Raw genomic sequence first — 143,447 nt, forward strand, 5'->3', positions numbered from 1 at the left:
GTGGTGCAGTGGGTAAAGCAGCGGAGTCAGGGTGACCCGGGTTCAAATCCAGTCTCAGACACTCAATAATGACCTCGCTGTGTGGCCTTGGGCAAATCACTTAACCCCATTTGCCTTGCAAAAAAACCTAAAAAAAAGGGATGGAAGAGGGAGAGGCTGCCCTCCACCTGAACCTCGGGTTGGAACGGTGGATGCAAAGGTCCATTCAGCGTGGACCAGGCCGAAGGGAGACAGAAGCCACGAACCCCCAAGGGCACACAAGGCTTCACTTGGTCGGGCACCTAGTTGGAAACTTTCCCACTCTGCTCAGCTTTCTCCTTGGGGAGAGGATGGGAAATCTGAGGAAAATAAATGACTCAACCATGCCCTGCCCCAGAAGGGATCAGGAGGAAAATGGAATCTGGAGGGCCGGCCCCTGCCTGCTCCCCGAGCGAAGGGTGGCTTTTGGGTGGTGGGCTCAGCCGGAGCCCCAGGGAGTTGTGTATGTGACAGATGGAACTCTGGGCTCCTGACATCCAAAGCTTCCCTTCCATGAATTTCCTTGTTTCTAGTCCAAAAGGGCAAAACTTTTATTAAATGAAATAGCATATTGCTTAGAACCTCTAAGCTTTGGGAATAAGTCACAGATGTGGTTTTGCTCAAAAAACCAAGACTCGATGTCTTAAAAACCATCTTGGCAGGTCTGTTTGACGAAAACTTGGGATTATCCAACCCACACAAGCACCAGCTCTTTGAGCCAAAGCAAACTCCTTTGGCCTTCTCTTGGTTGCCTCAGACAAGGTGGTCAAATAACAAGGCTTTGACTCTCACTGGCCCTGGGGTCCGGACAGGTTATCAGAACAGTCCTTCACCCAGAGGAAGTAACAGAAACAAGTTCACATCTGACTTAGATTCTATTCTGTTGGCCAAAGGGCCTGTTTGAGCCCCAAAATGGCCAAGGAATAGGATTCAGAGAGTTCCCAATGGAACCTCTTCCCTAGGAGGAGCAAAGTGGACCTGTTGTCTGGACCCCTGGCCCTTGGGTGGTGTGCACTCCCTTATTCACTCATCCTTATTCACTGCCTTGGCCATCCTGCTGGCCTTGTACTGTGTCCAAGTCTAGCTGACCTGGATTCCCCAATTTTGGCAACAGTGGCGCTGACCCATAATCTCCTCCCCCAACATTACATAAATCCATCAATAGTATGAGCCCCTCACTCTTTCCCAGCGTTTGCATATTTCTAAATTCCAAAACCAAACTTAAAACTAACTCACCAGAGGAAAGAGATTGTTATGTTTAAGCAAAATGACAAAATTGGCAGGAAGTCAGGCCCTCACCCAGTGAAATAAGAGAATAATAAGCTATCCTGGTGAAGGAACAGAATGTTCTCCCAGATCAAGCCATGGAAATAGAAATTCTTGAGTTCTTCTGCCGGATGGGTTACTGGGCAACTCGGAACCCAAAACGCTCCCTTCGAGCCTTGGCTTTAGCTTAGCTTTAAAACAGGGTCGACATGAGTAATGAGCCTTTTTTGGGTGGTTCGTTTACAGCCGTTTCTGCTGCTATATTAGCAACATGAGGACATACAAGATCTTGCAGTAAACTCATATCTGAATTGCATCCAATTTTAAATTTTTTTAAATGTTTTCAAGTTCTGTTTCTCACCTCCTCTTCCTTTCCCCTCAATGATAGCAAAATAAAAACAAAACCCTTGTAAAAAAATGTGTAGAGTCAAAACAAAGTCTTGTTTGGACTGTGTCCAAAAGTGTGTCGTCCTGCTCCTGGAATCTCTTCACCTCTCCCCTCTTGGGAGGTGGGGAGTAGGCTTCATCAGGAATCCTCAGGAATTTTGGTGGGTCATTGTGTTGATTGAGTTCCAAAGTCTGTCAGGGTAAATTATGTGCACCAGCAAACAATGATTTAAGGACCCACAGTGTTCAATGATACATCAGGGATGACTTGGTTCCAGAAAATCCTCTATGGTCTGAGGAAGGGCTGCAGTTCTATTGTGTCCAACCCTTCCCTTCTCCCCAAACCTCTTCATTAGAAGCAAACTTAGACCTCCATGGAAGTCATAACAGTTTCTCTCCCAACCCAAATGTTACTGTTATTCATTTCAGGTGTATTGGATTCTTCATGACTCCCCTTGGAATTTTCTTGGCAAAGGTACCAGAGTAGTTTGCTTTTTCCTTCTCCAGTTTATTTTACAGAGGAGGAAAGTGAAGCAAACAAGGTGAAGTGACTTGCCTAGGATCACACAGCTACTAAGTGTATGGGGTCTTTTAAACTCGGTCTAACTCCAGGTCAGCACTCTATCTTGGCATCTCTGTAATATCATTTCTGGAGAAAGCTCAGTGATGGTGGATAAAACACTAGACTTTGAGTCAGGGAGACCTGAGTTCAAATCCAACCTGGACACAAACCTGAGCATGGCACTTAACCTCTGCCAGTGGGTTAACACTGGAAAAAGGAAATGGCAAGTCCCCATCTTTGGACAGAGATGGCCTGGTGTGGTCCACAGGATCATGAAGCGTTGAACACAAACAAGCCCTTGGGATTGAGTGGCTCTAACTCGTCCTATACGTGTTGGCAGTGGGGGTCTTGGGGGGCCTATAACAAAAGTGACTATATCAGACATTGAGAACCACACCCCAAGGAGATCAGGACCAGAACAACCAAATGGATTTAGAGCATCATATAGAGAACTCCCACCCCATCTGTCTCTGGACCAGGAGGCAGCCAGTCCCCAGAGAAACTGCCGAGTCTGCTCTGAGACAGGTCGTTTTGTTGGGAAGTCTTGGTGGGCTCCAAGCTCCGGTCTGTCTCTGAAGCCTCTCTGTTGCTCTTGGGCCTTCTGGGCCAAGTCCCTTCCCATGACAGCCCCCCCCCCCAACAAGCTTCATGTACGCCAGGTGCTATGTTGGGTGTTGGGACACTAGAGACGTAAATTAAATAGTACTTGCCTTCAAGGAGCATGAAATGGATGTCACAGAGGACAGGCCGATTGGACTAGATCACTTGGGACACTTGTAAGGGCAGGAGAGTACAAATCTGGGATGGAGGCAGATTGTAGTCTTTCACTACCAAGCAGAGGAGTTGGCATTTTAATCTACAGTGGGAAGGGGCAATGGGGAGCCACTAAAGATTCTTGAGCAGAGGAGTGATGTGGTCAGACATGGTCCCAACCTGGCAGCTGGGGGGTGGGGTTGGGGAATGGAGAAAGGAGAGACCATAAGCAGTTGAGGATGGGGATGATGACTGGTGGTTGGGACACCAAGAGAAGGATGGGGGCAGATGTGAGAAATACTAAGGGGGCAGAACTTGCCAAACTTGCCAATTGATTATGGAAAATGAGTGACAATGAAGGGGGCTCACTCCAAGGTAGGAACCTAGATGAGTGGAAGAATTGTGGTGCCCTTAGAAGAAGCAGGGAAGTTGGGAAGAGGGAAAGATAGGGTGTTCTAACAGACCTTGGGGAAAACGGACCCCAAACTGGTTTCCCAGTCTAGGGGGAAACACCAGGGCAAGGATGCAGACTCCCACTTCTCTGAGTAGAAAAGTGGTCAGTCTCTGGCCCCCACCTCCCCCCCCCCCGGGCTGGAGAAGGGAGCAGTGGGGGAAGAGACTCTTCAAACATGTCTCCAAGTCTTCCTACATCCCAGGGCTAGACAGAGCCAAGTGGTCACTTCTGTCACACTGACATATGGGGCATTGTGTCTCTCCAACTGCCCTCATTATGCCCCTTTTACTGCCCATGAGCACATGCTCCAAAGGGAATCAGAAGAAAGAGTAGACCAGAAACCATCCACACTATCGTTTGATTTGTTGTTGCTGCTGTGCAGTCCTCTCTGACTCTTTGTGACCCACTTGAGGTTTTCTTGGCAAAGATGCTGGAGGGGTTTGCCATGTTCCCCTCCAGCTCATCTGACAGATTGGACAGGAAACTAAGGCAAGCAGGGTGAAGTGACCTGCTCAAGGTCACACAGCTGGTAAGTATCTGAGGCTGGATTTGGACTCAGGACTTCCTGACTCCAGGCCCAGAGCTCTGTCTACTACAGTATCACCCTGCTATCCAACCTTTATCTTTATTTGGAGTGGGAGGGGAATAAGACCTAATTGCTAGTTATCTTCTGAATCAACCCTCAATGTCCTACAAATCATTTACCTCCAGCATGAATCCCTTCTGTGCCCACTTGGTCTTGCCCAGGACTTATCTGTTTGGGTCTGGGAACTCATGGGAAGGGTCCCTTGCACCCCCCACCTCACAGGATTCTGATGAGGAAGGGGCTTTGTAGAACTCAATGTGTAGATGTTGTCCCTGTGGGTTGGGGTGGCAGGTGCCCAGTGCTTAGCACTTATTAAACATTTTATAATTTATTAATTCAGCAGAAAAATACACTGGACTTGGAGTTAGCAGTCCTGAGTTCAAACATTTACATCTGTAAAATGGTGAGAATATCAACTGGCTCCAGGGGCCATGGGGAGGGTTCAGTGATTTGTTATAAACCTTCCAGAGATCTGGATATGGGGCTGTTTTGGTGTTGCTAGAACCTGGTGCCCCTAGCTCCTCTTCATTTCTTTTCTCTCTCTCTGATTGTCTTCTCTTTTCCTCATCTCTCTCTCCCATCTCTTTCTCTCTACCTGCCCCTCCCTCCCTCTCTGTCTCTCTCTCTGTCTCTCTGTCTCTCTCTGTCTCTCTGCCTCCCTCTTCTGCTTCATGGATGCCAGGCAACCTGGCATCATTTACTCAGAAATCTCATTTATTTGCTGCCTGTGTTTTTCTAATGGGTTTGGGTTTGCCCTGCTAGAGGGCAGCTGGTTTGGTTACATCCTGAGGCATTGTTTTCTATAAAGGAGTGGCCCTTGGCCTTTCCCCATTGGGTAAAGGACAAAGAGAACCTCTAGTCATCTGGCCCTGGTCTCCACTCTCAGCCCCTGGGGAAACACTCCTCTCTCTCTCTCTCTCTCTCTCTCTCTCTCGCTCTCGCTCTCGCTCTCGCTCTCGCTCTCTCTCTCGCTCTCGCTCTCGCTCTCGCTCTTGCTCTCTCTCCTGTCTCCTAATCTCTGTCCTCATCTCCTGTCTCCCCATTTCCTGTCTCTGGGTGTTCCTTATGCTCCTTCCTGGGTTTCCTTCCTTTTGTGCCCGTGTTATCTCATATCTATCCTTGTATATAGTTTGTATTTATCTACCTGGGTCTTTGTTGTTTCCCTCTGTAGATAGGGAGTTCCCTATGGCCAGGTTCTCTGGCTCTCTGGTATCTTGCAGAGGGCCAGTGCGGAGGTGATGGTGCTGATGATTGGGAAATTGCCTAGTAATTTTCTGCCATAGATGTCACCATTTTGACTGAGGTGTTGGCCAGTGTCTGTGTCCTGAGGCCATCTCTGGTGGTGCCACTCCACAGAGCATCTTTGGATTTTGGGGGTTTTTGTGGGTTTTTTTAAGAGGCAGTTGTGTAAGTGACTTGCCCAAGGTCACACAATTAGTGAGTGAGGCTGAATTTGAACTTGTGTCCTCCTGACTCCCAGGCTGATGCTCTAATCACTGTTCCACCTAGGTGCCCCGGCTTTTTTGTCTTCGACTGGGAATGATGACACCAGAAAGGTCACAAATCCCCCTGGGGTCTAGGATTGCCATTATAGCCTGGACATCACAGTCCTCTAGCTGGGCAGAATGCTATAAGGCAGGGGGTACAAAGGTCAGGGAACACTGGCACTGGGTCGTAACAATTTCCATGACACCCCAGGATACCAGGGCAGAAATTCAGAGGAATTCACTCTCATGGTCCTAGCCCAAACTGGTCAGAATAGATCTGCCTTCCTTCCCAATGGCTTCTCCTTCTCTGTCCAACAGTTCCTGACCCCTCTTTGCTCCATGGGAGAGTCCCAGAGAGCCTACTGACCAATTCCTTACAGGGTCCCCCAACTACAGCCCTGGCTGGCTGCTGAAGCCCAGCTACGGCTAGCCTGGGAGGGCCCTTGCATGTGCTGAGTCACTGTCCTCAGAGATGGAATGACCACCCATCTCCGGCCAAGAGCTCAGACCAACAGCTGCAGTGGGTGCTGTCCTCATTGCGAAGGGTTCAGCTTCCGTGTCAGCTGTGGGTGGTGGACGGCAGCCTGTCTGCTATCCAGGCCAGGCCCAACCGCCCGGGGAGACTGTCCCTGACCACCGGCTCTTCAAGTCCTGCTTCCCACACTCTGGGACTCACCAAGCCAGTCAAAGTCCGTTCTTCCATTTTCTCGAACACCAAATGAATGTGTGATGGGAGGAAACACAGCCCCCTCCCCCCAGGGCCATTTCAGAGGGGTCAGTCAGCCAAGCAAAACGGGGAAGACTGCCCAGCAGCAATGTGGCATTCTGAAGAGAGCCTGTTCAGGGGGGTGCTTTGTCCAAGTCACTTTTATTCTGAGCCTTCTCTCTTCTGGGACCAGGGGAGAGAGGAGAGGGGAGATATCCTAAGGCCAGGCTGTCCTTCCCTCCCTCCTTCCTCCTTCCCCTGTTACACTAGCCCGGTGCCTGCCATGTAGAAAAAGGCTTGGACAACAATGAAGGTCAAGCCAGTGGCCTTCCTCCAGTCATCTCTGCCTTACTGGTCCCCTATTCTTGTCTGCTGTTGGAAGGGGGTGGAAAATAAGCTGGGGTCCTGCCTTGTTCCCTTTTCAATTAATATTGCAAAATAATATTGAGAATCCTCGAGTCATTTCCTGTCAGAATAAAGAAAACCAGATCAGTTCTTTAACTAGGCAAACCAGTTTTTATTAAGTGCCCACTATGACCAGGAACTGGGCTAAATACTTTTCAAATATTTTATTTGTCGTTACAACCATCCTAGGAGGCAGAACGCTTTTATTTTATTCCCATTTTATAGTTGGGGAAACTGAGGCAGAACAGAGGTGAAGTGATGTGCTCTTGAACTCAGATGTTCCTGACTCCAAACCCAGCACCCATGTCCTGCCCTAAGTCCTTCCCCTCACCTTTAACAAAGAATACTTTCTATGAGCAGACTGGATAGAAGTTTAAAAAGGAGCTAAGCACCTACAAAATGACCTGGCGGGTGCCTTCCTTCCATGGTTTACCTCCAGTTCATCCCTCTCTATCTCTGCCCAGTCACCTGCCTCTTGTTGCCCACCTTGTCTCCTCCCCACATTCCAGAGCATTAGACTGGGAGCCCCCTGAGGGCAGGGACTGTTTTTTTGTCTCTCTCTCTCTGTGTCTATCCCCACAGGGCCTGGGACATTGTCAGCATAAAATAAAATGTTTATTGGCTTGACCCAACTTTAATTAAGGTCATTACTGATCTCCACCCTTGCCCAAGAGGAGCCTCCAGCACTAGCTGCCATTTTGAATGCCAATCTTTCTGTTAGATGAATCAAAATCGTGACCTGAACTTTTTTTTTTTTTTAATTTAAGGCAATGGGGTTAAGTGGCTTCACACAGCTAGGTAATAAGTGTTTGAGGTCGGATTTGAACTCAGGTCCTTCTGACTCCAGGACCAGTGCTCTAACCACTGTGCAACCTAGTCGCGCCCCCCCCACTTTCACTTGATGTTTTATTATTCTGTGGGATGCTGTCTTTGTTGGGGAATACTAAACAAAATCAACAATGTTGTGGAAAGAGGAATTTTCCAAGGTGGGAGGGATTTATGACCCTTTGGACTTGAGATCTCTCAAAGCAGAGATGATATTAGAATTAATTTAATTCTCCAACCAGAGGAAGAAAAACAAAACAAAACAAACCACACAGAAGAAAACCACCCCTTCCGAATCTGATGAACACTTTATTAAAATGATCTCATGGATCTCTTTCCCTTAATCCTAATCCGTCATGCCAAAAATTACTCATTTGTAAATCTGTTTAACAAAACACACATGTAAAATGCTAACCTGACTGTTCCCTACTGAGGGGAGGGGGGTGGGAAGGGAGGGTGGAGGGACATTTTGTACCTTAGAAATATGCATGTACAAATGGATGAAAAGAAATTTTAAAAATTGATTGGGGGCGGCTAGTTGGCACAGTGGATAGAGCACCAGCCCTGGAGTCAGGAGGACCTGAGTTCAAATCTGACCTCAGACACTTAATAATGACCTAGCTGTGTGACCTTGGGCAAGTCATTTAACCCCATTGCCTTGCCAAAAAAAACTAAAAAAAATTGATCAAATTAGCCTCTAGATGGCTCATTTTCTGGCATTTTTCTTCTACAGTGGAGGGAATGTGGACTAAGCAGCTTGGGCAGAGCAGTTACGATTCATTTTCTGGGGCACCCCATGAAAGGGAAACCCCAAAGCTTCAGAAAACAAGGAGCGAGATATTGGTCCCATAGGAGGAGGTAGGGTCAGTGATGACACAGCTCAAAGGGGAGCTAGAGTAAAACCACTCTCCCCAAGAACCCTTCCTAGAGTGATGAAAGAAATGATTCTGCCAAGAGAAACTGAAAAAGAATTGCAAAAGATGACCAAGTCCTGGGCCAGTAACTGAAAACCAGGGACCCGGTTGGCGTTGATTCTTGTCCCTTCATTGCTTCTCGCTGAGTGCAAAGCGTACAGAAGACCTGATGGGGAAGGGAAGAGGTGGGCACTCACCCTCCCAGGGTGGCAATGAGGACAAATGAGATAAAAATTGTAAAATGCTTTATGCCCTGGAGTTTGTCCCTATTTTACAGCCAAGGAAACTTGAGAGAAGAAATTAAATGATTTCCTCAAGGTCATACGGCTAAGAAGTGACTGCGGATGGATTTGAACTCAAGTCTTTCTCCAGAATTACCTCTCTCTCTCTATACACTCTACCCCTCAGCTACCCCATACATGAGGCCTGAAGGTTACAGAATTTTGACTCTGGAACTACAAAGAGCTATGAAGCCAGGCCCTGGCAGGTCCAGTCAAACCAATACAAATCTATTATAACTTACCATTTGCTAGGCTAAGGGGTGGAGATAGAAAATCAAAACCAAATAAAACCTAGTCCCTGCTTGAAGGATGATTGGGGGGAGACAATATACAAACACCCACATACAAACCAAATACATTGAAAATATAGGGGTAGCTAGGCCCTGGAGTCGGGAGGACCTGAGTTCAAATCCAGCCTCAGATACTTAATAATGACCTAGCTGTGTGGCCTTGGGTGAGTCACTCAACCCCATTGCCTTCCAAAAAACCAAAAAACAATGTATTCAGAGTATATGGGAGATAATCAAGAGAAGAAAGGAAGATCAGGAAGGGTTTCATTTATAATATGACAATATCTCTTGAATACACCCCCTTTCTTTTCTCTGTCTCTGCCCCCATCTTGGTTCAGATTCTCATCCCCTCGCACCCAGACCATTGCAATAGGCTGTTGATGAATCTGCCTGCCTCAGTCTCTCCCCACTGCAGCCCATCTTCCACTTGGCAGCCAAAGTGATTTTCCAAAACCACAGGCCTGATCATGTCACTCCCTCCTCAATAAATCCGTGTCCCCCAATACAAAATGATGTCTTATCTTTTCCTTCCTTTCTAGTCCTTTTACCTCTTACTTTGCAATCCAGTGATGCCAGCTTCCTTCTTTTAATTATTATAAATGGAATTGTTGGTATTACCATAATGCCCCCCCCCAACATCTCCATCTCCAGATACTACGCTTTCTCTGCCTGTCCCCCAGGCTGGAACACTTTCTCTACCTGTTTCTGGGTCCTGGCTTCTCTGATCTTCTTGGAGCCCCTAGAGGAATGATGCTAGCCCTGGTAGACTCTGTTTAGAGCTACCTGCATGTATCTTCTCAACTAGTCTCTGGGCATCTTCTGGCCTCTCTTTGGGTCCCCAGTAATTACTCGAGGGTCTACCCCAAAGTAGGTGCTCAATAAAAACTAATCAATTGAACTACTCTTCATTCCACCATGCCAGCAGAGAACTGAAGAGGAGTCTGAGACTACAGCTGCATTGATGGAGAGCGAATGGATGGGGTCCCTGTCTGCTCAGGGGGAGGGGGTCCCCACATTGAAGAGATCTCAGGGCTAGCCAAGCCTCGAAGCACCCAGAAGTCAAGGGTCTTTAAGGCTGCCAAAACCTCCTGATTTATCTCCACACAAATCATGTCTTTCTTCTGGTTTTAGATGTCATTTTGGGACAGGAGATCTAATTATAAGTTGTTTACGATTGCAGAAAAAATCATAATTGAATTTTCCCACAGACAAGGCAGTGGTCCGTGGCTTTTGGCACAATGCCTACAGAAGCAAACCCCAACCAGGAGGAGAATCTGCCTTGTGAAAATGAAAGACACAGAAAGTAAAGTATGAGCACGAGCCTAAGAACAAACCAATATTTCTTGGAAATTGTCCACTACTCATTCCTGTCTCGCCATGAAGAGTGTAGCTTGTTGAGGTGTAAAAAAGGGGAACCCTAGTCTGAAGAGGGGTGCAGAGATAACTTGGACTGTCCAGAAAGAAGCTCCTTCAGTCTTTTCTTCCAAAGAAAAGGAGGTCTCTAATTGGCTTGTGTCTTCTCTACTTTTGACCACATTGCTGGGCATCCAAGAGGCTCAGTATCTCTGTGGAGGTTGTTTCCATTTTGGGATTACGGTCTAGACCAAAAAAGACATGGATACTAGAGGCAGTTACAATGAATGGAGACAGGAGACGTGCTCTCCGATCCTGCCTCTGACACTTGATGTGTGGGTGATTTTGGCTAAGTATAATTATTTCTGGAAATTAGGTACAAATGATAAACCTCACATATAGACTATTATTAGGAAGCTTTTACACACCCTCCCAAACAGACTTCAACTTTTTTTTTTTTTTAGGTTTTTGCAAGGCAGTGGGGCTAAGTGGCCTACCCAAGGTCACACAGGCAATTATTAAGTGTCTGGGGACAGATTTGAACTCAGGTTCTCATGATTTCAACTTTTTAAAGTAAAGGTTTTATTTCTTTTATTTTGTCCAGACTTTGTAAATGGGATATTTCAAATGTAACTTATTCTCCTAAAACCAAAGCCATAAAATAGTCATCAAAAACAGTTCACTTTGTAGAAAGAGATAAAATTAAATAAAAATATTAAAATTAAAAATTAAAAGTTAAATAAAAATAGGTCTAGGCCACACATACACATAAAACTGAAGAAGTGAATTTTGATCGGTGAAAAGCTTAGGCTTTCAAGAACTGGTGATTTGGTGTGGCTAAGTGGTGCAGTGGATAGAGTGCTGGCCCTGGAGTCAGGAGGACCTGAGTTCAAATCCGACCTCAGACACATAATAATGACCTAGCTGTGTGACCTTGGGCAAGTCACTTAATCCCCATTGCCTTGCAAAAAAAAGAGAAAAAGACTGATTTTGCCCCCTTACAATAAGTATATACAATGGCATTGGCTCCTGCCATTTAATCTGTAGTAAATCAATAAAAGTGTCTCAGAGACCTGTGGAAGGGTTCGGAGAGCTGGTGCTCTTGGTCTCAGAGGCAGCAACCACCCCAGCCTTCTTTCTAAGAAGTCAAAAAAAGTCCTCTTCTTGTCATCAGAACTCAGACTTGAAGGGGGCCTCCTCCTTTCAGTGAGTGACTGGAGATACTCTAGTAGATGCCTGCTAAGCTAGAACCCCCAAATGATCTCCTCAGTGGTTTCTGGTCTTGCCAATGACCAGCAGGTTGAGACATTTCTAAAAGTAGTACTGGTCAACAGGGAGTTTATACATTGGCATCATATTGGTAAGGAGAATGGTTCAGGGTATAGAAGTAGCTACAGAAAAAGCTTGTTTGCAGAGCAGTGGGAACTCTCCCAAACTGAGCTATAGTAGAGGGACTCCAAAAAACCAAGGCATTACTAGTGCATCATGGGGAGCAATGATGGCTGTGGCCATGGCTGGTCTTCTCTGAAAGCCTTGGAAGAAACATGCTGATGTAAAGCATCTTTGAGGTACCACCTCACACCTCTCAGACTGGCCAATATGACCAGAAAGGATAATAATCGTTGTTGGAAGGGTTGTGGCAAATCTGGGACACTATTACACTGTTGGTGATGCTGTGAACTCATCCACCTTTCTGGAGAGAAATTTGGAACTACGCCCAAAGGGCAACAAAAATGTGCATACCCTTTGACCCAGCAATACCACTACTGGGTCTATATCCTGAAGAGGTGATGAAAAAGGGTAAAAACATCACTTGTACAAAAATATTCATAGCAGCTCTGTTTGTGGTGGCAAAGAATTGGAAACTAAGTGAGTGTCCTTCAACTGGGGAAATGATTTAGCAAACTATGGTATATATAGGTGATGGAACACTATTGCTCTATTAGAAACCAGGAGGGAGGGGAATTCAGGGAAGCCTGGAAGGATTTGCATGAACTGATGCTGAGATGAGCAGAAGCAGAACACTGTACACCCTAACAGCAACATGGGGGTGATGATCAATCTTGATGGACTCGCTCATTCCATCAGTGCAACCATCAGGGACAACTTGGGGCTGTCTGCAATGGAGAATCCCATTTGTGTCCAGAGAAAGAACGGTGGAGTTTGAAGAAAGACCAAAGACTGTTACCTTTAATTTAGAAAAAAAATCTGCTATCTTATTCTCGGATCTTGCTATCTCTAATACTTTAGGTTTCTTTCTTAAGGATATGATTTCTCTCTCATCACACTCAATTTGGATCAGTGTCTACCATGGAAACAATGGAAAGACTAACAGACTGCCTTCTGTGGGGGGTGGGGGGAGGGAAGCAAGAATGGGGAAAAATTGTAAAACTCAAAATAAATAAATAGAAAAAGAAACACATTGATGGGGTCTCATGGCTTCTGACCCACATGCAGAGTTTGTTTTGAAGCCAGGGTCACATATGAGGGGTGCTCTGGTGTCCACATGGATGCCTGGGACAGACTGAACAGAACAGAGACAAAGGAAAAGAGGATTCCTTTGAGAATCCTCATAGGCTTTTTTTTTTTTAGGTTTTTGCAAGACAATGGGGTTAAGTGGCTTGCCCAAGGCCACACATCTAGGTAATTATTAAGTGTCTGAGGTCGGATTTGAACTCAGGTACTCCTGACCCCAGGGCCGGTGCTCTATCCGCAGTGCCACCTAGCCACCACCCCCCACCCATAGGCTTTTAATGACCTCAGATTTCTTTTCTTTTTTTTTTTTTTTTAAGATTTTTCAAGGCAATGGGGTTAAGTGGTTTGCCCAAGGCCACACAGCTAGGTAATTAGGTGTCTGAGATCGGATTTGAACCCAGGTACTCCTGACTCCAAGGCCGGTGCATACCATTTGACCTAACAATGCCACTATTAGGTCTATATCCTGAAGAGATGATGAAAAAGGGTAAAAACATCACTTGTACAAAAATATCCGTAGCAGCTCTGTTTGTGGTGGCAAAGAATTGGAAATCAAGTGAATGTCCTTCAATTGGGGAATGGCTTAGCAAACTGTGGTAAATGTATGTCATGGAACACTATCATTCTATTAGAAACCAGGAGGGATGGGAGTTCAGGGAAGCCCAAAAGGATTTGCATGAACTGATGCCGAGTGAGATGAGCAGAACCAGAAAAACACTGTACGCCCTAACAGCAACATGGGGGTGACGTTCCACCTTGGACTTGCTCATTCCATCAGTGCAACAACCAGGGACAATTTTGGGCTGTCTGCGATGGAGAATGCCATCTGTGTCCAGAGAAACAACTGTGGAGTTTGAACAAAGACCAAGGACTATTCCCTTCATATCAGAAAAACAAAAAACCTGATATCTTATTCTCAGATCTTGCTATCTCTTCTACTTTGTTTCTTCCTTAAAGATATTTCTCTCTCATCACATCCAATTTGGATCCATGTATGCCATGGAAACAATGGAAAGACTGGCAAATTGCCTTCTGTGGGGGGTTGGGGGAGGGAAGTAAGATAAGGAGGAAAATTGTAAAACTCAAAATAAAATCTTTAAGTGAAAAAAAAAGGCACGGATGCCAATGATGTCATGGAGGTAGCATTGACAAGACTTGGCTTTAAATCTGGTGGTGGATCAGGGTCTGGGGGAGTGGTGGGGAGGTTGGGAGGGGGGGATAGAAATGTTATCATGAAGACCAGAAGAGCTGAGGAGAATCCTCATCCCCTAAGAGAAAGGCAGGTCTAGGACAGAGGCTCAGATAATTCGTTTTTCAGTCAAGGGGCTTGATACTGCACATCCCTGAGTTCAGAGGGCTGGCCCAAGAGATCTTAGTGATGTGACTCTAAACAACTTTGGAACTCTCAACCTCAGATTCCTCATCTGTAAAATGGGGGTGCCTACCCATTTCCTTCATGAGCCAGCACAGTGACTCAATGACCTGCCACCAAGGGGCCTCCTGCCTGGCTGGGGCTGCTGAGAATACCCGGCTCCAATGCTGCTGGTGAAATGGGGGGGCCCTAGGCCTTACCCTCTGTCCTGCATAGACCCCCAGGCACTGTCTTTTGTGCTCCCCTCAAAACTTAGGGGCCACTGAATCTGGTTGCTCTCCTACAGGAGTGAAGCCCTCCAGATCTGCCAATCTTGCCATTTCTACGTGCTTGCCCCTCTGTTCCTCCTGCTGAGAGCTTTGTTGGAACTTGTCCTGGTCAAGCTTGGGGGGCTCCCGAAGGGAAGTCCCTTCCCCAAGGTCACATCATGACCAGGACTCTGTAAGGGTCCCAAGGTCACCTCTAATCAACACATCTGAAGAGGACAAGGGCGTCACCCAAAACTTTGAGAATCTTGATGTTTCCAGGCCTGAGGTCTTCACCTCCAGAGCCCCAGCTGTGCTCAGTCTGAGTCCATGGGGGCTGCCTGCTCTGGGTTTGGGCCAGGAGGCTCCCCAGCCCTGTGGCCAGTCAGAGCAGCCAGGGGCTATCATGGGCCTTGGCCAGTCCCCATCCCGAGTGGGCTCACATCTACATATGTGGAGATGGTTTGAGGAGCTGGGCCGACATGACGCCCTCATTCCTTCCCTTCCCCCAAAATAAAATTACACCATTCACAATCCCTTTCTTATTTGTAATCACCAGCTCCCTGGTATCTGGTGAGTCCCATGGCCCAGTAGAGGCTCCTTCAGAGCAGCCCTCAGATGTAGGCAGGAGATGATGGGTAGGGACCTAGTTTAGGTCCAGCCAAGGACTCCGACCTGGTCTCCCCCGTCAGCTTCCACCCCACCAGTAAAGGCTCTGGTGTCAAGTCTCAGTGCAATGGGGGAGAAGAGATCCTGGAAGACCCCGGCCTTAGGCCTCCAGCCCTATCCTGAAGGGGCTGGCAAAGAAAGGCTGGCAGCCCCTTGGTGAGCTCCTCCTGCCTGGGAAGAGGGCTTGGCCAACCTGCAGAGCAGATGGGACCAGCAGAGTCTACTCCCCCGTTGAGGGCTAGGCTCGAGGTCTTAGAAGAGGAGAAACATGGCCCTGACCAAGGAGCCTGGGCCCAGGTCAACAGTTCATAGACGGAGGACATCCGGTGGGCACCAGTCTGCTGGAAGCACGAACAAATTGCTGCCCTGCTCAGCTTCTCTCTGGGTAAAACAAGGCATTGGACCCACACTTGCCAAGGTCTGTCTGGCTCCAACACTCTAGGCTCTCCCCCCAACATTCTAAGGCCTTGGGCCCCCCAACCCCCTTTAGTGACCTTTCATGCCATCTGTGTGTGTGTGTGTGTGTGTGTGTGTCCCCTCCTAGGGAGACTGAGCAGAGCCCAGAGCCCAGCAGCAGCCTGGAGAGGGGGCCCTCTCCACATCCCCCTGGCCCTGTGCTGGCTCGGCCTCTTCCCCACTGACTGGAGACAGGCTCTGGGGGTGGGGGTGGGGGGTAGGAAAAGCCCAGCAGGAGGTCTGGCTGAGTTTTGTATCCAATGCTGTGTTCATTTATTTCATACTTACAAAAAGAATTGCCCGCCCCTTGTCCCTTCCCAGAAAAACGGTCTCTTTTACAAACATTTAAAAATTAAAAACCAAATGAGGACAGGTTAATTTTGGTACAATTATTGAGCAACATAGCTGTCATAATTCGAGTTGCAATGTCCTATGGGTGACAAGTGTCCACGTGCCCCATAGAGAAATCCTGATTATTGGCCAAGGAAAAGTCCTCTCTCCCTAGTCGGCTGAGGCCCTGGGGGAGGCAGCCTTCCTCTCTCAGGGAGTCTCTGGCTGTGCGCACCTTCTGCCCTCTGCGTGGCCTCCAGGGCTGAGCCGTGGAGCTCATGGGGCCCCGTGGCTGCCCGTGGCTGCAGGCGCCAAGGCCGCTGGGCTCTGGAGGGCTGTGCTTGTTGCCGGGCCGGGAGATGACCGCCTCCCTCCTCCGCCTCCCCAAGTTCATGGCAAGTCCCCCGGAGCACATGGGGAGTCCCCCAGCCCGGGGAGCGGCAGTTCCCTGCAGTCCCGGGCCCGTCTGTGTCTGGAGGTCATACACCCCCCGCCGTGGTCTCCGTGGACAGAGATGACCCCTGGCGCCGGAGGCCCTCCCGTGGCGGCCGTCTGTCCATCAGCAAGCCGTGGCTGTGTCGGCGGGTAGTGCCGAGAAGCGGTAGGCCACGTCCAGAAAGCCAGAGGCTGCTACTTGTCCCTCAGGATGTCCAGCTGCTCCTGGTACTCTGTGAATAGTCGTTGGAAGCGCAGGTTCTGCCCGATGACCGGAAGCAGCTCTTTGAGGAGTTCTCGTTTTCGTAAGCCCTGCAGGCGGAGACAAGAGGGTAGAGGTGGGGTGGGGTGAGGAGGGCCTCTCAAGGCCTCACCTCCTCTCTCCTGGTTGGTTACCCACGGGCTCCCTGTGGGTAACTCCCCAGAGGGAAGTGAGAAAACAGAGACAAGCCAAAAGCCTTTTAGGATGAAGCTGCCGTGCTAAGAGGCATGAGGCCCGGGGGGTGGACGTCTGGTGGACGCCAGCCTATGACTTCTCTGAACCTGTGACGAGCTTGTGCCCATTCATTTCTCTTACTGCTTTGGAAGCCCTCTAGAAGGGAAAGGCCAGGTCCAGTCTGGGCACAGGAGGGGAAGGTTGACCCTGGATCACTGTTGTCTCCTCTAAAGAGAGGTGCTGTCTCTCCCCGTTTCCAGGATCTTTGATATCTGGTTGAGGGTGTGGTCCTTCAGGGTCTCCTAACTCCAATTTATCAATGACAACTAAACACCCACCCTCTTACTTGGGGATCCCTGCTCACCACTTTTGTTCTGATATTGCCAGGGCAAAAGCCCAGGGGGAGGAGCCCCCTGCCCCATTCCAGAAATGAGCCTGGCCCATAGCGGGCGTCTAATCAACACTGTGGACTGACAGGCAATCTCCAGTTTGCTGACATGTTTCCCAGGACTGGACAGGGTAGGTGAGTGGCCCAGGGTGCCCCACTGAGGGTGCACCTGGATTCTCTCCATACAGTCTACAGGAGATTTGTTGTTTTCTTGGCATCTGAACATACTTAAGCTGACTCATAAAGCTTGTGGTCCACTGAGACACTCAACTGTCCCCCCCAACCTCTATTTGTGAAGCCAAGGGACAGACCTGTCCTTTATCCTTTTTCTTGCACCTTGATAGATAAACACATTCTAGGTGACTGGGACTCTTGAATCCCATCAGCTGATGTGGGAGCCAGTGCTCTCAATAACTGGGTTGTCCAAACACCGAGTCCAACCTCCCTTCTTAGCTGGCCCACAGGCCTCTCTGGGCCCTGCCAGGGCTCATCTTCCCCTCCTCCTGGCTGGCTCTGAGTCTCCTGTGAAGTCCAGAACCTACAACCAAGCGGGCAGAGCCCAACTCCAGGCTAGCATTTCGATGGTCCCTGAAGGTTTGCCGAGAACTTTCCAGACTCGCCATAAACCAGGAAACAATCCTTGGGTATGCCTCTGATCCTTGGGCTGTATCTCTCCAAGAGTGGCCGTCTCAGGACCAGCCCAGCTGTCTGTCCGTCTATAGCTGGGTATCTGTGTTCTCTCTCCACCCTGCTGGTTCTAGACCACAGGCTGCAGCTTGGTAGTGCAGGAGATAGAAAACTACTCTTGCTAGCTGTGTGACCCTCTCCTCACCTATAAACTAATATGGGCCATTTCCAGGGGCAGCCCTCCCTAGACCCCCCCCCCGGGTTCTGGTCGAGAGGCCAGAGGGGAAATGGGCCCAGAGAACTCCCCACGCGCAACATCCTGGTCTTATTGGCAATGACTACATCAGGTGGTCTGTTGGGCAGTGTCCTAACTAGGGACCTCTCCTCAGGAATGGGGAGAAGACTCAAGTCCTCTGGCTCCCATCAGCTAGCACTCTGCCAGGGCCTCTTCTTCTGCATCCTTTGGAGGAAAAACAATTTTCCCCCAAACAGAAGTTCTCAGGAACGAAGTGACCCAACCGCCCCCTCCTTTTACAGATGATGAAACTGAGGTGCGGGGAGTGATGGACTTTCTCATAGAAGAGAGGAGTTCTTTGGGGGCCTTGGCAGGATCTTGTGAGCCAGAGGCGCCCCTCCTCTTGCTCCACAGACTTCTTTTCCACCCCTTCACTTCCCCAGTTTCCCCTCCTCCACTTCCTCCAACTCCATGCCCAAGCTGCCCATTGTACCCATAGGGATCTCTCTGAGGGAGCTCCCCAGCAGCAGGGTCTACAAAAGGCTCCCCTCATTAACCATCCTGGTGAAGAACATGGGACCTTACCACCACTGTGGATTCCCACTGACTTCCAGTCGAGTAATGGACTGGCCCCAGCAAATCTTTGCATAATTCTCGTAGCCGATATTCAAACCCTGAGTGTGAAAGGAGGACAACACACTGAAGTGATCCCTGGATATGCAACTGGTTCCCTCCCCCCAGAGGTAGGGATGGGGGCCTGGTGGCTCCAGAAATTCCCCAAAATGGTAGGCAGGAAAGGGAAACTAGAAAGAGCCACCCCTCCCCCAGCTCCAGTGGCTTTCTTAGCAAAGTGCCATGGCCTGGGATCCTGGTGTATTCTCTGCTCATCCCTTGCTCCAGGAGCCAGGGCAGCAGGCCCTAAGGAGGCCCTTGTTTCTCAAAACACAGGTCTAAGAGGCTGCTCATGTTGGGATCAGGCTCCAATTCCCAACTTGGGCTCTCTTCACACTCTGTCCCCAAGTCCAGTCCTCCCAGTGGATGGGGCCCAGCTCACCTTCATTAACTAGGTACCGGGCATAGATGAGGAGCCAGTGGCGATACTCGTGGCTGGACTGCAACGTCAGTGCTGCTGCCATCTGGCTCTCCAGGTAGGCCAAGGTGGTTTCTTGTTGGACCAAATGAGGCACGGAGAACATCCGAGTAGCTTGTCTTCCTGAACTGCAAAGGCAAGATGGGGGGCACGTGATGAACCAGGCCCTGGGCCTGACCCGGCAGTCAAAGAGGACAAAGGGCAGACAGCTGGCTCTCAGACCTGCCCAGGAGGTGAGTGAGGCCTATCACCTGGCACCAAAGCACAAGGAAAGGCAAGGTGGGAAGGGGACACAGATGATTAGAGAGAAGGGCTAGAGTGAGCAGGACACAAGGAATACTGGGGGAAGTGAGGGAAACCCCTCCCTGGCGCCCATCTGCCCACTTGCTCACTCACTCGTTTACTCATTCATTCACTCACACTTGTGTTCATTCATTCAGTCTCTTATTCACTCATTGGTTCATTCACTCACTCATTCCCTTGTTCATTCCCTCACTTACTTGTTCACTTACACCCACATTCACTCACTCTCTTGTTCAGTCACTTGTTCACTCACTCATTCCCTCACTCTTTCATTCACTCACTCACTCACTCCCTCCCGTGGTGGGCATGCCTACTTGGATGTGCGTCCCTGGATTATGGCGAGGGGTCCGGAGCATAGCATGGCCTCCTGGGACGGTAAGCTGCTCCTGTAGTCTGCACACTGGGCTAGGGAATCTTGCTTGTCAGAAACTAGATTCCTGGAGGGGGAAGGAAAAAACCACTGAGTCCTGGATGCCCGAGGACCCACAGGCAGCCAAGACGTTACAGCGATGCACTCGGGCTAATTTTCGTCTTATTATTGAGTTAATTCGTTTTCGTTGGACTTGGGTCAGAACCCCTGTCCTAGGGATAAGAACTGTCCCCGGACACGGCTCTTAGAGAACTGCCAGGCACCAAGTGGTGACAGGATTGCCCAGGTCAGGGGCAACTGCATGGAGGCCGGCCCCATTTCTACCCGCTAGGGCGGTTTCTCTGGTTCCCTGAAAGCCCTTGCCTAGAGCCCTGTTGGAAGCTGTGGCTCGGGTACAAGGTGTAGTCAAGACTCCCTCCTGACAAGAGGCTCCCAACCAGAGAGGGGCCTCTCTTGGCAGGAGGCCCAGCAAGGGGCTGGTGGGGGAGAGGGAAGACGACATCATTCTGTAAACTCCAGTCTTTCTGGCTCTCTAATGCTTCCCAACATCCTTCTTTGCCAGGGAAGCACTGCTGATGGTATCCCATTATGCAGATGAGAAGGAGGTTTCTCTGGCCCTATATCCAACCCTTGTGAAGGAGAACAGGCCAAGTCTGCCATTCATCCATTCCAGCTTTGGGGGCAGGCCAGGTGGATGGCAGCACAGAATCCTCTCCAGACTAGGCGGTGCCTGCTTGGGAAGCCCCTGCACCATTCTGCAGCTAGCTGCCTCTGCTGCTCAGCTGGGGCCTCCTCCATGACCTGCTCTTCTCCTGAGGGGGTTCCCACAGAAGGGGGATGACCAGGTGCCAAGGTCAGGTTGATTGGGGCTCATTATCAGGATCCATGGTCATCCCACTAAAGACATCTCTGGGAGGTGCAGCCACAGATGGGGCCGATCTGTCCCTATGTACGCTCCCTGCGTCAGAGGGTCCTGATGAGCAAGGTGCCTGGTCCCCTGCTATTTAAAGTCACAGGGACCCCACTGCCTGGGAGTTCTCCTGTGAGATGGGTGGGAAGGGGGCCTGAGCCACCTTTCCAAAGACATTTGGCAATGAGCAGGTGGGGGAGCCACAGGTGCCTGCTGGGAATGCATTTGTCTATTGGGGAGAAGGCCCTGCACAGGACTCCTCACACGGGCCATACCAAAAGGGCACCAGAAACCCTGGACCAATGGCTTTGGTATGGCCGTGAAAGGTCCTTGTGGTTGGAATGGAAAGCACTGCCATCAAATGCTGCCCCTTGTCCCAAGTTTCAGAAGGGCAGGGATGACAACCACCCTTTGAGAAATGAGGGAGGAAGCAGTGACCTGCCCAGGAGCAGACGGCTCAGTGACAAAGACATTGGAGACTGGCAGCCAGGCACCTCCTACCCAGTCCTGCCAACACCCCAGCACAGATTCTCAAAGATTATTTTCAGGAAGCAGCTCCCTCTCATCTTCTGGGCACCCCAGAAGTATCTTCCTTACAAGAAGTCCTGGGAGACGGGTGGCATAAATGTTCCAGCCAGCCAGGAGGTGACTTACTCTAGATCCCACAGACCAAAGTCGGTGGCAGAGCAGTCACTGCAGTCACAGGTGCTGACCAGGGACACCTCCCCACCTCCAGTCTCTCCACAGAAAGCAGGAAGGGTTGACCCACAACCACCTGCACAAGTCTGGCCATTGCCCCAGGGCTCAGTTTGCAAGGATTTGACTCCCTGACCCAACTAAGCCTGCTGACGCCTCTCCCTCCAGGCTCACAGGAGTGACAAGGGCAGGACCCAGGTGGGTCTACTCACCATGTGGAGAGGGCGGGGTTGAAGCAGTAGGCCTTCCCATCAGACAGATTCATCACTGGGATGCCATGCTGGGTCAGCAAGATCTGGGAGACAGTCATATCACTTCCTAGAGAGAAGACCAGAAGGACGATGTGTCCATGGCCAAAAGGACCCAGACATGCCCTGAAGACGTTTCTCCAACAGAAGCAGTTGACCAAGTGGTACTTCCCATGGTAGTTCACATTCTGAGTTGATCATGTAGGTATCAATTATTGTGCCCATTTTATAGATGAGGAAGCTGAGGCCAGAGAACGAGGTGATGGATAGAAGATGAGTCCCCCCACCCCCTGAGAAGCTGACTGGTCAAGTATGAAGATCACAGCAGAGAGGACCCCAAGAGGCTGAGGTCAAGGTTTCCCCAGGACTAAGTGAACCAAACTGAATTCTCATGGGCGCTGGGGCCTTCTCTCTTTGAGGCCAACCATACCCACTCCTCCAAGGCCCTCCTCTGGACCCCCTTCTTGTGCCTGTTGTGTCCGGGGCTGAGGAAGGGGGAGGTCAGAGGACAGGCCAGGTGGCCAGAGCCGCCATGACTCAGAGCACGTTTGGAGATTCTGGGAGGCTGATTCCTGGCTGCTCTCATCTGGGGCTACTGTTCAATGCAAAGGCAGCCCCCCCTCCCCCTCAACAGCCATTGCTGGAAGAGGTGGATGAGGCCACCAGCTTTCTTTACCTGATAGAATTGTCTGCAGAGATTCATCTTTGATGACGACCACTTGTTTATGGACATCCCTGTGAAAGGAAATGGGAACAATCAGTTTCTCCAAAGACAAATCTCACCAATGAGAGGTGAGCATTTGGGCCCCTCGACCAGGCCAAGGTGGGGGCCTGGCACAGGACGTAGTACAGCCTTGGCAGAGGAAATGACTTCCCAGTAAACACTGATTCTGTCTGTGCTATCAGCAATCTTTGGCAAGGCCACAGCCAGAGGCCCAGATCCTACCCCAGGAAGGAGGCTCAGAAGAGTCGGTCCCAGGACACGGAGCTAGAAGAGTCCCCAGACCAACCAGTGCCACCTAGAGGGGAAGGCCAGGTTCCAGACCAAAGGAACACATGGGATCTGGATCACCTCCAGGGCCCCCTGCCCCTCAGAATATGCTTACAGGCTGGGGTTCCAGAGGCCCCATGCTCATTTCAAAAACTCCCCAACTCAAGTACTGTACTCATCTGAAAAGAACCCTTACAAGAATTCTCTCTGAAAGGGAAGAAAAACAAACAGAACTCCAAAAGTCATTTCCAAAACTCATCTTATGAAGAAGTGTCTGGTTGGCTAAGGGGGTGCCCCAGTGGGAGGGAGGCTCCCAGATGTCTACAGGGCTGGGGGAGCAGCCTGGCTCCCAAGAGTCTCTCCCACCTTCTCCCAAAGGCCAACTCTGCTTTCCCAGGCCACAAACTCCCTGATGTGCCCTGGAGGAGGAGCTAGGCTCCCAAGGGCCAGGGCTAGGCTCGGGCACTCACCACACAGACAAGGTGGCAGCAGAAGTGAGGGCCATGATGTAGGGCCCGGTGCAATGGAGCGTGGAGACAGGGGAGTGCAGGACGATGGGAGGGAGTAGGCGCCGGCCACAGGCGGAGAATACTGACAGGGTCCTCTTCTCACACGCAGCACAGACCACATCGCTGGAAGGAGCCAAGGGGAAGCAGGCATCAATGGCAGGGACAGCCTAACTGGGCCCAAGCTTGACGCCCCACACTGAGCTAAGGAGGAGAAGCCCATCTTGGGGGGGTGAGGAAGGGGAGGAGAAAAACAGGGAGGGAGGAGGATATGGGAGAAGAGGCAGGGAAGAAGGAAGGAGAGAAACCCGTTTACATCAAGGCCGGTTCTTTCACCAGGCAGCAGCAAAGCTCTTATTTATAACTGGCCTGAAGGTTCATGTGCATCTGGGCAGGTGACTACGGTCGTCACCTCCCTTTTATAACTCAGTCCTTAGATCTGACACCCCAAGAGATGTGGGGCTGGGCCCTGACAGAGCCTGACTGGGGTAGGGGTGGGGTTGAAGTGCATCTGAGAGATTCCAGACCTTTCTCCAGTCTCTCTTGCCCTGGGATAGTCTACGGGTGCTCCAAAGACTCTCAGGTGACCAGAGGCAGTGAAATGGGCAATGACCCTGTCAGCACCAGAGGGAGTGTTGGCCACCAGGCTGTCTGGTCCACTCCCTTCCTTTGGCCGAGGAAGACCCTGGTCTCAGTTTGCTTCCTAACTCCTGCCCAACCAGGAGAAGCCTTTGAGAAGCAGAGGTCTTACTGGGAAGGGAGGTCACGAGTAAAGTAACAAAAAGTGGCCAGCACCAGCCTGCTAGAGAGATCGTCTCTACCAGAATGGACTGTGGTCTACTCCAGGGAACAGGGTCTGCCTGAGAAGCGACCCTGAAAGTTCCCCCACAATGAAGGCAGCAAGAGTTTTTGGTAACCTCACTTTGCAGAGAAGGGAAATGACACTGGAAGCAGAAAGAACCTTGGGGGTCACCTCAAGGATCCAACCACATCATTTGAGCAGGAAGCTCCATTTGTGGAGCAATATATTGTGGTCACTTAAAAAATCTTTCTGTGTTTGGGACCTAGTCCAAGAGGTAAAATGCCAAGGATCTCTGGTCTCCACTGGCCACCTACAGAACCCTGCTCTTCTCTTGAATAGACCATATTGGACCGCACCATGCACTATGCTTTAGGAGCAGGGAGCAGGGATCTCTTGGCCAATCCCTGGTCCCTCCTCATCCGAGGCATCAAGAGACTGGAAACCAACCAGACGTACCTGAATAAAAACCCACCTCTGCCTATAAAGCCCATGATCTAGTGTGGCTCCTATAGCAAAGGAGAGCCTGGTATAACCAAGAGCTGCCGAGCCCATCCCTATCTCCCTTCTTTCTCCTGCGGAGGCAGGAAGATCTGGTCATTGGCATCCCTGGCTCCATGCTTCATTGCCACTGCCCCTGCTCCACACTGGTGCCTCCTTTCTAAAGCAGTTCTTGGGGTGGCAGGGTGAGCTGGAGTGGGGGTGGGGTAAAGGGCCTAGGGGTCAGTGCTGGAGCTGGACCCAGGTTCCCAGGTCAAGGGCTCACCAACTTCCTGCTGCAGTGAGAATCCGGCTGGTCAGCACCGTCTCCCACTCTTTTCCTTCCCGAGTACACTTTAAACGGCTCAGCTTCAAGCCTCCCACTGCGGTGACCTCATTGTCCACTTCAATGTACAGGGAAGGGTCAGAACTCACCTGCCGCGGAAAAGAGAAGTGCTCTATGTGACCGCATCTTCCACGGCCCCAAGACCCTCGGACAAACTGAACAACTTGCCTGGAAGGGGCTGGGGAGAGCCCGGGCCAGCTCAGCCTCACCTACTCACTCATGGAGAACCCATTTTTACCAGCTGTATACTCTTCCTAGCTTCAGATGCCAGGCTTCAGGGGGAAAACACCCACTTCTACTTCACCCATGGTAGTTTCCAAGGCAGGAGCAGGGGAATCAAGTGCCTTTGGCCCAGCGAGCCTCTCCCAACAGGCCTTGCCTGTCCTGCAAAGCAGCTCTGAGGGCCTCCAAGGAACAGCGCCATCACAGCACAGTCCCTGTCTCGTCTGCTCCCCTGCAGCCAGGCCTTGGGCTTTCCCTCCTAGTCCAAGCTGATGGTCTGTGCTGGAAAGAAGGGTGCTCAAGGCTGGCAGGAGGCTAGGCTGGGTCTTTCACTGCTCGACCCATGGCACCATTTACTCCATTGGGTAGGTAGTCTGTCCTTGTTTTGGGCCAGTTAGTCAATGATCTGTCTCAAAGCAGAGCTCAAGCTTCTCTCTACTCCCTCTTCTGAGGACTACCTGAGGGCAAACAGTCTTATAAAGGGAATTGACCTTGGGTCCTGGAGGAGCCCCTTCAGGCCCCACATTGATGCCAGGCACTCATGTGGCTGGTATACTTAATGGTGTCAAATCCCTTGTTGGCTCAGAGAGTGCCACTGTGCCAAGTAGGAGCCTCAGGGCTGGACCAGGGAAGGGGAGCCTTTCTGGGGGGCTGAAGCAATGTTCCAGATCACAAGATTGAGGACTATCTTGTTTGTAAGGGGAGGGTTCTTCTCACCCCCCCCCCCAGGCCCCCAGCTTACCTGCAGGGCAAAGGACTTCTGTAGGGCTGGCGTTGGCAGTTTAAGAGCTAGAGCTGGGGCAGAGACACAGACAGCATCCTTGTCGGCCGTCAGTGGAGACTGCAAAGGTCAAACACCAGGGGAGAGTCAATGAACTTTTGGCCTGGGGGGGGGGGGCAGCCCGAGGATGGCAGGTCCTGGGGACCAGGCAGAGCATGGATGGCTCATGAAGGAGAAGACTTAAGTTCGAGTAGGTTAAGGTATGTGGCGCTTTGGATCTGTGTGACCTCATTGGCTTCCTCAGCCTCTGTCCTTCCCAGTTTCCTTCTAGCTGTCCGGTGGTCAAATGCCTTTCCCAAGCTCTCTAGCTGTCCTGGCTGCTCCCCTCCTCCCTCCTGAAGATACTGCTGCCCCAAATGGATTCCAGAAGCCAGGGGCCACAGCAAAGCCCACCCTGAATTCTTGTGGCATTCCCAAACTGCACTGGGTCTCATTCCATTTGTAGGTGAGTAAAATGAGCCTCAGACATGTGAGGGACTGGCCATTAAGGGCTAAAGCCCTTGGTCACCGAGATGAACAGATTGGAAGAGGCCTAGACAGGGAGGGCCTTGCTGGAGGCCCCTATAGACCTGAAGGTAGGTCATCCAACATCCCACTCACCCCCAAGTGACCACAGCAGCCTCACCTGCACGGACAGCGCCACAGGAAGGAGGCGCGTGTCCTTCCGCGGGCGACCCTTCTTCTTCTTCTCCACAGTCTCCCCTTCAAGGTCTAGTTTCCGCTTGGGCAGTGAGGAGGGCCTGGAAATTGGGATCTTCTCATCGCTATCACTGCTACTCTCCAGGATGTCCTTGGGCTTTACTTCTTTCACTAAATTCTGCTCCTTTAACCTAACCCAAGAATGTGGGATGAGTGCTAAGCATTTGTTAAGAACGAGGGGAAAATTGTCAATTCTTTGTTAATACCTTTGTAATTATCTACCTATCAATCAATCTATATCTTTAATCCTTGTTAACTTATAATAATACTTTCATATAAATAATATGAAAACAATTTCCAGGAAAATTAAAAACAAAATATTAGCAATTGTTAAAAAAAAAACAAATGAGGGCCACCTCTCCACCCAAGATGGGGAGACAGGCTGTACAAGAGGGGTTCCTACAGAGCTGGGGGGGGGCACTCCCATTAGACCTCCCTCAGAACTTCTAGCCTTCCTCCTGTGGAGCCATAGTGGAGAGATGCCAGGGTCGTGGTCATGCTGACAGGAACCAGGTTGAGTCATTCCTGAGAACGCCTGGCTCCCAAGATAGTTCTTTTGGAGTTCACCTGGGGGTGTGCTAACAGGGCCTGTACATCCAGGGTCTCCAAGGGCCTATGCATAGGCTGCCCCATCCCCTCCCTCTATGGACTGCCTCTTAGCCCATCCCATGAATTTCTTCTTTAAGAGTCTCAGTCAGGGGTCTTTCCCTCTTATTTCCCTTCTCTCATGCTCCAAGACAGCACAAACCCAAGATTGTTCCCAGTCTCTTTCTTTCTGATCTCCAATCAGGAAAGGACATGGAACTGGTTATCCCCAAAATCAATGCCATTCTCAAAGAAGCAACATGTGCCGCTGAATCAAATCCAAAGAATCTGCCTGGGTTCAGAAGCACTATCCAGTGAAGGGTGCCAGAAAGAGCAGAGTCAGACTCCTGGTAGGGAGAACTCTGGGGCTTTTAATCGGACTAATCTATGTTGGCAACTTGTTTCCATGGGGAGAAAGGGTTGGGTGTGTTTGAGTTGTGTCCCCTAAGCCACACACTTCATCTTTTCTGACCCAATTTCCTCATCTGTAAAGTGGGAATGAGAATCCTAGCACCCACATCCCAAAGGGGTCACGTAAACTAAGTAAGCTAGTGCCATCGTTGCTATTATCATCACTACTGTTTGATTGTGCAGCTTCGTGAATGCTGGTGTGTTTGTAAACCAATCTCAATCTCATTTTTCTGTCACACACTCTACAGTCATGAAGAACAAGGGGGCTCAAGGTGACCAAGACTTCTCACAATTCATGGGGCTCACCAAACCCTGATACTCTAGAAAGAGAGGGATCCGAGGCTCTCAAGCCAAAGGGCACTGGCATGAGAACAGGCAAGACTCTCAGCACATGGCTTGAAGGGTAAAGGCCCCACAAAAGCTAAAGGCCCTGTTAGCTGGATGGTCCTCTGCCAAGCCCAAGGCACAGGTGCCAAAGCCCCCCCCACCATGGTCCTTGGGCCAGAGGCCTGTCAGATGCCTGCTGAAGACCACTCTCACACTTGCTAAAGCTGAAAAAGTTATTGACAAACTTGCTCTGTTGTGAAAAAAATGGGTTGTTGGCCAGAAAAGGAGAGTAGAAGGCAACAAGTCTGGGGGTTAGATGGGCTTCTGAATAAGCACCTCCTGGGCAGCATCTTTGGTCTACAGGAGCCCTTAGACCTAGCATTAGAGCAGGAAAGAGCATTCAAGAAGTGAAGACACCTTCTGGCACTAGGTTAGCGTTCTTCCTGTGACTTGAATTCAAGACCTTCAATGGCATGACTCTAAGGACCTTTCTGCAGACCAGTCTTTGGCTCCCCTTGCCATCATGGCTGGGCCTTTTATGCCTGGGATGGACACAAGAGGGTTCTGGGAGAGCACCATTGCTCACTGGTCATTTGTTAAGTGTCTGTAAAATGGGCTCAATCACTTTTGTACTAATGTTCTCCCAGGTCAGCTCATCTAATTACTCCCAGCTCCCTAATAATGGAAAGCCCAGAAATCATCTTAATCACAAAACCCTCTCCTCCCTTATTTTCTATTCTTTACTCCTTCCTCATACCCTTGGTACAGTCCCTTCTGTTGGTCTCTCTCTGGGGGACCCTCCTCCCCACCCCTCCCTCTGGGGCTCCCTTTCCATCTCTCTAGTGTTGCTGGTTCCTCTCTGATGTCATCCTGCATGTCAAGCCCTGGGTTTGATCTCCAGTGGGCATCTTCCATCTCCTCCCTCTCCCTGAACAGCTAGCTGCCTCTACCCCTCTACTGCCATCTGACTTACACTCACTTTCTTCACAGTCCTAAATACAATGGCCACACCTCTTCCTTGCTCCATTCTCACCCAGGTCTCCTCCCTATCTGGTCTCTTTTTCTCAGTCTTGCTGGGCTACCTTCATTATCTAGCTCTTGGCCCCTCAGCATGGGGGTCTTCCCAGTCTGACTTGGTTTTCTCTCCTTTTCCTCTATAAAAAAGTCTTTGTGCTACTGGCACCTAAAATTCAACACTGTCCAAAGGAGAGTCCTTGTGCCATCAAGGTCACCAGATATGCTTCCCATTCCATTTGACTCTACAGAGAGAGACTCAGGTCCCCAGTCTGACCTCAGTAATGACCTTTGATTCTCACTGCTGTGAACATGTCTCCTCCATTTAGGCTCTACTCCCACCATCACTGGACCAGGGCTAAGCCAGAGGCCTCTAAGAGCTATTGTAGTGAATTCTCTGTAGGTTTCATGGGACTGTGGGACACACAAGCCCAAAGGGGTCTGAGGTAATGGGTTCATCCACCTGTTTGACCTTTCCCCCTCCACTGCCATGTTCTTCATTCATCTATCTCCCTGTGTCTTACCGGTCCACAGCAGCCTGGTTCATATTTGTGATGGCAGCAGCCCCAGTCCCTGAGGTGGCTTTGGATCGTTCAGTGAATCGAGAATCAAACGCTTTCATAGGTTCGATCTTGGAAGGGGTCGATAACACAGAGGATGAGGATGTGGGAGGGACGGCTGCAGCCGAGGTAGCATTTACACTGAGAGAAGAAGGCAAAAGAAGGAATCAAACAAAAGAGAGCAGACAATAACTTTCTGGGATGACAAGTGCAACAGATTACTGTCTATATGGAAGAGTCCCAAACACCTCTTAAACAAGACCTCCCTCTACCTCAGTGTCCTTGAAGCTTCTTTGACTGTCCCAGTAGGTTATTTAAAACACATCAGAAGGCCTCCCTATTACTATGGAGAACTTTCTACAGCTACAAGCTTGATGAAACTTTCAGTTTTCAGACAAAAAAAAAATTATGTGTGTGTGTGTGTGTATGTAAATATAGTAGGTGCTTTTAGAATAACTAAAATTAAGAATTTGGTCTAGCCAAAATAGTTTATGAAGATGCCAAGAAACCCAAGCCTTTCTCAACTGGATTGGCATGAAAGATAACCCATTCTAGAGTAACAAAAGGTCAAGAGCTAAGCTCAGACGCTTGTCATGGATCCTGGGAATCTGTGGCTCTGAAAAAGGTGGGGGACCAGGGAGAGAAGCCATTGTTTGCTTCCCCACTTCATCTTCTCCAATTTGCTCTAGTGGAAGGAGACCCAGGCCTCCTTGGCTCTCAGGGATCTCATCCGTAAAATGGAGGCAATGAATCCTCCTTGTAGGAGGCCCTCACACGGCCCGAGATCATCAGTATTATTCCTGAATTCTGTTTTAATAGTGAGAAAGCTCCTGACTCTTCAGAAGCATGCCCAACTGGCCACTGTACCACCCAAGGTGAAACAAGGTGGAACTCCAAGGAAAGCAGGACTCTACTCCAGTGGGCACCAGGGGGAGCCCGAGGACAGTCCTTTGACTGCATTCAACTCTGACCTCGGGCCTCTGACCCTGTAAGACTATGTCTGCTCCAAGCCCTTAGACAGGGCCAGCGCCAATCAATCATTAACAGGGATCCAAGTTTCCAGAAACCTGCACACCAGCCTGCCGATGTTCCCCCCAGAAATGGGGTACCCCTGAGGCAGCCCAGCCCACGAGACCAAATGTGGGAGGGAGAGTCCCTGGGAACAAAGAAGACCCCCGCCTTGGGTCAATTCCTCCTTGTTCCCTCCTGGCTGAGCGGAGGGTGGAGGAAAACCCCCCCCACACATATCAGAGTGAGAGGACACAGATTCCAAATCCAGCTGGTGCTTTCGAGATCATAATCTGAGCCTCAACTTTTCCCCAAATATAAAAGGGTCCGTCTGCTGCAGTCACATTCTCCAGACCCTCCCTGAATGTGCCATCCTGGTGGGCCTCCCATCTTCTCCCATCTCAACCCTCCCCAACACTGTCCTGATGGAATCCTGAAGAGGTGAGGATGTCTTGGGTCCAGGCAGACTCTCTTGTGCCACTCTCCCCATGTTTAGTAACAACCACAAGGGCTTCCTATACATTCTCTGACTGTATTCCCCCAACACCCTGATGAGTTCTGGAAGGTGAGTGTATTTTCTTTATGTTCCAGATTCTGCTGTTGGTCTTCAGGATTCCAGATCCCACACTATCCAGGCACCCACCATCTGATGAAGCTGAATCCTCTGCTGGAGACCATGGCCGGTTACCCAAGACTCAGTTCCAGGCTGAGTGGCAAAGTCCAGACAGGCGTCATCCAGAACAAAACTCCAGAGGTGCAGGTTACGTCCTTTGGGGAGGAGAGGCAAGACGAGGTGGCCTGGCACTGCCAGCAAGCTTGCCCAAAGGCCTCTGGGAACATCACTAGTTATTACTAACATCTCACGCAGGCTCATTGCTTTCCTCACAACCACCTTGGGGTGAAGTGGAAAGAGAGCTGGGCCTGGGGTTGGGAAGCCTGGACCCAAAACCTGACTTGGCCATGGTCAAGTCAAGGGACCCTGGGTCAAGTCACTGAATTTCTGCCACAGTTTCCTCAACTGCAAAATGGGGATCATAACTTCACCTACTCTGCAGGCTGCTGGGAAGATCAAATGGGCTAATATTCCTAAGGGGGAGAGTAAGCCTCTGAAGGTCCACCTGAGGAAGGGTGAAAAAGGCTTGGCCTGAGGAAAAATCTTCATACAAGGAGCTGCGGAGAGCGATCCGACTGTGCCCAGGCCTGCCACCCCTCACTCACCCCTCGTCCCTTCTCTTCACATCCTGCCTGCCTCCTCTCCAGGCTCTGCTTCTGAGGCCTCAGTTACTTAAACATCTTGTTTTTCCTCTGTGACCATGAACCCCTCAGAGCAGGGGTACTTTCTTGGCTTCTGGCTTCCTCCAGGTCTTGGCTGCTTCTGGAGGAAGCCATCTTGGAGTCCTGCTGGCCTGCACACGCTCCAGAGCCCAGACCAGCTTTGCCCACCCGATGCATCCTCAGCACCAGGGAGGCCCCTCCAGGAGGTGCTTCTGTTTCTCTGGATGTGTTCAGTGTTCAGAGCAGAGACCTACTCAAGGCATGCTGACTGATGAAGTGACTAAATGACCATGAAGATGTCCCAAGGCAAGGATCCCAGGGGTTTGTGCCCTCATGGGGCTCCTGTTGGTCCTCAGCAGAGCTCCAGAGGCATCCTGGCACCATGAGTACTCAAAAACAATTGGATCCTTTTCAGGTAAGAAGCTGCATGACCCTAAGTCCTGATCATCTTGGGAGATCGATTTACTACTGAGTCTGAATGGAAGGGGACATTTATCCCTATTAAGTTGGATTTTATTGGATTCTGTCCCAAGATCCTGAGGAAAACTGCCAACCACCGAGTTGGCCATCCTACCAACTTTCTGTTATTTGGAAATTGGAAGGGGATACCATCGAGACCTACATCCAAGACACTGACAGAAATATTCAACAACACAGGGCCAAGCACAGGTCCTTAGTGCCTTCCTTCCAGGCTGCCATGGAACTTTTGTTAAAATTAAGTTTTATTATTTTCAATCAGCAAAAATCTGCGTTTGCCAGATTTCAAAAAAAACCTGAATAGACTTAGATGAACTGATGCAGAGTAAAATAGCACAACCAGGAGAATACTATATATATTAACAGCAATACTCTGTGATGATCAACTATGACAGACTTATTCTAAGCAATACAATGATCAAAGACAATTCAAAAAGGCCTGCAGTGAAAAATGTCATCCACATCCAGAAAAAGAACTCTGGAATCTGAATGCTAATCAAAGCATGCTATTTTCACTTTTTTAAAAATTTGTGTTTTGTTTTTTCTTTCTTGGGGTTTGCCCTTTAGTTATACAGGGCGGTCCAACCTTACTTTTATGTTTTTACTGAAACAATAAACAATGTATTTTGATTTTTGATTTTACTGCGAGTTCTGTGGTAGCCCACCATTTTTTACTAAAGCATTTAGTAAACCCACAAGCGGGCCGCATAAAATCACTCTGTGGGTTGCATTTTGGACAGCCCTCTTTTACAACATGAATATAGAAATGTTAAAAATAATCTATCTTCTCTTAACTCTCTCCCATTGAGAGCAAAAGAAAAAATCTGTTACAAATACAGTCAAATAAAGAAAAATCTTTGCAAGCACACACACAAATGGGGAGATGTGTTACATTTTTCATTCTAAGACCTTCACCTCTTACAAAGTGGGGAGCATATTTCATGGCTCACTGAAATCCTAGGTAGTCTAAGTCTTTCAGAATTGCTTAACTTTATAATCTTATTTTCACTGTAAACTCTCCTGGTTCTGCTCACTTCACTCTGTATCAGTTCTTGTAAGTCTTTCCAGGTATTTTTGAAAGCATAATTTCTTAGAACATGGAATTACTCCACCACAGTCATATACCACAACTTATTCAGTTAATTCTCAACTGATGGGCATCTTCTTGATTTCCAATTCTCTGTCACCTTAAAAAGAGACATACTTTGTCCATCTTTATTTAGTTATTGCTTTGCTTACTTAGGGGTGATTTGTTTAATCACTCCCTTAATCTGCCCTCCTTCTAATTCCCTCTTTACCCCATTTTCCTGTTGAAATTTATTTCTGTACCCAACTTTGTGTGTGTGTGTGTGTTTTCTTCCTTTTTTTGACCAGTTCAGCTAATCAAGTTCAAGTGTCACTATTCCTTCACCTCTTCCTTCTTACTTTTATAAACTTCTCTGTGCATGCCTGGGCCATGTGGGACCTTCTAACTTTCTGTTCACCACCTAATGTATTCTTCACCCTTCACCTTTTCTATTCTTTTTTTTCACATCACCAAGACAGAACAGAAACACAGGCCTTCAGGGTAATTAATTAGATTCCCTTTGTGACCCTTGATGGTGACAGGGTTGAGAAGGAACAGCTAGATCCTCTCCCCATGTAAGAATGTAAGTAGCTTATCCTTTAGGCACTTTGATTGTTCATTCATGGTATGTTTCTTCATTGGTGGCCTCCTTATATCCCCTGCCTATTTCAAGCTCTCCATTACTTTATAGTACGAGCAGCTCAATCATGTGTGGTTCTTGACTGTGATTCACTGTACTTGAATTCTTCCTTTCTGGTGATTTGTACTTTTTTAACTTTTTCCTAGGAGTTCTTAATTTTGGCTATAATGTTCCTGAGTTTTCTTGAGGGTTTTTTTCAGGAAGTAACCAGTGGGTTTTATTTCTACTTTGCTCTCTGGTTCTAAGAGATCTGGGTAGTTTTTTAACTTTTCTTGAAATATTATGTCTAGGTTTGTTTTTGTTTTTTTGTCATGGTATTTAGGTAGTTCAATGATTCTTAAATTTTTCCCCCCTTCTTTTTTTCAGGTCAGTTGTCTTCATTATGAGACCTTTGCTATTGGTCAATTGTTTCAATTGTGTACAACTCTTTGTGACTTCATTTGTAGTTTCCTTAGAAAAGATACTGGAGTGGTTTGTCATTTCCTTCTCTAGCTAATTTTACAGATGAGAAACTGAGGGAAATAAGATTAAGTGACATGCCCAGAGTCACACGGCCAGTAAGTAAATATTCAAGACCAGACTTGAACACGTGTAGATGAGTCTTCCCAGTTCCAGGTCTGGGACTCTATCCACTACATCACTCAGCTTACTATGTGATAACTTACTTTTTTTCTTTTCTTTTCTACTGACTTTTAAAAAAAAATGCTTGTAAAATATAATCATTGGCTTCTATTTGGTCCATATTAATTTTTGAGGAGTTTGCTGCTTGGACAAGGTCTTGATACCTTTCATACCAAGCAGTTAATTCTCTTTCCAATTTCGCTTTCATTTGTTTTTGCATGTTTTTCCTTAAGTACTCTCATTTCATTTGTAAATATTTTAAACTTTTTTTCCCTAAGAATCTCTTAATGGAATTCTAGTTGAATCTATGCCCAATCTGTATCTTTTCTTTGGGGCTTGGCTTATAGGTAATTTGGAGTCATTCTCTTTTGGGTTTGTGTCTTGGGTATCCATCCCTGACACCACAATAATTTTCACAGGCTGGTGTCTCTCCATCTTTTCCACATGTTGAGCACAAGAAACTCTAGTTAATGTTTCACTAAAACAAATCAAACTATCTCCATTATCTACCACAGTGAATTCTACTTCTACTTTGCTTTTTGGATCTAAGAGGTCTGGGAAGTTTCATTTTAAGTTTACTTGAAATATCACATCTAAGTTCTCTTTTTTGGTAATGGCAGTGGTTCAAAGGTTGGGAGGCCCAACCTCCCAATCGCATTTCAGATGTAATGTAGACACCTTAAATTCAATATCCCCGAAACACAACTCACTATCTTTTCCCCACTTCTCTTTCCTTTGACTATACAGGACAACACATTCCTTCCAGTCCCTTCAATGGCAGTTCAGGTAGTTCAATGTTTCTTTTTCAACTTGTTCTTCTATTTTTCAGGTCAGGTGTTTTTGGCCAGTTGTTTTTGATGATTCCATTTGGGGTTTTCTTGGAAAAGCTACTGCAATGTTTGCCATTTCCTTCTCTAGTGAATTTTACAGATGAGGAACTGAGGGAATCAGGGTTAAGTGACATGCCCAGGATCACACAGCTAACTCAAAAGGAGCTAATCGGGTTAACTTTCAGGGCTCCTCATGTGGAAGATGAGCTCCTTCTGTATCCTTGCCACTTTAGGAGAGGGTCACAAACTAACTCCAACTATAATCTTTTCCAGAATTTCTCCAGGAATCAAAGTGAAGCTCACTGGCCAGCAATTGTCTGCAGACTGTTTTCTTATTTTTTATGAAAACTGGGCAACATGGACCAGTTCCGAAGAACCTCTTCTGTCACAACAGCTGTTCAACTATCCCCAAGCCTACTGGCATCCACTACTCTTTCAGAACCTGAGAAGTAGTATTGTTCTGACCTTTCCAGTTTCAAGGGTACTTATTCTCCTTGATGGAGAAGACAAAACTACAATAAGAAATGAGCAGGTGTCTCCCCTCTGGCATGAGATGACAATCCCATCTATATGTGAAGAATGAGTAGGACTCATCTCTTGTCTTTCCTCCCTTCCCCCAACAGAGAGAAATCATCTTTGGCTGTCCTGGGCTTTGCTTTCCAGTCTCAGCAGATATTGAGCTCCTGGAGTGCAATACTGCTTACGGTAGTGGCTCATCCTTCTCTATCAGTTATATAATCTATCCTTATTTCTACCTTCTGAATCTATCTTTAAAAAATCTTGAGTAGAGTACAGAGTTCTCTGGACATTCAGGTAACTGTTTAGAAAACTTCCTCTTGTTGAGAACAGTGTCATATACAGAAAATTCTGAGGCCATTCACCATGAGCTCCTTCTTCTCTCATCCTAGTCATCTCCTATCAGCCAGTTGCCTTCTGTCCTTCTCCCTCTGCTTTCATCTCTGTACTTGTTAAACTGATTCAACTTTATTCCCTCTCCACTAACAGTGCTGCTTCTTTCTCTCCCTCTCTAATGGCTCATCTCCTCTTGGCTACAAACATGCCCATGTCTCCACCCTGGGGGAAAAAAACCTTCATTAAATCCCTCCCTATGTACTATGATCCTATTTCTTGTCTACCCTTTGAAAAGGCACCCCCACGTTCTCTCCTCTCCCTCTCCTTAATGTCTTACACTCTGGTTTCCAACCTCCTCATTCCACTGAAATTGTTCTTTCCAGAAGTCTCTTCTCTGCCAAATTCAATGGTCTTTTCTCCATCTTCCTTCTCTTTTGTCTCTGGAGCACTAGACAATGTGGGTCATTTGCTCCTTGGTATTCTTTTCTCCAGGTTTTCAGGACAACCGTCTCTCATGGTTGTCCCTCCTACCCATTTGACTGTTCCTCTTGTGCTCAATGTTCCTCCAGCACATACCCTTTAACCATAGAGGTCAGGGCTCTGTTCTGGGTCCACCTCTCTTCTCTCTCTATTCTAATTCACTGGGTGATCTCAGTAGCTCCCTTGGATTTAATGATCATTCTTAAGCTGAGGATTCTCAAATCTACCTTTCCTGCCCTAATATCACTGTCCATGCCCAACCTCCCAATCGCCTTTCAGATGTAATATGGACACCTTAAATTCAATATGTTCAAAACACAACTCGCTATCTTTTCCCTACTTCTCTTTTCTATTGCTATACAGGACAGCACATTCCTTCCAATCCCTTAGGCTCTCCACCTAAAACTCATCCTGGACTCCTCTCTCTTATCTCCTCCAATTTCCAAGCTGGTGCCAAGGCTTGTCAACATAACCTCTGCAGCATCTCTCGAATACATCCCTTTTTCTCCTCTGATACTGTGCTCCCAACCTATCACCATTTCATGCATAGCCTGCTGGCAGGGTGTGCCTGCTTCAGGTCTCTGCTCTTTCCAATCCATCCTCTAAAGGGATGCTCCTAAAGTTTAAGTGAAATGATGTCTTCACCTATTCAAACTCCAGTGGCTCCCTATTTCTTCAGGAGCAAATATGAAATGCTCTGTTTGACATTCAAAGCCCTTCAAAACTTAGCCCCTCCCTACCTTTCCAGTCTGCTTATACCTAGTCAATCTAGTGACCATGGCCTCTTGAGGCTGTTTACAAACAAGAAACTCCATCACTCAGCTTCAGGCATTTTCTCTGGCAATCCCCTTAGCCTAGAATACTCCCTCTTCTCTTCTTTGGTTTCCTTTTCAGTGCCATCTAAGCCTTTTCCCAATCTCTCTTAATTCTAGTGTTTTCCCCTCCTTTATCTCCTATTTCTACTGCACATAGCTTGCTTTGTACATATCTGTTTGCCCACTTTTCCTCCCACCAATTGTAAGTTCCAAGAGGGCAGGCACTAGCTTCTGCCTCAAAACTATCATTCCACAGCACCTGGCACATAAATGTGCCACAGGAATGACCAGTGCTGGTGGATTTCTACCACCTGCAGACCTTCTGCAGGTCTCTCTGCCCAAAGTGAAGCAGCTAATGATTTCCTGACCCAGCATTATAATTTCATCTTTCAATAGGAGGAAAAAGTGACAAGAAGGAAAATCTATTCTGATCTCTTTCTTGAGGGAAGAAGTGCCTGGAGTTTTGGATTGAAAAAGCCAGACTAAGTAGGATCCTCTCTACCAAGTAGGATACAACTAGCCTGAAGGATGGAAGGCTGACCACACAAAGAAGATTCAGGACTGGGAGAAAAAGAGCAAGCTGCCAAAAGCCAGAGTACATGAAGGCTGAACAGCCCAAGCAGCCCCCAGAGGAAATCCAATGAGGACCAACTAGGGGGATGGCAATGACCAGGTTCCAATAGACCTTTCTTCACTGGCTGACTTTGTTCCAATTAGATTTTTTTTTGTTTGTTTTTTGCAAGGCAATGGGGTTGAGTGACTTGCCCAGGGTCACACAGCTAGGGAATTATTAAGTGTCTGAGGCGGAATTTGAACTCATGTCCTCCTAACTCCAGGGCCGGTGCTCTATCCACTGCTCCATCTAGCCACCCCATTAGCTTTTTTTTTATGAGACATTTTTCTTCTCTTCTTAAAAAATTCTGTTTCATAAAGTCAAGTAATCAACAAATGCTTAGTAAGGGCTTCCCATGATCCAGACAACAAAAAAAGATGTTTTAAAAAGTGGAGGCACAAACAAAATCAATGTCAGAAAAATGTGCTGTTTTTTAAATGTGACTGGTTTGGATAGACAAAAAACTCAAATGATAAAATATATGTGACATAGTATAGAGCACAGCATTCGGAGGCAGGAAGTCCGGAGTTCAAATTGTGCCTCACAGGTCAGTTCTTTTTCTTTAATAGCTGAGATAGTAATTGCCCTTCCTTCACCAAGTTGTTGCAGAACTACAACTCTGAATAAGAGGCTGCCTGGAGTGTTAATGGGAAGATGGCCATCAGGCTGAGGGAGGCCAGGCCTGTCTGGCACTGTCTCCTTTTCTCTTTGCTGCTTCTCTTGACCCCGCCCCCAACCCCAGAGTCTGCTGCTAATGTACCCCTTCAACAACTGACTTCTGGAGGCATTCTGACTGAACTTCTATGTGTATTCCCCTAATGGACTGAAAGCTCCTTAAAACATGTATTATTGAGGGAGCAGCTAGGTGGCGCAATGGATAAAGCACCAGCCCTGGAGTCAGCAGTACCTGGATTCAAATGCGGTCTCAGACACTTAATGACCCGGCTGTGTGGCCTTGGGCAAGCCACTTAACCCCATTTGCCTTGCAAAAACCTAAAAACAACAGCAACAACAACCACAAAACAACAACAACAACAAAAAACACGACGTATGTTCTTCAGACAGGGCTGGAAGAGCCACAAGACCCATGGGCATGCCCAGCCGGGAATCTCGTGGGGTGAGTCAGAGGAGAAGGGCCTGCTGCTCCTAGGGATGAGCAAGGAAGGGCTGAAGACTCAGCTCTGTCGTGGGTTCAGTCTGCTCTGTCACAGAGAAGCATCTTTGGTCTCCAAAATACAGAACGAAAGTCATGAAAGGGGAGTTCAGGGCCAAGGGGAAGGGAAGACGGGACATGAGCAAGCAGGCCCGCTTGCTATCATTCTAACCTCAACAGCTTCTGCAGTTCAATGACCATCTCTCGATCCAGCCCTAGTTACATCCTCTTCAATATTTAAAAGTGGATGCCTAGATCAAACTCCAACCTTCCCCTTTCCCTCTCACAGCATGCAGCACCGTCCTCATGCCTGAGGATCTCTACCTTTGCATTATCCTTGACCCCTCATTTCCTTCTATCTCATGACACTACTCCCCTCTACTTCTGGCCTTCACCCCTCACCTCCACTCACACAGGCACCACCGACCTGACCTTCCCTGCCTTCTCATCTGGACCCTTCCAAACTGTCCATGGGATTTTCTTCAGGTGCATGTACAACAGTGCCGTTCTCCTACTCCAACTCCCAATTCCCTGTCACTGCTGGTATCAAACACTAACTGTTTAGCTTTAATATTTCTTCCCAATCTGAGCTCAACTTCCCTTTCCAACCTTTTGAGTGCCCCTTCTTCCTGTTCTTAAGGAACAAGAATCCATCATCTATCTCCAAGCTTTTGGGCTGTTTGTCCTGACACCTGGTGTACCAACCTCCTCACCCCTCCCCTCCCCTCCCCCTCTTAACTTTCCTCTAAATCTCCTCTGTCCATGAGAGGTCTCCCCTATTTGCTTGGCAATGCTTTTGTGTGAGTTTTCTATAGGCTTACTTATATATGACCAAGGCTTGCCACCCTTAGAAAGTGTGTATTTTATAAGGTCAAGAAATGCTTAAATGCTGTAGGTACCTAATAAAATCTTAGTGACGGATCACCTGGGAAAAACTCACTAAAAATAAGTCATCCAACAAATGGAAATAAGCTGCCTTTGGTGGGAAGGAATCTTGAAGCCATGACTACCTAGGATCAGTTGTTAGGGAGATGATGGAGGAGAGGTCTGCCTAAGAATGGACTACTAGGGGGCAGTTAGGTGTTATAGTGGGCAAAACACCAATCCTGGAGTCAGGAGGACCTGAGATCAAATCCAGACTCAGTCACTTAATACTGACTTAGTTGTGTGATCGTGAGCAAGTTACTTAACCTCAATGCCTTGCAAAAAACAAAAAACAAAAAAAAGAAAAAGAAAAAAATGGACTACCAAATAGGGGCAGTTAGATGGCACAGTAGGTAGAACATCAGCTCTCGAATCAGAAGGACCTGAATTCAAACGTGGCCTAAATGTGTGACTCTGGGCAAGTCATTGAATCCTAATTGCGTCTAAAACAAGAGTGGATCATCAAAAGGAAGTGGTCAGAGGAATAGCATCCTGGAAACAAAGGATGAGAAAAAGAACTGATGGTGGGGTTTCCTCTGAAGTCCCAGATGACATTTGCATCCTGTCTAAAGGCAAGAAATATGTTTACAGCAGGAAAGAGAACAGTTTTCACTCCCCACAAGACAAAACTAGGTGAAAGGTCCTACCAGCAGGTCGATGAGCAAACCAGGGCAAGTCTTCTCTGGGACACAAAATCCCTACCAAAACAAAGCTTGCATGGTATGCCACAGTAGCACCCAAGCCGCCACAGGCAGCAGAAGGATGTGTGGCATGCAGGATGAGCTCGAGGCTGTGGTCACCAGCTGGATGACACCCTGGTAGCCTCTAGTCACATCAACACTTAAAGAGCAGGAGATGATAGGAACCAAAACCAGAGAGAACATTCAGAAGTGAGACTTGGGGCAAGATGGGAGAGCATTTCCAAATCAGATATTCGAGAGCCAGTCTCTTCCATGTACTGACCTGTCTTTACTGAGGACATCCCCTGTGGGCTTCAGACTCGATGCCACAGGCTCCAAGGCAGGTTTCGACGTGTTGAGGGAGTTGGTGGCATTAGAGTCCAGTGCCATGAGCTGCTGGCTACTCTGAGAAGACAACATGGAGCCGGCCAGTGATCCCGAGAGAGGAATACTATTAAAGAAGGCCGTCGAAAAGTCCCTGCATAGAAACAGAGCAGATCCCTCTGAGCCCCAGCAATGATGGGAGAACAAGTCCACACTCTATCCTGTCACAGGCTTCTGGCTTACACGACTAGAAAAGGGTAGCCTAATAAGGAAGGGAGGCACAGACCCCCATACACCCCAAGCCTTGTCCTTGGAAGTACACAATGACATTCCATGTGTATATAGCCCTTTTCACTTTTGCAGTGTAGAAGCTGTCTCATTTGGGCTTCACAAAATCCCACAGAATCAAGCAAAAGTAGAGTAGCAGTTTCATTATCACCATATCACACAGGAGAAAACTGAGGTAGAAAAGTTCAGTGCCCTGTCAATGGCCCTACTGACATCTAGGTCTCTTCACTTAATACCAGATCACTGTCTTTAAGCCAAAATAACTGGATGGGGGATGGGTGCCAAGGAAGTACTGCCTCCCAGGGTTCCACCTGAGCTGATTCAGGGTGACCCAAGGCTTTGGAAGCGCAAGAGGCAGGGATGGGCATCCTCTCTGGTAGGTATAGGAAGTAGCCATGTGATGATGTCACAGTTTGACCTGTGCCACCTAAGCTTAGCAGGCAGAACTTGTGCCCAAATCAGTCGGTAGGCTCAGCTTTATTCACCTGCCAGCCTGACAAACAGCCAACGGGCCAGGTGGACGATGTGAGTGCCAAGCCTTCCTTCCAGCTGGCTGCCAGTCCCCTCCAACCTCCTTACACACCCCCGGCAGACTGTACTCCATTCCCCATCATTGGGCCTTTGTCCTGGCTGTCTGCCCTGTCTGGGGTGCTCCTCTCCTCCCCTTCTTCCTCAGAATGACTGGTTTCCTTTCATCTCTAAGTCCACCCTGATGTGCCCCAAAGGTCACTAACCTCCTGTTCAGAATGACCTTGTGTCTCGTCTCTATCTGTGCTACAGAGCCCTAGGTCCAGCCAGGCAGTCTTCCTGGAGGAAGGCAAGCTCCCTCTGGTACACCAAGCACTCCCAAGAGGCCCTTAATGAAGCTTGTGGGCTGACTCATGGAGTCCTCCAACAGTAATTAAATGTACACTGCCCACAAGGCTGGTATGGCCCTGGGGACCAGGAAGGGCAGAGGGGAGCTGAGTTGAGAGAGACTCCAACCTGGGCCCATCAGAGAGTTTGGATTTGGGAGTGACAAGGGGGCCACAGCTGAGGTGCTCATCTCTCTGGCAGAAGGCCAGAACATGAGGTCTCCATCTCATGGAGACACCCTCTACAACCCCTGGGCCCCACCTTTGTTGCCTCCAGAGCTCCAAGCTGCTCCTTTTACAAGAAGAGAAGAAAACCTCCTTACCCTTTCTATAGGAGCATAGTGTAAAGGCCACCTGGGGGGGGGGGGAAGACTAAAGCCCCTTCCCCAGGCTTCTGTGTTCTCCTCTAGAAAAAGGAGCTACAATACAAGGTGACTGAAGACTTTCCCTAAGGGAACATTCTAAATTCTGTTCTCTAAGAGAGATCCCTTGGAGATCAAACATTTTATGACGAGGCTGTAGGCTCTCCTCTCTGGCATTCTCTGCTCTCAGGTCTTCCCCTCCCCATCACTCTAAGTTCTCAGGCTCTTCCACCTGTGACGATGCATGTTCTATGATCCCACGAGCCTTGACATTCCACGATGCCTCATTGGACACTAACTAGCCGTCTCTACTGCAGGGCCCTCCTGACAAGGTAGGACTGCCCTGTGCTCCCTGGCAGGGGTGCCTCCAGATGAGAGCCTGTTAAAAAGATCCTGGCAGCCCGACTTTGCTAGGGTACCCTGGAATGGATCTGGCAGTAAATGCCATGCATGCCAAGGGAGCTATGGGTGGGGAGCGCTGGCTGGCCAGGTTTAAGGTGCAACCTCATCCAAGAGCAAAGAAATGTTTTAAAAATTGCAAGGCACAATATATATCTGGTGTCACATCGCATCCAAGCTTGGGCCTATGGCTAGCCCGATCATTGACCAGGTGTGTGACCTTTACTTGATAAAAAAGGGCTCTGGTAGCGTCTCTTGGATGGAAGGGACACAACTGAATTCTCTAGATGGAACAGAAGCTCAAAGCTAGCTTCTGGGACTTAACCAAGAACCAGTTAGGGACAAATGGGCTAAGGGCCTGCAAACTACTCTGCAGCAAAGTGGGGGTTCCTGAGCTGGTCAGCAAGGCCAGATCCATGGATGGGAGGTCCGGGTGAGGACAATTCCTCTTCTGCTCCCTCTCCCTCCTTCTCTATGGGCCTGCACACTGTGCTGTCTTGCTCTACCACGTGGGAAGGGAGAGGGAAGCTGGTAAATTCAGGACCCAAAATCCTGGACTAAATATACGTCATCTCCAAGTGGAGCACGTGACCACTCATAAACACATGCACTTTTATTTTTTTAGTTTTTTGCAGGGCAAACAGGGTTAAGTGGTTTGCCCAAGGCCGCACAGCTAGTTAATTATTAAGTGTCTGAGACCGGATTTGAACCCAGGTCCTCCTGACTCGTAGGCCAGTGCTTTATCCACTATGCCACCTAGCCGCCCCTACATGCACACTTTTAAAAACCCTCAGTTCTGGATGACCGGTTGGACACATGCTTGGGAAAGTCTAGTGTATGTTCAGATCACTGGCATATTAGGAAGGAAGAAGGATTTCTCAGTAAATAGTAAGTGGCAGGGGAGAGAACTTTAAAAGAGGCCTCTCTTCACCAAGAGGCTAAAAAATTCATGGCTGATCCTTCTACAACAAGCCATGAGGCCGTATCCAAGTTTGGTTAGGGGAGTAGAGGTCTGATGGATGTTTCAGAGCTCAAGTCACCCTCCAAATGGGAATGAAAATCCTTTCCACTTCCTCTCAGACAAATATGGCTGTCCAGGTTCTGCTTGATGGGAAACTGTTGCTTTGGAATATCAAGGAAAAGAGTAATGAGTGCTGTTCCACAGATCATTACAGAAGGAGCTAGCTGGACCAGAGTGTGGCCCAAGGGCCATGCCCTTCTCCTGGTCAAGTGCTGAGGAAGACTGGGTGTCATTCAGAAAAGGAAATGGAATGAATAGGGTCCAGGGTCACAAAATCAATGCACAGAGGCAAAGGCACCAGGCTCAGCAATCCAAGACATGGGTGTGACTCCTGGCCAGTTACTGTCCCTATTGAGAGACTTACTTTCCTGTTTTGAGAAATGGGAAGGAAAACAAGCTGGCTGCTAAGGTCCCATCCCCACTCCTAGACTTTGGTGGCTATCATTAAAAATGAGGATAGAAATAAATGCACATGGGATGATGACGGCCAAAACGTCAAGGCAAATCCTTAACGTGGGAAGTCAGAGTGAGCCAAGGCTGGGGGCACCTCTGGCTCTGCTTCAGGCACATCTACAGGCCCAAGTGCTCATTTCTCAAGGGCAGGTTAAATGAGACCCAAGTTAAGAAACCCTCCCAACACCCCAGTGTTTGGATCAGGGCCCAAGAGCCCCTGCCCGCTGAAAATGGCTAACAAAAAAAGGTGGTTGGTTGGGTCCTGGAACACAGAATTCCACTGCTCCCTGTGGTGGAGATAAAGGGAGGTTATCTGCATCATACCAGAGTGGGAGGACTTTAAGAAGGCAATGCACAAGGAATACTTGGGAGCTATCCTCCAGGCAGACCCCCAAAATAAAGTAAGATTAAGGCTTCTACAGTTAATGGAAAAAAACCAAAACCTTGATGAATACCCAGTGTCCAGCTGCGCTATACAAAGAGGCGTGATCCTTCTCCGACCGTCGGCTGTCCGCGTTTCCACTTGCTTCTTTAATAGATTCTGCAAGGGAAAACACCATAAATGAAAAGCCATCTCCCACTATCCTGGGCCGAGCAGCCAGAGCCCAACAGTGAGGCCAGAATTCCCTTTTGCTCTGTCCTCTCAGGCAAACTGACCTTACTGAGCCAGTTAAGAACAAGCTGCTGCCTCCCTAAAATATCCCCTCGGTTTTTCTGTGCATTTAAGCCCAGGGAGTTAGCCCAAGCCCAAAAACTAAAGAGTTGACTAAACTGAGTGGGTGGACTTCCTGGGTGAACTCAAGAGACCAAGTCTCCAGGAGACCCTACTGAGAGAAAACTTTGTTTTTCCAAGAGACTTTGGGATCATCCAAGGAGAGTAAGTCACCTTCCTTTTTCTATCTTCTTAATCTTAAATTAAGAAAGCAGATAAGGTTGCCGAGGGTCAGATCCTCTGAGATCAAGGGACCTTGCTTTGGGGTATCTGTCTGTGAACAGAAATGCTCACCTGTGGAATCTGATCTATTTTATCTTAAGCATTTAAAATCCCTGACTCTGAGAAGTATTCCATAAGCCTCCTGCCCAAGGGACCAGGACACCACAAAAGTGAAGACCTCCTGCCCAGGAAAAAGCCAGTCAATGGAGGCTCTGCTCATCTGGAGGAGGAGGAGAAGGCGGTGGCCCAAAAAACCACTTATAGGAATGGCAGTCAGTCACTTACAAGCTCATCCCCCTCTGTCCCCAGACTCAAAGGCCAAACTCTTTCTGACTTACCTTTCAGCACCCAAGCCCATCCACCAGCTCTCTGCCATTGCTGCAATCTCCCCAGGAAAGCCCTTGACCTGCCCTCCTCCGGCGAGCCACTTCCAGTCTCCTCCACAGCCAAGGCTGCTAACCTGCCAGCTGTCCTCTCTCTCAGAATGACCCTCCTTCTCCTTGTCTCCCCCCATCCCAATCATTCCCTGGTTGCCCAGGGCCCTGCCTCAACTAGGCTCAATTCAGCATTGAACTCTGAAGTCCTATCCACAAGACTCCAGACTCCCATACCACCTGGGGTCTCTCTTTAGACAGCAGCCCCACCACATGTCTGGCACAGAGTCTGGTCCCAAGATGGAAGACATTTGAAGTCATGCCTTTAGGGCACAGACTGAGACCCACCTTTCTGATATCTTCCAGACTCTCCCCATTCACCATGCTAGCCACCTTGGGGTTAGAGCCAGCTTCCCGGGACGTGGAGTTCTTGTGGCCCAGCTGCTGCTGCTGCCTCTGCTGGTACTTGAGCATCTCAGGGTTCTCGATGATGGTGGTAGGGAGTTGAGCCTCTGTCATCACTGCAAGGCTCTTCCCGTAGGTGGACTGGTGAATGTGGCTCTGAGGATGAAAAGAGGCTTTGACAGCTAAGGCTCTGGAATCCATTTAAGGCTCTGGAATCCATGTCACAAACTCAGGGACACTCACATCTCTGAAAACCAGCTGCCTCCAAAGACCCTAAATATTCATGTACCTTCCCAACCAACTGGTTAGTGGGAGTGTGACCATCCTCATTCACAGAGAAGGAAACTGAGGCTCAGAGAGAAGGGACTTGCCTAAGGTCATGCAGGGAGACGACTCTGCCAGTCTGCTCCTCACATGTCACCAAGAACATGAAGCTCTGTTGCTGAGGAAATGGAGCCTAGAGCTCTCCATCTGGCTCAACCCAAGGATCTATCCTGGAAGCCCCTCAGAGCTGCCTCCTCCATAGAGCCTGGCTATAGCCCAGGTCCTGGTAGGTGAGTGAGGGTGGATGCTCCTGGTCTTCCACTGCTTCATCCCCACCCTCTTCTTGGATCCCACACACCCTTAAGTCCCTCCCCACTTTCTGTAACCAAAAGCTGCTGCCTCTGAGGCTCTGATTAATCCCTGTCCACTGAAGTCTGAGAGAGCAGGTTCCACCAAGGATGCCTATGCCTGAGGGAGCTCCCTGGAGCAGGAGCCCAAAGCTGAAGAGAAACTCTCTGCTGGTGTCTGGCGGGGGAGGCATCTTGGGAGCTGAGGGCAGTTGTCCTGTAGCCTGAGTCCTGGCTCCATCACCAGAAGGTGAGAGTCCAAAGTGTGTGCCTCCTAAGGGGGAGGCAGGGCTGAGAAACTGTAGCCATATCTAGTCTTTAAGAGATATCTGCAAGCATAACATCCTTGGAAAACATCACCTCATGCTACCTTGGGGAATGACCATGGCATGAGACTGGGGGGATAGTGGGATGATCATTTTAGACACGAAGGTTTAAGAGACACCCAGAGCACAGGAGTGCCTAGCCTCCAGCCTGCAGTTAGTGAGGGCTGCCATGGGAAGAGCGGTCAGGGGGAGAGATGGGGAGAGAAAGTCTCTGAAAAGATCAGAGGGACTACAGAGGAAGAGACTTGGACCCTTCAGCTGGACTCTCAGGGGCTGGATATAGAACTGTTCCAGGACCTGCAGGTCCTTGGCCTGTCCCAAGAGACCCATTAACACCAGTTTGAAGCAAAGGTTCAAGGGTAGGAAGCTAAGAGTTTTCTCTGCATTGTATCTAAGCCTTAGGGTGAAATGGACAGGGGCAGACTGAGTCTGACCACTCCACCATAGGGGGACACTGGCACAGCCAATGGGCTGGTCTGTCATGTAGTCTTTTTCTCTTTTGTTATCCTTTGGGAGTGTGAGGAGGGGAAATGGAGCAGATGTCAGAGTCAAACCTATCTATAATATTTTGGGGAAAATTCAAGATCCTTGAGGACCGGAATCACCCTCTACTCATTTTTGCCACCACACACAGAACACTCCCTGCAGAAAGACACTCTCCTAGGACAGCAAAGTGCAGGAGAATGAGGAAGAGGATGGGAGACTAAGTCAAGAAAATGCCTCTTTATTGCTCTTTTCCCCCAAAACATCAGGTGATAAGGGAGCACAGGAGGCCGGGGTTCATGGGGCAAGACCCGCCTGGGGTGCCTGGCTGAGGGCTCCCTCTTAGCCCCAGCAATCCTCTGAGGATGAGGGACGAAGGACTGCCTGCTGGGCCTTCCCCACCTCTGCAAGCCTGCAGGTGATAATGAGACAAGAGCAGGAGGCTAGCTCAGTACCTTCTCCTCCTCGCTCAGGGGGTCCCCAAGCTCATCTTGGGAGAAATCCAGAAAGGCCACGGAGCCATCCATAGAGCACACTAAGATGCCAAGTCCATTTAAGGTCCTGAAAAAAAATCGAAGTCATGAATTCTTCCTTAGGTAGCAGGAAGCCCTGTGCTTTGACTCCCAGCCCCAGGAGGTTGCCTAGCAGTACCAAGCACTCCACTCGGGGGAAGCCCTGAGGCCTTGAATGAGCTACTATCTGGGTGATCTCAGGGCTCCCTTTGACCCTGACCTTGGACTGTTGGCCCCCTTTACAGATGAACAACATGAGGCTCAGAAGTCAGCTCCACTAACAAAGAGGCTGAGGAAAGCCAGAAGAGGGGACTAGAACCCTTCCCTCCTTCCCCCTCCTCCTGCCCCTGGTAGCAAGGACACAAATCTATCCTCCTGGACCCTTTGCACTGAGTCGTGCAGGTATTTGCACACTGTCTGAGGTGCGACGGCAGAGAGGCCCACTGGCCTGCACGTGGAAAATCAACCTGGTCCCACAGCTCGCTCTTGGACGCAGGTCAGAGGGCAGCCTGGCCCCTGGGGCTCCTTGAACCAGAGGGCCCAAAGGGACAAGCTGGGCCCGAGTAGGTAGACTACTAGACATGGCTGGATTACACAGGCCAAGACCCCTGGTCTGGGGAGGAGAAACTAAAACTCATCTTACCAAGAAATGTCCATGATAGACTTGTCAAACAACTCGTGGATGACGACTAAAGGCCGCTTCAGAGACGTGAGCTGGGGGGTGAGGAAAAAGGGAGCTCAGGGAGATGTGGCAACCATCCCCTGGCCCCAGCAAGGGCCCGAGGAAACCCCGAAACAAGAATTAAGAGAGCTGTTGTCGTCGATGCACAGCATCTCAGCTGAGGAGGCAGGGTCACCTGTTGCCATGGCACAAATGAGGAGCCAGAGGCTCAGAGGACAGTTCCTGGCCTGCGGGTGCACGGCTGGCCACTCATGTCTGAGTCGAGCAATGTCTCCCAGGACATTGCCTTCCCCACCCATTACTCAACATGTCTCTAGTCCTTCTGTCGCTTGTAAACGAGGTCTGACTTCTGCTAATGTGGGGGGTGCACCACGTCAAGCATCTGGACCAAGCTGGCAGCGGAGCATGTAAACCCAGCTGTTCTAACCCCGAACCAAGCTCTCCGGGCTAGGGGGCCTAGACAGTGTTGATTGGCAAGTGCTGTCAGAGGCTGCCATGTTTGAGTGAATGGGTGCCCAAGAGTCAGCAGAGAGCAGAACAAGACATGCTAGAGGCTGCCTGGTCCAGGTGTACCCCTTCTTTTACAGAGGGTAGATAGAATATAGAATCCTCTGGGCTTGGCTCTGTCCTGCCAGGGCCCTTTGAGGCTATCTATTAAAACTCATGTTGGTCAGTTGAGAAAACTGAGGCTTAAAGAGATTAAGTGACTCCCCCCTCTACTTGTTCAATTCATTTCATTTCTCTCCTACAACAGACTTGCCCCACCCCAAGACCCCCATCACTTTTTTTGTTTTGTTGCATGACACTGGGGGTTAAGTGACTTGCCCAAGGTCATACTTACTAAGTGTCTGAGGCCATATTTGAACTCAGGTCCTCCTGACTCCAGGGTCTGGCTCTATCCACTGCACCACTTAGATGCCGCCCCTACCTTGTCATTTATTTTCAATCCCTTCTGTCTGTCTACCTGTTGTTAACAAACAGGCCTATATCTCCCCCAGCCTTCCATGGCTTCTATCCTCTGCTCTCAGGTGACCAACGGTCTCTTTGCTCCCTCCTCCCTGGGCTCTGTAGCCTGAACACGGTCCATCCCTCTCTCCTCCTGGATCCTCTCTTCTGGGCATCCCCAAGCCCCATTCTCTCTGGGGTCTCTCCCTCCCTATCTGACCTTGACCATTTCTCTGTTCCCTTCGCCAGTCCCTCCTCCAGATCACAGCTCTAAGCAAGGGGTCCCACAGGCCTCTTCCCTTGGCAACGCCCACAGATTCATGATGACGTCCACGCTGAGGATTCTCAGACCCACACATCCCGTCGCCCTCCAACCCTACATCTCTTGACTACTGTCTACTGGCCAGATCAGAGACATCTTGGACTCAGTCTGCCACAACGTAGAACTTACTCTCTTTCCCCCATAGACTACCCCTCCCCCTGCCTCCACTCCACCCTTCCCTTCCCCCTGTCCCTCAGGTCCCTAACCCAGGAGCATCCTGGACTCCTGCTCCCTCCCCAACATCCAAAATGGAGCCAAGACCTGTCCATTTTGTCGGGCTGCTGGGGGCTCTTGTCCACCTCTATCCAGTCTCCCTTCAGTTGCCAAAGGTCTTGATCTGACCAGCTCCCCCCTCCCCCGCCATGGCCTCCAGGATCCAATACAAATGCCCCCCCCCCCCAACCTCCTCCCTTTCTGGTCACCTCTGGCCTCCCTCCATCTCTTGGCTCTGCACATTACCTCAGGCATCTCCCAAGTCTGGACTGCTCTCTTTCCTCCACTCTGACCACTGAGCCCTCCAGCTCCCTGGGTTCCTGTAAGGCCCCACTAAAATTCCACCCTCTCCAAGGTCTTTACTCTGTCTTTGTCTCCAAATGAACCAGTCTGGTTTACACAAGCCTGCAGGTGGCAATAGGCAAGTCTATGCCTCAGTTTAAAGGTTGCCTCCCCACTAGACGGACAGCTCCATGAGGACAGAGACTATCTGTGGCTTCCTTTGTAACTCAGCATTTGCACACAGCTGACTCCTGAGAGGAGAGGGAACCAGAAGGAGCCAGTCCTCAAACCCAAGGCACACACCAGCCAGCCCTTATCCCTTTCCCAAGAGACCGATTGGGTTGTACCACTTCTTGCTGGTTGTGGCCCCAGGTCATTCCAGGGGTCATGCTTAGGCAATGACACTCCACCCCTGCTTTAGATATGTGTGCCAATGGGAAGGCTGAAGCAGCTAAACCCCCAGATCTGCGGGATATTCACAGGTTCCCTTCCACTCTCAAACAGGGGCCCAGCAGCTGGCAAAGACCGGTCCACTAGTCCTGACCCTTGGCAGGCAGTCTCATGAGCTCCTGCAGGCTGCCCCAGGCCAGCCTGGCAATGTGGAAAGGACCCTGGATTTCCTGTCAGCAGTCCTGGGTTTGAATCTCATGTCTGTCAGGTACTTCTCCCCACATGGCCCTGGGTGTGGGTGTCACCTCCCAACCCCAGTCAGCCCCGGCCCAGCGGCTCACCCAGACGGAGAGGGACCGGTCCTTGCTGCCAACTGCACAGCAGCAGTAGGGGCAGCTTGGCTTGGTGGAACTGCCGTTCTTCTGCTTCTTCTTGAAGATTTTGGGATTGAATTTCTGGATCAAACAAACAAAAAGCACCTGATCAGTGGGCAGCAAATACCAGGGAATTCTTCTGAGTGGCTTTGTCCCCCTCCCTGGGGCCCAGAGGGGAGGGAACCTACACTAGGCTGCTTGTGCTGTCCAAGCCAATCTGCCTACCCCCCCAGCTGGGAAGGCCACCCCAGGTGGCCATCCACTCCTATGTCCCCATGCTGCTGGTAGCTCTGCCCTTGAGAAAGAAGTCTGAGTCAAGCTTCCCCAAACCCTGATCTGGGTACACACACATTCATGCCAGAAGACAGAAGGGAGGACTCTTGGCACGCTCACACCCAAAAGCCTGGGACAACAAAGGTTGAGAGGGGTGACTGCTTGGGGTCACCAGATGACAGGTGAAGTTCTCTGGAATAGGTAAATTAAGCCAAGGCTAAGTCAAAGGGACATGGCGTTCTCCTGGTGCTGAGCCATCCCTAGGGTCTAGATGCTCAGTTATCCTCAGTTCCTGCCTCTGTGTATCCCACTCTACAGAGATGGGGCATGGCCCCTGATCCTATAGCCCAGCTGCTGTCTGAGTCCACCAGGGCCTAGGTCAGGAAGTCCACAGGCAACATGGCAGGGCATCTGCCAAAGCCCTGTACTCGTCTTGGCAGAGGCTGCCCCAGTTCTGCTGCTCTGGCCTGGCCCCCTGCCCAAAGGGCATCCTGGAATCTGAGCTTGCTCCCACCCAGTGTTCTCTCCTTTGAGCCTCTCCATTTCCCTGAATGGTCAGATCCCGAAAGGGTCCACCTGACGGCCTGGGGACAGAGGGCAAGCAGCCCATGGCTTCCTCCTCCCTTCCTTGCTCTTTTGTCAACAGCTCTGTAGCTTTGTAAAGGTTCCAAAAGCCCTTTTCACACAGGAACCAGGGCATCCTTGCCCAAGATGTGGAAGCCGCCACTGTCCGCCTGTCACTCACCACCACCGTCACTGCCTTCCGGTGCCCCACAAAGTCCATGTTGGTCTTCCATCCATCTCTCTCAATGATCTGAGCAGTAGGTCCTGAATTATTCATGGCATGGGCAGAGACCAGATAATGCCCATCAGGTGACCAGCTAAGACGTAAAACATGGGTCGTCCCTCCACACTGCAAAGAAAGCCAGAGGGTTTGGAGAGCAGCACCCAATTTAAATCAGGCAACATTTATTAAACACAAACTCTGTTCCAGGTGCTAACTCAGAGCTGGCTTCAGGCAGAGGGGCACAGTCCTTTGCCCCTCTGGGGATTCAGGGACAGAAGAGCAAAGGTCAAATGCAAGCTTATAGGATGGTGATCAAGTCCCGGGATGTGGGTGAGTGGAGGTGGCAGAAGAGGGCACTGTGGAAGGCATCCTGTCACTTCGTTCCCCAGCCTGAGGAACAGCAGCAGAGGGGTGTGGATGAGCCCGGTCAGGAAGGGCATGGAGGCAAAGGATGCAGGACAAGATCGGGGCAAATGAACAGCCACCCCTGCTTGCCTGGGGCAGGACTTCTTGGAAAAGGCCGCCAGAGGAGGGAGAGCTTGACTGAAGGGGTTCCTGCATGGCAGCAAAGGGAGCCTCTATTTTAATCTGGAGGGGCGAGAATCCCAGCTGGGTCCTCCAAGCAGGATCTTCCCACACTTCATACACGATGGGGTCTGGGACAACGCGGCACAGAGAGGGATGAGCCCTTGGGATGATAGCACCTCCATGTCCTGGTCCTTGGCCTCTCCTGCCAGTTGCCCACCCTTGGGCCACTGTGGGGTCGTACCTCATCAAAGGGTTTGGTGATGCTGGTCTCTAGCTGCCAGTCCATGGTCCTCCACACTTTCAAACTGCGGTCATCAGCCTGGGAAGCAATATACTTCCCAACAGGATCCCAGGTCAGCCCTTTTACCAAACCAGAATGGCCTCGTAAAGTGGCAAGAATTTCTGTGAAGCAAGACAAAATCCCGGAATCATGAAGAGCCCAGAGCGGGAAGTCTTGGGAAGTCAGGCTACAAAGGGAGGGGGAGCTACTCCCATGTGACCCCACTGCTCTGATGTCAGAGTGGTCCTGAGGAGCTCACCCTGGAGAAGCAGGTCAGCCGGCCGGCCAATTCACTCACAAGGTGCAAGGCCCTGATCCAGAGGCCAGACAGCCAGCTGTCCAAACTTGCTTCCTCCCCATAAAATGGAAAAAGGAAAAGGACAAGGAAAACTCCTTTAGGAGAGAGCTGTGGAGGTGTTCTCCAAATGAGGCTGGTCAGTCAACTTTCTAGGATGCACCAAGAGCAGATGGGGGAGGGTCAAGGCCCTTGCCACCCCCTGGCTATGATCCCCACTGGGAGTCATTCTGCCTGGGGGGGGGGCACTTCCTTGCTTGGGGAGTCATCTGGGGAGCTGGTTTGAGGCATGAAGGACCCAGCGCAGGCTCCTGCTAAGCTGGGAGACACCCTTCTTGCCAGAGAAGTGGGACCACTCAGACTACACAAGTCTTAGGCCAGAAGGAACGCTGCCCCTTGCTCTGCTCAGACATGGGCTACCACTCCAGTCAACCCCACTGAGCTGAGCTCTTCCATGGAAGATTTGGTACCTGGAAATTTGACTGCATTCCAGATGACGACAGTATTGTCCACACTGCAGGACGCGAGCCAGGCATCGTGAGGTGACCAAGCAACATCCATCACATCTGCAAAGGAGAGTCAAGGGTCAGAGTTCCCAGTCTGATCAGTACAACTCCCAGCAGCCAGAGGGGCTCATGCCTCACCTTATTCAGAATTCAACTGGCCATGCTCTGCCTATCCTGGGGAATGCTCAGAAGAAAAGGAGCATGCCCACAGTCACGTTACCAGCAGTGACAAGGAGTCCAGGGGCTGGGCCCTCTTGCCATTGCACCTTCACTAGCACCACTAACTAGCTCTCAAATGGAAAGGTGCCATCTATGACACCACAAAACCCTCCAAGGCCTTCCCCTCTCCTCCTCAGAGTTATCTGCTCAAGCCCTGGCTGACTTGCTCCTGAGCCTTCCAGGTGCCACCTGCATGAGGGCCCCTCTGCCCCAGAAAGTTCTTGGATTGCACCCCTTCTCCCTCCCTAGGGTTGTCCCCACTCTCCGGTTTGTAACTGATCAGAGGCCAAGGGGAATTCAATTCGGTCAGTCAGCCTCCTGACACAAGCTGTAGGGACAGCTGGAGAGCAGTCTCCAAACCCAGGACACAGGTGGACTGGAGGCGGCCAAACACCTCCGAGTTCATCCACCTCTTTCTACATGTGAGTGGTCTAAAGTCCATCACAGAAAAGAGACTCAATGAGCTGGGGGTGGAGATGAAGGTAAGAGACCCAGGCCTCCTCTCAGCCAAGGCAGCAATCTTCTCACTATTCTGCCATTGCTACAGTCAGACCCAGACTAAGACAAGAACCCAAGTGCTGGTGGGTCCCAGAAAAGCCAGGGTTCTCTGCTCTGGGATGCTTATGTTCCTTCCACCCAAGGACAGGACAGTGGTTGGTGTCTTACAAGGAAGGCAGCTTCAGATTTTAAAAATAAATCCTCTAAGAAAATGGAATGGATTCCCAGTTTGACCCTCCTAAGAGTTGGCTTCTCTATTTTGTGTTAAAGTAAAATCTAAGTGGTTCATGCTGGCACAGCCCCACCACCCCAAGTATCTCTTGGGGTGGGTCAGTGTCACTGAAGGCACCCCTTCACTACTGCTCAGTTTACCCTCCAGGGACCCAGAGTCTTGTCTCAGGAAGGCAGCAACATGGAACAAGTCCCAAAGGCCTTCCCAGTGCAGGCCACTGAACAATCAACGCTTAAGGCTTCAGTCACTCTTAACGTCAGTTTTGTGGGGAAAGGCCAGGTGATACCGACGGCCAGCAGCAGCATCTTCCAAACTGATTTCTTACACAAATGATACATGATCCTTAGACATGCGGGCATGTGCACACACCACTCTGAAATCCCAGCAGCATTATATGTTCACAAGTCTACGAATGAGGAGGTCCCCAAAGCTGAAGCAGGGAGACCTGTCCGAGGCTTTGGGGAGTGCCAGGCCTGGCCTAAGCCTGGCTCATCAGGTTCCTAGGCAGTGAGTGCTCAGCTCAAGGCCGAGGCAACACCTTCTCATCTGTCTGGGGGACGAGGCTCCAGGGCCATCCAGAGAACACACACTTCCATCTCCTCCGGCTGCACAGCTGACCTCTGTATTGCAGCCACGCTCACTGGGTCCCAGTGTCAGAAGAAAATTCAATTTCATTTGTTATTTCACTAGCAAGAAGTAAGAGGTAAAAGAGTAAAGGGTGTTGTGCTGGCAGAGAGGAATGTGGATAAGATGTGCACCAATGAGGCAGAAGGGAGAATGAGGAGGCGCAGGGCAGCTGGGCCCAACTGACAGGCAAGCTCCTCCTGGGGCCATGCAGTGGAAAGCAGCAGGAATGAGAGGTCGCCCCATGCCCACGCTTGGCACAAGACAACTGACAAGCCAGGGCTACCATGGGGTGTGGGGAAGGTTCTCCTCAGAGGAATAAAAGTGAGGCTCAAAACAAGGAAGGTGACTTGGCTCAAGCTCTCAAATGTAACAAGAGTCACTGCGGAGGAGGTCTTCCAGGGTGCCCAGTGCTTCACCCAGGCTGGTCACAGACAAAAGCAGAGAAGGCAGTGGGGCTGTATCTGCACAGGTCCTGGATGATGCATTGACATCAGTGCTGGGTTGGCACAGGCAAGGCTCTTATCGACATTGCTGACTGACTAGGAGATTAAAGGAATGCCAGAGACAGATTGCCTGGACCTCTATGACCCTCTGCCCAAAGCCAGGGCTCAAGACACTAGACTTGGCTGCCTGCACAGAAGTTAATCTAAGGTGTGGGAGGTCCCAGATGGCGCGGCTCCAATGAGGGCAAACAACAGGAACCAGAGAACTGGGCTGTGCCCAGGATCTGAAGTAGGCAGTGGCAGGGTAGGTGCTAAGTTCTGGGGGTTGTGAACAGCCATGAAAGACCTCGCTACCAAATCCAATGGCTTTTGCTCCATCCTGATTCTCTTTGGTTTCTCTGCAGCCCCTGGGGTCCATACTCCTAGCTCCTCTCTTCTTTCTGGGTCTTCTCTTCTGCTGCCCCAATCTCAGGCTCACCTCCAGTGTCCCATATCCAACTGCCCTTTCAGACATTCCATGCTGCATGTCCAACAGACAGCTTCAATTCACTTTGTCCATAATGGCATCCCTCCACCTATTTTCCCAATTATTCTAGAGGACATCACTCCTGTCCCAGTCTCTTAGGGCCCCCCACCACATCCAAGCTAATGTCAAGGCCTGTCACTCTCCCCAACATTTCTACACGTCTTCTCGGCTCTGACAAGCCCCCGCTTCCCCCTCCTGAGCTCTGCAGTAGCTATGGGGGGGGGGCCTCCAAGGCTCTCCCTGCTCCAGTTCATCTGCTCTGATAGGACCATGTCACCCCATCTTCCCACTTAATAAATTCCAGGGGCTCCCTGTTGCTGCCAGGAGCCCTCCCTGACCCTCCCAGTCTTGGGCCTCACTCCCAGACATGTTCTCTTTGCTCCAGGGCCTCTAGCCTCCAGGCTAATGAACCAACAAGACCCTCCATCTTTTGTCTCTGGGCATTGTATCTGCCCGTCCCTGGCCATCCTCCATGCCTGGATGTTCTGACTACTGTCCTCCCTGGCATCCAACTACAATCCCACCTTCTAGAGGAAGCCTTCCCTCATTGACTTAGTTCCCAATTATCCTTATCACCCTTGCTTTATACAGATTTGTGTGCGCCTCCTCCATTAGATCACAAACTCTGCAAAGACACTGACTATCTCATCACCTCTTTGTCTCCCCAGTGCTGAGCAGTCTCAGGTACACAGGAGGTACCTAATAAGTGCTGACTGACTGATTGGCAGTATAGTCTGACATGAAGAGACTGCTATCTGGGGCAAGGACTGAAGCCATTGAGGTGGGCCAGCCTTTGCATAAGTTCCCTTAATGCCTTCCCCTTTTTCTTCCATGTCATTCTAAGACCTCAATACAGGGTCCCTGACATGCCTCAGCACCCCCCCCCACCACCATGGCAGACCTTAGAAACCGGTCTGCTAGACTCCTAGAATGTTGCCTTGCTAATGGAACAGGAAAATGCCCAAGCTTCATCTTGGTTTGAGTGATGGAGTAAGATGGCCTCAGATGGCAGCAGCCAACCGAGCCCCAAAGCAGGAAGGCTGACAAAGCAGAGGGGAGAATGAGGGGAGAGAAAAGGACTGAGATGGAAGGAGAGGGAGGGAGAAAATGAAAAGGGGGAATGGGGAGGGGGAGACAAAGAAAGGGAGAAAGTGGGTGGGGAAGAGAGAGGGAGGAAAACCATGGCAGGGCTTCCAGGCAATCCCCATTGCCCACCCTGAGAGCCTCTACCTCTCAGGAGGTTCCCCAGGTGGAAGGAAGAATGCAGGGAATCCCACCACAGGATGTCCTTCTGCCTCTGGCTTAGGGTAAGGAGCAGGTCCCTTGGCAGCATCCAGCTGCCAGCTCCTCTGACTCCTCATCCCATTAAAGCTCAGGACCTCAGGCCTTTGCAGAGGCAGGGGTGCACCTCACTCACCGCCTGAGTGACTTCGGAGAATCGACACACACCGCCACTGCTCCACATTGGCCAGCTTACTACTGGAACCAAAAACAGTGCTGGGACCAATGTACCTGGTGAGACAGAAGCCGAGAGGTCAATGGCGTGGTCCTCATCAAACACCAAGGAAGCAAAGAAAAAATGTAAGGCACTATGGCAGGGCTGCATGGACAGGTGCCCAGGGGGTCCTGACTTCTAGCACATTCATTCCTATGACCTCTCTAGCCCTCTGCCCATGGGCATGGGCTGGTGTGCTATGAAGTACTGAAAGCATTATTATCCTCACTGAGTGAGGGCAAGTCACATTTCAGTAACTCTCAAATGATTGCAAAGCCCTGGCAGGGGTGGAATCCAAGAAAAAGAATCTCTTTTACAGATCAGGAAACCGAGGCTCCATCAAGATCAATGACTTGCCTGGGGTCTCTCGGAGTTGGACGTCCAAATTAGGGCTCATTTCCCCATAAAGAGGTGAAGAAACTGAGACCATGAGATGTCAGGTGATCTATTCAAGGTTCCAGAGGGATCAAGTATCAGGGTCAAGGCCTGAGTCCAGGCTGTCTGCTGTCAAATCCTGGGCAAAATCCCAGCAAGGCAGAGCTGAAGTCCTTCTGGTAGGAAGTAGCAGGACTCAGCCTCAGGGCTTAAGCTAGAAGCCTGTCCAGGGGCTCCAGGAAGATCCCCCAAATTGCACATAAGCACTTGGAGGGGACGCTTGTCCGAGGATGGGACAAGGAAAGGGGGAAATGGAAAACAAACACTCCAAAAATAAGCCACAAAAAAGAAAATGATGCTTACGTAGCCCGCTTCCACACCATAATCAGTTTGTCATCTCCCCCAGAAGCTAAATACATCCCACTGTTTGACCATCGAACACAGTTCACACAAGCTGGGAAGAAACAGAAAAGAGGTGGATGAAAATCTCAAATCATGCCCATTTCCTCTTCTCGTAGGCTTTGGTCCAAGAATCATTTGGATGAGACATGAGTTGGAGCTGTTCCTGAGGCGGCAGCAGTGACAGGGGAACATCGGCATTTCTCTGTGTATTCCGACTGAAAAATATCTCAGCATGAGCAGCAATTTGTTAGCCTTTCACCAAGATTGAAGCCCATGCTCCTGGCCCACCAGAGGCTCCCTCCCAAAGTGGTATGTCCATGCCAGCGAGTACATGGAGGGTCTGTTCTGGTTTGATACCTACCGGATCTGGCCAAGACGCACTGTTGTTGGAAAGGGAAAAATGGTAAGTGACCTGGGAAACCATTAAAGTCAGCAATCCCAATGCACTGACAGCCTTTCTGGATTTGGGGAATGTAATGTAAAACGTGTCTTTCTTTCTCCATGAGGCACAAGCTATAGCTGCAATGGCCAGGAGAAGCGTGGGAGTGCTGGAACCACCAAAGTGGAGTCTCCTCACCAACTCACAGACACCATAGAGGCACAGTGAAGTGCCTTGGTCTGCCTGGGAGGCCAGAATGTGTGTTTACACAAGGACATCACTGGGGTCCCGAATGAAGTCAATGCTTCCAGGTTGAGTAAGGGTCAAGAGAATGAAAGTTACTGTCACCAAAGTGGCCTGTGGCTGGCCGTGGCATCTGAGACCAGATTAAAGGCTCAGAGGACAAAGGCTGAAGGAACCTTGGAGCTCAGTCATTTAGCCCACACATCCTGTTTTACAGGCGAGGCCACAAGGACCCAGGAGAAGGAACTTGGTCAGAAGCTTACAACTAAGTCTCAAGCTGGGACTTGAACCAGGACCTCTGACTGCACAACCAGGGCTCCTTCTAATACACCATGAAAGGTGGCGCACTGAAGGACAAAAGGATGGACTAATGATGACTTGTGGGGAACCAGCAAAGCTGAAAATGCCAGGAAAATAAAATGATCTCACCAGGGTCAGGGGAAGGGGAAATTCCACCACAAACACAGAAAAGGAATCTCTCAGAGGGGTCCTGGCAGTGACACCCCAGGAACCACACTGGTCCAACTGGAAAACCAGAGTGGGCAGTCCATTCTCGACCCCCTTCCCAAAGACGCACAAGACATGGGGGGAAGCCCTATTGAATCAGGCGGTAAGACTCATGAGCAGGAAATCACCAGAGGTACCTGCAGGACTGTCCAAAGGTGGTTCTGTGGGTTGGCCAAGTCTTCTGCTGAATAACTCAACCAGGTGTGTAGCCAACATCTGTGCCTTCTGACAGCAGACCGGGGACATTTACCGCTGCACGGGGCCTTATATTTCTAATTACAAACACATGGGCTAACTTTGGGCAATCTGCCAACACGCAAAGCCCGCGAAGGGCTGTTCTGTAATACCTAAGTGATTGTCCATCTGGCAAAGCATCTTGGGAATATTTTCATTCTTTTCATCTTCCTCTTTGAGGACTGGAGCCATATTCCAGATCACAACCTTCCCAGAATCCTGCCCTACAAAGAATAGGAGAGAAGACGTCAAAATACACCAAAGGCGGCAGGTTTACTAGCTGTCTTATTCTGCAGCTCTCTACTTCTAAGTGTGGCAAGGCATCTGTTAGACTGACTCCACAGCCACAGACCAGAACCTGAGGAAACTCCAAACAGGATGAGTCGGGGGCGGGGGGGAGGACACTAAACCAAAGTAGAAGCAGGAAATGCTCTCCCTTCCTCTGGACTGCAGCCCCTACTTGGTCCCTGACTCCCTGAGGGTCCTCAGGCAGATGCCAATTCATGGACAAGTAGGAAAGACCTATTGGGTACCAGGCACTCTGCTGGGGACTGGTGAGCACCCAGGTCTTCAAGGGGCTCGTGTTCTTACTAAGCTCGATCCACATGCCTGGGTGGTCCTGGGTGGTCCCAGAAGACTGGCCCATCCCTGACAGTCTAAAGACTTGCTAGTTTGGCTGTGCTTAAGGGTCTGTGAAGATAAGCGGCCCCTGCCTCCTTTAGTCTCAACTCTGAGCCACTTTGAACACTGACCAGGGAGATCAGAAAGAAAAGGGCAGGAGGGATGTTGCCTCTGGCCTGTCCTGGTCAAGAGTCAGCTGAAAGGGACCTGTCTGAAGTCTGAGGCTCCTCGACCTGCTGCTCACTGCCTCTGGCCCAGGGGCCCTTCTGTAAATGACAGGGCAGGAAAAGGTGCCAACTAAGATCCACTCTAACCCAAAATCTATGAGTGGGCACACACAGACAAATGTACCCCGCCCCCAGAGGGCCCTCAGCAAGGGGCCCTCATAAAACACAGGGAGGAGAACGTACTAAGAGGGGAGCTGGGCTCTCTCTTGTGGCTCACAGTGGTCACTCCCTGTGGGTTTCAGGAATGCCAAGGGCCATAGCTGAAGCTGACCCACATCCAGCCTAGTCTGGCATGGAATCAGGCTGTCGCTGCCAACTGCTGCCTATTGACTCCCAGGCCTGCTCTGTTCTCCACCACAGGATGCACAGGGGACCAGGAGGGGCAGGGATTAGCCAAGACTGTTCTGGCTACCTAGAAGTCTTTCATGTTCTTCCCTGGTTGCCGATCAGACCAACTACCAAGGAGAGGAAAGTGGAACACCATCTGCATCCAGACAAGAACTCAAGGGATCCTGTCTCTCAAAGCCTCACTGGCTCAAGGTTTTGGTCACTTGAGGGTCACAGGACTAGAAACTAGCAGAGACCCAGAACAGTCCTAGTGGGAAATGATGCCTTCCATTCTCCAAAGTACAAGGTCCCACAGCCCCAAGGGGCAGAAGAGAAAGCTTGTTATTGAAGCTGGTTTATGGTATGCCATGCTCTGGCTCCTGCTCCAGTGGGCTCAGGAGTCAGAAGGCTTGACCAAAGTTCCACAGAGGCAGAGCCAGAACTAATTACCAAGTCTCCCAGTTTAGTTCTTTCTACTACAATATACATTCATCCTCCACTGAAGGAACCTTGGAGCTCAGTCATTTAGCCCACACATATCCTGTTTTAAAGGTGATGCCACAAGGACCCAGGAGAAGGAACTTGGTCAGAAGCTTACAACTAATAAGTGGCCAGGGCTCCCTTCTAATACCCCATGAAAGGTGGCGCACTGAAGGACAAAAGGATGGACTAATGATGACTTGTGGGGAACCAGCAAAGCTGAAAATGCCAGGAAAATAAAATGATCTCACCAGGGTCAGGGGAAGGGGAAATTCCACCACAAACACAGAAAAGGAATCTCTCAGAGGGGTCCTGGCAGTGACACCCCAGGAACCACACTGGTCCAACTGGAAAACCACAGTAACCAAAATAGTAACAAACACAAAATCACTGTCATATTCATTTGAGTGAGAAACAATTAGAAAGGTGTATTTGTGATGAGAATGTTCACTCACATACGTGTGTGTGTGTGTGTGTGTGTGTGTGTGTGTGTATTCCTCAGCTCACAAGAAAGTCCTGGGCTACTCGGTCTCAACCATCACACACCAAATGGAAATCTTGCACTAGGGGTACAAGTCCCCAAGGGCTTCAATGACCCAATGCCCTGTCCAACCATAATACACCCTTTTCCCCTCTCCAATTAACTATGGACCTACCTTGCCCTCCAGTTGCAAACTTGGTCCCATCAGGATGAATATCAACAGAAAAAATTGGTTTGCCTGGAGAAAAAAGAAAAGGGAAAACATCTCAATGGGCCTTTACTCCTTAGAAGACAATAAGCTACAGTGCCAGTTACCTTTGTTAATGTGGTCATTACCACAATAGTTATGTAGGGTTTTTATGTTGAGAGAACATTATAATAATTATTGCTCCCATTTTACAGATGAGAAAAGTCTTTCCTAAAGGCCCACAGCTCTTCTGTATGGGAACTAGGACTTGAATGGATGTTCCAATACTCTTTGTACCCCACCAACCAATTTTTTCAAATGTTCATCTGCTGGACTGCACCATCAGCAGAGTTGCCAGATAGATACTTAAATGTGCTAAGTCTAACCAGAGAAGAAGGGCTGGATCTTGGTGAAGATCCCTTTAACCAGGAAGTCTCAGGCTGGGCTTGGTAAACTTGCTAATTAATATTTGAATAATTGCATTTCAATATATTGGTTTCTTCTCTAATCTAAAGCATTTTATTTTTTGCATTTAAAAAAAAGATTCTGAGAAGGGATCCCTAAGCTTCACCACTAAGGAGAGATCCAGGCTAATGGACAAAAATGGTTCACAATCCTGGCTATATGTAGAGTTTGGTTCTTAAGAGGGCCAATCCTGAATTATTTTTGAGAGGTAGGGGCTAGGTCAAAATTATTGTAATTTAATTTTCCATAGGTAAATACCATATCTGGAACTTAATTGTTAAGACTATTCACAGTAGGTGGCACAGTGGATTAGAGCACCAGCCCTGGAGGCAGAGGACCTGAGTTCAGTTGCTTAACCCATTGCCTTGCAAAAAACAAAAACAAAAGACTATTTATAGTTAGGCAGGAATGGTACATAATAGTTCCTTAACAGATTAAATGAACAAATGAAACACCTCTCTGAACTAGACTGAATTTCCTGGACATCTTCATATGACCCACCACCATCACCTCAACATGGTCTAAATAACATTCCTCCTTTCTCACAAAGCCCTATTTTGCTTGGTGAATAGCCACCTCATCCTCCTTGTAGAGAGCCAGACAGAATCAAACCCTCCATCTTCTTTCTTCCCAAGTCAATCACCTTAAATTACCCCAAATTTGTGGTTATTCTCTTTCTACACTTTCTGCCCTTCACACAGTGGCCAACATCAAAAGAGGAAGCCACTCACTCCCCAGGTGTCCAAGCTAGTGCTACACCTTACCTCTCTAGGAAGAGCCATAAAATGACAGATACCACATCACAATGGACCCTGAGGGTTACAATTTAACTCTGTGAATCGGAATCAGAATCTTAATCCAAAACCCTGAATAAATTCAATCCCAGGTCAAAAAAACTGTCTTGCTTCCTCATTGTTCACCAAGTCAAATGTCAATCTCATTCTCTTTACCTTCAGCCTGGGTCTAAAACCAGCCTTATACCCAGGGCTGCCCTATTAGTTTCTGGAGAGAGAGGCAGTAGAGTAATGTAAAATCTGAACATGCAATTATGAAATGCATTGTAAAGACATTTTGCTAATCCACTAGGAACATTTCTATGACTTCAAGCATAACCTTTAGCTTGCTGTTTTTTAATTGCATTGTGTATAAAACTTGAGAACTTTTGTGAGAAATAAAATACTGTATTTCTCCATGTTTAAGATGCACTCTTTTTTGAAAAATTTGGGGTCTAAAAACTGGGAGCATCCTATGCTGTGGTTATAGATTTTTTCCTTTGTATTTCCTGCTTTTTTGCGTTTGTCTTTGAGCTCAATATTTTTGCATTTGTATATTAGGTGACTTTTGCCACCTTCTGCCCAGAAATGGCTTAGAAAAGATTTTCATCCAGTGCTGAATTTGAGTTCAAAGTGATCCAGTTTGCAAAAGTGAGTGGAAATCCTGCTGCTGACCATCAGTCTGGTTCTTCGCCAACTGAGAAAACAATCCAAGACTGGCTGGTTGGTTCTTGTCCTTCATAAATGACTTCACTATGTTTGAAAGAAAAGGTAGTGTGTTGGACTGTGGCTTGTCAGATCAATATGAGTTCGAAAAGTCCTTCCACAGATCAGGCACAAATACTCCCTGTGAACACCTGGGATGGGTCCTCTAAACTTAATATGTCATGTTTCCTTTGAGCTGCTGCCATTCTGCCTTCATAGAGCACAGTCCCCTCACTGATGAGGACATACCATGCTAGGCGGTCCTGTGCCAGTGTTTCCCAAGTTGTACAATCAATTCTAAAATTCTAAAATTCTCCAATGCGCCTTCAGGGTGTCTTGGTGTCACTTCTTCTGACCTCCTTATGAGCATTTGCTCTGTGTGAGTTGTTCTCCATAAAATAATCTTTCTGACAAGCTTACGTCTGGCATTCTAACAATGTGTCTGGCCCATCGTAGTTGCCCTCTCTCTAGTAATGTTGACATGCCAGGCAATGTAGCTCAAGAAAGACCTCAGTGCCTGGGATCTTCTCCTGCCAGGTGATCGTCAGAATCTTCCTAGGACAATTTAAATGGAAGTGATTCAGTTTCCTGACATGGTGCTGGTAGACTGTCCAAGTTTCACCGGCATAAGGTAATGAGGTCGGCACAGAGACTAGTTCCAGGAAGGGGAAAAAACCTGACTGAAAACACCATGGCAGGAAAAAAGGCATGAGAGGCAAGACAGCCAAATGGCCTGATTTAGAGAGGGAATTGAAGAGATGGACTGAAGGACAGAGGGTCATTAGAATTCCTATATCCTCAAAGATTGTTCAGCAGGCGGCAAGAAGAGTTGCTGATGAAAAAGAAATGACTAATTTCAAAGGAGGACATAATTGGTGCTTCAAGTTCATGAAACAGAATGGACTAATCATTTGTCCACACACCAGACTTGCCCAGGGAATGCTTGTGGTCAACCACAGACCAGAGCACAGGCAGGACAGTGGTCAGAGCCTCTCCCAAGACAGTCATTCATCATCAAACACAGATAAGGACAAGCTCATGGATGGGAGTTTTGACAGTGATGAGGAGTTGTATAAATTTGATGATGAATAAAACTTGAGTTCCATTACTTTTTTTTTCAAATTTCTGACCCCCAAATCAAGGTGTATAACATTATTCACAATTTTTTTTTTCCAGAATGCTGAATTAGGGTTTAAAGTATGGAGTTGCCCATTTAACTGATTCCAGTAGGCTCAAGCCTATTTTGTATATGCTATGGAGAGGTCACCCACAGAAATGCACCTTTCCTCAACTGTAATGATACCACCATATGAACCTTGTAGACTTAGAACAATGAAAACCATGGAGCCACATTGGCTGCCAGTGTATCAGTAATGGCCTCGAAGGGGCTTCTAGAAGTATGCTCATACCAACAGGGCAATAATCAGGCACAATTTTGCAGCATCCTTTGATGCTGCAAATGCAAACTGCACAGTTCCAAGGATATCTGGGAAAAACATTCATTCCCAGTGGACAATTGAAAGCTTACTTTTTCTCACCTCCCAGGTTTTGAAGGGAGTTTTTATATTCTTTCTAATAGGTTAAGACAAGTCAATGATTACCCTGAAGAGATTATGAAAAAGGGTAAAAACATCACCTGTACAAAAATATTCATAGCGGTCCTGTTTGTGGTGGCGAAAAATTGGAAATTGAAGGATTATCCATCAATTGGGGAATGGCTTAACAAACTGTGGTGTGTGTGTGTGTGTGTGTATATATATATATATATATATATATATATATATATATATATATGTCATAGAACACTACCGCTCTATTAGAAACCAGAAGGGATGGTAATTCAGGGAAGCCTATGAATTGATGCTGAGTGAGATGAACAGAACCAGAACATTGTACACCCTAATAGCAACATGGGGGCGATGTTCAACCTTGATGGACTTGCTCATACCAACAGGGCAATAATCAGGCACAATTTTGGGGTCTGTGAAGAATACCATCTGTATCCAGAGAAAGAATTGTGGAGTTTGAACAAAGACCAAGGACTGTTACCTTTATTTTGCTATCTCTTACACTTTATGTTTCTTCCTTAAGAATATGATTTCTCTCTCATCACATTCAACTTAGATCAATGAATACCATGGAAACAAAGTAAAGACTAACAGGCTGCCTTCTGTGGGGAGTGGGGGGAGGGGAGGGAAGCAAGATTGGGGTGAAATTGTAAAATTCAAAATAAAATCTTAAAAAAAGACTAGCCAGTGTTGGTCTGCAAGAGTATCTTCAGGGAACTGTCAACAGACTGGTTCCCATTTAGGGAGAAGGACTGCACCAATGATTTCATTCTATTAACAGGTTGCTGGTTAGGGAACTTCTGCCAATGCAGGTAGGCATCCTCTCTGCAATGTATAATCTGAGAATCGCCCAGAGCACGAAGAGGTTGAGTGACTTGCCCAGTGTGTTTCAGAGATGAGACTTGATCCCAGGCATTCCTGGCTCTGCGTCCAGCTCTGTCCAACTAGACCATACTGCTCTCATTTACTTAGGCATAATCTTAGGAGGCTGAAGAACATACTTCTATGTTTGAACATAATTTGTAAATATTTGAAGGTGAAATAAATCTTGCTAGATTTATTTTTAAAAAATTCAAAAATGGGCAGGCAGGCCTGGAGCCCTGCAGGGGCTGCCCAGGAATTTCTCTTCTATCCCCCATGGCCTCTCAGAAAAGCCTGGGGCGGGCACTGCCTATGGGTCTATAGGCAAGAGGTTACAGCAGGAATTTTGCCTCTTTGTCTGGAGACAAAGAAACTTCGGCATTCCCAGAGTCAGACAATCTCTTCAAATGGGCTGGGACCATCCATGGGGTGGCTGGGACAAACCTAACATTGACAGCCCATTGAACATGCATGCTGTTGAACTTTGGACATACCCCAAAGCCTTTAAAAAGTACCTGCTGGAAACCTGCCTGAAGCAGGTGACTAGCCATGAGCCCTGACCCTGGCTGGCCAGCCTACTACCTTCCTTCATCTTATATACATGTCTATGTGCACGTGTGTTGATCTCTCTTTTTTCCTTCCTCATAATCTGTCCTCTCTTTTCTGTACAGGACTCTGTATCATAAGACTTTTCATTTTTTTCTCCTTAAACTCTAGGTCAGCCTTCAACATTAACAATCTTAGTATCTCTTGATTCTTCCTGTCCAATGACCAAACTGACTCAACCCATATCATAATCAGGAAAGATTCTATCCCCACAAAAATCAGAAAATGGAAGCTAATAAATGACAGCTGAACAATTGGCCCCTTACTCCTTCTAGGACGGAAAGACCATCCACCCCCCTCCAAAGGCTACAAGGATCATCAGTGCAAGAGATGGATCCACTACCTCATACCACAGAACTCACATTGAAAAAGACAGCCAGGAAGCTCAGTGGAGGTACCACCATGCAATAAATTGAGCACATGAAGAGAAATTTTGTAAAGAATTCAATAAGAGCCTCCAAAATAATTTACTATTATATTTGATGACTTCAATGCAAAGATGGATAAAAGGGAAGGTGGGAAAAATATTGGAAAATAGGACTCCAGAGTTTCCTACCCAGATACAACGAGTCCTTTCTTGGAGAAGAGAGTCAAGAGATGCCAGCCCTGAAGAATGTTGCAAATATTCTCCCTTACCTATCCGGGATTAGGACAATTCTAGATGACTTCAAACTGCAGAGAAGGCACCAAGCTGCATCTGCAGAGGGAGCTTCCTTCCCTGGGAGATGCCAATAATGCACAGAGCAGGGCTCAGAGTTCCATGAAGGAGGACAGTCGGACTAGAAGCAGCATCAATTCATAAAACAGATGCAAATAAACCAAGTTTAGAGAAAGCTTGGCAGAACCCACCCAAGTGGCTCATGCTGGGTCCCACCCCAAACTGACTTAGCTGTTTCCCTATGAGGAGGGAGGGCAGTGCCTACCTGGAAATGGCTACAATGTTGTTTAAAAAAAGTCAGCCACAAAAAAATAAAATGCAATCCTCGGGAGACATACAGACTAGTCAAAAGCCCAAACCACAATGAATCCTCATTTTCCAAGAGAGGAAACTGAGTCACAGAATGGTTGAGTGACTGGCTCACATCTAGGAAAATCACAAGACCTGAGTCCGGGGGCATCTAGGTGGTGTAGGGAATAGAGCACTGGCCTTACAGTAAGAAGGATCTGAGTTCAAATTCAACCTCAGACACTTAAATAATTGCCTAGCTGTGTCCTTGGGCAAGCCACTTAACACCCCATTGCCTTGCAAAAAACAAAAAAAGTTAAAATAAAGTCCTGAGTCCAAGTTTTACTGATTCAAACCCACATTCCAACCACTAGGCCTGCTGCCTGCCCCTTAAGAAGCCACTACCTTCTCACCACACTTCACCTACTTGACAGCTCCTCTAAATGAACCAAAGGGTTTGGTGGTATCCAAGGTCTTGTAAGTCAATAGAATTCCTTGATATGCCCAAGGATTACTTCACCAGAACAGTCCAGCCTGGGTATCCCTGGGGCCAGGCTGCATTGACTCCTGATCTAGGGCCATTTTTCTTTTAAAATATTTTTGTCCCTCCCATTATGAAATTTCCCCCCTTTTTTTTACCTCTACTGGAAAAGAAAAATAGAAAAACATAAGAATAACACACAAGAATAGCCAAACAAAAGAGATTCTTACATCAGACACATCCAAAAGCGAGCATTCCATCTTGATTATAATTAGTCCGTACCACCTGTCGGAAAGGGGATGGCATTCCTCATCTATCTTTTGGAAGCCTGACTGGTCATTGCACTCACTAATCAGAATACTTAAGTCTTTCAGAACTGGTCATTTTTATAATGTGTAATAGTATACATTTTTCTGCTGGCTCAGGTCTTCCCAGGGTTCTCTGAAACCATCTCTTCACTTCTTATAGTAAAATAGTTTCCTGCTCCATCCATATAAGATGTTCAGGTATCCCTGCGTGTGAGGAGGAACCATATAACCCAATGGGCTAGGTCACATCTGATAGATATCAACACAGACAGCCTGGAAGTTATCTGCCCAAATGAAATGTGAGGTCTTAGGGGGAGGCTGAACAAATCCGGGGCGGGGGGCTTCCTCAAGGAGGTGGTTTTTGACTTAACTTTATAGGGCACAGAAAGGAATTTTATAATCAAGGAAGGAGACCCCCATGATAAGGACCCCACAGCAGGAGAGGAAAGAAAGTCAAGGGTCAGAGAGCATGTCCACTTGGTTCCAGTGGAGAAAGCAGGAAAGCCTTGGCTGTCTCCTCAGCAGAAACATTTGAGAGTGACACCTCCAAGGCTCACATCTGAGAGACCAAGAACTAGGAACTGATGGCAAGGGATGGCTTTGGGTGATGGACGTTAACCTTTCTGCTCTCTACCTAGAAATGATTAAGATGGTCAGAGACAAAAGGAAGCATCTCCCCTCAAGTTACCAGAGGGAGCTGCAGAACTCTACTCCTTGGAGAGGTCTCAAGAAGATTATGGATGAGGACAGCTAGGTGGCACAGTGGATAGAGCACCAGCCCTGGAGTTAGGAGGACCTGAGTTCAAATGGGTCCTCAAACAATTAAATACATAGCTGTGTGGCCTTGGGCAAGCCACTTAACCCCATTGCCTTGCAAAAAAAAAAAACTAATAAAAAAAATAAAACATCCCTGGGGATGATGGTTCTTTGCTGGCCCCCTACAGAAACCACACTCATTTCTTTTTCTTTTTTTTTCAGGTTTTTTTGGCAAGGCAATGAGATTAAATGACTTGCCCAAGGCCACAGCTAGGTGGCTAAGTAATTATACAAACTCATTTCTTACTGATTTGTAGGTAGAGAGCAGAAGGGTAAACAGATCCCTCCTCAGGTCCATCCTAGGAGGTGTCAGTTCAGATGTCTTGGTCCCTTGGATTTATGACTTGGACAGGCTGATCTTGATGCTTTTGTTTTGCAGAGTAAAAAAGTGAGGTAGAGAATGAGCTCTCCATTCATTTGCCAAATGCTTGTGGAATGGGGTCTTCAAAGAGCAAAGGATCCCAGAATGCAAGATTGAGAGTGAGAAGGCACTGTAGAAACTGCCCAGATAGACCCCCTCACTTTACAGATGAGGTAACAGGTCTAGATCTCCAGTGGCTTGCCTGAGGACCCTCAGAAAAGCAACAGAGCTGAAGCTCTTGTCACTGACCCCCACTGGCTCAAAAGGAACTTAGAAGACCAAGATAACCCCCCCCCAGAAATGGAGAGTTTTAATAAGAAAGCTCATCTTCATAACTCACACTTCTATGCTCCTGATAAAGAAACTCTTGGAAAGGAAAAAGTAACTTGTGAGGGTCCCTGGGCAGGGCCTCAAATCAAGGTTTTGAAGGTCAAAGGCGAGCCTCTGGAAGACATGGATACTGATGAAGTAGATTGAGGAAAGAGTAGAAAATATAGGAATGAGACAGCCCAAGTGCATTGGAGAGGAGGGAGAATATCTGCTCAAAGGGCTTTGTGAACTTCTCGGGCCCATTCAGGCATCACATTCTGTGGGTAGAAAGAGATCTTTCTTCTTAGTCCATTCTAAAACCAGGGGTTGGGGGGGGGGGGGGGAAGTAGGGACAGAGGACAGGTTAGAAATGATAAGAGAGCTATTGGGAGGGGGGGTATGGGGGTGAGGGGATTCTCTTCCCACATGTTCTGCATGGTCTTCCTTGAGATCCTATTTTCTTTGTAATTTTGCTTAGAAAACTGTCACCTCTAACTGATTTTGGGATATACTTTATTAGGACATTGAAAGGCACTTGGTCCAAGGGCCTTCTCTGAAGTCAGTGGGATAGCTGCCCAGCCTGGTCCCTGCCCTGTCCAACGTGTTGTTTCCTCTGCCAGGCTCCTTCCTGTCTCATAGGAAAGAAGGCGGCTAAGATATCCTGCTATCTTCTCTGGGAATGGTGCAGCCCCTGGGACTCTCAGGAATGATGGTCAAGGTTGGCCACCCATTGGCTTCATCCCCAAATCCTCCCTTTCCTCTGAATGAATCCAGAGAAGCCAGCTCATTGGATCCTTGGCACAACCCTGGCACAGAACAGGAGCCCAACAAATGCCTGCTGGTTGTCCCTATTAGGTAGCAATGTCTGCTGCCTCAGCAAACACTGCTCAGGCATCTCCTCTGTGCCTAGCCCATGTTCAGGACAAGAGACACAAAAAGAAGACTCAGACTCTCAAGACTAACCTGGGGATGGACTCGAATTACAGGTTCTGGCCTCAGAGCCTTGGGCCACCCACATTCAGGCCAGTCCTAGAAATGTGTTGGCTGATCCCAACAACAGCCCCATGAATTCACAGATACCCAACAGGCAGCAGAACCAAAATGGGACAGAGACAACTGGAGACCAAGTTGAAGCAAAGCACAACTTAATTCAATCAGAAGAGGAGTGAAAAGTGAGTTGTTGAAGCCATCCATATATTGGGGCAATCCTCTTTTCAATTCCAAGGGCTTCCTGGAGGAAGGATGATCCGCTGTTCAGAGGTGGTCCTGACTTCCCATTGCTTTCCCTTCCCCCACGAGCTCCTGTCTGAAAGTGCTGCACCTTCCCTTCCCCTCCAAAGTCCAGGAGGTGGACCACTGCCTCCACTTTCTCATCCAGCTGCGTCCTCTTCTTAATCCTCACTCTCCCTCTGCTCTCTCCCTGGCTCTCTATGGCTCTTTTCTCTTGGTTCTTCTTCATGGCTGACCCCTCATCCAGACCACAGCCACCACCTAAGGTATGCCCCTGGGCTCTTTCCCAGGCCCAGTTCTCTTTCCTCTATTCTCACCTTTGGTGGTTTCATCAGCTCTGAAATCTCTTGCAGTCTCTCCCTGCTAACTACATTCACCATTTCAAAAGGAATGTTTTTTCTAGTCATCTCAAACTCAACAGGTCCCAAACAGAACTCATTCCCTTTCCCACAAGTCCTCCTTTCACCCCAACCTCCCTATTTCTATCAAGAGTAGCACCATCCTTCCAGTCATTTCCACCTGCAAACTCGGACTCAGCCTCACCTCCCAATCTCCCCCATCTTGCTTATCTAATCAGCTGGCCCATCATCTTGTGTCTCCCTACTAGATTCCTAGGTCGTGGCCCAGCCTGCTGCCTTTCTCTCCACTGACATAGCCAGCTCACAAGTTCAAGCTTCTCTCCAACTATGCTATTTGCGCTCCCTTCTTTAGTCTCTTGCCACTCCATTCCAGCCTCCAAAGAGACGCCAAAATAATTTTCGAAGAACAGAGGTCTGATCATGTCACAGACGCATACTCAATAAAGCCCAACATACAGCAACCCTTTTACTTGGCTTTTAAAGCTCTTCACAACTGAACCCCCTTACTTTTCTTATCCACTCATACATTTCTTATTCCCTTCCATGTTCTCAAGGATTCAGTCATACTCATTCTCCTCTTAATTGCTCCCAGGTGACCCTCCAACATCTCCCTACAATTGGTGCCAGGCCTGGAATACTTGTCCTCTTCCCATCTGTAGCCCAATCCTTGGCATCATAGGATGGAAGGCCCCTTCTGGTCCCCCCAGCTGATGGTGCCTTCACCTCTAAAATTACCTTGAACTTGTCTTGTACACAAATGGTTTAAGTCCACACTGTCTCTTTCCTTAGACGGTCAGTCCCTTGAGAGAAGGGACTCTGCTCCTAGTGCTTCCCATAGGGCCTGGAACTGAAAGGTGTGGACAACCAGGGTTCTAGCTGGTGTCTATTCAGACAAAAAGTCGCACTCTGATAATGAGTCTGACCCCCATTTTGTACAGCGCCCCTTGGGCCAGGCTATGATCCAGGGCCTAAAGGAGAACAGTCTCCTAGGTCACTGTGTACAAGGAAGGCTGGGTCACTTTGGGGAGAGAGTGAGGGATCAGAGGAGACTTCTAAGAAAAGGCAGCAGCACCTGGACAAGGGAGAGGAGGATTTCAGGACCAGCACAGGAAGGAAGCCCACAGCCGGATCTAGGGGACTGCTTCCACGGAGGCCCCTCTTTCCCACAGACTCCAGAGTGGCTCTCTAGGCACTCTTCACAGACATCCTGAGGGACAAAAATATCACCATGGAGTGTCCCCTGTGTATAGAACACTAGGCTGCTTAGTGCTCAGTAAGACAAACTGAGGTAAAATCCTTTACAAATGAGGATGCTGAAGCTCAGAGAGGTTTGGAGGCTTGAAAGATCATCTGTCTAGGCCCATCAGGCCTGAGACCAAAACCCGGTACTATTTCCCCAATGCTAGGCTGCATCCTTGGGTAGATGCAGTGGCTTTTTAAGAACCTGCCACTAGAACCCAAACCAAGACAAGAAGCATCAGTGAGAGCAGAACCACGACACTGGCCCTTGGTGAGGGGGCTCTTTAAGCAAAGTTTATTAAACTGATAAATGACTGTTCCAAATGGAGGTCAACAGGGGAGAGATGGCTACCCCCAAAGAGCAACAACCACAAAGTAGCTTGTTCTGTCCTGAGGTTTGAAGCAAAGACACCACCATATCCCAAATAAAGAGATAATGTGGGATAGCAGAAAGCCTGGCTTCTGGTCTGGGGCTGCCCACTTGTCAGGTATAACCCTTCCCTTCTCTCCTACTGTACAACTAGAAGAAAACCTTGGCATCACAAGCTCTGGCTTGGCCCCCACTCAGGCAAAGATTACAGAGGTGATCACAGGAAAGCACCTCCTCTTCCTGGGGCCTCAGTTTCCTTTAGTGAGACGATTGAACTGTGGAACCCCTACCATTCCTTGCAGTTCTAGATCCTATGAACATGAGAGGGTAGCTCCAAAGGATCTTTCATTTTGTTTTTGCAAGGCAATGGAGTTAAGTAACTTGCCTAAGATAAGAAAGTATTAAGTGTCTGAGGCTGCATTTGAACTCGGGTCCTCTTAACTCCAGAGCTGGTTCTCCATCCACTATGCCACCTGGCTGCCCCTCCAAAGCCTTTTCCAATCCTGAAATTCAGTAACTTCTTTCATTTCCTTTCCCTTCCCCAAAATACAGAGAGGAGAAGGGGAGGTCCCACCTTCAGCCCAACAGGGATAGAGAGGGAAGGTGACTGAGTGCCCCGAAGAAACTAGGTTGGGATCTGAATGCCTCAGAGGGTGGCATCTCCAAGAGTCTTTGGAGACAGCCAGGAAATGGAGTTGGAGAAGGCTGACTTTTATTCAGTTAGATGCAGAGGAACTTCTAGGTGGACAGATAAGAAGCAAGTTAACAAGGGCTTTTCTCTATCTGTGAATGGGCTCAAATCAGCTCCCTATTCATTCCTTTGAAAGGAAAAACCAGAGTAATTGCCACCTTGGGGTGGGAGGAGGCGGGGGGGGGGGGGGGGGGGAGGAAAGAAGGGCCACCACAGTCTTTAAACTCATTAGCTCAGGAGAACAGACATTTTCCCTGGGTTCTTGACAAAGCTTATTCCACAAACAACTTCCAAGAAGAAAAGTGACTGTAGTCACCTCTGTCTTCAAGCACCCTTTTCTGGAATGATGCTGTGGATAGAGCACTGGCCTTGAAGTTAGGAGGATAAGAATTCAAATCCAGCCTCAGACTTCTGCAACCTTGGGCAAGTCACTTATCCCCAACTGCCTCTCATCCAGGGCCCTCTCCAATCATCCTCATCCATATCTGGCCACTGGATCCAGACGACTCTGGAGGAGAAAGTGAGGCTGGGGACTTAGTACAGCCCCATTCTCATTCAAATTCAATTCACATGCTTGTCATGGCATCATCTCCCTGATGTCATGTCATGTCATGTCATGTCATATCTTCTTCAAGAATGAAGGACAGGGGGGTGGCTAGGTGGCGCAGTGGATAAAGCACCGGCCCTGGAGTCAGGAGTACCTGGGTTCAAATCCGGTCTCAGACACTTAATAATTACCTAGATGTGTGGCCTTGGGAAAGTCACTTAACTCCATTGCCTTGCAAAAAAAAAAAAAAAGAATGAAGGACAAACATCATCAACCATTGTTACCTTTGACAGATGAAGAATGTGGGATTATGGATGATGATGGCTACTAACAGTGGAGGTGAGGTCCCCCAGCTATGCCAAAGAGGAGGCATCACTGGCTACAAAATAACTAGCTGACTTTTATAGGACAAAAGTCCAGCAACATCAGATTCCTTTTTTTTATCTTTCTGACATGGATGTCTGCCCTCCTCTCTCCTTCAGGATGTTCTCTCTTTGAGTTTTCATGACACTGCTATTTTTCAGTTCTTCTCCTACCTGCCTCGGTATCCTTGGTTGTTCTGCCTTGGGCCATCCATCATCTCTCCTCTCTTTCCACTCTCCCACTTGGTAAGCTCTCAATCCCATGCCACCAACTCTTGACTGGACATTTCAAACTAGTTATATCATGAGCATCTAAACTCATCTTTTCCAAAACAGAACTCACTATCTTTCCCTCTTCTGAGCTTCCCTATTACTATCGAAAGCACTCCCAATGTTTCCATTTTGCAACACCTACAGCCTCAGGGTTACCCTCAATTCTTCACTAACTCAGTCCACACAACCAATTAATGATCAAATCTTGCCATGTCTACCACCACATCATTGTCAATCACCACCTTCCTTTTTTTTTAGTTTTTTTGTAAGGCAAATGGGGTTAAGTGACTTACCCAAGGCCACACAGCTAGGTAATTATTAAGTGTCTGAGACCGGATTTGAACCCAGGTACTCCTGACTCCAGGGCCGGTGCTTTATCCACTGCGCCACCTAGCCACCCCTACCATCTTCCTTTTATGATAACATTCTGCCCATCAAGCTCAGGGCCTCATCCGCCCTTTCCCCTAGACTATGGCTACTTCCTAACTGGTCTTCATCTCAAGTTTCTCTCAAGTCCAAACCATTCTTGGAAAAACTACCAAAGTGCCTTTCCTTAAGATCAGGCTTGAACAACTGGCAAAATGGTGAGTGTTGGAGGGGATGTGGGAAGGCAACCCACTGTGAATGAAACCGTAAATTAACTGGGCCAGCAGCCTGGAAAGCAATTTGGAACCACACCCAGAAAGTTACCAAATTGCACCCCATTTTAATCTAGCAGGAGAACACAAATGGGTCTGTACCCCCCAAAAAATCAAAGAGAGTGAAAGACTCTTAAGTACAAAAATGCTTACATCAGCTCTTTCTGTGAGAGCCAAAACTGGGAATTAAAGGGGTGTCCTCCTTTTAGGAAATAGTTAAAAAGACCCAGTGCTTTGGAATAAGGAAAGTATTCCTGAGTCATAAGAAATTTTGAAATAGACAGTTCCAGAGTAAACTGAAGCCTTTATGAATTGATGCAAAGTCTAAGAGAACAATTAGAGAACAATTAGAACTCTGTTTGCTGCAAGAAGTCATGAGCACAAAAGAATGAACATTAAAATATACCAGTCACTTCCTAATGGAAAGTTGGTGAACTTAAAATACAGCCAAGAGGTGTCCATTTCCAGACAAGTTTAATTTGATCCTATAGCTAAGATTGTGGGCTTTATCTCTTTATTTTGTAGTTTGCTCACTGGGGGAAGAGGAAAGAAGGGGCAATGGCAATCTTTTACATGATTTAAAAAGAGAGCAGGCCTGACTCAGTCCCTTCCTCACTCAGTAAATTTCATTGCCTCACAGACCAAACAGATCAATATAAACCTGCTTGCATTTTGAAGCCCTTTGGCAGTAGATACCTCCTCCCTTTCCTGGCCCCCTTATGCACCCTCCCCTTCTCCCACTCCACAATGTTGTAGCTGATCCTCCAAGGTTGGGCCTTTGCCAGCTGGTTCCCCAGGTCTGGAACACTCTCCCTCCTCCTCCTCCTCCTCCTCCTCAAGCACCACCTGGAGCAGGAATCCTCCACTGAGGGTCTCCAATACTCCTCCTCTCTCCAACTCCCTTGCAGAAATACTCAGTGTCCCAAGTCTCCAGGAAGCTGTATATTGTAGCTTCCAATGGAAGCATCTGTCTATACCTCGACAGATAGTAGTTAGACAGACAGTGGATTGAGCACTGGCTTTGGAGTCAGTAGGAAAGAAGTTCGAATCTAGCCTCAGACACTGGACTCTTCCTAGCAGTGTCACCTTGGGCGAATCACTTAACCCCGAATGCCTCGCATCCAGGGCATCACAAGTTGGCCCAATTCCTATCTGGTCACTGGATCCAGATGGCTCCAGAGGAGAAAGTGAGGTTGGTGACTTAGCCCAGCCCTCATCACTCAAATCTAATTCATGTGCTTGCCATGACATCACTCCCCGATATCATGATTTTCTTCAAAAACAAAGGGCAGGGGCAGCTAGGTGGCGCAGAGCATAGAGCACCGGCCCTGGAGTCAGGAGGACCTGCATTCAAATCCAGCCTCAGACACTTAATAATTACCTAGCTGTGTGACCTTGGGCAAGTCACTTAACCCCATTGCCTTGCAAAAAAAAAACAACTAAAAAAAGAAATAAAATGAAGGATGAAAAAAAGTCTCTATACCTCTTCTGTCTGGGTACATATGATTTCTCTAATTAGAATGTAAGCTCTGTGAGAACAGAAACTACTCTAATTTTGTCTTTGTACTGTCAGCACCTGCCCAGGGCCTGGCACAAAGCAATCTTAGTGCACTCTGGTGTGGGTCAGAACCTGGTTCCTCCTCTCTGTCTCGGGCAATCAGTCCCTTTCAGTTCTAAAGGTATGAATCACAGTGCACAAAAAGGCAGACCTGGGCACTTGGAGAAGGAAGCCACATCTGAGAGACCCCAGACACACCAAAGCCTTGACAGATGCACTTCTAAGAAAAGCAGTTTTATCAAGGGATGTGGGTAGGCCTCAAGAGACAAAAGTGGGGTTTCCTTTAACAGGGAGAGGCAGTTCTGTTATGCAGGAGAAAGCATGCTCTGGGCCTGGAGTCTGGAAGATTTGCATCCACATCTGGCCTCAGACCCTTCCTATCCATATCAGTGTGACCCTGGCAAGTCATTTAACCTGCTTGCCTTAATCCACGACAAATCCCTCCAGGATTTTTGCCAAGAAAACCCCATAGACATACAGTCCCCAGGGTCATGAAGAGGTCTGAACAACCGCCTTCTCTACCAGGAGCTCTTCCCACCAACTGAACAGATGACTGAAGGGATCAGAATGGCTCCTGGGTCAGCAGAGGCAGAGACCACAGAGCACACCTTTTGAAGTCTCACAGAATTTCCACTGCCAGGAGTGTCCACTGACACGGATTTTTACTTTAATACCCTGAGAAGATAATATCTTTCTGGACAGAATTACCAGATTGACAGACAGGAGAAGACCAGACACCAAGTAGATCTGAATTTCAACAAGAAAGTTGGAAGTCTTTCAAAGTCTGGAATTGGAATTGAGCTCCATTTCTTGGGGTTCCTTTATGGTTCTGCTGCAGGGCTCCCTTCTGGGGAGCTTGTCAGTCTCCATTCTGGAACAATCTAGGATCTTCTTATTCATAAGCTCTCCCTCGTTAGAATGTAATAAGCCTCTGAAGGTAGATACTTTTGGTGAGGGTTTGTTTTTTTTTATGGAGGGGGGAGCACTTCCAATGCTTAGTACTGTACATGTTTAATAAACATTCATTAATTAACTGAACAAGGAGATGAGGATCCATGACCTAGATAAGGACAGTTCAGATAGATAAGAAACAAGTAGACTTTACCTTGAAGTGACTCCTCCATCTTGGATGGAGGGATCCAGAGGCCTCTTCCAAACTCTCTCTTGCTCAACACATCTATGATGCACAGATGAAGACCTAGAGGGCCCACTCATCACACTGGCAGACGGCATCTAAGCCAATCACAGTGACAGTGCAGGGTGATACTGGGTAGAGATCCAAATATTGCAAGCACTGTACACCTGTATTTCCTGAGCCCTCCCATGGCCTCTCCTCAGTGCCTGGTGTTACTCAATATGCAGCAGGAGGAAAAGGGGATGCCCTGAATGACAGAATCAAGGTCCAAAACGACTTTGATAGGATAGAACCTGGACTGAAACAAGCCTGGACTGGGGATTTCCATCCTCGAGGAATCCCAGCAGGTTTCAGAGAAATTCTTCACCAGACTCCCGAGGACCAGCCAGTCTGCCTTGAACTTGAAGCCTCCCCAGCTCCGGTCCTGCTGGACCATGTGCTCTGTGGGCACAGCTTCCTCCCCCTGAGGCAGGCGGCTGAGCCACCTGAGTAGGATTTCAGCACAGGAGATGGAATTTACTATGGAGCAAGGCAAAGCCTTGCACCTGAGCTCAATTATTCAAACAAATAATGATCACATAGCTATGTGGGGTCTTCAGTGGAAGCTACCCAACCCATTTGGGAGCTTTAGCTTCAGCATAAAATAGAAATCACATCCTCCAGGTCTGGTGTGAAGATCCAATGAGATAATGGGTAATGTGCTGGAGCAGAGTAGGCACTATATAAAAGTCAGTTATGATGACTGTTAGATTATTATTACTACTTTGTGTTCTGGGTCCCCTTTTCTGTTTGGTGAGTGAAGCCTGTGGATTCCTGTTCAGAATGGTGTTTTTCTAAGTGAAGACAATATATATAGAATCACAAAGGGAACCAATTCTGGTGAAACAATGATCCAAAATATATCTTTTTTTAAAGCTCACAGACCTCGGGTGAGGAATTCCTGTTCTATAGAAAGTCATTCCTAATTATAAAATGAGTTAAGGTAAGTTCTTTGCAAGTCAGAATGGTACAGTTCTTTCTATATCCTGGATCGATTTACATACATACTTGTGATCCCACTAGAATATCAGCTCTTTGAGAACAGGAACTTCCTTTTTAACTTGCAAGGCCAATGCCAGTCTTAATGCTTTTGGATTGGACTGTGCATGGCCTGTTGGAATTCTAGTCAGGAAGGCTCTTCAAATGCAAAGGGATCAAAGCTGCTTAGGCTGGAGTCAGGAGCAGTTGGAGCCTGTGCCAGGAGGAGATGATGGTCACCAACTGGCTGGCCAGTCAGACAGACATCAATCCAACTACCAGGGCAGTGCCACCAACAAACACATTCTCAACAAGTAACAACACAAAATCTAAGTTCCGGAGCAGTGGTCCCACTGCATTGAGCTCAGCCACCCAACCCACAAGGATTCCTCCACACTGGCCACCAAGGCACAGGATGCTGAACACAGAAGCAGCATCAGAGCTCCTCCAAAGCCAAAAAAGGAAGGCTGAAACGGGAATAGGAAATCTCAAGAAGACAAAGATCCTAGAGCTCTCAGGCTTTCCAGGAACAAGTGGGCTTCAAGATGAGATCTGAGAGCTGAAAGGATCTCAGACATCACCTTGGGCAACCATCTCTCTTACAGTTGAAGAAACTGAAAACAAAGAATTTGTGAAGCAACAGAATTCCTCTTCATCCCCAGACAAGGACAATAAAGACAAAGAGGGGCAGAAAGAAAAAGTCCATTCAGCAGAGACTGGGCCTTTCCAACAACTCCATTTGTTGTCAGATTAATCCTATTAAGAGTAAATATTACCACAAAGTCAGGGTCTATATAACAAAACCATTTCCATGTCTGGGCATGGGGCCCATAGTAACAAAGCCTCGTAGTTCAACAGTGAATAATTCTGTACAAGTGGGAACTGGGCTCTTTTATCTATCAAGTGCCCCAACCCACAAGAAAGAAAAATCAATTTGAGGCAGAGAGAAAAATCAATTTCCTTGAAGGCTCCCGATTCAGAGAAAGAGAATGCTGAAGAACCTCAGAGGGCATTTCCATCTGGTGTCCTCATTTAATTGAGAATAAGGAAACTTGGCCCCAGAAGCGTTCTCCCTCTCCTTCCACTTCAGGGCTGTTGTTTTTTTGGGGGGACCAGAGAACACTGGAGTGAGAAGGACCTTGAGAGGTCCATAGTTTAACAGGCACCTGAGTAGGGTCTCTCAGTCTCTTCTGGGAAACCTCCAAGGCTCTCTAGGATGTCTTTCTGCTCTTCTCTGCACCTCCCCCCACCTTTGCCTTCTCAAGGCAAAGTTCCCAGCTTGAGTCTCAACACTTTATCTCAAGCCTTTTTTTTTAAGGTTTTTGCAAGGCAAACGGGGTTAAGTGGCTTGCCCAAGGCCACACAGCTAGGTCATTATTAAGTGTCTGAGACTGGATTTGAACCCAGGTACTCCTGATCCACTTTGCCATCTAGCCGCCCCTTATCTCAAGCTTTACTAGGTTTGAGTTGAGCTGAAGGAGAGAAGGCCACTGCTCATTCTGGTTCCCCAGGTCTGGCAGCTCTGATCCCGAAGTCCTCATAGGCCATCCTGGGCATCTCTGCGAGGGTCCCTGGCAGCCCTGGTCCTGACCCAGGCTGCAAACAGCTGCTGCTTTCAGTCCTCTTACTGGTCTTGGGTCTGTCCAGTTTGCTACCTTTAGGAGTTCCCTTTAGGTCTGAGCAGGAGGATGGGCCTCTCTTAAAAGAATCAACCTATCATGATAAACAATGATAAACATTTCTCTAGAATGGCTGTCTCTCAATTAGAAAGCACCTCCATTGCGTGTTTTGCTTCTGTTTTTTTTTTTTCAAATTGGAGTGGTTCAGGATCCAATGAATTGTTCTCCACCAGAAGAGGAGAATCCTCTAAAATTCACAATGAAAGAGAATAACAGCTCCCATTTCTAGAGTGAAAAGACAAGGTGAGGAGTAACATTCCAATGGTGGAAACTGAGGCTCCAAGAGATTAAATAACAATTGATATGGAACAAAAACAGCCTGAGGCCAGGTCTTTGGATTACAAAACTTACTCCTATTTCCTGTTTTAGAGAGATATCTGAGGAAGAACTAGTATCTAACCAGGCATTATCTCACCAATAATGATGTTTTCCTTTCATTCTTGAAGACCATGCCTTTGGGGAGGTGATGCCATGACCACAAAGACATGAATTGGATTTGATTGAGAGGGCTTGCTAAGTCACCAGTCTCACTATCTCCTCCAGGGCCATCTGGGTCCAGTGGCAGGATAGGAATCAGGACTGGAGATGGCTCTGGATATGAAGCAATTGGGCTTGAGTGACTGGCTCAAGGTCACATAGCCAGTAAGTGGCAAGTGTCTGAGGGCAAGATTTGAACTCAGGTCCTCCTAATTCCCAGGCTGGTGCTCTACCCAGTGCACCACCTTGCTACCCCTAACTGACAAGAGTTTATTGAGCACAAGAATGACCCAGCAACCTCTTTTTCTCAGATATTTTTATCCTCCATGGAATCTCTTATATGGCTGAGGTATGGACTAGTTTTACTGAGCTTCTTAAACAAAAAAAAAAAAAAAAAAAAATCAGGGCAGCTAAGATGACACAGTGAACACAGCACTGACCCTGGAGTCAGGAAGACCTGAGTTCAATTCTGCTTCAGATACTAGCTGTATGACCCTGGGGCAAATCACTTAACCCCAACTGCCTTCAAAAAAAAAAAAAGAAAAAAAATGTTACTTCTTACAGTAAGGCTTGAACAAAAGTTACAAAGGATGAGCCAGTGGGGGGGGGGGGGGTGCTAGCCATCTGCATTGCTGTAAGGCACAGGCACATGGCTAAACTCACGGATATGGGGGGGGGGGCGGCTGGATGACTCAAAGCTACAAAATTTCCCAGATACAACCAAGACATGGATACACTGCCTTCCTACTCCATTGCTGGCCCAGTTCACTATCTACTGACAGTACCAGGTACAAGACATGCCCCTCCACTTTTAGCTTCTGCAGGTTGCCACACAATCTGTCTGATGGAATGCACAAAATACCTTTCTGATCCCTTGTTTTTACAATCTAGGCAGTAAGGTGAATCTCTGATCTTACAATGAATTTGTTCCTTTAGAGAGACTGCAGAAGTTTCAAGCATTCTATTGCTACTATAATCTCAAATAATACAGTAGCAGGACACAAAATCACATAGTAAGAGAGCAGTAACCTTGTTATACATCTGGAAAGGATCTGCCAGACTCCTTTAATTCTTTCTCAAGAAACAAATAGCACAATTAATTGAGAATAAAAAAAAATACGGGGGGGGGGGTAGGAAGAACTCTCTTCAATAGGTACTACTGGGGTACAATGATTAAAGAAAATCCTCAAAGACTTGTGATGGAAAATGCCATCCACATCCAGAGAGAGAACTATGGACACTGAATGAAGACTAAAGCAGACTATGTTCCCTTTTTAAAATTTCCTTTATTTGTTTTCTTTCTTTCTCACCCCCCCCTTGGTTCTAATTCTTTCACAATAGGACTACTATGGAAATATTGGTTAAACATGATTGTGTGTGTATACCACTCGGGTACAATGATGAAAGATAATACTAAAAGATATATATATATATATATATATACACACACACACACACACACACACACACACACACACACAACCTAGCTCCTCACTGCCAAGTGGGAAGGGAGGAGGGAGAAAAAAGGTGAGATTCAAAAACTTACCAAAAAAATGTTGAAAACTATCTTTGCACAGAATTGGAAAAAAATTGAAAAGAAATAAAAGAAAAATAGGTACTGCTGGGAAAATTGTTAAGTTTGGCAAAAAAAAAGTTGGCATTTTGCACCAACATGCTTCAATCAGCTTCCAAAGGATATTTAAATATAAAATCCCACACAATTAAAATGTTTGAGAATAATGGAAAGTAGCCTCTCCAAGTAAGAGCTAATCATAATGGATGAAACAGATCAGTTCTATATCACAAACGTAGCTTTGAAAGACATCCACAACAACTAGATTTACAAGAACAAGGGTCAAGTGGGAAAACTGTTCCAGGCAGCGGCTGGCGCAGACGCTGGCATGCAAGAAGCAGGCCGGCTGCTAAGCAGGCAAAGCACAGCGATAGCCTAAAGAACTGCGAAGGAAAACTAGCTTCAATCTCTACTAAGGCAAGTTGGCAAACGGGAAACGGCACTCTAATCAAACTGGCAAAGACAATAAAAGCAGCTCTCCGAACAATCCCGTGAATTTGTGTGCGCATTATCCTCATTCTTGTCACCGAGGAAAGTAAGATTTAGAGGTTGTCACTTACCCCAAATCACACAGCAAGTAAGTGGCAGTCAGAATTGAACCGAGTTCTCTTCATTTCCGAATCTGGCACACCATTCTTTAATATTAAGGCACAGGGGGCAGCTAGGTGGCACAGTGGATAAAGCACCAGCCCTGGAGTCAGGAGGACCTGAGTTCAAATCCGACCTCAGACACTTAATAATTATCTAGCTGTGTGGCCTTGGGCAAGCCGCTTAACCCTGTCGCCTTACCAAAAAAAAAAACAAAAAAAAACCACAACAACAAAAAAACTAAAAGTAAGGCACAGGTGATCACAAAAGCCAAAATAAACAACTTCCACTGTGTAAAGAGTTTTGGCAGGAACAAAATCAATGTAGCTAGAATTAGAAAGGAAGTATTTGGGGGAAATGTCTGTAGTATAAATATATTATATATATAATATATAAATATATATCTACTACAGATATCTACTACAGAGGTCCCACATCCTAGATACTAAAAAAAAATCAATACAAATATATAGCAAGTGTCATTCCCCAACAGAAGAAAATGATCAGAGAAAAATAAGGCAGTTTCAAAAGAAGCTATTAAAGTTTTAATACAAGCTAAAAACAACTCACCAAAAGGATATTCCAAATTGCTAATAATATGAGTACAAATTAGAAACAATTCTGAGATACTCCCTCTCCTACCTATCAAACTGAGAAAGATAGAAATGTTAGGCAATGTTAGAGGGGTGAAAAAGGCAAGCAAACTAATAGTTTGGAAGTATAACTACTCTGGAAACAATTTAGAATTCTGCCAGTAAAGTTACTAACTATTCAATGCTTCTGGATCAATCCAGTGATCCCACTTCTGGACCTGTCTGCAGAGAATGAGAAAAAAAAGCCCAACACATCTTAAAATATTCACAGCAGTACTTTCCATGGTCTCAAAAAAGAAGAAACAAAGTAGTGGGTACATACCCAAGTCCTGAGCAGTAACTGAACAAAATGTTGGCACATGAATGGGATAGACTTAACAGTGCACTGAAAGAAAAATCACTCAGAATCCATTGGAACACGGGAAAACTCATATGGAGTGACATGCATGCAAGCATGAACATTAGCAATGTTTCAGAGAGGTGATCAATAGAATGTACCGAGTAATTGTGTGTCAATGGGGCTGGCCAAGAAAGGTGATAATTGTTAGGTTGCAGCCTATGGTGGGCACCATGAAATATGGGCACTGGGCCATCTAGGGTTTGCCTGTCTGTTTTTAATATGCACTTGATAAGGTTCAGTATCAGATTAAGCTACAACAAGAAGTGACTGCGGTGAAAAGACAAAAGGTGTCAATAAAAAATTTAAAATTACATGTATAAGTTATCATATGACACCTATCTTTAGCTAAAATGATAGAAGAGGAAAGGGACAAATGTTGGAGGTAATGTGGAAAAATTGAGACACTAATTCACTGTTGGTGAAACTGAACTGATCCAAGCATTTTGGAAAGCAATCTGCTGGGAGAGTTTTAAAGAATTATAAGACCGTGTATATTTTCTGACTCAGCAATATCATTATTAGGTCTGTTTCCCAAGGTGCTCAGGAAAAAAAGGAAAAGAACCTCTATGTTCTAAAATATTTATAGCAGTTCTCTTAGTGGTTGCAAAGAACTGGGAATAGAGGGGATATCCATCAACTGGGAAATGGCTGAAGAGGTTGTGGTATAGGATTGTAATGGAATACTACTTTACTATAAGAAATGATGAGAAGGATTTAGAAATAACCGGGAAAGACTTACATGAACTCTGCAAAGTGAAATGAACAGAACACCAAGAATGTGTGTGTGTGTAAAATATAAATATATGGTAACAGCAATATCGATCTAAGAACAAATGTGAATGATTGAGTATTAAAATACCCCAAATCAACTAATAAGGATATATGAAGTATGATGGTCTCTACCTCCAGAGAAAGAAGTGATAAATACAAGTTTGTATAGTATAGTTTTACATATTATGTACACACACACACACACACACACAAAATGCTGAATAGAGGGAAGGAAAAAACTGCATGGCTGAAAACAAAACTCAGAAGAACAGAAAAGTGGGGTAGCTTTGAAAATGGTAATATTTGGCACATGGTCTTCAAAAAAGTAAACTAAATGGGGCGGCTAGGTGGCAAAGTGGATAGAGTACTGGCCCTGGAGTCAGGAGGACCCGAATTCAAATGTGACCCCAGACACTTAGTAATTACCTAGCTGTGTGGCCCTGGCCAAGCCATTTAACCCCACTGCCTTGCCAAAAAAACCTTAAAAAAAAAAGCAAACTAAAAAGGAGATTCATAGTTTCATATCAAATCTCTTTTTGTGTTGTACTGTAAGCACAGAAATGGTTTTTTCATCTTTTTATATTTAAATTCAAAAATGAATTTATATAATTATACATAAAACAATAATCAAAGAAATGTGCAGTTAAAGCAAATGATCCCTTAAGCTCATGATCTGCCTCAGGTTTACCAAACTCTTGATTCTGCTTTGCCCCAGAAACAAGAGTAAAGAAGCAAAATGAGAGCCAAGAAGCTCAAGATTATGAGATGGTACTTCTTGTCACTTGTGCGTCTTCTCTAAAGAGTGAAGACAAAAAGGAAAAATGTAGAGTTACTGGCGGAAATGAGATAGTGCCAATTTGGGCCTGTGGTAAGGGATGGGCCCAGAAGGCTCCAGGGATGTAGCTGCCCAAATTGGTCCTAATTAGTATCAAATAGCTGCCTGGCAGCTTTGGGGAGGAGAGAGCTGGCCTGGAGCTCAGAGTGAGCAAGTGGCAGGCTGTGGCTCTGAACCTCCCAGGGCTCTGGGCAGTTAGCTCTCTATCTCACACTTGAGCACTGAGAGAGAAGCCACTGAGCCAAGGGGCAGCTAGGTGCCACAGTGGCCCTGGAGTCCAAAGTTGCTGTGATTATATCTGACCTCAGACATTACTAGTTGTATGAGTCTGATTGCCAAAGAAAGAATGAAAGAAAGAGAAAAAAAGAAAAGACCAAGGAGACTATCTTCATTCCTTTTTATCCATAGGACCAGCAAGCTCTCTCAGGGAAATTTTCAGTCAGCAAAAGTTCCAGGAGAACACACTATGATCACTTGGCGGAAAAATCAAAGGTAAACATCGATGCTTTAGGACAGATGATGCCAGTCAAGCAAAAATCCTCTACAATGAAAGAGCTTAGTCCATCAACAACTCGACCTTGGTGTCCCAACAGGGAATCCCTTACAAAGCGTCAGTTCAGTGAGGAAACTGAAAGGCAGTCCGGGATCTCAGAGAGCTTACAATCAAATGGGTGAAGACAATCCACAAAGGGGAGCATGCCATAGAGTAACTATCTGGTTAAGCTAACGGGAGAGTCTACGGGAGGAGTTTCTAAGCCAGCCCTCCAGCATCCAGCCCTGAGATTAGAGGGGAGAGACTCCTACCTGAGGGGGTGAGGAGGATCCAAGTGAAATCAGTCCTCATGCTAATGAGGTTTCAGGTGAGGAGCTAGAGCAGGAAGGGAGTCCAAACTAAGAAGCCCAGCAAATGGAAAATGAGTAGAAGACTAGCTCTGGGTTAAATGGCTCCTTATGGCCAGGGCTGGAAGGTGAAGTCCACTGTGAGCCAGATCAGGGCTCTACCCTTCACTCCTGCTAAAGAACACACATCTGTCTAACACAGTGGCATTTTAGAGGTTTCCCCACTTTCCTTCTTGCTAAATAAAGTGATGCTATGAAACATTATCAATTTACCACATACAACCCTGGAAAAAACAAGAACACTTGGTGAGCAGCCCTGAATAAATTTCTAATCTTGTCAGGGTCTGCAAGAGGAGGCAGGCCAGTCAGCTAAGGAGAGGGAAGGATGAAAACAGATGGCCAACCCAAGAGGCACTGGGGTCCATAAAATATTAAAAGCTCTAACAAGAAGGCATCTCAGAAGATGCCGGGGTACAGCCTGCCAGGAGAGCCTTTCTCTTGTGCCTAAAACATTAATGATCAAGTCTCTCCTCTCCACCAATAAAAGCAAGGCTACCTTTATCTTAGCCAGAATCCACTCACATTCTCCTTCTGGCGCCAAACTCCTCCAAAGAATCATCCCCACTTCTCAGTCCTCCTTCCTTGCTCTCAATCACTCCTCTGTGACCAGGGCCTCCATGGAGGGCTATAAAGTTAGCAAGAATCAATATGAGGCTGATTCCAGTGGTCCCACCCCACTCTTTCTTTGCCTATATTGACGATTTCATTGGAATAGCAAGGAAATTTCCCTTTGGAAAGTACTAGGGCTGCTTTGCCCTGGATCACAGTCTCGGTGGTCAGTCCCAATATTTGAATCCAGGTCTTCATTCTATGGTTAACAATTGTTCTGGATGTCTCCTTCTAATTGTCCCATTTTAGTCCTCCCTCTGCTCAACTCCTTAAGGCTTCTGCCTCTGTCCCCTCCCACCCCTCATCCTAACTCTTTCTATGCCCTCAGCTTATTCCTAGCTCTTGTTCTTGAGTCTTTAATCTCCTCTGCTACCTCTCATCCTTTAGTGTGGATGGTGTGGATAGCTCCCAAGACTCTGTCCTGGGCTCTCTTTCTCTTCTTTCTACATCCTTTTCTGTGTTGAAACCATCTGTTCATACAGATTCAATTTCTGGCATTCTATCACCACCAAGCCCCACGTGTCTATCTTCCCTCTGGACATCTCAGGCTGAATGCCACTCTGGCATTTTCAAATCTATTTGCTCAGAATGGAACTCATCCTCTGGCCTAAATGTACCCTTCCTATCCAAATTTCCCTATTTCTATTGAGGGCAACACCTCCCTTCCCATTCTCAAGATGCAAAACCAGAGTCACCGATGACTGTTCACCTCCCACCATAGTCTAACACATCTGGTCCTCTTCTCTCCACTCACCTCAAAGCTGCCCTAGCTCAGACTTTCATTGCTTCTTTTTTTTTTTTTTAGGGTTTTTTTTTGCAAGGCAAATGGGGTTAAGTGGCTTGCCCAAGGCAACACAGCTAGGTAATTATTAAATGCCTGAGATCGCATTTGAACCCAGGTCCTCCTGACTCCAAGGCCGATGCTTTATCCACTACGCCACCTAGCCGCCCCCTTTCATTGCTTCTTGCCTGGACTATTCCAAGAGACACCTAACTTGTCTCCCTGCTTGGCTGCCCCCAAAGTAAATGGTTAATAAATGCTTGCTGATATGCATATTCTTTGACCAAGTGATAACACTACCCGGTCTATGCCCCAGAATGAAAAAGCAGAATGAAGAAAAAAGATCCATATAGGCTCAAATATTTACAGTAGCTCTTCTATGATAGTGAAGAATTGGAAACCAAGGAAGTATGAATGAAATGGAAGATATTGTGATATGAAAAATGAGACAGGAGATGATTTCAGAGAAACCTGGGAAGATCTGTAGGAACTGACGAAAAATGAAGTGAATAGAACCAAGAGAATAAACAGCTCTGAAAGAATTAGGAACTCTCATCAACCAATAACCAACCATATTCCAAAGGACTCATGATGAAACAACTCATCCCCTTCCAGATGAGGAGTTGATGGGTTCAGAGGCAGACTGAAGAATATTTTCCCTACCCCTCCTGCCCTCTTTCTTTCTGACAAGTCTAATGTAAGCATCTGTATTAAATGACCACATATTTGTAATAGGTTTTGTTTTTCCTTGCCTTCTCAATGTAGGGAAAGGATCTGAAGCTGAAACTTTTTTAAAATGAATTTTAAAAAAAGAGAAAAAAAAATGAATGTTTGATAACTTGCTTCTCGTCTTTCACATCTCTCATCCATCCACTGCCCAGCTGTCAAAATAATCTTCCTAAAGTATAGATCTGTCACTTCTGCTCTAAAACTTTCAGGGTTTCCCTATTACTCTGGAACATACTGCCAGCTGGGTTAGATTAGTTAGGCTGCATGGAATGCAACAAAGACAACCCTGATCTAACCTTAATTCATCTTTTTTTCCTTTCATATACACTAAGGTTTCAGTCACAATGGCTGACTTGTACCATCCATTTAATTAGCACTAGCATTTATCTTCTGCTTAATGGCTTGCAAAGCATTTTATTACCTCTTTTGATCTTCAAACACCCCTGGGAAACAGTTGCTGTAATTATCCCCACTTAACAGATGAGAAAACTGAGGCACAGATGTCACCCAGCTGGTGTCTGAGGAAGGATTTGAACTTAGATCTTTAGAACTTCAAGTCTCCACCAATAGCTGCCACCTAGCTGAAACATTTAAAACAACTTGCAAACTCGCACCTCTGTAAATGACCTTTAATTTACTTCTCTATCTTTCACATGCTCCCCCACATTCCTTACAGAGGTAAGGTCTTTGAGGACAGGGAGATTGTTTTCATCCTTTTGTGTCCAGCACCTCGAACAAAGTATGTTCTTAACAGCCAGGGTGGGGGGAAGGGGTATAGTTTTGTTTTATACAGTCGACTTGTGAGGTGATTTCATTGGTGGTAAAGCAGGTACCCAAAGAGGACCGTGTTGACCCAAAACCTGTAGGCTCTGAGCGGCCTGGGGAGGAGCATGAAGAGCCGAGGGACGTGCTCACCATCTCACAGCTGCATCTTCCAGAGTCCAAGGCCAGCATTCAATCTACTGCTAGACCGTTCGCTACCTGTTTTTAATCAAGTCAATCAGATCAGCAACAAAGACAAAAAAAAAAAAAAGGAAAAAGGGAAAATTCTGTTAGGACCTCAGGGAAAACAGGTGCATGAATATACTGGAACTTTGTTTTTAATTGACCTAGTCATTTGGGAAAGAAATTTGAATCTCACAGCTACTATACGGCACAGCTTCTTTTCAATCATAGCCATACTAGGCCTCCACTCCAAAAAGATCAAAAAAAGAAAAAGAAAAAGGAGCCATTTGAACAAAAATATCTAGAGGAATTCTTTTTTTTGTGGGACTAAAGAAGTGGAAAGTGCCCATCACCTAGAGAATGTTCTATGACGGTGATGGAATACAACTGTGCTGGATGATATGATGAAGGGGATGGTTTTCAAGAAGCCTGAGAAGGCTTATAGGAAGTGATGCAAAGGCAAATGAAAAGAGCCACGAGAACAATTTATACAGGAACAGCAAGGCTGTAAAGACAAACAACTCTGAAAGATATAAGAATCTTGATTAATTCAAATGACTAACTCCAATACCAGAGGATTCATAATAAAACCTGCTTCTTGCCTCCTGATACTGAGATGATAGACTCAGGAAACAGATTGAGACATATACTTTTGGGCATGAGCAATGCAGGGATTTCTGTCTGACCTATACATGTCTGTAACAAGGATTTTGTTTTTCTTTCTTCCACCCCACCCCACCCCAAGTTTCATAGGCAGGGACAAGAGCTCAGAGAAAAGATGGGATGAAAAAAATTTTAATTTAAAAAATAGTAAATAAAAAAATGCAGTCTTTTCAAGAGGAAGCAGAATCAGGAGAACATTGTACACATTAACAGCAACTGTGAAAATATCAACTCTGAAGGAAGCAGCTTCTCTCAGCAGTTTGGTGACCAAAGACAATCCTGAGAGATCTGTTATGGAAAAAGACATCCAGATCTAGAGAAAAAACTATGGAATCTGAATGCAGAGCCAAGCAGACTATGTTAACCTTTAAAAATTTTCTTTTATCGTTTTTCTTTCTTTCTCAGTTTCCCCCCCTTAGTTCTAATCCCTCTTTCACAACATTGATTAATATAGAAATATGTTAAACATGGTTATACATATACATCTTATTTCAAATTGTTTCCAACAATGGGGAGGGGGAGGGAAGGGAGAGTGATAGAAAAACATGGAATGCAAAAGCCTGCCAAAGGAGGAATGCTTAAACTACCTTTGCATATCACTGGACAATAATAAAAATACAATTTGTAAAAATGATTTTCAAGAAGATAATCCCTAACAATTAAGGCTTTTTTCCTCTGAAAGCTTAGCCTAGGAAAACTTCATCATGGACCAGATAACACTTGTAAGTAGCAGCATCAGTGTGCCACTGAGACACTGGCAAATTAAGAGAGCATTATAGGATCATCAATTTAGAGGCAGAAGGAACCTCAGAGTCAAGTGTCAAGTCTGACACTCGATGTCTAGATAAGAAACTGAGGGAAGAAAAGGTGACAGGGTGTCCAAAAATCAAACTGCTCTTGAGTGCCTAATGCGGAATTGAAACCATCTGAGTTGACTTGGGTCCAGCATGAGAGCCATTCCAAAACAGCCTGGACTCCTAAATTAAGGGCAGCCACTGGGAGCCCCAGATTCTGCAATTGTGTCACAGACACAATTGGATTAAGGCAATCCTGCTGCTCCCAGAGCACAGAGCAATCTGGCAGGCCAGGGACTACAAAATCCTCTGAGCACGGCCCCCCTTAAGGGTCATCTCTGTTAGAAGCAGCTGGGGGTGGACTAGATAGAGAATATAGGGCACCCAGAATCCAGATCCAGCCTCAGCCATTTACACCAGCTGGATGGCCCTGGGCATGTGACCTGACCTCTCAGGGCTCCTGTCCTTTCTAAATGGGTGATTCTATGGGCAAGAATTCTGCTAGGTCATCAGAATGTATGATCCTCAGAGGGCCACAGGCGACTTCTCTGCCTAAAGGGACAAGAGGAAGCCACATCCAAAGGAGGGCAGGATGGAGGAAGGGCCTGGAAGGGGGGAGGGGGTCAGCTAGGCTAACTCTAACACAGTTGCTAATGATCCAGTCATTAGAGATCACACAAATAATGGGAAGCTGAGGGTCTTCCACAACCACTGATTTTCCTCAGAGAGCAGTGCTGGGGGGTTCAGTGGCACAGAAAAATTCAAAGGTGGAATTAAAGGCAGCTTAATTCAACTTCCTCAGCTAACAGATGAGAGAGTACATGATTTATCCAAGGTCCCACTGCTAGGAACTTCTAGGAGTAGGAATTCGAAGCAGGAAACCTCCCCTAATTTCAAGTTTCTGGCCTGGGGGTGGGTAGGGGTGGGGAGCTGGAATCTCTCTTTTTCCAGAACTTCTGTGTCCACCTTCCACCAAGTCCTCTGAAGGCACTTTTCCTACTGTGGAGTTCCACATCGAACCAAAGCCTTGGCATATTCTCCAGGACCCTTCCTTCCCTCTTTGGGAGGGTACAACCTGTGCTGGGTGAGATTTCCCCATCTGAGAAGACTTGGGGCTGTTTTGGGGGTACAGTGAAAAAGGAACAGAGAGTTGGAGTCAGAAGATGAGGGGTCTGATCCACACTGTGCCCTGTAGATCGCACGATGCTGGACTTCCTCTGGGTTTCCATTTCCTGAAATGTTTCAAGAGGAATTCTGATCATCACAACATCCAGCCCTGAGACCAATGGATGCAGGGATAGACAGTAAGTTCTCTTCCCCCTAATAGAGAAGGTGAGAATGAGACCTACATACGTGTAGAGATTTAAGGACATGGCCAATATTTGACTATCCATATTTCTAACAAGGGTTCTATTTGTTTATCTCTCATGCTGAATTAGGAGGAGAGGGAGAGAAGGCAGGTAATTGCTGCATGGGAAAAAAAATTGTAATTCATAAAAAGAAAGGAGTTGGACAAAATGGCCTCTGTCACCAGAATATCCAAACTATGGATTTTCTCCCCCCTCCCCCCCAAGGTCCTATAGGCAAACCCCAAGGTTCTGCTACTACCTCATTAAAGTACAGACTGAGTTTCTTTGAACAAGCAGTAAATAGCAAAAGGTCTTGTCTACATATGGAATCACATACAGTCCCTTGGGGTTTCATTGCCTAAGACTTTTTCAGGGTTTTTTGATTGTTCTTGCTTCTGGTATATCTCAGTGTAATTTAAAACAAACTATATTGGTTAAAATGAAGCCTCCCAATTCTTAGAGATTAATTGTGTCTACTTGGCTATCTTTAAACTCTTTTTACTAATTTTTACTAATGGCTTGCTTTCACCATTCAGAATAGGTAAATTAGCCAATGAAGAGGGATTTATTGGGTTGGTCCAAGTGATAAATTGTGCTTCTATTTGTTTTGTGGTTCCCAAGGTGGGATAGGAAATGCCAAAGAAGCTCAGCTGAAGAAATCAGGAAACTAGGAAGAAAGGGATCATTCTTGGACCACCCAGGAATCCACTGATCACTAACAGGCAGAACCAAGAAATATCTACTGACAGTAGAGGCAGCAGCTGTAGAGTACAGGCAGTGGCCTTCGCTCTGTTCCTTCCAGACTATGTCCTCTCATAAAATGAAATGATTTCTTTGCCTTCCTCTGGAATTCTAACGTTACTTTTTGGAAATATTCCAAACCACTAAGCTCATTCAAAACCTTTTCTGAGCATGGAAAAGGAACTAAATCAGAAAAGAGTAGAGCAAATTAGCAGAAATGACAATTAATTCTCAGTGATCTCAATGTGAATTCAGAATCCAGGAAACTTAGGAACTTCACAAACCCATTCACCAAATGTCTTTGACATCTCTAGATGACATCAGTCTTGCCCTCAAGGAAACCAAGTAGAGAAAAATTAGCAAGAATAAAAAGTTTAATAAATACTAAAAATTCTGTTTATCTCTTGAACAGAAGTCTCTCTTTGTAATACCAACCTTCTGCTGGCCCAGCTGTAAAACAAAACATGGGCTATAACAGTCTCCAAAAAACTTGAAATGAATTTCTCATGTGGAGGGTAATGGTGAGGGCAGATGGTGAGTGAGAGTTGGCAACTACATAGAATGAATGAGGAAATTTGGAGATCTGGATTACCAGATGTCGTCAAAGAATTGTATGAAAAGAAAAAGGTCAGTTCTTTGCAAAGTGCAGAAAGATACCTGATGAGTAGTCCCAATGCTCCACAGGTGCCCTTGAGACACCAGGAGAACACAAGGAAGTCTTCTAGCATACTGGGCACAACTCTTTGGTGAAACTAAAGTTGCACAAGATGGGAGGCCATGGATGGGTGGTGGGCATGGATCTGAATATCTGGAGGGAATTTCTACATCAATGAGATCTCTCAGATCCTTTGAGCATTTGAGTAAGAGAAAACCAAGGAGAGATTATTCGGTTAAAAATAAGTGTTTCTGAAGCCGGCCAAGATGGCAGAGTAGCAAGAAGCAATGCAGTCCAGCTCTTCCCCATACCTCATCCATAAAGATCTAGAAAGCACACCAGACCAATTCCTGATCAGGAAACCCAAGGAACAATCATTTTATTAGTTCAGGCCAGCAAAGGGAAACAGAAGTTGGAAGAATCAGATTGAGATCTAGCCAGGGGCAACTCCAGGCCCAGGAATGATTTAGGACCTGTCTGAAGACCAGCATCAGAGGCTGACCCAAAGAGGTTGGCCACTATTGGAGGAGCAGGAACAGGTGCTAAGTGGCAGCTCTGGTGCTCATGACCAAGTGCTGGGTCACTAATTCAATGGGTACTGAGGGGGATCTGCACCTGTGAGTGGGGTCACTGGCCTAGGTATGGAGTGAGGCACAAGTCCAGAAGCAACAGCTTCGTGTCTCTGATCCAACTCCCTGCCTTATCTGACACCTGCGGCAAGAAGGTTAGAAGAGGGGCGGCTAGGTGGCGCAGTGGATAGAGCACCGGCCCTGGAGTCAGGAGGACCTGAGTTCAAATCTGGCCTCAGACACTTGATAATTACCTAGCTGTGTGACCTTGGGTAAGCCACTTAACCCCATTGCCTTTCAAAAAAAAAAAAAAAAGGTTAGAAGAGAGGGTAGCCTGTGGTTCTAGGGGTCTGGGCCTGCAAACTTTCCAACTGACGGCTGTCTGTTGGATGTCAGAACAAGAGCAAGGGTGATTCAGACCCAAAGTCAAGTAAGGGATTGAAGGCCAGTCCAGGTCCCCAGTCTGAGTTGCTCCTCAGATTCTGCCCTGCGGAAGCCACAGGACACAGATGCACAGACACAGACGCCCCCCCCCCCCAACCTCTCTCTGACTCATGTCCTCATTTCACAGATGCCCGTGAGCACTCCCACCTGCCCCACCACTGCTCTGACATAGGCTCCTTCTTCAGACTTCAGACTGCCTTCTCCTCTGCCATTTCCTGATGCCGCCACCTTCTGTAGGTGTCACGTGCATTTCTAGGCTATATACACAGCAAACCCATTGACCCCATAAGCCAAGCACATCCTTTAGGGTGCAAGAATGAGGACCAACACCTGATTTCACAGTAGGTCATGCCAGGCCAGACTGGACAGGAGAGGGTTTGGGCACATGGCATCCGCCTATGATTCAAAGTCATAGTTTCTAGTCCTGGACCTTTTGCAGCTTTTTTGTAACTGGAAGCTAAATTTAAAGTAGTTTTTAAAAAAGGTGCAGGAGTATCAGAGAAAAAAGCCTGAACTTAAATTTTTGTTAAAAAAAAAAAACTCTTCCTTGACCTGAGCTGGCCCCCAAGAATCCTCCTCAATCAATCTTCATGCTCCCTTTCTAGACTTATTTCTGTGACTCTTGCAGTCCAAACAAACTAGACTCTAGGCCCACCTCTCAGAACCCTATCCTTGAACAAGGGTGAGCTAGGTGCCACCTCCCTGATCTCTGGGCTCCCTCAAGTGCCCAGTCCAGGGTCCATCTTGTACCTTTCCCCAAAGACAATCGGTTCCTTGTGAGCAAGGACTCTTTTGGTTTTTCCTTTGTAGCTCTAACACCTAGCACCTGCTCAATCAAGGTACACAGCAGGCACTTAATAAATACCTATTAGACTGCATCTGCACTGAGTAACTGCCCCCTCTCATTACATGCACCTGCTCAACATGGATGATCCTTAAACACCATCCATACTTTTCTGGCCAGATCTCTTCTCTGAGTTGTTCTGAATGCTCTAAATTACTTGGGCAGAAACTTAACTACAAGGAGAAACTGAATGGTAGTGAGTTGAAATCCTTCACCAGAAGGACAAATCACTTATCTCTGAGCCTCAGTTTCCTTATCTGCAAATTCTAGAGGTATTATGGGACCTTCTTCCTAAAGCAGCAAGCTATTGTGAAGATGCCTGAAGATGGTGCCAGTGCCACACCTTGAGACAGCTGTGTGCATTGGTTATTGTTACCTGGGGAGACAAAGCAGCAACTAAAAGACCCACTCTCCTTACAAATTTGTACTGGCACAGAGGAAGGAAGAATTTTTTAAAGTACCTACTATGTGACCTGAGAGGTAGGTATTATATCTTCATTTGACAGTTAAGAGAACTGAGGCAGACAAGGTGAAATGACTTGCTCAGGGTCACAGTGTCCAATGCCCTTTGGACTTGGGTCTGGTAGCTAGCTAGAGTGCTACAAAATTCTGAAAACAAAGCAGTTTCCATCAAAGTGTGCAACACATTCTCTAAACTGAATCCACAAGCCTAGCTACATAGAATTCCTGAAATGACAGTGGAGTCCTCTACCACAAAAAAGAAGCATTCAGATGGAAAGAGGTCCTTTAGATCATGGCTCACGGATTCAGTGGTGCTCAAGAGACACTACTTGTGGGACTGCTAGACTGGCCTCTTCCAAGGAGCCTTCCCTGACTGGCCCTTCGGTTACATGGAGAATCGGTACCAAGTCTAATTCCCTTCAAGGATGTCTATGGCGACTTCTCTTCACTTTAGCAAACCATCTTTTTGAACTGTTTATGAAAAAACTCAATTCCTAGGGATCACTTCTTAGGAAGTAAGTATTTCTTCAACTGGACGGGACTACTGCTGGGCCCTCCCCCAAATCTCTGCAGCTCATTGTGACATGTTCAAACCTCCTAAAAGAAGCCACACCATAGATCTAGAGATAGAAGGGACCCAACTTGAATTTTACAGATGGGGAAACAGACCTGTGACCCATGATCACCCAAGGAGGAAGAGGGATTTGAGCTCAGGACCTTGGATCCCCAATCCAGTACTCTTTCTACTCCCCAATCACTCAAGAGTTCAGCCTATTGCCCTACACAAGAGAATCCAAGGGGTGAAATCTGGCTCCTGGATGGACAGCTCCCAGAGCTTCTCCAGCAGTACCTATCCTTGTATGATGAGCTGGCCCCGGAATTTAACAAAAAAGCTAAACAGAGTGGACTAGATGCCCAGCTGCCTTTGGAGGTTCTTTGTATTGACCCAGGCCACCTTCCCCTGAAACAAAGGCCCACCTTCTTAGCCCTCCTGTAGTGATTTCTAAAGAAGAGGAGCTGAAAATGGAGAGCTCCCACTCCAGAGGAAGAAGGCAGCTCTCACCTGACCAATGGAGAAGAGTCACCCAAAGGATGTCATCTGAAAGCCATACACACATGAGAGGGAGGCCCCAGAGCACCACTGGCATCCATCCACACAATGCAAAGAGGAAGGACCTGAGCTCTATGAACTGATGGGCCAGTGGAGGGCACTGAAGCCCAGGGGAGAACACTGACTTAGCCTGTGTCCGTGAAGCAGCCAAAATAAATGTTTGCTTCCCCCGGAGAATGTCAAGTGGGGGGGGGTAGACACCATGCCTTCCATTCCTCTTGTCTCCCCTCCAAGTGGCTCAGAGGAGGCTGTATTCAATAAATCTCTTTGAATAAATGAATGGAAACCAGATAACCACTTCCATTCACACATCCATTCATTTATCCAGCAAACATTTATTGATCCAAGGCCCTGTGATGGGTGCTGGCGCATGCCGGGCGCTGGTGGTGAGATGAAACACACCCTCCAAGAACCAAAACGGGGGGAACAGTGTGAGCAGGGCAATCAGAGAGGGGACCCCTGAAGCACTTGGCTTCCAGAAGGCTGTAGACTATCCAAGGGGCTGCTTCCCAGTTAGATGAGCTCGGTCGAGCCCCTTCTCCTCCCCGAACCTCAGCTTCCCCCTGTGCCAAATAGGGGGACGAACCACTTGGGCTCTCTCCCAGCTCTGGCCCTGAGCGGGGACTCCGGGGGGCAGTACTGGGATGATGAGGCTGAGACATGGAGAGAAGAGACTGCCCCAAGGTCACTCGGCCACCAGGTAGCCCAGTCCAAACCCCCTCTCAGAGCAGAGGGTCGGGGGGGCCTCGGCGGAGGGGGCGGCAGCGGCCCCAGGACCCAGCCTGCGCAGGGAGGGGAGATCCCGTGGGCCGGTGCCCTACGCAAGAGCCACAAAGGCGGCCAGAACAATGGAGGAGGCCCGGAGAAGCCCCTCCAAGCCGCGGGGACCCCGAGGGCGGCCACCCCGGGGCGGGAGCCCCTGCCCCCCATCGGCCCGGTCGGATGCTCGGGGGACCCGAAGACAAACTTGGTGACAAAACGCCGGGGGCGCCCCCCGCAGGCGGCCGGCCCGGCCCGCAGGGGGCGCTCGGGGCCAAGGCTGCGGGCCCGGCTGGGCCTCCCGGAGCTGCCCCTCCAGCTCGGGGGGCAGAGGCGCCCCGCCCGCCCGGGGGCAGCCCTGACCACATGGCCGGCCGGCCGCCCCGGGATGCAAGCACAGCGCCCCCCCGGGGCCCGGGCCGGCGGCGGGGCGGGGCGGGCCTGGGCCTCCCGGGCCTCCCGGGCCGCCGCGTCCAACCGCCCGGCTGCAGAGCGCCCGGGTCCCGCCCCGGCCCCGGCCCCGGCCGCGCTGTCACGGCGCCACTCACCATTGTGGTTGACCCAGGTCGGCTTCAGGAGCTTCATTGTTCGGCCGCCGGGGCCGGGGCCCGGGCCGAGGCCGCCCCCGGGCCGCCGGGCTGCCGAGGCGGGGCCGGGCCGGGCCGGGCCGGGAGCTCAGCGTCCCGGGGCCATGGAGCCCGCGGGGCCCGCGCCCGGGCCCGCCCGGGCCGCCGCCGCCGCCGCCGCCGCGCCGAGGCCGCCGCCGAGGCCGAGCCGCCGCCGAGGCCCAGGCCCAGGCCCAGGCCGCCTCCTTCCCGCCGCCGAGGCCGAGGCCGCCGCGCCGCGCCGCGCCCGCGCCCGCGCGCCCGCCGCCGCCGCCGCCGCCGCCGCCGCCGCCGCCCTCAGCAGCAGCCGCCGCCGCCGCAGCAGCCGCCGCCGCGGCCGCGCGCCATGCCGCCCGCGCCCCCGCGCCGTGCCCGCGCCCGCGCCCCCGCCGCCCCCGCCGCCGCCGCCGCCGCCGCCTCGGGCCGCATCCCCCGGCGTCCGCCCGCCCGCCGCCGCGGCGCCCCGGCAACGCCGGAAGTCCCGGCCCCCGCGCACCTGCCAAAGCGTCCGGCCGCGGAGCCGGGAAACTGCGCCCGAGGCCCGGGGTTCCGGCCCGCCCCGCCCGGCCCGGCCTCTTCCGTTCCCGCCCGAGGGGCCCCTCCGGATCCCGGGGTCGAGGCTCGAGTGGCCTCCCCGACCTCGGACAGTCCGTGTCCTCCCTCCCCATTCCACGTTCTAGGCCCTCCCCTTGGCGCCCCCTGTTCTAGGGGTCCTCCCTCCCCATTCCACGTTCTAGGCTCTCCCCTTGGCGCCCCCTGCTCTAGGGGTCCTCCCTCCCCACATTCCATGTTCTAGGCTCTCCCCTTGGTGCCCCCTGCTCTAGGGGTCCTCCCCATTCCACGTTCTAGGCCATTCCATGTTCTTAGGCCCTCCCCTTGGTGCCCCCTGTTCTAGGGGTCCTCCCCATTCCACGTTCTAGGCCATTCCATGTTCTAGGCCCTCCCCTTGGCGCCCCCTGCTCTAGGGGTCCTCCCTCCCCATTCCACGTTATAGGCCCTCCCCTTGGCGCCCCCTGCTCTAGGGGTCCTCCCTCCCCATTCCACGTTCTAGGCTCTCCCCTTGGCGCCCCCTGTTCTAGGGGTCCTCCCTCCCCCAATTCCACGTTCTAGGCTCTCCCCTTGGTGCCCCCTCTAGGGGTCCTCCCCCACGTTCTAGGCCATTCCATGTTCTAGGCCCTCCCCTTGGCGCCCCCTGTTCTAGGGGTCCTCCCTCCCCACATTCCACGTTCTAGGCCCTCCCCTTGGCGCCCCCTGTTCTAGGGGTCCTCCCTCCCCATTCCACATTCTAGGCTCTCCCCCTGGCGCCCCCTGTTCTAGGGGTCCTCCCTCCCCACATTCCACGTTCTAGGCCCTCCCCTTGGTGCCCCCTACATTCCACGTTCTAGACCCTCCCCTTGGTGCCCCCTGTTCTAGGGGTCCTCCCTCCCCACATTCCACGTTCTAGGCCCTCCCCTTGATGCTCCCTGTTCTAGGGGTCTTCCCTCCCCCTCCACATTCCATGTTCCAAGGGCCCCTCTTCTCCCATCACCACATTCTATATTCTAAGCACCCCTCCCCATTCTATGTTCTAAGCTCCATCCCACACTCCTCTGATATTCCCTAACCTAAAGACCCCTACCCACTTTGACAGTCTAAGGCCCCTTCCCCGTTCTAAGGTGCACCCCAATGGTGCCATTCCCTGTTCTCAGGCCTTCCCAGCTCTGAGGCTCCCCATGCCAATCCCAGGGCTCTTGCCATCCCTGTCCCTCTCTGGGCTGTAGACTCCAGACTGCAGATGACAGGGATTGTCCAGTCTGGGCCAGGCAAGCAGCGGACCCCCACCCTGATTCCAGAGGACGGGGTCATCCCACTAGGGTGACCATCCCTCAGCTCCCGAACCAGGAGGCAAAGAACTCCTAGGGTCCTAGAATCTAGGGGGGATGAGCCTTAGGGAATAGTGGGTCCCTCCCTTCACTTTCCACTGGATGAAACTGAGACCCAGAGAGGAGGACCCTGCAAGGCCCTTCTCAGGATTCCCTGGGTCAGAGACAGCCAGGGGGTGCCACCAGGAGTCAGAAAGGCTTAAGTTCAAATCCAGCTTTATCCTTTTACTAGCTGTGTGACCTTGGACATGCCACTTAACTGCTATCCAACTGAGGGGGAACCACCCGCAACCCCCATCTGATGGACTTGGGGGGATCCAATGTGTAATAGTTATAAAGTAGAACTTAAAAGTTGCTCGTTCCCTTCCAATCTGGTGGGGGTGGCGGTTGCTGTTGTTTTTTTAAAGTAATGACAAATCTCTCCTTTACAAAACTGAATTATGAGGATCTTGCCCACCATGCCTTTCTCCCTTCTGACTCGGGGGAAAGGGGCAAAGGGAGGAAAGAAGGGGGTGGGGGAGGGTAGATCAGATTGGAATCAATTCGGCAAGACTTTAGAGCAGGGGGAGCGGAGGATGGGGTGGCAAGATCATGGAGCTCACCAGGCCTGCCCAGTGTCCATCCCCTACTTCCCTAACTGTCCAGGCTAGAACACTCTCTCCCTTTCCTGCTGCGTCCAGAGAGTGAAGACCACAGTTCACCCCCAGCACCAGTGCCATGCCTCCCAAGAAGTGGGTCTGCAGTGATGCCTGAGTAAACCCAGAAGCCCAAGCCAGTGCAACCTCAGAGCCAAGATTCCAGGGAAATAGTGAGCCAACCTGGCTGGCAGAGAACCAGGCAGGTGGTAGGGTGCCAGGGAAGCAAGCCCAAGGGAGATTGGGCGTTGGAACATGAACTGAATTCTATAGGAACTGAACTAAGCCCCAAACCTGATCCCCTTCTCCCTCCAGAGTGTGATATGGTGCAAGAAGGGTTGAAGATTCATATAGCTATGATTATAACTTTGGAAGTGAATATTTCTTTATTAAAAGTTAATCCAACTATTAGTGGCTAAATGGAACTGGGGTACAGGCAACCCATCCCTTCCTCTTGGGTGAACAATATTGTGAGGGCTAGAATCATTGGCAGAGAGCCTAGACACCCCCCAAAACTCTTTTTTAAGGGGGAAAATTAACAGGTAGCCTTGCCTGCTCTTAGGGTAGTGAGGGCCAGGTATCTATGCTACAGTAGTAGGAGACATTTGGGAGGATAGAAAATTGAAATCCAGGAGCCACATCTAGTTTAAATCAAAGACCTGGGGTTAGTCCCTAGGCCATTAGGCCCAAATCCCATGTGAATCAATCAATCAATCCAGGAGTCAGTCATTTCCACTCTAAAGTAACTGTTCTTCCAGGGCTGGAACCAAGATGGTGGCCTGAACGCTCCGGGAGCTTTTCCTACCAAAGATAAATGAAGCCTCTACCCTCACATCCAAGCTACTGATCCCAGAAGAAAAGATTCAAGGAAGTTTCCACTGTAGACATTGTGGAGCATCAGTGAAGATCTGTTTCTTTGGGGGGGGGGGAGTGAAGCCCAGGAGGCAGGAGAGCAGGAAAGCCAGTGGGAGGGTTTTAGCAGTCCAGGTTCCAAACAGCTTCACAATGGCCGACGTCCTGGCAGCTGGACAGCAAGCTAGCCGGGAGATCCCAACCCCAAAGTCTGAACCCTAGGAACACCCGGGGTTAAAGATTGGGATTAGGTCGGGAACAAATGACTGCTGGAGCCTAGACATAAAGAAGCAAACAACTCTCTGCAAAGGCAAAGCCTGGACTGCCTAGGCAACATCTTGGCCAACAACTAGCCAGAGATCAGACCCCAGCCCCAGGGGAAAACAAAAAAGCTTGGCTCTACGCTCCCTATACTCCAGGAGCAGACCTAGAACCACAAAGATGAGCAGAAAAGCTAAAAGAGCGCTCACGATAGAAAACTACTTTACAAAGATGACAGCAATGCCATGTCTGAAAAAGAAATCAGTGCAAAACCACTCCCAGGAGAAGTATCATAAATTGGGCTGGTGTATAAATTGGGCTCGAATCCAAAAGCTCATGGAAGCACTTACAAAAGACTTCAAAAACCAAAGAAGAGAGGAAGGAGAAAAATGGAAAAAAGAAAGGGGAGTCATGAAAAACTGACCAGAGAATTCATCACATTGAAAAAGGAAGCACAAAAGGCAATTGAAGCAAATAAAACCCTAAAAATTAGATTTGCATAGAAAGCAATGAATCTACAAGACTGTAAGATTCCATCCAACAAAATAAAAAGGCTGAAAAAATTGAAGAAAATGTGAAGTACCTTTTAAAGAAAACAAATGACCTAGGAAATAGATTGAACAGAGGACCTGGGATTACACCCCAGAATGTTCTACCCTGCAGAATTCAAGGTATACTGTTAGGGGAAAAGATGGATGTTCAACAAAATGTAGGACTTCCAGAATTTCTTGACTCAAAGACCAGAACAGAACAGAGAATTCAATTGCCAAATATATGACTCAAGAATTGCATAAAAACGGTAAATGTAAAGGGGAAAGAAAAAACAAAACAAAATAAATGTGGGTCAAGACCATCAAATTGTATACAAGCCTAAAAGGGAAGATATAACACTTCTAATTCTTGAGAACTTCACTCTCTTAGGATAATCACAGGGTAGAATATAATTGAAGAGATTGGATTTAAGGCATATGAGTATAATTGGATCTTAGCTCTCCATTGAAGAGGTCCAAGATGACATCACTATGTTTGAGATAAAAAGTCCTGATGAAACTTTAAACTTGTGTCTCATTATTCATTGACCCACTTTAATCACATGGTGCCTAGCACCTAGTCTAATGAAGGCATCATAAACTGAGTGGGTCTTGCCTCAGTGTCTCTGTAACTTACCATCATGTAAAGTTCTCAGCTGAGACCTCCAGAGTCTCCCATACTTGGAGATCTTTAAGATTCTAACAGGTCATTAGATCAGGGTTTGAGTTAATCCTTGATTCACTTAAGGAGGTGTTAAGTACCCTGGGTGGGGAGGGAGGGGGTAAAGTGTGAGAGAAAATAGGCCTGGGGGGAGGGGCACAAATAGTTCAAGAAATGATATGGCTTTGTATGATACTTCAGCTCCTAAGAAAGATTGTATTCTTGGAGGGTACTTGAAAAGAGGGTAAGGTACAAAATGATGATAATTATAATTAGATGTGATTTGAGACAATGCTGCTTATCAAACAAGCAATCATTCTGTGATGATACTTTAATAACAAAATGAACTTATCAAGCAATCAAATGATCAAACTGTCACTGATAATAACTGATTAATAGTACTAGAGCAATTACACCAGGTGAAGAGACACAAAATGTATATTTTTTAAGGGAAAGAAGGGAGAGTGTGAATGCTGAATAAATTCAATTCAATAGATTTGACCTAGAAAAGAAATAAGATACATTCCCACTTAGGTTTAAAAATTTAAGTCTGAACAAAGACCAAAGACTATTACCTTCAATTTAGGGGAAAAAAAATCATTATCTTATTATGTAACTTGCTATCTCTTATACTTTATTTTTCTTCCTTAAGGATATGATTTCTCTGTCGTCATCACATTCAACTGAGATCAATGCATACCATGGAAACAATGGAAAGACTACAGACTGCCTTCTGTGGGGGATGGGGGAAAGAAGCAAGAATAGGGGGAAAAATTGTAAAACTCAAAAATACATAAAATCTTTCTAAAAAAGAGAAAGAAATTATAGACATAAAAATGGCAAAAAATAAGAAAACAAAAAAAATAATCTACAGGGAAGGGGGTATGGGGAAAGGGAAAGATAAGGGAATCTGAGTGAATTACAAGAAGAAATAGGGAGCAAAACTTTAATAATGGTGGACCTCAATCTTCCTCTCTCAGAACTAGATAAATCTAGAAAATAAACAAGAAGGAAGTTAAGAATTCAAATGAAATCAAATGAAATCTTAGAAAACTCAGATATGATAGACCTCTGGAGAAAACTTAATGGGGAATAGAAAAGAATATACCTTTTCTCAGCAGTACATAGCACTTATACCAAAATTGACCCTGTACTAGGGCACAAAAACTTTTTAATTAAATACTGAAAGGCAGAAATAATAAACGCACACTTCTCAGACCATGATACAATAAAAATTACATGTAATAAAAGGTCATGGAAAGATACACTATAAACTACTTGGAAATTAAATAACTTCATCTTAAATAATGGATGGATCAAACAGCAAATAATTAAAAATAATCAATAATCATATCCAAGAAAATGATCCTAATGAGACATCATACCAAAAGTTATGGGATGCAGCCAAGGTATTTTTGAGGGGAAGCTTTATATCTTGAATGCCTATATGAATAAAATGAGAAAGAAGAGATCACTGAATTGGGTATACAACTAAAAAAAGCTAGAAAAAGAACAGTTTAAAGATCCCCAATTAAATACCAAATTAGAAATTCTGAAAATCAAGGGAGAGATTAATAAAATTGAAAGCAAGAATACCATTGATTTCATAAATGAAACTAAGAGTGTTATGAAAAAGCCAGTGAAATAGATAAACCTTTGGTTAATCTGATTTTAAAAAAGAAAGAAGATAAACAAATTACCAGCATCAAAAATGAAAAGGGTGAACTAAGCACCAATGAGGAGGAAATTGAGATTAAGTTGGACGTAGTTACCTAACTGTATGCCAATAAATTGAATAACTTGAGTGAAATGGATGAATATTTACAAAAATACTAACTGCTCAGATTAATAGAAGAGGAAATAAATTACTTAACCCCATTTCAGAAAAAGAAATTGAAGAAAACATCAAAAAACTCCCTAAGAAAAAGTCTCCAGGTCCAAATGGATTCACAAGTGAATTCTACCAAACATTTAAGGAACAATTAATTCCTATTCTATATAAACTATGTAAAACATAGGAGAAGGAGTTCTGCCAAACTCCTTTTATGACACCAACATGGTGCAGATACCTAAAACAGGAACAACCTAAAGAAAATCATAGACTAATCTCCCTAATGAATATTGATGCAAAAATCTTCAATAAAATTTTAGCAATGAGACTACAGCAAGTTATTACTTGGAAAATACACCATGTCAGGTAGGATTTATACTAGGTAGGCAGGGATGGTTCAATATTAGGAAAACACTGAACATAATTGTACATATCAGTAGCGAAATCAACAAAAATTATATGATTATCTCAAGATGCTGAAAAAGCCTTTGATAAAATACAACTTCTATTCCTATTAAAAACACTAGAAAGTTTGTGAATAAATGGACTTTTCTTTAAAATAATAAATGGTATCTATCTAAAACCATCAACAACCATTATATGTGATGGGAATAAACTCAGCATTTCCAATAAAATCAGGGGTGAAACAAGGATGCCCATTATCACCATTACTATTCAATATAGTATTAGAGGGGCAGCTAGGTGGTACAGAGAATAGAGCACTGGCCCTGGAGTCAGGAGGACCTGAGTTCAAATTTGACCTCAAATACTTAATAATTTACCTATCTATGTGACCTTGGGCAAATCACTTAACCCCATTGCCTTGTAAAAAAATCCTAAAAAAAAATATAGTATTATAAATGCTATCAGTAGCAATAAGAGAAGAAAAAGAAATTGAAGGAATCAGAAAATTAATAATGAAGAAGCAAAACTTTCACTCTTCTTTTTGGATTTTTTTTGGAAAAGCAGTGGGGTTAAGTGACTTGCCCAAGGTCACATAGCTAGGTAATTATTAAGTGTCTGAATTCAAATTTGAACTCAGGTCCTCCTGACTCCAGGACCGGTGCTCTATCCACTGTGCCACCTAGCTGCCCCGAAGCTTTCACTCTTTGCAGATGATACAATGGTATACTTAGAGAACCTGAGAAAATCATAAAAAAAAAACTCTGTGAAACAATTAACAAATTCAGCAGAGTAGCAGGATATAAAATAAATTCACAAAAATCATCAGCATTTCTATACACGAACAACAAATCCCAAGCTCAAGAGATAGAAATTCCATTTAAAGTAACTATAGACAACATCAAAAACTTGGGAATCTACCTCCCAAGACAAACCCAGAAACTGTATGAACACAATTATATAGCACTCCTCACCCCTAAAAAAGTCAGATCTAAAAATGTCAATTGTTTATGGTCAGGTTGAGCTATTATAATCAAAATGACAATTCTAACCAAATTAAATTACTTATTCAGTGCCATACCAATCAAACTACCAAATAATTACTTTACTGAGCCAGAAAAAAATCGTAACAAAATTCATCTGGAACAACAAAAGGTCAAGAATAGCTGGGGGGAGGGCGGCTAGGTGGCGCAGTGGATAGAGCACCGGCCCTGGAGTCAGGAGAACCTGAGTTCAAATCCAGCCTCAGACACTTAATAATTACCTAGCTGTGTGGCCTTGGGCAAGCCACTTAATCCCATTGCCTTGCAAAAACCTAAAAAAAAAAATAGCAGAGAAACTGAAGAAAAATAAATGCAAAGGAAGGTGGCTTACCAGGTCTACAAGTAAATTATAAAGTGGGAGTCATCAAAATTGCCTGGTACTGCTTAAAAAATAGCATAATGAATCAATGCATTAGGATGGGTTCAAAAGACTACAGCATTCTACTGTTTGACAAACCCAAAGACATCATCTTCTGGGATCATTATTTGATAAAAATTATTGGGAAAATTGGAAAATAGTATGGCAAAACTAGGCATAGATCCACATCTCACACCCTATACCAAAATAAGGTCAAAATTGATGCTGGATTTAGACTTAAAGGGCAACACCATAAATAAAGTAATGGACCAAGAAATACTCTATAGATCTATGTAAAGGGGATAAATTTATGACCAAACAAGAATTAGAATACATTATGAACTGCAAAATGAATGATTTTGACTATATTAAATTAAACAGGCTTTACTAATAAAATCAGTGCTGCCAAAATTAGAAGGAAAGCAGAAAATTGGGAAACAAATCTTCACCACTAGGAGTTCTAATAAAGGTATAATTTCTAAAATATATAGAGAGAATTGCATCAAATTTATAAGGTGACAAGTCATTCCCCAATTGAAAAATGGTCAGTGGATATAAATAGACAGTTTTCAAATTAAAGCTATATATAATCATATGAAAAATGCTCCAAATCATTATTGATTAGAGAAATGCAAATTAAAACAACCATGATTGGCCAAGATGATTAAAAAGGAAAAATTATCAGTGTTGGAGAGGTCAAGGGAGGACTGGGACATGGATATATTACTGGTGGAGTTGTGAATGGATTCAATCATTCTGGAGAGTGATATGGAACTATGCCCAAAGAGCAATAAAATTGTTCATTGCCTTTGACCCAGCAATTCCAATTCTAGTCCTGTATCCAGAAGAATTATTCAAAAAAATGGGAAAAGTTCTACATGTTTCAAAATATTCACAGCAGCTCTTCTTGTAGTGGCAAAGAATTGGAAAATGGGGGGATGCTCATCAATTGGGGAATGACTAAACAAATTATGGTACATAATGACTATGGAATATTTTTTTTTGGTTTTTGCAAGGCAAACGGGGTTAAGTGGCATGCTCAAGGCCACACAGCTAGGTAATTACTATGGAATATTATTGTTCTATAAGAAACCATAAATGGTCAGAGTCTAGAGAAGCATGGAATGACTTATGGCATCTGAGACTGAGCAAAGGGAATAGGACCAAGAGAACAATGTACACATTAACAACACTGTGAGATGATCCACCTTGATGGAAGCAGCATCTCTCAGCAGTTCAGAGAGCTAGGACAAGTGTTTTAGACCAGCCATGGACAATATTATCTCTATCCAGAGGAAGAAAAACAAAACAAAAAAAAAAAAGAAAGAAAAAACAATCCTTTAGAATCTGATGAACACATTATAAAAATTATCCCTTATGTTATCTCTTTCCCTTAATCCTAATTCTTCATACTGAAAATTACTAATCTGCAAACATGTTTATCAAAAATATGTATATATAATGCTAATCTGTTTGCTGCTGAGGGGATGGGAGTGGGAAGGGAGGGTGGAAAGAAATTTTGTAACTTGAAAATATGCATATGCATGTGGATGAAAATAATTAATTACAAAAATAAAGTAACTGAAGTTGAGGCCTTTACCACTGACCAGGCCTTTGGCTTTGGATATTGTCCCTCAGGTCTGGAATTCTCCACTTTATTTTCTTCAAGGCTCAACCAAAATCCTACCTTCTAGCTGGAGCCTTTCCCAACCCCCACAATTCCAGTCCCTTCCCTCTTTTGACCCTTTCCAATTTATCCTGCCTATAGCTTATTTGCACATGTGTGGTTGGTGGCATGTGGTCTCTCCTTTTTGATGCTGATTCCTTGAGGGCAGGGTTATTTTTATCTTTGTTTTATATTTGTTTTGTCTGTTCTTTCTCTTTCATGATGCACGGTAACTGCTTAGTAAATGTTCATTGACTTGACTTGAGCCATCAAATAAAATGGAATGAGGAAAAACACAGGAAGTTTTTGAGGAGGATTGACTGGTGAGACTAAATAGTATCTCCCATTTCTTGTATAAATAAGAGAGCAAACCAGTTCAGAGTATTTCCCTGGGAGGCCATCTTAGAGTCTTTGGACAAGGCAAGCAGTGGACCCCACTGGCGGGGTCCTAGAGGGAAATGCTTATTGAAGGGGAAAAGAGAAACCCTGTTTCCTTTTCCTCCCTGCCCCTACTCTGGGAACATTGAAAGGTCTTTGGACTTCTATGGATGTCCTAGCAGTGTCCCCCAAATGGCTGACAATAGGAGGTGTCTGCATTAGGAATAAAACAGACTAGACATGCTGAGGAAAGGCCAAGTCAAGGTTCTATAAGAAGTCTAGCAGAATGAGCTAATGATGCCGAGTAAAGGGAACAGAACCAGAACAGTATACACACTAACAGCAACACTAGGTGTTGGACTTGTTCATTCCAGCAGTGCAGTATTCAAAGACAAAGCGAAAGGTATAGTGATGGAAAATAGCATCCACATTCAGAAAAGGAACTAATGAAGTCTGAAAGCAGACCAAAATTTTCTAACTTTAATTTTGAAAAGTTGTCTTAGCATCTCTACCTATTTTCATACCAAATCTATATTATTCTTCTGTTTCTTTGTATCTCTATTGATCTATTAGTCCACTGATTTATCTATTTACAAATTCAGAGGGCCCAGATTAAGAACTCTTGTTCTAAACTCTCTCAAAGAATTCCCAGAAATAAGGAATTCTTTACCTGCTAATGAGATAACATGGTATAATTAGAAAGAAATTTGAATTTAGAGTGGGGAAAACCTAGGTTCCAATCCCACTTCAAACAATTGCCAATTAAATGAACCAAGGCAATCACTTGACCTCTCTGTGTTTTACTTTTCTTACTGTAAAATAAGACAGTTGGGCTTGTTGATCTCTTTTCTCCCCTTCTATTTCTCTTCCTTCTAAATCTGTGATCCTAGGACTTCTAGAGTCAACCCATTCCTATTTTGGTGAGTTCTACTTCTAAGAAAGTAGTAATAACTCTTAATTGTTGCTAAGTTAAAGTCTACCACCTTGTAACTTCCATGCTTTACTCCTAGCTTGGTCCTCTGGTGGATCATGTGAAGTAAGAATAATTCTATATATGTCCTTCAGACAGGTATACTTCTCTTCACTCTTGCCTCCCCAGGCTAAATAATGCTAGGTTCCTCAACCAAACATGACTTCAATTCAATCTTTTCTGGAAGTATATAAACATCCTTCTTGAAATATAAACTAATGCTAAACCCATTTTTCCTGATATCAGACCAGAGTAGAATATTGTGGAGAAGATAGTGCAGAAAAGTGGCAAAATCATAGGATTCAGAAACAGAAGATGTAGGTTTCAATCCACTCTCTGATACTACTTTTATGACCTTGATGAAATCTCAGTAATTTGATATATTCCTTGGTAAAATAAAGAAGTTTTACTGGTCTTCTCAAAACATTCTTTGAGTTTTACCTCCTATGATCCTATTTACATAATGATCACCTTCCTTATATTGCATGCCATCCTTCTGTGAATGTAGTTAATTATCACATTCATCAAAATCGAAATGCATTAGAAATATTTGTGCTTAAAACAAAAAAAAAAGTTGTCTTAGGTATTGTTTTTTTCTCTCTAATTTCTTTTCTTTTCAATTTGATTCTTTTTTTCATGACACGTCTAATGTGGATTTATGTTTATCATGGCTATACATGTAAAACCTATATTAGATTGCTTTCTGTCAGAGGGAGAGGGGAGGGGAGGGAAGGAAAGGACAGAAAAAATGTGAAACTTAAAACCTTGCCAAAAATAATTGTTGAAAAAACTACCATTCCATGTGGTTGGAAAATAAATATTAAAAAAAAAAAAGTCCAGCAGAAAACTATGTCACCATGAGGATTCCAGGAAAGGTAGAGAAGGTTTTCTGGCAGCCAGGAGTTGTGATTTACCCCTTGATCAAATATCTTTAAGTGTGAGCCCACTTTCCCCTGATCTCTGGATGAATTTCTGGGACAGTATGCAACTAGTTTGAAGGGATATTTTGGACCAACATTAGGTAGCTATTGCTATGCCACTCTTAGTAAATATTAATTTCTGAGAGCTAATTAAGTCTAACTGGCTAACTAATAATCAATGAAGGGAGTATACCAAATAGTATGAGAAATTGCTCCCAACCCCTTAGAATTATACTGAAAAATCCAAGGGAGAAAAGCCAATTAAGTTCTGGGGACTTAATATGTTTACATGAATGGGGGTAGGGGACAGTGAGCCTATAAATTACATTCATCTCTGACATTTTGAGGCACTTCCCTTTCCCCTGACTGCTACAGTTTCTCCTGAGCAGCTAGCTTCCTGAGAGTTTGAACTACAGGTCAAGAATTTCAAAGAAAAAAAAAAGAATCTCAAGGGAATTAATGACAAAAGAATGGGAAAGACCTTGGAAATATCAGATCGCAAACTATACTGCACAGGTGTAAACACTAAAACAATCTAGGGGTAAAAACTAGAGAGGTTAGAACACTGTCCACATCAACAACATTGTGAGATGAACAACCTTGATGGAAGCAGCTCCTCTCAACAGTCCAGAGAGCTAGGACAATTGTATTTGGCATGTGGTCTCTCCTTTTTGATGCTGATTCCTTGAGGGCAGGGTTATTTTTATCTTTGTCTTATATTTGCTTTGTCTGTTCTTTCTCTTTCATGATGCATGGTAACTGCATCATGGTTACTGGTTATGGTCTATATATATATTATCCCCAACCAGAGGAAGAAAAACAAAACAAAACAAACCACACAGGAAAAAACCCCAGCTCTTCCAAATCTGATGAACACCTTATAAAAATTATCTCTTATGTATCTCTTTCCCTTAATCCTAATTCCTCTTGCCAAGAATTTCTAATTTGTAAACATGTTCAACAAAATATGTATGTAAAGTGCTAATCTTACTATTCCCTGCTGAGGGGAGGAGGGTGGAGGGACATTTTGTAACTTGGAAATATGCAGGTACAAATGAATGAAAATAAGTAAATTAGTTAATTAAAAAAAAACTAGAGAGGTTGACCAGGGATTATATTATACTGAAGCAAATGAGTACCTTAATCTGTGTTGGATTACCACAGATTCCAGCTCTTGGCATAAGAACTCACTATGCAATAAAAACTGCTGGGAAAACTAGAAATCAGGCAGAAACTAGACATAGACCAACATCTCACACCATATAGCAAGATGAACTAAAATGATGTTAACTAAAGGGCGATATAAATTAGGGAGGCATAGAAGAAATTATCAGTCAGATCTAGGGATAGAGAAAGATTAATTCATGACCAAACAGGGATGATTTTCACAAAAGCTAAAATGGACCATTTGGTGAAGATTCTTCCATTTCAGTTATATGACTTTTATTGCAATATAGTAAATTTGTAATAACTTTCCATAGAGTTATAACATTGAGAACTGGAAGAATGATGTCATCTGTTATCTTCATTTTCTAGCTGAGAATACCAAAGGTCAGAAAGTGACTTGCCTTAGGTATGTGACAAGAGTCTAGCATGTGTGCAAAATATTTTTAGGGATCCTGCTGCTGGGAAGGTTGTGACAATTTGTAATGAGAGAGCCTAGGAGAGAGTCTAGAGCTAACAGGTTCTAACCAGATGACCATATCAGTGGAAGTTTCAGCATGGGAACTTGGAGAACCTTCAGAAAGGTGCAAGTCACTTAGCAGCACCGATCAAGACAATGACTAGTCAGGGCTCCTGAGAGCTCCTATGACCCATGCTGCCCACCTCCTGATAGGAAAGATTTGGATTCAGAGTCCAGATTGAGACTTGTATTTTTTGGACATGGTCAATGAAGGAATTTTGTTGTTTGACTGTAATGGAAGTTCAGTTTTTCTTTCCTTCTCAAAGTGGGGCAGGGAGGAAGGGAAGAAGACAGATTTTCATTTATTGAAAAACATGAAATTTAATTTTTAAAAATAGGCCTGAATTTGCCTCAGTCATTTTGACTCCTTTGTTGATTGTGCCAATGAGAGGGATCTTGGGCCTTTTTCTCACTAGAGCCTTGGAACCTCATAAAAATGGTCCTAGGTTTCTGGACTGCATTGGATCTTGTTTTCCGTTTTAGGTGAAGGGATGGGAGACTCTGACTTTGGTAGTTTCAAAAGTCCAGGAGACAAAACCTTTAGGATTCAGACCATCTGAGTCCATACCTGGTTTTTCAGCTAGCTCAGCATCAATGTCTTGAGATCAAGAAGTGACCTTTGAGAGCCAAATCACTGGTATTTGAAATGAGGTAGGTAGCTGAGATGAAGACTCATCCAAAGGTCATGGCACATCTGGGCATGAACCAGGTGGGTCTGATATTATATGGAAAACCTGCTAATAATGATTCCATTCTTCCCAAGATGTCTGTAGGGGACATTGTACCCCTAAGGTGTTGGGGGGGAATACTTTCCTTTGGTTCTTGTGGCTTTAGAAGTAAATATCCAGTTGGAAATGCTAATTGATATTAAAGGGTTGAATGGTACCAGTGAATAGTGCCCTGGTACCACACAGTTGAAGTCAATAGTTTGAGAAAAGAAATTGCTTCATAACTCTAAAGGGGAGGCTGTAGGATAGTAAGCCCATAGAGAATATTTCCTGCAGATAAAGGGGTAAGCTAACAGTGTCTGATCAGCATGGAGATGCTTCAACCAATCCCTTGCTGTTTTTATACCACTGATTACACCATTGACTGATATGGAAGGAAACTTAGAAATTGCCTAATTCAACCCTGCCATTTTTCAGTTGAAGAAACTGAGACCCAGGAAGAGGAAGAAAGTTGCTCAAAGTCAAGCTCCAATACAAAATTCAAACTTCCATCCTTCTGACTTCAAGCCAGTGTTCTATCCACTGTGGCACCTAGCTGTCTTAATCAATAGCCAGCCTTTCCTTGAAGCACCTATATGTTGCAAGTCTGGTCACAAGGGATATAAATAAATGGATGAAATTCCTTTATTAAATGTCTACTGTGGTCCAAATAAAGATAATATGAAAAACAAGCTCTGCCTTCCAAGAGCTTCCTTCCTACTCTGGAATACAACATGTAAGCAAACAAAGATCTATAAGAGAAGCTGAGGGAGAGAATGCAATCATCTCAGGTAATGGGGTCAAACTCGGATAGAAGAGGGATTCCCAAAGGAAGCATAAGGAAATTCATGGGCACAGGTAGACTTAGAAACCCTAAAGGAATATTATCTATGTCTAATTGTATTTTTATTTATTTTGTCAAATGCTGACCATCGGGAAGATTTGGGCCTTCACGGAAGCATCTACTAGTTCTTGGAACAGATCTGAACTTTGTTTCCCCAGACAAATTCTACTTGGAGGTCCTTAGCACTAAGTTTTGTCTCCATGAAGTAATATTGGGCATTGTAGTTATTTCTGACTTTATCTTATCTCTTTATCAGTCTGATTCTCTAGTAGGGTTGGCAGAAACCTAGATCTTATCCAAACTCAGGGTTCTGAGTTTACAAACGTTTGTTGAAAGGTATTTGCACCTGTTTCTGTAACCAACCTGAATTTCAGACATTCCTCAGCATCACACAAGATATCATCTTTTCCTTCCTGTTGAACGTTGGCTTCTGTGGTAAAGGATGAGACCCAGCTGGGACCACCAAGATCCTTCCCCAGAGCAGCTCTGGCTGAAGAGGGTTAGGCAGAGAAAGCCAGTTTGCTCCAGATTTGATCACTCAAATAAAGTGGCTTAGGATCAGACCTGGGGATATTGGGGGGAAGGGAGGGGGATGACGATGAGAGGGATGGAATAATTCTCTGCGCCCTGGTGGCCTTGAGGCTTTGGCAGGGAGAGGTGGTTCTTCTCATGTGAAATGTCTTCTACTTGAAAGCTTTTTATAAAAGCAGCTACGATATTTCAAGCACATGGTGGCATTTCTACTGACCCAAGTTTTGGTAGAACTTGGTCTCTTTCATGAGTGGCTCTGGCCAAAGACTCCACCTCAATGTCTAATTAATAACCCATAATGCTTTGTCTTTCATTCTTGAAGAAGTGCATGATATCTGGGAGGTGATGCTGTGACAAGCACATAAATTGGATTTGAGTGGGGGCTAAGTTACTGTTTTCACTTTCTTCTCCAGAGCCAACTGGATCCAGTGGCCAGATATGAAGGACTGGAGATGGCTCTGAATGTGAGGCAATCAGTGTTAAGTGACTTGTCCAAGGTCATAAAGCTAAGTATATATCTGAGGCTAAATTCAAACTCCCATCCTTCTGACTTCAAGGCCGGTGTTCTATCCACTAAGCCACCCAGCTGCCTCAATCAATAACCAGTCTGTCCTTAAAGCCTTTCCTACATGGGAGAACCTGCCAAGCTTGGATTCCACTGACATAGATCACCTTCCAAGGGTTTCCAGGATGAAGCATCAGAGAAGGATGTAAAAAGAATCTGGGTGGGTGTAAGGAACTCCCCAAGATGAACCCTCCCCTATCCTTTACCAAGGCAGATCAGTAATAGTTTTGTGACATAAAAGTCTTTTTTTTTCATTTTATTTATTTTTTTCCAATTACATGCAAAGGTTATTTTCAACATTCAACCTTTTTACAAACTTTTGAGTTTCACATTTCTAATACCCTCCTTTCCCTCCTCCCTGCCCATGGCAGTTTATAATCTGACATAGGTTGTTCATGTATAATCATGTTTAACATATTTCCATATTAATCTTTTTTGTAAAAGAGGAATTGGAAAGAAAGAAAGAAAGAAAGGAAAAAAAGAAAGAAAGAAAGAAAGAAAGAAAGAAAGAAAGAAAGAAAGAAAGAAAGAAAGAAACCTTTAAAAAGTTTTAAAAATTAGGAAATATTTCAGTGCTTTGCATTGCTTTACATTCAGATTCCAAAGATTTTTTTTTCTTCTGGATGTGTGACACAAAGTCCTAAAAGGTTTTTTCAGTGCTATGAGGGGATAAGTGACTAACCTAGGATCAGGTAATAGGTGGGATTTGACCCCAGACCTTCCAACCTTCCCATCTCCTACCCCAGGCAGTTTCTCTTTCTAGAACTTAGAGGAAGCAAAAAATAATCATTTTTAAAAATGGGGAAACCTGCCACCTATCCCAAGGTGATATAGAGAAAAGACTTTTGGATTTAGAATACAGAAGATGGGCTCAGGTCTTGGGATATTTGGGAGATGGTGAAGATTCTCTGAATTGGCTGCTGAGTTAAAAAAGCTCAGGAATCATTGAATGCACACAAAAAAAGCTCAAAAAAGACCTCCTGTGCTGCCTCTGATTTTTTCTTCTTGGAAATATGAGGGCCATTTCGAGTTGCATCTTGAAAACCAGGAGGGGCGTGGAAGCTTGCCTCCTGGGAGGATTTGGCCTCCAAGAGTGAGGCCAGAGAAAATGAGAATGGTCTAAAGGAACCACTGAGCTGGGGTGATATAAACAGCACCTGATTATCCATTCCTTTTTGCTTTTATGTTCTGCTGAAGTTTGAATATCAGCCTCTCAGCAGATCCAGACTGTTGGTATGAGTCACTGTATTTCCCCATGTATAAGATGCACCTGTTCTGGAAGAAAATTGGGGTCTAAAAATTGGGAGCATCTTAAGTAGTGGTTGTAGATTTTTTTACTTGCGTTTCCCACTTTTTGATACTTGTTGTCTTTGCCCTCATGGTTCACATTTGTTACTGGTATATTAAGTGACATTTTGCCACATTCTGCTCAGAAATGGCTCAGAAAACATTTTTGTCCAGGGCTGAATTCCAGTTCAAAGTGATCCAGTTTGCAAAGTGAATAGAAATCATGCTGCTAAAGGTCTTCTTCCAACTGAGCCTGGGTAAAGGAAGAAGAAACCCGACTGGCAGAAGACCACGAGAAGCAAGGCAGCCAAGTGGCATGAGTTCGAGAGGGAATTGAAGAGATGGATTGAAGAGCAAAGGGCCATTGGAATTCCTGTGTCCACAAAGATGGTTCAGCAGGAGGCCAGAAGCATTGCTACTGAAAAAGAAGTGACTGATTTCCAAGGAGGACACTATGGGTGCTTCAGGTTCATGAACCAGAATGGACTATGCATCCATGTACCAGATTTGCCCAGGGAGTGCCTGTGGTCAACCCCCATCCAGAGCACAGGCAGGAGAGCAGCCAGAGCCTCTCATAAGACAGTGACTCGTCATCAAACACAGATGAGGACGGGAGTTTTGACAGTGATAAGGAGTGGTATAAATTTGTAGATGAATAAAACTGGAGTTTAATAACTTTATGTAATACTTTTTTTTTCAAATTTTAGGCCCCCAAATTAAGGTGCATCTTATACATGGGGAAATATGGTAAGTTATTGAATCCTGTTAATTCTAGTTAAATGCATCTTTTGGTTTAACATGTTTTTTTGTGGATAGGAATAAATTTCCTATCCCATACTTGCTTCACAGGGGACCATTGAAGGCTTTTTTTCTTCCAAACATGGATAGAAACAGAACAAGAACAGATGAGTGTCTCAGCCCTTATGGGCTTAGCAAGGTAATCTGACAAAGCTAGACATTTAAAAAATCTTTTAATACCAGTGTTCTTCCTGTTAAATGTCTGTGACTCTTAGACTATCACAGTGTTAAGACTTCTTTCAGTCAAAGGCAATGGAGAGAAGGGTGAAGAGCAGAAGTAGGCTAAAGCATAAGAGAGAGGTCCTCAAAGAAATGTAGGACCAGAAAAGGAGTTGGTCAGGCAGCAAAAGTAAGGGACAGAAGACAGAGGCCCATTTGCTGCCCAACTTCTCCAGTCTGGATGAATCCTCTGAAGGATTTACAGAGGAGGAGAAGATGAGGATGGATTATGAGATTCCCATTGAGAGGGAATATGCACATCTATCACACTGCCTCTTATTGAATTCATCAATTGTTTATTAAGCACCTGCTGTATGCTAAATACTGGACCACAAAGACAGATATGAAATCATGTTTGTCATTAGGGAGTTTATGGTCTCCTTGGGGGATTTGATATGAACACAGAAAAGTAAACTAAGGAATATGTATTCTGATTTTTTTACTTATTCTGATAAAAAAAATAAGGATCTACCCTTTCCTCAGCTTCTCTTGGTGCCTATCCATTTACAGACATTATAACATATTTTACTAACTTCTTTACCAAAGGTTTCCTGTAGCCTGAATTTTGCCTCAACTGTAAAGCTAGGGAATAGCTAGAGAAAACCATTTCAATTAAAAACAGTTAAAGCGGAGAACCAAGCTTCTGTCTAAATGTCAGTAATTTTCCTGATTGGGAGTTCTGAGCAATTATGATGTATCCCTAACTTGTTGGTAATATAAATTCCAAAAAGTATTAGAAGAGGGGCCAACTGAACTTGAAAGGTCATTCCATTTCCCTTAAGCTAGGAAAAAAGTCCAGTTGTTATAATTTTGCTGTTGTTCAGCTGTGTTGGACTCTTTATGAATCCATGGACCACAAGACACCAGGCCCTTCTCAAGAGCTCTCAAACTCTGTCCAAGCTCATGCTCATTGATTCCAAGACACTATAATCTTTATCTCAACCTCTGCCATCCCCTTTTTTCGTCTTCAATCTTTTCATCATCAGGGTGTTTTCCAAGGAGTTTATCTTCTCATTATGTGGCCAAAGTATTCAAGCTTCAGTTTCAGTATTTGACCTTCGAACAGCATTGACTGTTTTGACCTCCTTTCTGTCTAAGAGACTCAATCTCCAGCACCACAATTTGAAAGCATAAATTCTGTGATGCTTAGTTTTCCTTATAGTTCTACGCTCACATCCATATATTGCTACTAGAAATTGGACTACAGGGACCTTTGTCAGCAAGGTGATGTCTCTGTTTTTCAGATGGCTGCCTGGATTGGCCAGAGCTTTCCTACCAGGGACAAATATCTTTTAATTTCATGGCTACGGTCACCATTAGCAGTGATGTTTGTGCTCCAAAATATAAAAGCTGGCCCTATTTCCATTTCTTCTCTATTTGCCAGGAAGTACAAGATTTTAGTTCTTTTGATGTTGTTTCAAGTCTGTTTTTTACACTCTCCTCTTTCACCTCATCAAGAGTCTTCTTACTTGCTCGTCACTTTTTTTTAAGGTTTTTTTTTCAAGGCAAGTGGGGTTAAGTGGCTTGCCCAAGGCCACACAGCTAGGGAATTATTAAGTGTCTGTCAGATTTGTGTGTCAGGTCCTCCTGACTCCAGGGCCAGTGCTCTATCCACTGCGCCACCTAGCTGCCCCTTCCTCATCACTTTCTGCCATTTGAGTGGTATCTTCCACACTAATGGTTGATGTTTCTCCCAGTAAGTTTGATTTTGGCATTTGATTCCAGTCTGGCATTTCACATGATATGCTCTGCCTATTGTAACTGGGCTTAATTTATGAAATCTCCAGAGACAAAAAGAAAGGGTAGAAAACATTATCCTTGATCCCTTTCATTCTCTGAACAAATACTAACATTTTGCCATGCGTCTGAGATCATAGAACAATAGACAGAGTTGGGAAGAGCCTTTGAGTCTATTGTTTTACAGATGAGGAGACTGAGGATGATTTCACTAAGTACGTGCCAGGGGTTACCCTGGTACTGGAGTTGATCTCAGGCCTTCTTGCCTTCAAGTTCAGTGCCCTGGTCAATATTCTGCAGTACCCAGAAGCAAGGTCAGGACGCCAGGCACCATCCACAGTAGAGAGGGTACAGTCAATAGGCCAGAACAGTGTAGACAGGTCATGAATACTTAGCTGAACCAATAGCAGAAAGATGAAAAGGAGTGGGATTCAAGAAAAATACCTTTTAAAAAGGGAACTTACAGGGCGGCTAGGCCCTGGAGACAGGAGGACTTGAGTTAAATGAGACCTCAGACACTTAATAATGACCTAGCTGTGTGGCCTTGTGCAAATCACTTAATTCCATTGCCTTGCAAAAAACCTAAATAAATAAATTTTTAAAAAGGGAATTTATACCTGGAGTCAGAAGGACCCGAGTTCAAATTCAGTCTCAGACACCTCACACTTACTAGCCCAGTGAGCCTGTGTAAGTCAATTATTCCTAATTGCCTACTTTAAAAAATTGAATTTACAAATGGAACTCTGTGTAATTATAATGATAAAGCTAATGCCCTGAGGAATAGGCAATGATGCCAAAGCTGGGGAGTGTGGATTGAGGCATAAACTTTCAAATGTGGTTGATAGAAGTTGGGGGTTGATTAGTTTTTGCTAACTTTCTTTTTCTTTTCTTATTCTTTTTTTTAGGTTTTTGCAAGGCAAATGGAGTTAAGTGGCTTGCCCAAGGCCACACAGCTAGGTCATTATTAAGTGTCTGAGGCCAAATTTGAACTCAGGTGCACCTGACTCCAGGGCTGGTGCTCTATCTACTGCACCACCTAGCCGCCCTCTTATTCTTTGTTACAAGGGAAGATTGGGGTCAGGAGTGAGGCAAATGTTGGGAAATAGAGGTGAGGAAAAATAATATCAATAAAATAAAGAAAAAAACTTTTTCTGCCTCAGTTTCCTCCTTCTTAAAATGAGGGGGTTGGTTAGATTCTGAGGTCTCTTCCTACTACAGAGAAAGAATCCCATTACGTCTCCATGCTGAATTATGAATCAAGCTTAACTCTGCAATTGGGAAAGACCACCCTCTCAGTCAACAGATGAGTTGGTCTGTTTGCAGTTGTACTGAACTTTCTCTCTCTGTAGACCTCAGCAGAGCAGATGGGAATGAGTGATTTTGAGGCTCCACCTAGAGTATTTCTTCTGTCACAGGCTGAGAGCCATTGATTCAGGGATTCCTTCAGCAAATATTAAACAACTATATGTAGAATTTTGTATGAAGTCCTGGGGGAAACAGATAGTTTCAGTAAGACACAGTCCTCGGCCTCACTGAGTTCATAACCCAACAGGGGTGTTAAAGCACAGATTACTGGAATGCCCTAAATTAAATGATAAATGCATTAGGGAAATGCTCTTTGGTATGGGTCATCACAGAAGGTTTCATAAAGGTAGTGAGATTTCAGAAGGGATGAGGAAGATAATGATGTAAAAAATTGTGAATGGGAGAATCATAGAATACTTGTACAAACTGAAGCAAAGTAAAGGAAGCAGAACCAGTAAAACATCCTTGCCAATGGCAATTTTAATGGAAAGAACAACAACAGAACTATAGAAACAAAATGTTTCACAATTGTAATGATGGAGCTTGGCTCCAGAGAAAAAAGGCACTTTCCTTTACTTCCTTATAAAGTTGGAAGACTACAGATAGGAAATACTGAATACAATGTTAGATTTTTTGGGGGATCTGCTAGCTATGCTGAACCAGATTATTTTTCTTCTTTTTTTATTTTTTGTTATAAAGGATGGCTGAGAGGAGGTATACAATGGGAAATGATGATGTAAAAGCAACATAGATCAACAAAATGTATTTAAAAAAAAGCAATATGAATTCATGTCTCCCTCTATCCCCAAAGAATTGGAGGGAATTCAACATGTAAAGAGAGGGAGGGAGGATGTTCAGCAAAGACAGTAGAGAAAAGGTCACTTTGGGGGCAGACACTTTGATCAGATGCTACACTGCAAAGAGGGGATTAGCATGGAATCCCATGAGATGATGGGAATGGGAGCAGGGTCTAGCTATTTTTTTGATTTCCAAATTTTCTCTGTCCTTCCTGCTCCTCTCCCTGAGATAGGAAGCAATTCAATATGGAACACGTGTGATCATGCAAAACATATTTCTATATTAGTCATGTTGTGAAAGAAAACACAAATAAAAAAAATAGTCAAAACAAAAAACCAAAAAACTTTGGTCTACATTCAGATTCCATCACTTCTTTTTCCTGGACATAGACAGCATCTTTTATCATGAGTCCTCTGGGATTGTCCTGCATTGTTGTATTGCTGAGAAGAGCCAAGTCATTCCCAGATGATCATAGAACAATATGGCTATTCGTTTGTACAATGTTCTCCTGGTTGTGGTCACTTACTTTTTTTTTTATCAATTCATCTAAGTCTTTTTTTCTGAAAGCATTCTGTTATCATTTCTTATAGCACAATAATATTCCATCACAATCATATAAGACAACTTGTTTAGTCATTCCTCTATTGATCAACATCCCTTGAATTTCTAGTTTTTTTTTCTACCAACAAAAAAGCTGCAATAAATAATTTTGTCCTGCTTTTTAAAAATTTTTATTTATTTACAGTAACGGGGTTAAGTGACTTGCCCAAGGTCATACATCTAGGCAATTAATTAAGTGTCTGAAGCTGTATTTGAACTCCGGTCCTCCTGACTCTAGAGACAGTGCTCTATCCACTGCACCACCTAGCTGCCCCCTACCCCTGCTTTTTAAAATCTCTTTGGGATATAGATCTGGTAGTAGCATTACTGGGTCAAAGGGTTTTGTTGCGCTTTAGGCATAGTTCCAAATTACTTTCCAAAATGGTTAGATCAGTTCACAACTCAACCAACAACGCATCAACATCTCAATAATCCCGCATCCTCTGCAATATTTACCATTTTCCTTTTCTGTCATATTAGCCAATCTGATAGTAGGAGATGGTACCTCAGAATTGTTTTTATTTGCATTTCTCCCAACAAAAGTAATTCAAAACACTTTTTCATGACTGTAGATAGCTTTGATTTCTCCTTTAGAAAATTGTCTGTTCATATCCTTTGACCATTTATCAGTTAGGGAATGGCTTGTTTTTATTGTCCTTATTATAGAAGAAGACCAAAATGACATCATGATGTTTGAGTAATAGGAACAGCTCCTACTGTTAGCAATTTCAGGCTTTTCTTTCCTTCCTTTCTTCTTTCTTCCTCCTTTTCTTCTCATACCTGTGGATGTTCTGTCCAAAGGTCTAGTTAGACTTTGGGGGGTTTACAGGTCCCAAATCAGTCTGGTTCTCTTTGATTATTCAAAATGGATTGACTAATCCCACTTGAACATGTTTGGACTCTGATTGGTTCAAAATAAATTCAAACCGCAATTGTTTTGTTTTGTTTTTGGCTAGAAATCCTGAGGGCCTTCACCTGTCAAATTTATTTATTTATTTTGGACTATGCAAAAGAGCTTCTTTGTTTCTTTTCTTTCTCACATGCCTTAATCATTGAGATTGCCTCAGAGTTTTACTCTCAACAATCTTCTTTCTTTCTCCTCCTCCTCCTCCTTTGCCTCATTGGTCTCTCTTACCTAACCTAAATGACTGAATGGGCATTGTCTCAATCAAACTCTGACCTGGGAAAGGTCTAGCCTTAAAAAGCTAAGATCTCTTACTTCATCCAGGGCCCTCTCCAGTCGTCCTAATCCATATCTAACCACTGAAATCAGATGACTCTGGAGAAGAAAGTGAAGTCGGCAACTTTTCTCAGTATACCCTCACTTAAATCTAATTCACTTTCATGTCATGGCATCACCTCCCTGATGTCATGGTCTTCTTCAAAAATGAAGGTCAAACAACAACAAAAGCTCAGACACGCAGAAGCTGCCATAACTTACTGCTGCTACTGGTGGGACGATGGACCCGAGCCACCTGTGTGCAGGGTTGTGACTATAGCTCCCAGAGCATCTGTAACTGGTGCATTGTCACTTGCCTGTAGCCACAGGACTTTAAGATAGGTAAAAATGCTAAAATGATATGGATCATGTCTTTTTATTTCAGTGTAAACTGGATTTAAGTGAGGCAACACAGTCTAATGGCAAGACAGAGTCAAGACAACTGGTGCTGGCTTTAGATGGAGCGAATAACCTTTGGTGTCAGCTCTCCAGTTGCCTTCATGGCCATTGGAACAAATTGTTCTCATCTGTCCATCCCACAGGAGAAATTTTCACATGCTTGGGGTAGACATACTTGGAGCAAACACCCTTCTAACTCAATGATGTTTTTGAGACCCCTTGTTTATTTATTTATTTATTAGATTTTTTGCAAGGCAATGGGGTTATGTGACTTGCCCAGGGCCACACAGCTAGGTAATTATTAAGTGTCTGAGGCCAGATCTGAACCCAGGTACTCCTGACTCCAGGGCTGACGCTCTATCCACTGTGCCACCTAGTCGCCCCCCCCCCCCCTTTGTTTATTTTCAAACTGATTTAACCCATCTGCTGAAATGGTTTACCAAAGTATGGCCACTATGCATGCCACAGCTTCTTGGAGTCACAGGTAAGAGTTAGGTGGATCAGATAGATATCAAAGGTGAAAAGAAGCCCTGAATGCATGTTTGCTATAAAGGAATTCACCTAAACTCTGGAAAGCGAAAAAATACTGAGAAACTGAAGTGGTGATGGACTCACAAACACCATATCCAGCTAAAAAAAAGGATTGATAAATTGAAGGGATGTCCATCAATAGGAGAATGACTGAACACATAGTGTATGAATGTGGTGGAATATTATTTTGTTATAAGAAATGATAAGCAGTATGCTCTCGGGAAAGCCTAGAAAGATATACATGAATTGATGTAAAATGACATGAGTAGAACTGATGCAGGGAATTATGAGCATAGGAAATATTGTTATCAGAAACAAATTTTGTAATCTTTTCCCACTGTTCTTACTGATTCTTCTAGGCTCTGTATTTGCAAGCTATGTTACTGTACTGTACTTGACTTTCAATCTAACCTTAGCCATGCTCTCATTGGTGGGCCAAGCTAAATGACACAGTCATGACAATCATCTTAAGCCACAGGAAATGAAGTGTTAGACTTAAAGGTCATGCCATTTGGGACAGGAAAGACTATTGGGTCCATGCATTGCCCCTATGCAATGTATACTGTCTTGGCCCCTCCTTGGAGAATTGTCCTGTGGTGGGAATTGAAGAGTACTTGCAACCAGGCAATACATTTAAGTGAGGGGACCAGGAAAAATGGTCCTTTCTTCCTTCTTTTCCCCAACCAGGATGGTGACAAGCACTCATGTTCCTCTCTTTCTCTCTCTCTCTCTCTCTCTCTCTCTCTCTGTGTTAGAACCATATGAGCCCAGTCTGAACTGCTGGAGAACTATGGTTTCTTTTCCTTCTTCCCTTACTCTCAGGCAGACTGGCCTAAAACTGTTGTTCAGCCTGTCCTCAAGCTTAAGGCCTCCTCTTCATGGCACCAATCTTATTCTGGTCTCAACCTAGTCAAGTCTCTTGGCTGCTTCCCATTCACTCTTTCCCTCAGGTACCTCACCTAGTCCTTTGTTTAAGTCTGTGAATTTTGCTGCTAGTAGTGAATTCTTTCACTTTTTTTTTTTTTGCAAAGTAATGGGGTTAAATGGCTTGCCCAAGATCACACAGCTAGGTAATTATTAAGTGTCTGAGGCTGGTTTTGAACTCAGGTACTCCTGAGTCCAAGGCCAGTGTTCTATCCACTGAGGCACCTAGCCGCCCTAAATTCTTTCACTTTTGAAAGAGTTTTCAGTCTTTATTGACAAGACTAACTTACTTCTCTGGCAACAGAACCAAGAGAACAATAGAACCAGGAGAACATTGTACACAGTAATAGCAATATTGTGTGATGATCTACTGTGAATAACTTAACTATTCTCAGCGATACAAGACAATTCTCTAGGCCTTCTCCATCTCCAGAGAAAGAACTGGTAGATCCTGAATACAGAATGTTAAAATTGTTTTTATCTTTATTTGGGAAAAATAAAATGTTAAATGTTTAAAAAAAGAAGAAAAGAAAGGGTTGATGTCCTCCCTCACCCAACTCTTAGAACCATCTCAAAGAAGTCTTGTTTCACTGGAAAAACTTCAAAGCCAAGAGAAAAAGAGAAGGGTCAAGGCTATTGTATATCTATCCAGGACTGATTTAGCAACCCATGAATCATTAGTTCTTGCAGTTCCATAGTCAGTCATGACCAAAGATCCTCTTCTTCCAATATTCCACATGGTTATTTGGACTGAAACCAGGCAGAGAATATCTGGGCAAACCTCAAGGTTTGGTCTTCATAAGCCACACATCTCTCATTATACTTCTGTCCTCAGCAAAAGAACTGGGGTATCTTTAAAATCCATTATCTAAGCCCATATCCTGAAAAAAGTCTTTCTATACTTTGCAGAGAGGCTCCATGGTCCATTCAAGTGCCTTCCCAAGACCTTACACTCAAAAGCCTGAGAAAAGTTCATGAGGCACAAATCCTACACACTGAGGTCAACGTCATTTCTATGAATATAGATTGGACCTCATGATTCCCCTATTCAATCTCTGTAGTAGCTTTCTGCTATTTCTAGGATCATATACAATCTCTGTTTAGTTTTTAAAGCCCTATATGACCTGGCCCCCATTTATCTTTCTAGTTCCAATGGCATAACCTGCATAAAGTTATGGAACCCTAACAAAAAGAGAACATTTCCTCCCCCCAAAAATGTTATTTTTTAAAATTTGTAGAATCATAAATCTCTACAATAATAAATTCAGCATGTAATTTTCAATGCTGTACTGCTTGTCTTCTGTTAATTTTTAATTCAATTTTTTTTAATTAACAAAAATTTATTCCCTCTCTCACATCTGCCACATGCTGGAAAAAAGTAGAAACAAAATTCTTGAAACAAAAATGCTTAATCAAACCAAACAAATTCCTGTGTTACTCATGTAAACTCATGAGTTCCAAATTGCTCTCCAAACTCTCCAGTAACAGTTTATCAATGTACCTGTTTCCCCACAATCTCTTTAACATTTGCCATTTGCCATTTTTGTCAACTTTGTCAAAGTGATGGGGGGGAGGAAATGTTCTCTTTTTGTCAAGGTTGTATAACTTAAGAAAAAGGTGAAGGAAATCAAAACTTACTATATAAGAGAGAAAGCTCCTGAGTTGCTTATAGGACCATCCCAGAACACATGGATCTTTCCCCAAAAGGATTAAGAACCTGTCTAATGAAAGTCACTACTTCACTTTTAATGTGAGAAATCAAACTAATTCTATTTGAGTTTTAGATAGCAAGCATGACTCTTTGACATCAAGGGGGACCCGGATACTCACTCACTGAGATGCCCTTTGGCTCTGGGATCAGTTGGCTATTAAGTGCTACAACTAGGATCAGGGAGGGAATTCCACTAAGATGCCTCCCTCTACATTGAACTCTCAACCAGATTAGGCTTAAACATGGATTAAAATTCCCCTGGATCTCTGAGACAACATTGAACACACACAGAGAAGTTCATGTAATATAGAGAATCCATTTGGAGATTCAGGCATAGCATCTCTAGGTATCTTAGCACAACAGAGCACTGAAGCCTTCTTCAGCGGTCCCTGCAGCTCTTGGGAATTCCACCTGTAGGGCTGAATTTATCCCTCAACAGGAAAAGTGAGCTCAGTTCAAAAAGAAAGCAAACAGGGTCAGGGGAACCCTAAACGTGCCTTCAAGGAAATTAAGTCTTTTGGTATCTTTACTAAAGAGTCTCTAGGTCAACAGGGAAACCTTATTTATGGCTCTGGAGTCCATGAGAATTTTCCAATAAGGCAGTTATCATGTATTTAAAAGCAAAAAAAAAAAACCTTAATGGACATTTAAGGGGTGACATAGTGCTTTAGGTGACCTGCTAGGCACCAATATTATTGTAGATATACGAAGTTCTGGCTCCATAGAGCCTGAGTTACAGTTCTTCAGGCTCCACAGCCAGTTAGAAACCTCATCATCATACACAGTGGCAGCCCCTGAGGCATCATGTCCAGAAACTCTCTTTCCTTCCTTTGGTTGCTTGGAATAGAACCAGGCAGCAAATATCTGACAATGCTTCAAAATTGGCTCCCAGCAGCCCATCTGCTGATTTGTATTCCTAAATCTATTCCCTCCTCAGTTTCTATTGAGGGTACCCCCACGCTTTCTGTCCCAAAGGTCCAAGATCTCCCTAATCATCCTTAACTTCCAGCTCTCTTCACACATCCACTCACTGGCCAAGTCTTTTTTTTTCCCTAGGTTTTTGCAAGGCAAATGGGGTTAAATGTCTTGCCCAAGACCACACAGCTAGGTAATTATTTAGTGTTTGAGACCAGATTTGAACCCAGGTACTCCTGACTCCATGGCCGATGCTTTATTCCACTATGCCACCTAGCCACCCCTCACTGGCCAAGTCTTGTGTAATCCAACTTCTTAATATTTCTTGTCTGTTCTTTTCTTTCCTTTTATACTAGAACTGCCTCAGTTCTGCTCTTCATTGACTGTAGCTTTCTAATTAGTTGTCCTGCATTTCATCCCTTCCCTCTAATTCATCCTCCTCAGTTACCAAATTGGTATTTTCAACAAACTGGTTAGCCATGACACTCCTCTGCTCAGGAACCCTCATTGACTCCCTACTACCTTTAGCACATTCATGTTTGTTGATTACTTGGTAAATTTAGGATAAAATATGAACTCAAGCTTGACATTTAGAACCCTTCCCAGTCTAGCTCTGTCTTTTCATACTGTTTATTTTTTACTTATCCCCATACACTTTGCTTATGATTTGCATGGTCAAACTGAAGATTTTATATTTTGTACCATTTTGAAGCATCTTGGATTAGTGATGTGGCACAATCAGACCTGGATTTCAGAAAACCAATTTGGCAGCTATGGGGAGGATAGATGAAGTGGGAAGAAAACTGAGGCAGTGAAAGCAATTCAAAAGCTACTGGCTAGGTGAGAGATGAGGAACAACTGAATCCATTTTCTAACTTGTCCACAAAAATATCACAAGACACTTTGTCACTTGACTAAAAATGGTTCTACTGACATCATTCCACATCTACCAACTGGGACTTGTAATCTTCTCCAAAAAGGAAATGACGTTCTTTCATTGTCTTTGATAACCCGTGCTTAAAACCACTTAGGTGACTTGCCAAGAAAGCCCCCGGTAAGGGCACAGAGAGTCAGATATGATTGAAACAGCTGAAGAGTGTAATCCCTACTCTGCTAAAATTTCTTCAAGTGTTCTTGATACCACCCCAACCTGTCTCTTCCAGATTGTCTTTCCTATCCTCCTTCATGACTTCATTAAAGTGCAACCTTTTGCTAGAGACTTTTCTAACTTGTGCCTTCTCTTTCCCCCATGCCCTCCCAACATTCCCCTCTGAGAAAAACTCCCATGAAAACTGATGAAAGTAGGGGCAGCTAGGTGGCCTAGTGGATAAAGCACTGGCCCTGGAGTCAGGAGGACCTGGGTTCAAATCTGGTCTCAGACACTTAATGATTACCTAGCTGTGTGGCCTTGGGCAAGCCACTTAACCCTCTTTGCCTTACAAAAACCTAAAAAAAACCCCAAAAACTGATGAAAGTGGAGAAAGGTGGGGCTATCACCACCCTGTTCTGGGAAGTGCTGCCTTTCTCAATGAAGCCAAAAAGTTTTTAAGCTGCTGTATCAAACTCAAGACTGGATCTCACAGTTCACAAAAAAACTGTATCTTTCCTTCATAAATGGCTGGTTGGTTGGTTCTTGTCCTTTTATTGTCAAAGAAGACCAAAATGGCATCACAAAGTTCAAGACAAACTACAGTGACTCTGACTGTGGTTGATCAGACCAATAAAAGCCCAGTATGCTCTACCACAGTTCGGGCATCAATAGTTCATGTGCACAACCAGAGTGGGTTCTCTAAACTTACACATCTCACATCTCGTTTGAGCCATTTCAATTCTGCCTTGTTGACAGAGCACAGCACTCTCTCTGATAAGGGCACACCATGCTGGGCGGTCTTGTGCCAGGGTCTCCCATGCTGCACAATCAATTCTAAAGTTCTTAAGAGAGACCTTCAGGGTGTCCCTGTAACACTTCTGTGACTGACTGTCCAAAAAAATAGTGTTTTGGGGGGGCAGCTAGGTGGCGCAGTGGATAGAGCACCAGCCATGGAGTCAGGAGGACCTGAGTTCAAATCTGACCTCAGACACTCAATAATAATTACCTAGCTGTGTGGCCTTGGGCAAGCCACTTAACCCCATTTGCCTTGTCAAAAAAAAAAATAGTGTTTTTGGCAAGAGTGCATTTGGCATTCAAACAATATGCCCAGCCCATCATAGTTGCACTCTTGATAGTATGGTTTGAATGCTTGCCAGTTTAGCTCAAGAAAGGACTGGTATCTTAACCTGCCAGGTGATCTTCAGAATCTTTCAAAGACAATATACATAGATGGGATTCAGTGTCCTGGCATGGCACTGATAGACTGTCCAGGTTTCACAGGCCTAATCTCATCTATAGACCCTTAGTTTGGTAATTAGTCTAATATCTCTTCTCTCCCACACTTTTCAAATACTGAACTAGCTCTGGTAAATTGTGTGTCAACCTTATTATCAATGTATCCCTCCTCGAAAAGGAGGACACTGCCAAGATAAATGAACTTATCCATAGCATTCAAAACTTCTCCATTTGCTGTAACTGTGCACCTAGTGTTTTCTTAACAATCTTAGGCCAAAATTAGCACAGGCAGGAGAGAATTATTCTATATGTTGTTGCATCTTAGCTTCAGAGGTTGTACTGAGTGCACAGTCATCTGCAAACAGAAGATCAGGCATAAACACTTTCTCCACTTTGGTCTTGGCTTGTAGCCTCTTCAAGTTGAACAATTTACCTTAAGTACAGTAGCTGACTTTGATGCCACGTTCATTCTCATTGATGGTATTTGAGAACATAGTTGAAAGCATCATGTTGAAAAGCAGGAGGGCAAGGATACATCCTTGTTTCATTCCAATGGTGACTGGGAAATCTTCAGAGCATTGGCAAGCATACCATCATGAAATTATACAATGAACTCCAGAAAAACTAATTTTGACATAATTTTCCATAAGCCTTCACAAATGATGGTATTAAATACCTTGGTCAGATCTACAAATATTGTATAGAGACTGTTCTGCTCCTGGCATTTTTCCTGGAGTTCTTAGGTAGCAATCATACTGACTATTCCTTAACTCTTTCTGAAGCCACAGTGGCTCTCTGGGAGGTGACCATGTTCCAGGTGAAGGATCATCCTGTTGAGAACTATGGCAAAAATATTATCAGTAATTGCTAAAAGAGAACCACCCCTGTCATTGTCACAGGACAATATATTCCGTTTACCTTTTGGAGATAGACAATGGAGGCATCCTTGAGTTCCTGGGGGATAACCTCTTCAGGCCATATAATCTGGAAAATTTCAGTCAGCTTTTGGAATAGTGCCCCCCCCCACACATACATGCACACACCTTGTAGGTCTCAACTAGAAGAGAATCAGTATTAGGTGCTTTGCCACATGAAAGGAGCCTAATGGCATTCTTCCTCATTTGCAACTTCACCTAGGGATAGATAGACTTCAACTTGAGGTAAATGGTCAATGGCTTCTGCATTGATTGATGATGGTCTGTTGGGGCAGCTAAGTAATACAGAGGATAGAGCACTGACCTGGAGTCAGGAGTACCTGAGTTCAAATCCAGCCTCAGACACTTAATAATTGCCTAGTTGTGTGACCTTGGACAAGTCACAACCCTATTGCCTTAAATGAATTTAAAAAATATTCTTTATGCATGATGGTCTGTTAAGAACACTTAAAAAAGTGATCAGTTCATTTCTCTGGGATCATGTCCCTATCACTAATCAAGTTGACTGAGCACCGAGTAGTTGAGATCTATCATTTGTTTCTGGTTCATAAATGGGCTTCAGTCCATCATAAAAGCACTTTGGATTGTTTCTATCTGCCTAAAATTGAATTTCATCTGTCTTCTTACTGAGCCAAGAGTCCTGCATCTCTCTAAGCTTTGCTTGTACTTTACTTTTTTTGTTTTTGTTTTTGCAAGGCAATGGGGTTAAGTGACTTGTCCAAGGTCACACAGCTAGGCAATTATTAAGTTTCTGATGTCAAATATGAACTCAGGTCCTTCTGACTCTAGGGTCTGTGCTCTATCCACTGCGCCACCTAGCTGCCCCTGTATTTTATTTTTGATGGAGTTAAATGCTGCCTTCTAAGAAATGGAAGAATTGTCCTGCTAATAAACCCTGTGGAGTTCTTGTTTTTCATTTAATAGCTTCTATGTTTCCCCATCATTTTATCAAACCCGTCTTGATGTCTGCAAATGTTCTGACTCAGATGAGCAAATACAGTGATTTACATCAAATCTCTGAAAACTTCCCACTCTACTCCACTGCTTCCAACTGGGTTTTGGCTCAACTTTCCCTCCAAGTTAGCAACAAACTGTTGCTGCTCAGAGAAGCACTTCCAAACTCTTGATATATGTTCTTCTGATAATCACTGTGCTTTTGAGCTGCTTTGGTTGAATGTGAATATTTAGCTTAGAGAGAATGGCCCTGTTATCAGTCCAGCATCCTGTACTACACTTTGCCTTCAGCACTCTCATCCTGTCTGTCTCTCCTCCTTACAATCACACAATCTATTATTAGATGCCAATGTTTGCTGAGAAATTTTATTGCATTTGGGTAAAGTGTTTGTGATGAGAAGGTCATGAGAGTCACAAGTTTTCAGTAGTAGGTGACCATTGCAATTGCTGTTTCCAATTCTATTTCTCCCAAGGACTCTCTGCTATGTCTGGTAATCTGAGACTTCTCTAGCATTAACATCACCCAGAATCACAAGCTTGTCCTATTTTTCATACATTGTTGATAAGAGTCTCTAGGTTTTCATAAAATTTTTATTTGACTTCACCAGGGTTTGTCATGGAGGGAGAATAGACACATGATGGTGACATGGTGTTTTCCTGGAAGTGGCAATGTCATTGTCATGAGCCTGTCATTCACTCCTTTTGGTAGGCATTCAAACTTGCTGACTAAGTCAAGTTTTGATTGCAAAAGCCACCCCAGCTTCATAGTACTCCCCTTCACTGAGGCCACTCCAGAAAAATGTGTATTCAGCTTTGACTTCAGTAAGCTGGTCTTCCTTTGCCAGTTCAGAGCTGCTATTTGGATATGATACCTGCTGAATTCTCTTGCAATAAGAGCTGTTCATCTTTCAGGTCTACTGTGTGTTGCGTGTTGCAAACATTTCACGCAGCAATGGTAAGTGGAATCTTCTTTGAAGAAGTTTTTGTACATTTTTTTTTTGTTGTTGTTTTGACAAGGGTGCAATCACCGATTGCCATGGCAATCAGGCCAGGGCTGGGTAAGCAGACAATAGTGGGAGCACCTTTACTAGCCCCTTCTCACACCAGAAGTGATCCTTAAAAGAGTTGCTCAGCAGTTTATGAGCAAGGAAGAGATGGAAAATATCATTAAAAACAAAGTAGATAATTTTGATTACATTAAATTAAAAAGCTTTTACACAGACAAAACCACTATAATCAAGATCAAAAGAAAGGTAGGAAATTGTAAACAATTTTTACAACTGGTATTTCTGACAAAGAACTCATTTCTAAAATATATAGAGAACTGAGTCAAATTTATTTAAAAAAAAATAAGCCGTTTCCCAATTGACAAATGGTTAAAAGATACGCAAAGGCAATTTACAGATGTGGGAATCAAAGCAATCCATAGTCATAAGAAAAGTTGCTCAAATTCATTACTGCTTAGAGAAATGCAAATTAAAACTTCTCTGAGGTACCACCTCACACCTCTCAGACTGGCCAATATGACAATGATCAATGTTGGAAGGTGTCGAGTCCGGAGGAGGGAACCCAGGCCGACATCAATATGATGCATAAGCTGGTTCGTTTATTGATCACAGGATACATACTTTTATACTCTACATTTATGTAACCAATTACATAAGTGTTTTAGCAAGCATTTTTTCACATGCATACCTTGTGTATGTCTTAGGTTATTGTTTTGAGAACCAAACAGTGATTTGATAAACAGAGTGTAGAAGGTAATTTTCTCAGAATGCGCTATCTGAGCCTGGGAATACACCTCCTTAGCTCAGACATGCAGCTACTCCCTTATCTAAGCTCTGAAGTACATCTTGCTGGTTAAAGCACATAACTATTTCTGTGTTAACCCTTCATAGCTCTTAGCCTGGAATACATGACACAACAGAAGGGATGTGGGAAATTTGGCACACTAATGTATTGTTGGTGGAGCTGTGAACTCATCCAACCTTTCTGGAGAGCAATTTGGAACTATGCCCAAAGGGCAATAAAAATGAACATACCCTTTGATCTAATAATACTACTACTGAGACCATATCCTGAAGAGATCATGAAAAAGGTTAAAAACACCACTTGTACAAAAATATTCATAGCAGCCCTGTTTGTAGTAGCAAAGAATTGGAAATTGAGTGAATGTTCATCAATTGGGGAATGGCTTAGCAAACGGTGGTATATGATGTATGTGATGGAACACTATTATTCTATTTGAAACCAGGAGGGATGGGAATTCAGAGAAGCCTGGAAAGACTTGCATGAACTGATGCTGAGATGAAGGAGATGAGCAGAACCAGAAGAACATTGTACACCATAACAGCAACATGGGGGTGATGATCAACCTTAATGGACTTGCTCATTTCATCAGCGCAATAATCAGGGACAATTTTAGGGTATCTGTGATGGAGAGTACCATCTGTATCCAAAGAAGGAATTAGAGTCTAAACAAAGACCAAAAACTATTACCTTCAATTTAAAAAAAAATTATATTATGGATTATGTAATTTTGCTATTTCATTTTTTCCCCTTAAGGATATGATTCTCTCAAAACATTCAATTTTTTTAAAGGTTTTTGCAAGGCAAATGGGGTTAAGTGGCTTGCCCAAGGCCACAAAGCTAGGTAATTATTAAGTGTCTGAGGCCAAATGTGAACTCAGGTTCTCCTGACTTCAGGGCTAGTGCTCTATCCACTGCGCCACCTAGCCACCCCAACACATTCAATTTTGATCAATGTAGAGTATGGAAACAATGTAAAGACTATCAGACTGCCTTCTGGGGTGGGGAGGGAAGGGACGGGGGAGGAAAAACAGTAAAATTAAAAAATATATATTTATCCTTTTCAAAAAAAAAGTTTCTCAGTCACCAGGGGCCTGCCAAATCCCATTCTGCTTTTTTTTTAAGGTTTTTTTTTGCAAGGCAATGGGGTTAAGTGGCTTGCCCAAGGCCACACAGCTAGGTAATTATTAAGTGTCTGAGACTGGATTTGAACCCAGGTACTCCTGACTCCAAGGCCAGTGCTTTATCCACTACGCCACCTAGCCGCCCCACATTCTGCTTTTAATGGGGAAATGACCCTATGGCTTGAGCTGCCTGTGTTCAGGGTTGTGATTATAACTCCCAGTGTATTGGCACCTGTTGCTTCACCACTTGCCTGTCATCACAGGACTTTGAGATAAGAATGGTAAAATGGTATGTCTTTTTGATGCACGTGTTAACTGGATTTAAGTGAGGTAGAGTTGCACAAAATCATCAGCCTCACTCTCTCTTTTAAAGTCATCATGATGCACTGGCAAGACAGAGTCAAGATGGCTCTAGATGCAGTGGATGACCTTGAAATTTGGATGTCTAACCAAGCTCTAAGTGCTCCACAATACCTGTTTCAGCTGCCTTCAAGGCCATTGGAATGAATTGCTCTCATCTACCCATTCCATCAAGGGAAGACTTCACCTACTTGGAGTAGACATCCCCCTAACTCCCCAACAGGCCTGAGACCCTCTTGGTTACTCTCAACCAGGTTGTGTCTGTTGAAATGGATAACCAGGGTATAGCTGCTTTATATCTTCTGCCTCTTGGAACCACAGGTGAGAATTAGGTGGCTCAGGTGGACATCAGAGGTGGAAAGCAGTCCTGAAAAGGGTAGGCAGCCCTCGCACCTGAGGGGCTAATCTTCCTTGAATATACCCTACATAGATGTGAAACTACTTTCCCAGAGTCACAGAGTTGCTGAGACCAGATCTGAAATCAGGTCTTCCTGACTCCAGGTATGATGCTCAAGCTGCTGCACCATCCAGCCTCTGCCATGATGAGGATGGATTTTTTTGAATCCGAGTATAAAACCTGTATTTCATCTTATGAGATTCAGCCCAAGTACTAGCCTGCCAAGATTATTTTGAGTCTTGACTGTCATCTAATCTATAAGCTATAATATTTATTCTATGTTTATTTTTATTGTTAATTTTTTGAAATTTTAATAGTGTTAAGTGACTTGCCCAAGGCCACACAGCTAGGCAATTATTAAGTGTCTAGGGCCGAATTTGAACCCAGGTCCTCCTGACTCCAGGACCCACCTAGCTGCCCCCAATATTTATCTTAAATTCACACCTAGTTATTTACATGCTCTTTACCCCATGAGTGGACATTTCTTGAGGGCAAAGACTACTTTCTGTCTTTGTATACCCAGCCCTAGTGCTGAGTAAGTGCTTGCTTAATTAAGCTTGTCACCGACTGAAAAACTCCAGCTCCAGGTTGTTGTCACTCAGTTGTATCTGATTCTATGCATTTGGGGTTTTCTTGGCAGAGATACTGGAATGGCTTGCCATTTCCTTCTCGAACTCATTTTACAGATGAGGAAACTGAAGCAAACAAGGTGAAGTTTCCTGCCCAGGATCATTCAATTAGTAAGTGACTGAGACTGGATTGGAATTCAAGATGATGAATCTTCCTGAGTCTAGGCCCAGAGCTCTGTGCGTTATAGTGTCACATATAGTGACCACGGCAAGTGATATGTAATTGCCTTGTCATGAGTTCATCATTCACTCCTTTTGGAAGGCATACAAGCTTGTTAACTAGATTAGTTTTGATTCCCGAAACTACCCCAGCTTCAAGGCTCACCCCTTCACTGCAGCTATTCCAGAACAATGTATATTCAGCTCCCCCAGAGTATCCAGGGTAATCAATAACAATAAATACTGGCTCTGTCTGGCTTTTCATTCCACCCAATCTGCTGCTTCCTGACCTGTTACTCAGAAACCTGCCTAAGGCTTCTTCATCTTCACTGGATGTCAGCTGTGTCCACTGGGGACTCTCCTCCATTTCTTCTCCCCTTCTCAGCTCAAGGCCTTGAGGAAGCTACACAAGGTGCCCCCATGCTTTCCCCTCTGCCCGGGGGGTTCATCCTCTACCTCCTTCAAGAGCCTGCTCTAGTTCCTTGCTCTAAAATGGGGATGAAGCTAAACTTTTTTCCTTTTCAAGATCTCATGAAGTTCCCTCTCTGTGGAGCCTTTTCAGCTCTAAAATCTCTCTTCTAAGGTTCCTTCCCACTTCATGCATGTGAACAACTGAATGGGTTTTTTCCAAAACTGGAAATGTCATTGCCCTGATGATCAGGTTCTGCTGTGGGGGCCATTTTCCAATGGTGCCAGTCATTGACTGGCTGGGGCAGCTGATTGCAAGAGTCCTTCCGTTCCCTTCCCCCTTCTTCCCAATGGCAGCTGTTGTAAATCTCTCCTCTACCTCCAGTCTCCTCATCCCCTGCTGGTCCTTGTCTTCTCTGGAAGTAGGCTGGGCATGTGTGTTGTAGGTGTCTGGATACAGGCAGGGCGCATGCTTCTCACCTCAGAAGCAAGTAAGTGATGGGAGTAGAGTTTGAATCTAGGCCTTTACTAGCTTTCCATTATACCGTGAGTTTGTCTCGTCCAGTCCATGGCAATTGCTGTACAAAATTAAAGTCACTCATTGGCTAAGGGGACCCCTACTCTGGGGCTACTGTGTTAAAAAAACATCATATAAAGTCTTCTTTTTCTGTTCTCCATTAGTTGTTTAAAATTACAGGAAGGCCTGGATACGGAAGCATTTGCAAAATAATAATAGCCAGCATTTATACAGTGTTGTAGGGCTTGCACAGCTCTATCATTATAATTATCTCATTTGATCCTCACAACAACCCTGGGTGGGGACGCTATAATTATTCCCATTTTACAGATGAGGAAACTGAGACTGAGCAAGGTTGAATGACTTACCCATCCAGCCCCATGCTTATCAAATTTTTCCGATGGCAATAAGTTGTAGCTTCCACATAGGTTGACAGCCAAGCTCCAAAAATGTCTTGGAAGGCCAGCGTGTTGGGCTGAATCTCATAAGATGAAATTCCACAGGGAAAAATATAAAACCAGGTTTACAATTTGAATTCAAAAAATTCATCCTCACCATGGCAGAAGCTGGACTGTGTGGTGGCTTGAGCACTGGACCTGGAGTCAGGAAGACTTGGGTTCAGGTCTGATCTCAGCAGCTCTGTGACCCTGGGCAAGTGCCTCAGTTTGTTGGTCAAAGATGGAGAGCCTTTTGTGAACTGTGAGATCAACAGTCTAGAGTTTGGTGTTGCAGCTTAAAAGGCTGACTTGGGAGGGGCAAAACTTTCCTGTAACAGGGTGGGGTCAGCCTCACCTTACTCCTTGGGAGCACTGGGTGGTTCAGTTCTGGGTGTCATATTTAAGATGGACTTTGATAAGCTGGAGAGTGTCCAGAGGAGGCAGCTGGGTGAAGAAGGGCCACCTGAGAAGATCTGTGGGAGGAAATGGGAATATTCACCCTGAACAAAGGAAGGGGGGCAGGGAGGGACTCAATAACAGTCCTGAGATCAGTTCCTTCTGAGTAGGGACTGTTTTGTTCTTTTTACTTACACTCCTAGTGCACAAGGGATAGAATGAAGGCCTGAATTCAAATCCAGCCACTTACTAGCTGTGTGACCCTGGGAAAGTCACTGAATCCTGTTTGCCTTAGTTTCCTCATCTGTAAAATGAGTTGAAGAAGGAAATGGCACGTCACTCCTGTATCTCTGTCAAGAAAATCCAAATGGGGGTGGCTAGGTGGTGCAGATAGAGCACTGGCCCTGGAGTCAGGAGGACCTGAGTTCAAATCCAGCCTTAGACAGTTCATAATTACCTAGCTGAGTGGTCTTGGAAAAGCCACTTAACCCCATTGCTTTGCAAAAAAAAGCCAAAAAAAGAAAGGAAGGAAGGAAGGAAGGAAGAAAGGAAGGAAGAAAAGAAAACAACAATAACAAAGTGCCTTGCAAAAGGGCTGACAGCATCCGTGAGGTGGCCTGAATTAAATTTCAGGAGTCCTGCAAAAGCATTCCATAGACTCACAGACCTTGGACTGGGGTAGCCAGGCCATCTGGTCCAACCCCCTTCTTTTACATATGAGGAAACTGAGGTCTGCAAAAATTAAATGAGTTGCTGAAGGGTCACGGTGGAGGCAGGATGGGAACCCAGGCCCTGTGTCTCCAGACCCACATTTCTTCTATCACGGTTCCTTGCCCCGAGTCCCACACCTGGCTAAGTTAAATGATAGGTTATGCGGCTGCCTCTCTGGGGGAGAATTTCAGTTAAGTCAGTCAGAGGACACAAGGTTGGGGTTTCCTGTTGCACCGAAGGGTCCTTTTATCACCAAGAATACACCTGCCATGCAGATGCCTTCTCCCCCAAACAAATGTTTAAGATACGTGCTATTTATGATGAAAACTGAGAAAAATAGAACCGGCTCCAGAGGGTGTGTGGGGCAGCAGCAACCCGCCTTGGCCATCTTGTATAGCGGGTAAGGTTGAGCCTAGAGGCAGGGCCATGTGCCAGTGAGGAGAGCGAGGAGAGGGCAAGGATTTAGGAGCACACAAGACAAGGGGCATAATGAGGGGTCAAATGGGTCATTCTGACATTAAATGAGAAGGGCTTTGCACAAGCAAAACCCGCAGCCAAGAGGGCGGTTCTGGAAAAGGTCTCATTTCTCCACTATATGGAGACCGGAGTCAAATTGATAAGAGTTCACTAACAGAAGTTGTTCGCTTCCGGGCCACACAGCTGGGACATCATTAAGTGTCTGGGCCGCATTTGAACTCGGGCCCTCCTGCCTCCAGGGCCGGTGCTCCGTCCACGGTGCCACCCGGCCGCCCCGTGGCCTGCACTCTCTGCTAGTTTGTGCCAGGCCCTGGGGCTGGGCCATGGCCACGTGTCTGGGCCGCACTGGAACCCAGGCCCTCCCGCTCCAGCCGCAGGGCGGGGGCCGGCCACAGGGCAGGCAGGAGGGGCACAGCGAGGCGGGCGCCTGCGGAGCGGCGGGGGGACCCCGGCCCGGGCGGCCGCACGCGCCCCTCGGAAGGTTCCAGAATCGTGCCAGCCAAGGCGGCCCGCGCTCTCGCTCCGGTCCCGCGAGACTTGGGCCGCGTCCGGGCCTGCGCACGCGGCGGGCACAGGCCGCCCGGGAGCCCCGGGGCCTGGCGCCCCCGAGCGGCGCCCGCAGACCGCGCGCGGGGGAAAGGGAGGCGACTGCGCCTGCGCCTCCGGGCCCCGCCCCGGGCCGGGCGGAACCCCGTCCCGGGCGCGTGGTGCGCGTGCGCGGGGGAGCGGCCCGGAGGGAGAAGCCATGGCCGCGCTGGGGCTGGCGGGCCGCGCGCTCGCTCTGCGGGGCCGCGCCGCGGGGCCCCGGGCCTGGTGAGCCCGGGCCGGGGGGCGGCGGGCGGGGGGGCCTCGGGGCGCCGGCCCGCCCCAGGCTGAGCCCCCCTTGTCTTCCAGGCCGGGGCCGGCCCGCGGGCACCACGGCTGGACGGCGCTGCTGTCGCTGCGCGCGGCGCCCCCGGCGAGAGGGGAGCCCCTGCGGAAGAAGAAGAAGGTGGACCCCAGGATGGAGCAGGCGGCCAAGGAGCGGCTGCGGAAGAGGATCAAGAAGCTGGAGAAGGCGGCCCCGGAGCTGGTGCCCATCGAGGACTTCATCACGCCCGCCAAGTGCCTGCTGGAGGACAGGTGGGCGCGGGGGCGGGGCCCGGCGTGGTGGGGGCGTGGCGGGGGCGGGGCCAGGCGTGGCGGGGGCGGGGCCCGGAGTGGCAGGGGCGGAGTCCGGAGTGGCGGGGGCGGGGCCCGGCGTGGCGGGGGGCGGGGCGTGGTGGGGGCGGGGCCCGGCGTGGCGGGGGCGTGACCCGGAGTGGCAGGGGCGGAGTCCGGAGTGGCGGGGGCGGGGCCCTGCGGGGCACGCCCCCACCCTGGCTCTCCCGGTGCCCAGGCAGCGCCCGGAGCCGCAGCTGCCCCCCGAGGCCCGCGACAGGAGGACCTGGCTCATGAGGCGCTGGGCCGGCTATAAGCAGCAGGAGCAGGAGGCCGAGCGGGAGAAGGTGGCGGCCGTGCTGGGGGCGCAGCGCCGGGCCCTGCGGGAGCTGCGCCTGGAGTCGGAGCCGCTGTACCTCGCGGCCGCCCGGCGCGACCCCGGCTTGTTTCCCTTCGAGGCGGAGGGCCCCAGCCACACCCCGGCCACCCCCGGCTACCAGGCTCCCGAGGGCAAGTACAACGACGTCACCAGAGTGTACCTGCAGGTGCTGCACAAGCGCTAGGCCCGGCCGCCCGCCTGCCCAGGCCGTTCCCTGAGCGGGCACCGGGCTTGCTGGCATGAGACTGACCCCCGCGCTAGCCAGGAGAGGGAGACGGAAGGCCGCACAAATGCCCCTCCTGCAGGTGCTCCCACCCTGATGGAGTGGCCCAGGCCCCCCCACCCCCGCTGGGTGGGAGCCCAGTCTTGGACCTTGTATTTCTTGGCATTTCATGCTACGGAATATTTCAATAAAAGAATGATTTGTAAATATTATGCTTAGGTATTTGGGTGAGTTTTTGTGGGTTTTTTTTTTGCAAGGCAATGGGGTTAAGCGACTTGCCCAAGGTCACACAGCTAGGCAATGTGTCTGAGGTCAGATTTGAACTCTCAGGTCCTCCAGACTCCAGAGCCGGTGCTACAATTTTTTATCGTTTTAGAAAAAAGAAATGGAGAAACTGCTTTGAGTTGTTTCTCCTGACCCGTCCAGGGTCACCCAGGGAGGGTGGAACTTGGGGGAGCCCAGGCCTGCCCAGCAGGATCACCTCCTTCCCTGGGGTGAAGATGAGGATGAAGGATGGATGGCGGGTGGCACTCTATCCGATGGAGGCCTTGGAAATGTAATCCTTGCTGCTTGTCAAGCATTTTTTCCCCTTGGTTCTTCATAGATTTTAGGAATGAGTGCTTTTGTGAGAAACACTAGCTGTTTCCCAGCTTTATGCATTCTTTCTGCTGTTGGCTGCATTAGTTTTATTAGTGCAAAACCTTTTTAATTTGATATAGTCAAGGGGGGCTAGGCGGCCCAATGGATAGAACACCAGCCCTGGAGTCAGAAGGACCTGAGTTCAAATCCAGCCTCAGACACTTCATAATGACCTAGCTAACCTCATTGCTTTGTAAAAGCCAAAAAAAAAAAATATAGCCCAAATTATCCACTTTGCAATTTATAATGTTCTCTACTGATCATATATTTCCCCTCACCATAGATCCAACAGAGAGTAATTCTCATTCTCTTAATTGGCCTTCAGGATGGCCCTTTA

At 46.3% G+C, this 143,447-nt stretch overlaps 2 protein-coding genes across 5 annotated transcripts; one reads left to right on the forward strand and one right to left on the reverse strand.

Annotated features, from left to right (window-relative positions):
* Positions 1-15,749: 15,749 nt before the first annotated feature.
* Positions 15,750-99,999, reverse strand: HIRA (histone cell cycle regulator). Of its 4 annotated transcripts, none has more exons than XM_074206463.1 (25): positions 99,891-99,999; positions 62,442-62,504; positions 60,244-60,354; positions 58,729-58,819; positions 57,913-58,007; positions 53,915-54,010; positions 53,111-53,271; positions 52,300-52,467; positions 51,249-51,362; positions 48,717-48,787; positions 48,017-48,122; positions 46,085-46,297; positions 44,884-44,969; positions 41,011-41,205; positions 29,258-29,434; positions 26,323-26,527; positions 25,659-25,757; positions 24,635-24,783; positions 23,034-23,195; positions 22,249-22,307; positions 21,537-21,642; positions 19,663-19,785; positions 19,010-19,173; positions 18,541-18,629; positions 15,750-16,581 (listed from the first exon to the last, which is right to left on the reverse strand). In XM_074206463.1, exons 1-25 carry the CDS (start codon positions 99,925-99,927, stop codon positions 16,465-16,467), a joined length of 3,057 nt encoding a protein of 1,018 aa, XP_074062564.1. In that variant the 5' UTR covers positions 99,928-99,999; the 3' UTR covers positions 15,750-16,464. The 4 variants fall into 4 exon arrangements, with proteins under 4 accessions (XP_074062564.1, XP_074062563.1, XP_074062566.1 ...); XM_074206462.1 differs by having other exon boundaries at positions 44,872-44,969; XM_074206465.1 differs by lacking the exon at positions 99,891-99,999 and adding an exon at positions 90,922-99,332 and having other exon boundaries at positions 44,872-44,969.
* Positions 100,000-141,471: 41,472 nt separating this feature from the next.
* On the forward strand, positions 141,472-142,683 carry MRPL40 (mitochondrial ribosomal protein L40). Its single transcript, XM_074206466.1, has 3 exons — positions 141,472-141,542; positions 141,624-141,851; positions 142,108-142,683. The coding sequence occupies exons 1-3, from the start codon at positions 141,475-141,477 to the stop codon at positions 142,430-142,432; spliced, it is 621 nt and encodes a 206-aa protein (XP_074062567.1). The 5' UTR covers positions 141,472-141,474; the 3' UTR covers positions 142,433-142,683.
* Positions 142,684-143,447: the final 764 nt, after the last annotated feature.

Source organism: Macrotis lagotis, chromosome X, assembly GCF_037893015.1.
Source record: "Macrotis lagotis isolate mMagLag1 chromosome X, bilby.v1.9.chrom.fasta, whole genome shotgun sequence".
NCBI lineage: Eukaryota > Metazoa > Chordata > Mammalia > Peramelemorphia > Peramelidae > Macrotis > Macrotis lagotis.

Excerpts from the sequence above, each read along its gene's own strand:
- HIRA (XM_074206462.1), bottom strand. The coding sequence starts at position 99,927 with ATGAAGCTCCTGAAGCCGACCTGGGTCAACCACAATG. Across the intron at positions 58,008-58,728 it reads ATGGTGTGGAAGCGGGCTAC|GTACATTGGTCCCAGCACTG; the intron begins GTAAGCATCATT and ends CTGTCTCACCAG. Across the intron at positions 44,970-46,084 it reads GTCTGGAAGATATCAGAAAG|AATCTATTAAAGAAGCAAGT; the intron begins GTGGGTCTCAGT and ends TTTCCCTTGCAG.
- MRPL40 (XM_074206466.1), top strand. The coding sequence starts at position 141,475 with ATGGCCGCGCTGGGGCTGGCGGGCCGCGCGCTCGCTCTGCGGGGCCGC. Across the intron at positions 141,543-141,623 it reads GCCGCGGGGCCCCGGGCCTG|GCCGGGGCCGGCCCGCGGGC; the intron begins GTGAGCCCGGGC and ends CTTGTCTTCCAG. Across the intron at positions 141,852-142,107 it reads AAGTGCCTGCTGGAGGACAG|GCAGCGCCCGGAGCCGCAGC; the intron begins GTGGGCGCGGGG and ends CCCGGTGCCCAG.